This window comes from Dicentrarchus labrax, unplaced genomic scaffold (genome assembly GCF_905237075.1).
Source record: "Dicentrarchus labrax unplaced genomic scaffold, dlabrax2021, whole genome shotgun sequence".
Taxonomy (NCBI): Eukaryota; Metazoa; Chordata; class Actinopteri; family Moronidae; genus Dicentrarchus; species Dicentrarchus labrax.
In genome coordinates, this window is record NW_026136718.1 from 26,454,347 (window position 1) to 26,596,526 (window position 142,180).

At 39.9% G+C, this 142,180-nt stretch overlaps 11 protein-coding genes across 22 annotated transcripts in view; 7 read left to right on the top strand and 4 right to left on the bottom strand.

Annotated features, from left to right (window-relative positions):
- LOC127350219 (divergent protein kinase domain 1A-like) overlaps positions 1–1,682 on the bottom strand; it is a 10,126-nt gene extending 8,444 nt beyond the window's left edge. For all 4 annotated transcript variants that reach the window (XM_051376621.1, XM_051376623.1, XM_051376622.1 and 1 more), the window contains exon 1: positions 1,445–1,682. In XM_051376621.1, the coding sequence (XP_051232581.1) occupies positions 1,445–1,498 (54 nt within the window). In that variant the 5' untranslated portion in view covers positions 1,499–1,682. The remainder of the gene's footprint in view (positions 1–1,444) is intronic.
- Positions 1,683–10,046: 8,364 nt separating this feature from the next.
- Positions 10,047–11,622, top strand: si:ch73-389b16.1 (uncharacterized). The gene is made up of 2 exons (XM_051377613.1): positions 10,047–10,521; positions 10,623–11,622. Exons 1-2 carry the CDS (start codon positions 10,338–10,340, stop codon positions 10,838–10,840), a joined length of 402 nt encoding a protein of 133 aa, XP_051233573.1. The 5' UTR covers positions 10,047–10,337; the 3' UTR covers positions 10,841–11,622.
- A 9,644-nt stretch (positions 11,623–21,266) lies between these two features.
- scinla (scinderin like a) lies at positions 21,267–29,654 on the top strand. 2 transcript variants are annotated; one of them, XM_051376035.1, is made up of 17 exons: positions 21,267–21,442; positions 22,382–22,590; positions 22,708–22,862; positions 23,568–23,729; positions 23,861–24,010; positions 24,160–24,249; positions 24,363–24,495; positions 24,644–24,732; positions 24,822–25,037; positions 25,128–25,261; positions 26,831–26,921; positions 27,189–27,359; positions 27,456–27,630; positions 27,719–27,834; positions 28,642–28,719; positions 28,826–28,886; positions 28,966–29,654. In XM_051376035.1, the coding sequence occupies exons 1-17, from the start codon at positions 21,282–21,284 to the stop codon at positions 29,133–29,135; spliced, it is 2,361 nt and encodes a 786-aa protein (XP_051231995.1). In that variant the 5' UTR covers positions 21,267–21,281; the 3' UTR covers positions 29,136–29,654. The 2 variants fall into 2 exon arrangements, with proteins under 2 accessions (XP_051231995.1, XP_051231996.1); XM_051376036.1 differs by having other exon boundaries at positions 21,292–21,442; positions 22,398–22,590.
- A 244-nt stretch (positions 29,655–29,898) lies between these two features.
- Positions 29,899–33,066, top strand: zgc:109982 (uncharacterized protein LOC553564 homolog). Its single transcript, XM_051376037.1, has 6 exons — positions 29,899–30,072; positions 30,556–30,717; positions 30,831–31,010; positions 31,480–31,573; positions 32,091–32,274; positions 32,409–33,066. Exons 1-6 carry the CDS (start codon positions 29,976–29,978, stop codon positions 32,643–32,645), a joined length of 954 nt encoding a protein of 317 aa, XP_051231997.1. The 5' UTR covers positions 29,899–29,975; the 3' UTR covers positions 32,646–33,066.
- A 332-nt stretch (positions 33,067–33,398) lies between these two features.
- On the top strand, positions 33,399–37,451 carry dr1 (down-regulator of transcription 1). The gene is made up of 3 exons (XM_051376038.1): positions 33,399–34,281; positions 34,407–34,570; positions 36,225–37,451. Exons 1-3 carry the CDS (start codon positions 34,062–34,064, stop codon positions 36,369–36,371), a joined length of 531 nt encoding a protein of 176 aa, XP_051231998.1. The 5' UTR covers positions 33,399–34,061; the 3' UTR covers positions 36,372–37,451.
- A 137-nt stretch (positions 37,452–37,588) lies between these two features.
- On the top strand, positions 37,589–43,525 carry LOC127350755 (protein wntless homolog). Of its 4 annotated transcripts, none has more exons than XM_051377656.1 (12): positions 37,589–37,782; positions 37,980–38,243; positions 39,116–39,240; positions 39,318–39,488; positions 39,580–39,716; positions 40,722–40,890; positions 40,977–41,074; positions 41,176–41,239; positions 42,095–42,238; positions 42,353–42,436; positions 42,505–42,690; positions 42,811–43,525. In XM_051377656.1, exons 1-12 carry the CDS (start codon positions 37,677–37,679, stop codon positions 42,847–42,849), a joined length of 1,587 nt encoding a protein of 528 aa, XP_051233616.1. In that variant the 5' UTR covers positions 37,589–37,676; the 3' UTR covers positions 42,850–43,525. The 4 variants fall into 4 exon arrangements, with proteins under 4 accessions (XP_051233616.1, XP_051233614.1, XP_051233617.1 ...); XM_051377654.1 differs by having other exon boundaries at positions 42,525–42,690; XM_051377657.1 differs by having other exon boundaries at positions 42,589–42,690.
- Positions 43,526–45,027: 1,502 nt separating this feature from the next.
- On the top strand, positions 45,028–73,380 carry gng12b (guanine nucleotide binding protein (G protein), gamma 12b). 2 transcript variants are annotated; one of them, XM_051377215.1, is made up of 4 exons: positions 45,028–45,241; positions 52,861–53,016; positions 71,096–71,216; positions 71,304–73,380. In XM_051377215.1, the coding sequence occupies exons 3-4, from the start codon at positions 71,124–71,126 to the stop codon at positions 71,427–71,429; spliced, it is 219 nt and encodes a 72-aa protein (XP_051233175.1). In that variant the 5' UTR covers positions 45,028–45,241; positions 52,861–53,016; positions 71,096–71,123; the 3' UTR covers positions 71,430–73,380. The 2 variants fall into 2 exon arrangements, with proteins under 2 accessions (XP_051233175.1, XP_051233174.1); XM_051377214.1 differs by lacking the exon at positions 52,861–53,016.
- A 2,606-nt stretch (positions 73,381–75,986) lies between these two features.
- gadd45ab (growth arrest and DNA-damage-inducible, alpha, b) lies at positions 75,987–78,168 on the bottom strand. Its single transcript, XM_051377446.1, has 4 exons — positions 78,005–78,168; positions 77,350–77,451; positions 77,038–77,245; positions 75,987–76,815 (listed from the first exon to the last, which is right to left on the bottom strand). Exons 1-4 carry the CDS (start codon positions 78,052–78,054, stop codon positions 76,702–76,704), a joined length of 474 nt encoding a protein of 157 aa, XP_051233406.1. The 5' UTR covers positions 78,055–78,168; the 3' UTR covers positions 75,987–76,701.
- A 1,275-nt stretch (positions 78,169–79,443) lies between these two features.
- sec16b (SEC16 homolog B, endoplasmic reticulum export factor) lies at positions 79,444–94,239 on the top strand. Of its 2 annotated transcripts, XM_051377315.1 has the most exons (25): positions 79,444–79,844; positions 80,094–80,436; positions 80,863–80,960; positions 81,316–81,418; positions 84,857–85,059; positions 85,142–85,293; positions 85,412–85,473; positions 85,665–85,803; positions 85,909–86,139; positions 86,335–86,432; positions 88,281–88,362; positions 88,472–88,589; positions 88,672–88,783; positions 88,924–89,029; positions 89,141–89,278; positions 89,395–89,508; positions 90,442–90,535; positions 90,687–90,843; positions 90,970–91,130; positions 91,240–91,268; positions 91,554–91,646; positions 91,734–91,826; positions 91,910–92,024; positions 92,375–92,413; positions 92,502–94,239. In XM_051377315.1, exons 2-24 carry the CDS (start codon positions 80,165–80,167, stop codon positions 92,389–92,391), a joined length of 2,787 nt encoding a protein of 928 aa, XP_051233275.1. In that variant the 5' UTR covers positions 79,444–79,844; positions 80,094–80,164; the 3' UTR covers positions 92,392–92,413; positions 92,502–94,239. The 2 variants fall into 2 exon arrangements, with proteins under 2 accessions (XP_051233275.1, XP_051233274.1); XM_051377314.1 differs by having other exon boundaries at positions 79,444–80,436.
- A 511-nt stretch (positions 94,240–94,750) lies between these two features.
- Positions 94,751–98,563, bottom strand: znf648 (zinc finger protein 648). Of its 3 annotated transcripts, XM_051377318.1 has the most exons (3): positions 97,968–98,563; positions 96,127–97,711; positions 94,751–96,033 (listed from the first exon to the last, which is right to left on the bottom strand). In XM_051377318.1, exon 2 carries the CDS (start codon positions 97,664–97,666, stop codon positions 96,143–96,145), a length of 1,524 nt encoding a protein of 507 aa, XP_051233278.1. In that variant the 5' UTR covers positions 97,667–97,711; positions 97,968–98,563; the 3' UTR covers positions 94,751–96,033; positions 96,127–96,142. The 3 variants fall into 3 exon arrangements, with proteins under 3 accessions (XP_051233278.1, XP_051233276.1, XP_051233277.1); XM_051377316.1 differs by having other exon boundaries at positions 94,751–97,711; positions 97,968–98,406; XM_051377317.1 differs by lacking the exon at positions 97,968–98,563 and adding an exon at positions 97,854–97,954 and having other exon boundaries at positions 94,751–97,711.
- Positions 98,564–108,363: 9,800 nt separating this feature from the next.
- On the bottom strand, positions 108,364–111,038 carry glulb (glutamate-ammonia ligase (glutamine synthase) b). The gene is made up of 7 exons (XM_051376961.1): positions 110,884–111,038; positions 110,319–110,502; positions 110,055–110,216; positions 109,825–109,971; positions 109,590–109,717; positions 109,300–109,499; positions 108,364–109,202 (listed from the first exon to the last, which is right to left on the bottom strand). The coding sequence occupies exons 2-7, from the start codon at positions 110,482–110,484 to the stop codon at positions 108,884–108,886; spliced, it is 1,122 nt and encodes a 373-aa protein (XP_051232921.1). The 5' UTR covers positions 110,485–110,502; positions 110,884–111,038; the 3' UTR covers positions 108,364–108,883.
- Between the last annotated feature and the right edge of the window lie 31,142 nt (positions 111,039–142,180).

The window sequence follows — 142,180 nt, forward strand, 5'->3', positions numbered from 1 at the left end:
GTCACCATACAGTATCTGCTTTACTGATGGACACTGAAGTTATCAATTGCCACTACATGCTTTTACACACTTGACCTTTAAACTGTGTGTTTAAAGCATCTCTGCAGTTTATGGCATAAGAGACATAAGGATCTTTTGACCACCTGTTAAGGGAAAATTAGCATGTGCAGGAAAATTGCACTCAATCAAACGTCTTTGTATTTTATGCAATATCTGTACTTGAAATATAAAGACATGCAGAATCTGCATATGAACCAGACCAATATTTCCGGCTTACAGGACTTGTCAGTTTTTATACTTCAGTGGAAATAGCTTCTCTCCAAGGATCACTGAATGACACTTCTTAAGTTGTCACTGGAAGGCTGAAGTGGCCTAGAAAACTGAGCGATGCTGGTGGCTGTCCCTTGAGACTGCCTGTTTCTCTCACTGCACTTGACAGTTTTTGTCTCTGACATGCAAGGGCACGGGCAGGAGGATCGCAGCAGCTGCTGAGACGACACTGTTTGAAAATTAGTAAAGCAAATGGCCGAATGTCTCCAAGATGGATACAATTAGCAAAATATTGAGTTGGGATAGTCTGATGTAGGGAGGGAGGCATTATCTTTTCACCATTCAGTCAGCCAGGGAACGTGTTCAACAAGAGTTTCTATTAACATCTAACTCTCTGGATCATGTGAGACCTCCACATGTCCTTGAGGGGACTTCCCTTGCAGAGTTTCATTTTACTTATGAGCAATGCCACTGTGGACTTCACCTAATTTCACTCACATCAAACTGTTACATAATGTTCTGCGACACTTTCTCAGATGAGAATAACCAGGGCAGCATCATATCAAATACTGATCTGTGATTTAATGACATGAATGGCAGTGATTCATCTTAGTGAATGATGGTAAAGCACAAAACACACAAGCATGTCTTATCCTGAGATTACTTGCATGTAGCAATATATATATATATATATATATATATATATATATATATATATATATATATAGCCTATAGCAACAACATGTGACAGAAGAAACAAAGATGGAGACAGTAAATGTATAATGTAATGTAAGCTGGTAATAAAGTTTTACAGCCTCAGAAACAGCCTCTTTTGAATGTATGACTGTACCAGCTGTATCATGGACGTGGTTGCTACAGCAACGGGGATCAGGAGGATGGTTGATTCTTGTCGAGCCGTCGAGCATCAAGTGACTTTATGATTCATTCTGAAAACCCTACACAGCAACACCTGCGAATGACCACCAACCCATATACAACACGAAGGTCAAATGATAAAGTAGTATAAGCAATAATAATAATAATCAGTCGCATCGCCGCTTATATCTACCGGTAAGATCCGAGTGTAGGCTGTGAGGATGTACACAGACAGAGCCGGGGTAGATTCCCAGTTGGACTTTACACCGGAGTGAAGAGGGATTTCCAAGAAGCTTACCTGAATGTACAGAGGCTTCCTGAAGAGCCCCCATGGAAACAGATATCTTGCCATGGAAAATGCAGAACATCTCACAAAAGCTGCTGAGGGTAGAATTTCGGCGTCCACTTCATACGGTTATCAGGCAACGCCTACCACACTAAGCTTGGACATGTTCCAAAATGTAAAAGCTCACTAATTCCGTCGGCAGCACCGTGGATGTGCGTCTGGATGCAGCGAGGCGGCAGACTGAGCCGCGCCGCCGTCTGCAGCGAAGTGAGCCTCATATTGGGCCATGCTCTCCACTGAGGCGTTCTGACCAATTAGAGGAGGAGGATGGGTGGCATATCAGTTTGTCACCTTTTGATGTTCATATAAAAAACCCAGCTTACCTGCTGACTGTATGCTTTTTAAAAATCTCTCGTCTTAAAGTGCAACAAAGATTTCACATATGAAGTTAACAAATGTAAAACAATCATTAGTATGGCATTAATTATCACATGTTAGTTAGTTAGGTTATATCAGGTTACACCTAAACACATTTTCCACTTAAGGAAGTGTAAAACGTGTTTAGGTGTAACCTGATGTAGTTGCTGCACTAACTACATGTAATGTGAACTTCCTCTCTGAGTGTTTTAAGATGTTTCAGCTTGTTTTGGTTTCATGGTCCACAACTTTACTGTTTTAGTCCAGTCTCAAAGCTCCTATCAGCAGGCAGCTGTTAAACCCATTGTGCACTACCTGCCCAGCACCAGACAAAATTAGCAACTAGTCTGTGATTTATATATTGTGTTATTTATTTATTTAGCAGCTAAAGAGCCAGATATTTCACTCAGGAGTTGATGGAAACCAAAACAGATCTAAAAGAAGAGTGAATGATGGTCTCCAAATGAATGCTAATGTTAATCCCTGTCTGCTGGATGTTTCACAGGCAATTACTGTTCATCATAACAACTTTGATAAGATAGTGTCTTACATAAAGTTATCAGTGTGAAATGAAATGGCTGATACAGAATATCCTATGTGATGTTATTAATCTTAAGTTTATCTAAAATAAAGATAAAACTGTAATTTAACATGATGTACAGCTGTAGGGGAGCTTTTTTCTAGTGAGTTAGACCTATAGCTTACAAAAGCTAAAGGGAGCTTTAACCTTTTGTCCTGCTACATACATACATACATACATACATACATACATACATACAACAGATGGTCTATACACATGTTACATCAATAAGAACCTGGAGGAAAACTGGCTTTAAGAGATCTGTAATGCCTCACACAAAAACAGAATATCACAGTCTGTCTCATTGGGAGATGAGACAGATCTCTTGAGGCGCTCTTTAGGGACATGTCTCTCACAGCTCAGAGGTGTGTCAGCAGAGGAGGTGGATAGAAAATAAGAAGTCGTCAGCTCTAAAGTGGGATCATGAATCACCTCATACTGGTTTTACTTTATATTTTAGTATTTTTATTATATTTATATATTATTCGTTATATTTTATTTGGTGTAGCCTATATCCGTATTCAAAGCATGGATTTTCTTCTGTCACATCTTAAAAGTAGGAGAGCAAAGGAACAGAACATCCTCTTCTTTATGTGCTCAGATGACACGGATTTGCATATTAATATGACAGATGAAAAGCACAAATACCCATCATTACTTGGTCCATAATTTTGGACTAAAGCTACCTGAAGTTTGTAGGATTTCTAAAGGCTTCTATACTTAACTCCTCTGTGGGATGTGAGACTTCTTGCTGGCATCTTATAAATGAAGATGTACAAGACAGTAAAACTTTATCTCAAGGGGATGCACCAAACAAAGGTAATGGGCACTCAGTTATACAGTACATTACCATGTGCATTATCATCCATCAAAACAGACAGTCTAATTTTCTGTGATTGTATTTCTTTAAAAAGTATTGCCAAGTGTGAAAACACAAACACAATTTGTCTTTACAGTTTGAAACGACTGATGTAATTAGACAAGAATAAAGAATTCATGCAGCACAACAAAGCTGTGATAGCTGCATCGCTAAATTCTTACACAACATTAGGAAAGACAGAAACAAAGCTGGCATCGATGCCTGGAATATTGGATTTTGCTGTGAGAGGAGCTTAGAGTTTGGAGAGGAGTTATAGGAGCCTAGAGGGAAGAAAATGGATACAGATAAGGTATTTCCTGCGATTATGCAATGCTGATTACCTTGAGGCACTTTGAGTGGGTAGATAAAAAAATCTATTTTCATATAAGAACAAACAAACAACAACCTTGCTAATGCAGAAACCAAGGAGTGGCACCACTGGTGAGCATAGAGAATTACTGAGATGGATTAGGGGTTTTCCAATATAGTCCTCATTGGGTGCCTGATTAAGACAAGTTTAGATAATTATATGCGCAGTGTGTAATATAATGACGACCGTCTCCAAAAACATAACCTTTAAGATTAATTAACACTGGAAAACATCTGCATCTGAGATTTCAAATTTCCATGCATAAATTCAGTTTACCTTTCATTACCAACAATAATCCCTGTTTAGTCTTGCAGCCCATATCTGCTCATTACCTTGTCGCTCCATTAACATCCATAAAAACCCAATAAGTTGCCTTGGTAACAAATGACAGGACGTGTCTGTCACACAGCCCACCAGAATAATTCCAACAATCCTCATTTGGAACAATTTGTACCTACTGCAATTATCATTAACAGAGACTATGAGGACTATCCTGAGGCAGGTGTTTGTGACCGTTTGAGCGAAGTGGAGGCTAAACCTGAAAAAGACTCTCAAAAGAGGAATATTGCTTTATTAAAGCTGCGTTATTGAGAGATAGCTGCCAGACTCATAGAAAATATCTGTTGTTAGCCTTCCCCCTCATGGTGACACTCCTGTATTACAATTTTTCCAGCCGTATCCAGTTTTCTTCTGAGTACAAAAGATATTAATATTCAGAATGTGTAGGAGTGGGCTCACTCTGAAAAATGTCAAGAGCTGGAAGGATGCAAGAGACATCACACCAAGAAGTTTTTTTCTGCGGTGGCAAAACCCTTCAGTGATTCTTGTCTATTTAGCTGGATCAGAGTTTTTCAGATTGAGAGAGACTTCTAACTGCAAGAGTGGAGGGAAGAGGTCCTGTGTGGAGCAACGTAAGATTACAGGCCTCTAAAGTAGTCGGGTGATATTCTATATTTTTGTTACTGTCCCGAATCCTCTTGAAAGACCAACAATGAATATATCCTACTAACAATTATTATGCATGTCCATATATCTTATTCCTCACACACACATCACACACTTCTTTAACTCCAACATGAAACAGGTGTTGCTATCAAAGACATGGAGAACAACAGACAGGTTTTAATAACATCTGTCTCTTGGAAATGTGGAAAAGAACAAGCCAGGATCCCATTGAGAAGATAGAGGGGTTGTGTTGAACACAGACTCAGAAAACCTGCGACAAACAAGTCATGAAACGGAACCCCCAAGGAAACAGGATTAGGCGTCGCCCCAGCTGGAGAAGAGGTGTTCAGGTAGAATTGTCCAGGAGTGGCTCAACTGCAGGGATCTCAAAAGAACTGCCAACAGTAGAGGACATTTGTCAATGGCCTATGCTCCCTGCATAGAGGAGAGGACTTGAAATCCTGCTCTACCACTAGCTAGGGTGCCTCACACTGTAGTTTATTTTTCTGCAAACCCACATACACCATCCCGCTGCCCCAAATACTTACTAGAGTACCAAATGTTGGTTGAAAATAGTCCCAAAGAAATGTGCAGTTTCCTCCAGTTTGATTGATAAAAACTACAGTAGCTGTTTATCTATTTTATGTTTTTTGTCTTTTTTAGAAATGAAAGTAGAAAGCCACATAGCGAATGGGGAGGTCAAAGTGTTGCAAGATAGACTAACATGTTGTTGGTTTTTGTCTTTTGGTGGGATGTGTTGACAAGCCTTATCTTTTAAATGGGTTGACTGATAATAGAATACTTCTTGTGAACCATCCATTTCTGATACCATCAGACAGTCACATTGTGTAAGAGCACTGGTTAAATGCAGTTAGGACCATGAAATCCTGATCTTACATTCTGTGAATTATATGGGGAAAGCATGCTCTTCTTTTAAGCTGACACAATGGTCACCTGTACACATGGCACAGTTGCATATAAATCTCAATTATTCCAATTAAACCCCCATCCACTGCTCAGTAACATCTCTCAGTCTAACATCCTGTTTGTACCAAAGGTTTACTCAGCATGCAGTATGTATGTAGATTTGACAATTCAAAAGTTGAGAGTTCCCTCAAAATATTTAATGCACCACATATGGAACGACACATTGTTTTTATGGAACAGCATTGCTGGAAATATGCCATTCTCACTTAAATTTACATAACAGATGGTGTGCTTCGCTTTGAGTGTGTTTTATGTAAATGTGATGACTAATGTTTTCACGATGAGCCTGGAGAGTGAGACAGCGAAATATTATTTAGAGTGACCCTTTTATGTCCCCCTCTCGTTCCTCTAATGTGATGGAGCTGCAACTTGTGACAAATTGAACTGTTGAGAGCAGATTTAGGCAGCTAAGTAAGGAAGGATTAGGTAAACACTAATAATTCATTCTGTCAGCAACTCCTGACCTAAATTCCAGTTGTATAGTCTTAGTAGTCACTAAGACAAAACAATTGAATTTTTTTCTTTGCATTTTTATTTCCTTTGGGCAATAATATATATATATTTTTTTTCATAAATTATGTAATGGAATAATAATTTATTAAAATATAGAACAATGAATGTTAACGAGTTTATCTATTAAAAAAAAATACATTTATTATCTAAAACCACTATCTTTATCACTAAAGGAACTCAAGCATGATTTTAGACAGTGAAAAAAAATCATTATTATATTGTATTTTGGAGCCATTTTAATTAAATTAGCTAGCTTCATTACTTTTACAATAAAGTGACAACCCATTTGGTTATATATATTATGTATAGCATGTTTTTAGAAAATGATTTGCCCCTATTAAAGTTTATTCTTTTATTCTTTTTAGTAAGACCTCTGAACCTATAATATGTTGGGGGGGAAATCTTACTTTTGACACTTCCTGTAAGGAGGCAAACTAAAATGGGAAGACTGCTTAAAGAAACAGCGGCATCTAGTGGGTCCCTTTAGCATAACAGCCTGAGTTGTAGAGATCGGTCAGTCAGGTTGATTTAAGTACAATAAGATAATAGTGACTCAAAATGTGCTCTACCAAACAGTTGAGTAGAACATTAAAGGATTAACCTCAGCAAAAAATCTGAGATGAATCTTTAATAACTTCTGGTAATCTGGTTTTAGTCTTCGCCTAGTGGTCAAATGGATATACTGCAGGCAGAGGTGTGAAACAGAAGCCTGAAGCTGGGGCTCCAGAATGCCAGGAAGACTTCAGGACACACCATAACACAACAGGACACACCTTTCAGTAGCCACAGGGTCATGCTTGTGGACAGTGAGCTGCTAGGACAGGGTCAGATGTGATCAACAATGCTGTGTGCTTTTTTTTTTTGGTTTTGTCATGTGCATGTACGGGGATTTTCTAGAACACAATCGCTTCATTGTAGATAAGTGTATCAAATGTCTAACACAGCAGCCTTTTATGGGTTGCTCCTCAAACTGGATCACCCCAAGGGAAGAGGTGTTTTTTTTTCCTGAAATAGAGCTCATATCATTTAATAAATGTTTGTTTTTTCTTCTTTTCAGTTTTAAGATGGCATGTCTTTCTTGTTCAAATGATTACAAATGTGACTGTGGCTAAGCAACATAGCCTATAATGTAATATTTTATCATTTTGAAATTGAGCTAAGTTGCAACAGAGGTTCAGTGGGTGTGTGTGAAGTCTCAATATCAGATTAGTAATTGAAGGTTATCATTTTTCTTGTGATGGCTTACTCAGTAAATATACTGTTGATGCTAAGCCTGTCTGATCCTGATTCTCCTCACATACATTATATAATCCACAGCTTCATAAGGTTTGGGATTAGTTTTTTTTTTTTTATATAAAAGTGATTTTTGTTTGTGTGTGCATGTGGCCAGCCTGGAGGAAGGGAACAGAGTGCTAGTCACGCTGTAGGAATGAGAAAAGAAGCCACAGAAAGCCCAGGAGGTGAGTGACCTTCACCCAGGGACATGTGGCAAAGTAATAATAGCACAGGAAGTTGGGAACTTAGAGCATGGCCTTCAATGTGAATCTCTCATTACACTACATTATAATTTATCACGGCTCAGCCTATGTTTATGTCTAATCACTGCAATCAGGAGCTGCTGATTAGCTCTACTTGATACCAGAGAGATGTGCATACGACAGAGGGGGAGCTGAAGAAAGAGGAGACAGTAGATGGGTGCCACAGTTTTCATCAGTCAAGGTGCAGCAGGATGTGATGGCGCTCTGTTAATAAATCTTGACACCTTACAGGCAGTACACAGCTACATCGCCAGTGACACTCCCTCTGCTGCTCCTCTCCTCCCACTGCAGTGCACACATGGCCAGTCACCAAAACACCAAACAGGCTGAGGCCAGAAAGAAAACCTCAGTGTGCCTCAGGAAAATACCACTTTGCAATGGGCCCGCATGGAAAATGTGATGTAACTGTGAATAAAACCACAGCCAACATTCAAAACACAGTGCTGTAAACTCATTGAGTAATTAATAAAATTGCGGTGCCGTATAAATGATAAGTCATTAATAAAGGGAGCTTGCACATCAATAATTTAGAAAGTGCTTGTTATTGTCGCATTACATATGCAGACTACAGTTCACATGCAGCTTTAGAGGATTAGTGTGTAGGATTTAGTGGCTCCCTCGCTTCACCTTCCCCTTCAAAGCATGAGGGGAAACTACATGAAAAGTTTGAACACCCCTAGAGCATCTAGAGCCAGTGTTTGGTTTATCCCTCCTGGGCTACCGTATGGCTGACCCCACGGAAGGCGACCCTGCGGTGTATGAAGATAAAAACGTCTCATTTTGAGGTAACAAAAACAGAAAAAATCCTATATTTAGGTGATTATACACATGAAGACATAGTTATAGATCTTATAATCAATTTCTGCCAAAAGATCCTCCTAAATGTTGGACTTTTAAAGGTCTGGGAAGCCACTAAATCCTACACACTGGTCCTTTAATGTCTGAATTAGGAATGTGGATGATGTGGGTACTGGCTGGAGTCATTTGCTCTCTCTTTAATTCACCAGCAATCATTAATACTCTTTTGCTACCTAAATCATGCACTGTCTACACACTCATGCTACTATTTTGCTGGTCAGTGGGATGAGATAAAACTACACTGTGTTGAGTTTAATACGTGTATACCTGACCATGAGACAAGATATTATTTACTCTAGCAAACATTTTGTGGAACATTAAGAAACATTGAGAGCATTGAGCACAAACGAGGTTATGACTTGAATTTTTTGGGAAATACAGTTATTATACAACACCACAACAGAAAAAAAAAATGTCATCATCCTCATTTCTTATCTTATGCACAGTGAAATATAATTAGCTGAACAGACCATAATATAAATAACATAATATTACTAGTTAGTTTAGATGAATGTGACTTTATTTGGGGTTTCTAGACCATATATTAATTTAGTTCAATGAATGAATAATACCTAAATACATTCATTGTCAACAGGTAAATTCTACCACACCTGCCTGACCTCTTCTGACCTCCAGCTCTGCTCCTCAGTGAACACCTCGCCTATTTCAGATCCTTTTAATTCCACTTATGTAAATATTCTAGATAATATTGCTCTGGTTTGGTTTGAAAAGCCTAAAGTGCACCCAAGCCCTAGCTTAATGATGAAATCAAGAGAACTTGCTGTAAAGACGAGCACAGATGGAGGGCTACAAAACCTTTCATCTGAAGGCTGATGATGAAGGCTGAGCTTCAACACCGTCTATAGATCAGAGTGCGCTGCTTCTGCGGCTCAGTTCAATCACCTTTGTGTGTCGCGGCCGCTGTCCAAGGTGCTGATCCTGTGATAGTCTGCCAGCAAAACACATTGGGATGTTTGCATACCACATAGGAATAAAGATGCCTCACATAGAGCAGAATAGTTCTCCATTTACTTTCTAAGTAGGTCATCAACTTACTTACTGATTTACTGGTATGTACCACAGTTACACAGACAGAGTTGTTAGGACTCAGCTCTGTAGCTGCTATTGTTATTGTTTCCTGGTAGGTGCTGATCAGTAATTTTGTATATGTTTCTACCTAGTGTGTGTATATATATATATATATATATATATATATATATATATACATATATATACACGACTAAATCCACTTGATTAAGAATAATTTTTTTAACTTACAAAATTGAGTAAGTTGTACTTAGAATTTCAGTCAGTCAGTTTCAGCAATTTTTTTAGTTCCATTAACTTGTTTTACAGTGTGTTTTCAAGTTCTTCCTCAGGTGTGACTCAAGACAGCTGTTTCATTTATTTTCCTCCAGAGGGACAAGTTGGCTAACTCCTTCTCTTCCTGAGAACTTTGTCACCGTGAGTAAGTGTAAAAATTGCCCACGATGCTCGAGGGCTTTGTGAAGCCGGTCTTATGACTGGCCAATTGTAATGGTGCATACTGAGAGCTGGCTGTTTTCAGATGACTTCCAGACATGTGCCGAGTTTATGGCCTATAAAAAGCCAAACATCACCAGCAGTGTACTTCATTTGCAAACAAACCAGCGTTTCATGTGCTACAGAGGCAGAAAAAAAAGTCTATGTTCCAGAGTGGAGCATTATTTGGTGTTGAAATCAGATTTAGAGGCATCATCCTTGTGTCTTATGCTCACTGAGGTCGCTGAATTTTGTGCAGCAGGTCGTCAAGCATTGTTAAATTGCAGGTCGTGCTGTTTAGATTTCTAACGCTCGACATGAGCGACAAGTTTCACGGTGAGCTGACTCAGAGGGAGCAGGAGTTGCTGAAAATGCGGAGAGACAGTGACACTAAGGCCGCCGAACTTGCCAAGATGGAGAAGATGCTGCAGCAGACCAAGAACCTGTTGGACAAGAAGAAAGAGTCTAGTTCAGACAGCATGGGCTACCAGGAGAACATGGGTCTGTATCACAAAACATTCTAACTTCATATTAGAATTTCTCCTGTGTGCCCTCTTGTTGGTGGCTGTAGTGTGACTGTGTCTTCTGGTTGCTCCTTGCAGTGGAGGACCTGGAGGAAAAGGTGCGCTCCAGCAGACGGTACAGGAGGAACTCCCTCCATCACACACAGATGCTGGAGAGCCAGATGAAGACTGTGAAAGGTGAGCTGGTGGGCACGCTGGACCACCTTCAGGAGCTGAGGAACGTCTTGCGCCGTTCCCAGCAGAAAGCCGAAGAGCGCAAAGCCACGATGGAGAAGCTGGCGGCGGGGCTCAGGTGAAGCATCTGTCTGCGGCTGCTTTCGATTCGGATCAAGGTTTTGACCTTCCTGATGTCTTACATCCTGCCAACGAAGATGTCTAGAGTTTACATTTAACAAGACCACACCCATAAGCTGGTTAAATGGAAGAAGAAAGAGACTTTGAGCTACTGTGCTGGTCCTCACTCTGTTGTTTGGCATCCAAAGACTAAATTTAAAAGACGATCCATGGTATTTCACAACCTGCCAAAAAATATTTTTTCCCTCTATTCCCCATTTTTTTTGTCCTGCTCTTATTAATCTCATATTTTGAAGGCTTGAACATGCTTCTCTGTGTCTTCTGGCAACAATCTGAAGATGATTATATAAATGCTGCTGCTTATACAAGTGGGAAAGCCACAGAACAGTTTTGAAACTATATTAAATCACACATACAGTGTTCCATATTTCTGCAATGTTCTTTTACCTTTTCAGTTCTGAAATATGGAGATTGCACTTGTATGAGATCTCAGCGGCAATAATGAACATTATTCATCCCCTAAAAATATATCCTGAGCAGCCCTCATAAAGGTTTTTTTTTCTGGTTTGCGTATGCTCATCCATTTATGCGTGAAAATATGATTGATGACATTCTTCATCTGCACCCCTGGGAATCACCTCCATGTCATTGCTTCATGAACCCAGTTTGAATGAATTCAACCCTGCCAATAATAACATGTAAGTTGTGTTTTCTAATGGGAATCTGTAAGTTAATCAAGTAATTAGTTAATTGTGATGTTATTAAATTCTTACAAACAATGTAATCTTGTGCTGTATGAATTGTTTTTTGCACAGTAATAGCAACATTTGTTAATTTTATTTTTGTATCTTTGTAGGACTGGTGAACAGGAAAAACACAGTTGCACCAATTTTGTCTTTTAAATGAAGCGCACATATAAATCATTCTAAAATGTGAACATTAAATTGTGTATTACAGACCACAGGCTGAAGCGTTTTTTGCAGAGAGAAAATGCAGATGCATGCCCTTTTTTTCTCTTTTTTGCAATGTTTTTTCACCCAGATGACAGAAAAGTGTCTTTTAGTGTTTGGACTCCCTCTGGGATCAATAGCCTGTTGTGTGTTTCCTGCGGTGAGTCATCTGAAAGCTGTATTTGTGCCTTCCCTGTGGCTGAGATGTGATCACACCTAATTTAGCACAGCTTGATTCACACCATGTCACATGCTGCGAGGCTGACCCTGACCTAGACATTAGATGGTAATTATAACACCATTACAGTTATATAGACTCTTCATTATGTGCAGCTGCTCTGGCTTTTCCGGTCCCTGGATTTCAACAAGGTTGTCTGCTTTCTTATCAAGTCCACAACACTTTCATACTTATGTTATGGACATTATATATTATATGTGTCTTTGGGTTGAAATGATGCTCATGTGTCTATATAATAGCTGAATCTGATTTGTGATCATTTGGGGAAGAAACTAATGATACTGAAGAACAACAACAAATGCACGAATATGGACATGATGAAAGATTGCATAGCTTCACTCCAAGAATTTAACAACAAATAAATTAAAGCAGTATAGGAAAAACAACTGTAATAGCAGCAACATTTAAAAACAAATTTACACATTTTAAATTCATAGAGGTAGTAAGACTATTGTGAAAATTAGAAGTGTTTGTGGCAGCAGTCTCTGGGGATAGGGTCTCACAATTCTGTTCTGTGGTTGGGCAGGGAGGGGCATGTATTCACCTTCACACAGTGTTGGTGACAGATTCATAAACATCCTAATTGTTTATTTCTTCTTAAAATAAGGATTCTGTTTAGCTTTTCATCAAATATAGTCCAGCTGTTTCTGAGACACACGTAGATGATCAGAACAAATGAGCCTGCAGGGGGCAGTGGAGACTTCAGAGAGCTGTCTGGCAATGAAACAAGCAACATGTTCTTACCCTCCTCCTTCATACGACCACATGTTAGGCAACAATTGATATTATTGCACCTTTAAATATGAAACCATTCCGACCGGAACAGCCTTCATCTGCAACATTTATGACTGAGAATGGATAAAAAAACCTATTCATCTATTCACTTTTTACCCATTTATTCCTTTCCCGAGTCAAAAGCAGGGAGAAAACCTCATGCAGTACTATACAGACAAGTTATTCTGATCATAGTTATGCAGCTTTACCAAGGAACCACCACTAATCCAAAGGGACCAAAACAATATACAGTAATTGGATTTACTATTTTTATTGTATATGAGTGTATCCAGCAGACACGTCATAGGTTTATGAAGTTGTCACGCCCACTGATGAACAGCATGCATTTGGCTTTGGATTGTGCTCAGTCAATACTCACAAAATTTGGCAAGCCATTACAGGGTTCCTCATTGCCATCATTGTTATCTGCTCTCACCCATCATGTTTCTACATGCAGTTGTAGAGAGATTGATAGAGCACATTTGAAAGGAAGAACTAAGTAAATTTGTATTCACATTCTTGCAGAGAGTTAGACATAAACATGGATACTACTGAAGCAAGATCCGGGAGATGTTAGGTTAGCTTAGCATACAGCTTTGAAAGAGGGGGGAAACAGCTAGAATGGCTGTCCAAACTAAAGGAACAAAACTTGAGGGGGCCTTGTTGTCACTGCATAAACTGTATAATTAAAAATGAACATAGTCTCCATGATGTCACCCAGAGGTTTCTGGAGAGCCCTTGTAGAGCTCAGTGTGTAGGCTCTGGCCGTCGCCGTCTTGCCAGTTCTGACTACACCAACTCCCAGCTCATCCAAAAATGGGCAAATATGTGGAACGTGGGTGGAGCTGAGGCTTAATGAAGCCTGGTTACTGAAAACAACTAAACCCACCTGTCACTCAAAGAGGGAATGTCCATAATTATACATACATTTAAATGTGTGAGTTATATAAAAATTCACCCCTGTTTATTTCTACTGTAAAGCCAGCCTCAAGTGGCCATTTGAGGAACTGCAGTTTTTGTTACTTGTCTCAGTGTTGGCTTCATTTGCCAGCCACATAGGTTACATTTGATTTTTGTATGGATTAAACAAACCAGATATAACATGTTAATCAGTGAAAATTAAAGGTGCTTGTAACAGGATTGTTTTGCTTTTGGACAGAGTCAAGATAGCTGTTTCCTTGAGTTTCCAGTCTCTGACTGCTAGTTATAGCATCATATTTTCCATACAAACATGAAAGTGGTATTCATTTTGTCATTAACTCTCAGCAAGAAAGCAAATAAGAGTATTTCCCAAAATGTAGAACTATTCCTTTAATGTCTGTCAATTCTACATATGGTATATTTTCTCAGCTGTAAGTTAACCTCTTTATTTTTTTGTGTTTAAGATTAAATAAGTTGTTCAAAACTTACAGGGATTTATCACTCTGATTTCCCTGTGTTTAAGGGGTTTATAATTAAATACCCAAGTCTCTCTTGGATTAAATAATGGCTGCAATCCTACTTCAATTGCAATACATGTACATTAAAGGGACAGGGGAGGGGAAACAGGTTAGTCTGCCTGCCAACAATACAATTCTCTGTTCAAGTCTAATAATGTCTGGAAGCCATTTGCACGGATGCCCTGAGGTACTGTGGCACCACCTAAATTTAAACCACAAACATTGTGAACTGAGTGACATCGTTTTCACACTGCACAACTTTTCAACTGCCATTTTATTCTGTTATGTGTTTCCATGTGCTGCATAATAAACCTACTGTATAAGATTGTGCAAGCGCTGGTGACAGCAGATTTAATTAATGGTTTGGAATTGTTTGTGTGAGCTGGTGCTAAGTTTACTGTACATGCATAGAGAAAAACATATTGTCTACCAGAGCTATGACAGATGTCCTTGTTATGACAGTTTTGCAACATTCACTGAAACCAAAAAGCCAAGAAAGAGGCATCATAACAATGAATGTGGTGATCACAGCCTTGTTATCACTGGATTTTTGAAATACTGAAAGACTTACTTGTTCTGTTCTGTGTCTGAGACATCTGCTGATTCCTCAGTATATTAGAGGTGAAAGGAATTTTCTTCAGAACACACTGTCAGCAGGTTTTACGCACAATTTCTTCTGTAGAACGTAACTGAAAACTATTCACAGTGAGGTCTAACCTGAGTAGCAGGGATGTTGTTTTTGGAAACCACTGCATTGTTGAGGCATGTAAGAACCTAGCTAAATAAAATCCAAACTATCTACATTGCCAGATACCACAAAAAGTTTGTGGGTTACAATTATCAAATGTCAGTGCCCCTTTAAGAGGAGTAAGAAGTGACTGTCAGAGTTTGCATCCGACCTGCAGCAATTAACATTTGCCTTTTGTTTAACCCTTTCCAATAACCATAAAGTTTTAGTTGCCAAATCTAAAGCCCCCCTCCACTCTTTCTTCTTTTTCCTGCAGTGTGACATGTGTGCAGAGTTTGACACTAGAAGGGTGTTTTCACAACCATCTGCTGAAAGTGGAAAGTTTCTCTGTGCTCATTAAAAATCAGATTTTAAGGGGCAGGGCCTACCAGCAGGATGTGTGGCATCACAAATAGTTTGGAAGTCAATCCAGTATGCAACTTGTACTGTGTGATGTAGAAACTTGAAGCCACCGGTGCACATCCACTGAGAATGGACTTTACAGTGAAGTAGGAGACTTCTGGTGTCCAGCAGAAAAACTTTAGAAATCAACAACATTTGCATATTTATAGATTCAGGATTTTTTTTTTTTTTTTTTTTTTTGTGAGGTAGAAAGAGTAGATATCTTTTTAAGCATTTTAAGCGGAAATTATATTTTTTTTGCAGAAAAAAAACATTACTGTTCCAAGCAGACTGTTTATGTCTACACACATGTCTGGAGGGGATCTTTAAGCAGCCAGATGGTTTATGTACATAACACGATTGTAATCGTAATTTATTTGCCATAATTTTAATTTAATTTAATTTCTAATTTTACCTTTATTTAAAGGTTTGTTGTTGTAAATCATTGTGAGAAAACATTGATACCTAATTGGTATCCAGTATTGATGTTCTTCTCTGACCATAAGATTCACTGACCCCCAGTGTTACACTTCATACCAGTGGTGGACTCTATTTGGTACCGGTAAACCCATCCCCTCAGTTTAATGCAGGCTTTCTGTTAAAACTTTGTAGGCCCAAATCGAGATGACATCACCATTACGGTGTCAGGGGTAATTTTCAGACTTGCTCTTGTTTCTCCAGAACTACAGATGACACACAGATCACAGAGTACTTGCCATGACTGTAAACGGAACTTTGTGTAGAAGTAGTGGAGTGCATTGATGGTTGGGTTCATAGTAGTCCATGAGCCAGGGCCCCAAATTTGGGCCATCGGTATCATCTGGGGGGACAAAGTCTCATAGTGATTTTTGGCAAGGCATACACCCCTAGTACTAGAAAAATCACGATAGCAGTGCAGGGGTGGTAGCGAAATCACTTTTTTCAGCTCATGAAGTTACTAACCCCCTAAGATAAATTCCGTTTTTGAAATCTGGTGTATATCTGGTTTAGGCTCATGGTAGGGATATTGTCAATATTCTATAATATGGTGCTTGGTATCGTTGGAAAGGGGACCTTTTAGGCTTTCATGTAAGCCCAGTACTGAATCTGTCTGACAAACACAGAGGTCACATGACTTCTTTAAACCAGAAATAACACACATTTTCTCACAATTTCCACCTAAACTGTATGCTTGCTTTTATCCCTGGGGCATGAAGGAACATCAGGGACACAAAACTCAACAACTTCAATGCTCAAGGCACTCTGATGATTCAGAAAATGTATAATATACCCATACTATTTATTTGTGGGAGCCTTAAATTAGACTTGTACAAGGCAGTACAAGTCTTCAAAATAGAATAGAGCGAATAGAATGGACAAATAAGATGGAGCCCTACTAGTTGTAAAAGTCAATAAAGAAACAGGTTGTAAAGTTAATGTATTTAATCAAAGACTGGTTTGTATGTTGATATCCATTATTTTATTATCTAATCATCATCATCATTTTCCATGTCGTCCTCATCTTCATCTGAACTTTCTACACAGGTCGCCTGGTTTTTTATGTCTGTGCACCTGAGGCCATTTGCAAGACACATACATCGTGGGAGTGAACATGTTTTTGTGCAGTAGATCCAGGAGAGCTTCAGGTGCTGGCCGGCCTTCCATCCAGTGCAGCACAAACTGTTCACCTTCCTCCTCTGTCTCCATCTTCCATCCTCTGCCAACAGGGCTTGGCACTTGTGGGTCCTTTTCTAAACATGTTCTCCAAATACGAGCCTGATAGTTAGCATGCAGTGTGTGTTGCCTCCAGTGTTTGGCAAGTTACTTTTAAAAAGTAATTAGTTACAGTTACTAGTTACTTCTTCCAAAAATTAACTACATTAGTTACTCAGTTACAAATTATAAAGGTAACTAGTTACTTCAGAAAGTAACTATTGCTTTACTGTCAAGTACATTTTCAAATGCTCAAATGTGACCCCACCTCCACCCCTCAGTATAACAATATGAGGTGCATTCAATCTAACATAATAATAATAGCATAATGTGCATTTCACGATTACATTCATTCCTTTAATTTCTTGGAGGGAAAAGTAATGGCTATACTTCCATTTAGAGGAGGCTACTTTTGGATTATTTGGGCTCGCCATACCTGTCTCTCGTTGACTGACTCGCTTGTGTTGTTCGTTAGGTGTCCGACTATGCGTGCTTTTGAACACCAGCCCAACTCTACCTCTGATTGGCTTACCATGAAATTTTACTCAACCTCAGCCAATCGTCAGCATTGATGCGCTTGTCTCGTGCAATGCCCACTAACCAAGGAAGAACAGTAAAAAAAGTCTTTGCCTCTCAGCTCAGAGATCTAGTTGGTCTGATGAAAAAAACTGCTTCAATTATAGTAACGCGCCGCATTTTTTGGCAGTAACGGTAACGCGTTATTAAAATGGGAAGAGTAATCAATTAGATTACTCGTTACTGAAAAAAGTAACGCCGTTATTTATGACGTCGTTATTCCCATCACTGGTTGCCTCAAGCTATCCTTGCACGGTGGGAGTTTATGACTCCATTTCACCTTTCTTTGCACAGAAAAGGTGGTACCTGAGCTTGTTGATCATGGTGGTTGATGCTTTTGGGGCATAGAGGGCACATGTAAATGCATCCAGTTTGTTGCTCAGCTCTGGTGAGAGGTCCCATTCCTGGCCCAACTTCAAGAATGTGTCTTGTGTTTCTTTGTTGTTCATCAGGAGGGTAAGTGCCCTTGTCTTCCCTTTGCCTGCAAAAGCGCTTACAGTGTCACATCCTGTGTAGGCGTGCAACTCAATGAGAGCCCTACAAGTGTCCATGCATACAGTGGCTGCAACCTTCCTGATATCTACCAGCCTTGTACGGGTTCTTGTGCCACACTTCAGGAACAATGGGGCCTCAATCTTATCACAGAATGCTAAAGACATGATAAAGACATCTGTGTCTTCTGAACAGATAACTATAGATTGGTATCCCTCTCTTGAGGCATGGGCAGCATGGAGAAGTAGTCGTCCATCTGCTTCCTCTTGTTGACATTGAAGAGTTGACATCTCCTCACTGTCTTGATATGTGATTCTGTAACATTTGTCAATCACAGTTGCATATAGAATCTTCTCCTGTAGCTTTTCTCTGTATTCTGGCTTCTTCCATTCATTCACTATGAAGCTAATGAGACTAGTTTTGTTATTGACTTTGGTCAGGAAGCTCCTCCACTGCCTCACCATCTGTGTGCTTGTGATATCCTGCAACTCATGACCAGTCTCTTCACCCCGTAGAGATCTTTCACTATTCTTGATTGAGTTCTGCTTGTATATGTCGAACACAACATCTATTCTTCTACTCTGACTGCCTTCCCTCAGGTGGTTAGGTGGTTCCAGCCTTTTGAGATAAATTGCTGAATTCATTATCGCATCATTCTTTCAGTCAGTCAGTCATTTAGTTAATACTTTAATGTGTAATTTTATAGATTTGTATTACTGTACTGCATGTATAACTCAACTTCAGATGTTATCTCAATGCCTTTGTTTTAGATAAGAATATTTTTGCAAATATACTGTGCAACACTAATCCACTCAGGTCCAACAAATGCTGCAATATACTGAAAAAGTCCATCACACTCACACACAAGAGAGCCCCACTCCTGACTGACCTGCAGTTCAACTGCACTCCTCAGGTGAACTCATACACTGAAACTTAAATAGCTTTGCTCTGGCAGTATTACAGTATTTCAGTCAGGTTATTGTTCTCCTTCCCTGTATCCTGGATAAATCCCACATACATTAAAAGTAAACCTTGTTAAATGAAGGGCAGGGTGTTACAAGGGGTTCTGTGGACTGCAGATAATCCAGGAATATTGCTTAGCAATATCCATCTAAATATATAATAAAAAGCAGACGGCTGCCTTTTATTTTTCTTTCAAATAAGCCTGAACCTGTAGTTCAGTGATTGCACTTCCAGCTTTGTGGCTCTGTTTTTTTCTCACCAATAAAATGAAAAAAGAAATCTTGCTTTAATCATTTATTTGCTTTCCTGCTGAGAGTTAGATGTGGAAATAGATAAAACTGTAACATTCTGTAAAACATTGTTAGCTTAGCTTAAGTTAGCTTAAAGGCCAGAAGCAGGAGGAAACAGCTAGCTTGACTCTGTCCAAACGTAGAAAAATGAATAAAACATGCCAACCAGTATCTCTAAAATTCACTCATTAACACTTTATGTATTGTTGGTTTAACTCAAACTCTCATATTTGCCAAACTAGCCAGGTTTGCTGTTTCCCCCTGCTTCCAGTCTTTCTGTTAAGCTAAGCTAACTGGCGACTGGCTGTAGCTTATTTACTGTACAGACATAAGAGTGGTATAAATCTTCTCATCTAACTCTTGGCAAGAAAGCAAAACACTTTGATGTATTCTCTTAATCATTTCTAGATATCAAGCCTGTCTAACTCGTGATTAAACTGATTATTTAGCGATGATCATGATGGATCAGAACAAGTGAAATCATTTAATGCTACAAAACATCTTCATGAACTTTTGAGCAAGTGTTGCTGCAGGAAATGAAAACTCGTGAGACGCATCTGCAGGCAATTCTGACTCAGTGGTTCATGTATCAGCATGTATGCCTCAATTGTTCAACCAGGACGAGGCTCTATAATCAGACGTGTGATTGTGCCATATGCTTCATAGCAGTGTTCCAGCAATACACAGCTGAAGGCTGCCGATTTTAGGGGCCTGCTGGTTACGATAACACCCCATGTCCTTTGCGTGTTATGCAATATGAAGTGCAGGAGCGTTTAGCCCACTCACGTTAGAACAGGTAGTCTGTAGTTGGTTGTATATGTGTTTAGTCTTGTGAAGGTAAGGTGGTATGTCCCGTTGTGCACACTACACAATGAGGCAGAATGTGCTGATGCAGCTCTGACAGTAGGAGTAATGGACCCAGCCTTAACCTGAGGCGACTGTCGGAGCTCAGAGGAGAGATTTGTGCCTTCCATTTCTGTCAGGCTGCCACATGGGAGTCAGAGTGCTCACAAACTCAGACCAGTGACATACAATCACACCCCAGACTCAAACACTTCAAGACAACCACAATGTCATTGCTAAATCGACTTAGCAACTAGACAAGAGGAGTGATTATCACACAACATACAATTTAATGACTTCCAAGCAATGGCCAGCAGTTCTTGGCATTACAGATTCCCTGTGGGACTTAAGAAAGAGATGATTAATCAGCTTATATTAGGTCCAGTTTGTTTTTATGCTCCTTGCATCAGGTTACACATGTTGATGTTATATGCTGAGTTTGTCTGGACAACAAATACATTCTCATTATATTAAAGATATTTTCTTTGTCGCTCTAATTATCTTGATGATCTTTATTAACTCTGGGAGTTCCCTTCAATGTTGCTGGAAAATCTGACAAGTTAAAGTAATGATTCCAAGGCAAACAAGATATAACATATTAATTAGTTAACTTTAGAGGTGTTATAGAGATTTTGTTAGCTTTGGAAAGGCTAGCTGTTTCCTCTTGCTTTTAATCTTTCTGCTGTAGACATATATATGGATTGATAAGATTGTTATTTATTTTCCTTTTGCAAAACATAAATCATTCTCCAAGATGTCTATGATATCAAAATTAAGTTGCATTAACCAATGTGCATTGGATTGCATTAGGATTTTATAGAATTTTTAAAAAGGATAGCTTCTTAGTTTTTGCTGCTGGTCCACTTCCACCAGTCTGATCCTGGTGCCCCTTAAGAGTTTTTCTGGGATTTTTAGGAGTTAGGAGAAGGAGCATATGAATTCTGAGATTCTGCACGTTGCATGTTACATGGAGTTACACGTTAAGTTGCCCAGGAGTCGTCGCTGCATGAGGCTGTGAGTAATGCTCCAGCCCTTTAGAAGTCTGGGTTTGGTCGGAATGTGGCTGGACACGCCTCTCTGTCAGAACACGGATGTTCTTCCAGACCTCAGCAGGGTATATAGCCGACCTGAGCGCAGACGAACTGGGTGGAAACCTGGAAGAGCAGCACTGTCAGCTCCTTCACACCCAGCATCTGTCTACTGTCCTCACCTCACCAGGTAATGGAACTTTATCAATAATCTCCACCCTGCACGTTTTTTCACAGTGCTATAGAATAGAATGAAAACGCTGTGTGGCTATTCAGATAGCATTTATGAAATTATAGACCACTTGCTTGGGTTATTCGCCCTAAATACTCATAGCACCAAGTCCCTGCGAGACTAATAACGCTCACATTGACATGAACTCCTCTGATTTTGCATCAAAGGAAGCACAATAGGTATGTAAAATACATTTTTAATGTATATTGTAACGGCAAAGAAAGAATGCATGACTGACCTTGTTATTAATTATTTATTAATTATGATTATTATTTAGTTAATAGCCAGGAATTTTAAATAAACAATAACGGGGAAACTGTTGTTTGATGTGCAGTGCAATAATTACGTACTGTACAGTATAAGATACATGGTTTTTGTCTTTGGTTATGGGGAGTGGCTGGTCCTGCCCCACAATACTACACTAACACTTTGCATTGCAGTTTGGCAGTAAGTGGAGAGGTAACTCCCTGGTACATCAGGTGTTTTTTCCCCCACTTTATATCAACACACTTAATTACATGCTACCTGTATTACAGGTTTGGCAACAAATGCTGCAGAGTCAATACAACAGAACACAAGGTCCATTGATTCTGGGAATTCTGGAAAGTTTAATGGAAATGGAATAAAGCAACATAATGCACTACTGATGACATACTATAACTGTTTTACTAACTTTTTTCCCCAGCTGATACCTATAATAGATAACTACCTGGGTCCCATGGCTGATGGCAATAATGTTGTAATATTGTGATGGAGGATTTAATATTCTATAGTTCTGACCTAACCAAAACTTTCTATCATTTTCGATCGAGAAACTGATTAATCAACAGCCTCTGAACTCGTGTGTTGTAAGGTTATTGTCCTTGCTGTTACCTGATGGGTTACTTGTTCATGAAGACGTGTCTCCTCTCAGGTCCTGAGCACTATGGCACTCAACAAAGAGTTCGCAACTGCAGGGAAGAAGCCCGGCCTGCAGGTGTGGCGGGTGGAGAAAATGAATTTGGCCCCTGTCCCTACTGAACTCCACGGAGACTTCTTCAGCGGAGACTCTTACATACTGCTCTACACCACCTCTGCTCCTTCTTACAACATTCACACGTGGATTGGTATTGGATTTAGATTCACCTCAAAGCAAACTCTGGCTTATTAAAGAATATAATTCAACACGTTTGTCTGTCTGTACTCTCTTTTATTCATTGTATCCATAATCTGTTACACCACAGGCAGTGACGCTTCCCCGGATGAGAGAGGGGCTGCTGCCATCTTAATGACCCAGCTGGATGACTTCCTGGGTGGAGCCCCAAGACAGTTCACAGAGTTTCAAGGGGAAGAGTCACTCACCTTTCTGGGCTACTTTAGGTCCGGCATCAAATACAAGGTGAAACATGAAATACGAAGGAATGTTGTTTTCATGGTAAATCATTTCTTAGTACCAGACAACAAAAGCAAGGTAATGACCTTAGCGAAAGGTATTGTGCTAGCATTGTATGTTTATGTGGGAAGTAGAACCCGTTGCAGTGCTATTCCGGGAACTGTTTGGAGTTGTGGTTGGTTGCTCCCTCAGGTTTTCCGCTGAAGGTTTCCATGGAGAGTTTGAACCGGCAAACAAGGCAAGCAGAAACATGCTCTCTAATGCCAAAACAGCAAAAGGGAGCAGATGTCACAAGATGAAGCAGGCCACTGGAAAACTGACTGCAGCCAGTGTTGTGTTTTAGTATTTTAGACGTGGCAAATTTTAAGTTAAAATACACATTTTCTCAAGTCAGAATATAAACATCCTTAAAAGAATGTTTTGACATTTTGGGAAATATACTTTCTTGCCAAAAAATCTGTTGTAGTACATAGTAAACAAACATAATGTGTTAATTATTTTAAAGCTTACAGACATGAGAGTGGTACAAATCTTCTCGTCCAATTCCTGGCAAGCCAATGATTATATTTCACAAAATGTCAAACTGTTTCTTTAATGTTAATCTTTACAACATCTCATCATTAGCAGCCTGTCCTTTGATGTCTAAATGCCATGCAGTTGCAGTTTAATGTCATAGTTCTAATGCTTTATTCGTCTTGGCTCCTGTCAAAGAAAGGTGGAGTGGCCTCAGGCTTTAAGCATGTGGTGACCAACGATGCGAATGTCAAACGCCTACTGCACGTGAAAGGTCGTCGCATTATCAGAGCCAAGGAAGTGGACCTGAGCTGGGCAAGCTTCAACAAAGGAGACTGCTTCATCATTGACTTGGGAAAGGTGATCTAGAAGAGGGACCAGATATCCACAATATGTTAGAATGAAATAATGCAGGCTTCAGGTGCTTCTAGTGTTTCTTCATAACTTTATTTCCATCTTCTTTTTCTCTGCTCCTCTCTGTAAAATGCTAGAGTATCTTCCACTGGTCTGGCAGTGAAAGCAATCTCTTTGAGCGCCTGAAAACCACTGAGCTGGCCCTTGATATCCGAGACAATGAGCGAAAGGGCCGTGCTACAGTGGAAATGATTGACGAAGGCTCTGAGCCAGAAGCTGTTATTGAAGTGAGCTTTATTTTTTTTTACTTTTAAAATTTGAACAGTTTGATTCAGGAAACATCTGTGGCTGTCACTGCCCATTTGGCTGTTAGACAGGATGTAAGTGCAACGTTGCAATCTGTGTGTGTGTGTGTGTGTGTGTGTTTTATTTATAGGTGCTTGGACCCAAGCCCGACCTCCCATCAGGAAGCTCTGATGATGTATCCATAGATAAGAAGAACAAGAGTGTGGCATCTCTCTATTTGGTAAATATGCACAGAAAAATCTGCTTTTAAACAAATTCCTGTGGATAAATGTTACAGTATCTAAAGATTCGGATGATACAGGGAGATATTTTGATCATCTCTCTGCTTTATAGATTTCTGATGCTGCTGGCTCCATGACGACAACCGTGGTGGCTGATAAAAACCCATTCAAACAAGACATGCTCTCCCAGAATGAATGCTACATCGTGGACAATGGAGGAGACAATAAATTATTTGTCTGGAAAGGTATCAGACATTTGTCCATTTCTACAATCTCCTGGTCTTTGCATACACTTTATTTTGTGTATTTATCAATGCTCCAACTGGGAAATATGACTCACTGATAGATTTTAGTTTGAAGTCTCTAACCACTGTACCCCATCCCAAACTGCAGGGAAGAATGCAAACGCAGATGAGCGCAAAGCAGCATTTACTGCTGCAAACAAGTTCATCAAAGACAAGAATTACTCCAAAAATACTCAGGTAATGTGGCCATGTAGAGAAAGTCTGCTAGCAGAACTTTATCCTTCCTACCTTGGCTTACCCTTTTTGCATATTTCTGACATGAACAGGTCCAAATAATGCCAGCAGGGGGTGAGACGACCCTGTTTAAGCAGTTCTTCTTCAACTGGTTGGACAAGGATGAGACCACAGGCCCAAGTAAGGCCTACACCATCGGTCGCATCGCCAAGGTGGAGCAGATTCCCTTCGACTCCTCCAAACTCCACAGCGACAACATCATGGCTGCCCAGCACGGCATGGTGGATGACGGCTCTGGGAAAATCCAGGTATGGGTATTAGCCTTACTACAGTCATGCTGTGTCTTAATTTCTTCAAATATGAACGTGTAGATGTGACTATGGTGGGTGTGTCTGTAGATTTGGCGCGTGGAAGTAGGTGAAAAAGTGCCTGTGAACCCATCCACCTATGGACAGTTCTTTGGAGGTGACTGTTACCTGGTGCTGTACTCCTATAACGCAGGAGGGAGAGAGAAGCATATCATCTACACCTGGTGAGGGCAACCTTTTCAGCATGGCTGGATTTACCTGTTAGGGGGGCACTGGGCAAAATGTTGTTGTTGGACCTCTATGGACCCCCCTTTAATTAGGAATAAGTAAGTGCAATATAAACAAAAACAATAAAGGTCTTAGACAGCAGAAGCTTATGTTTATACAAGATAAGCACAAAATATAATAAAGTGAGAAGAAAAAACAGGCAACTCATACACACACAGTCCCACCTAACCTCTTGCCACTTTGTAATCCATTGAAACTTGACAATTATCAAAATATAAATAATTACAGTCTGTCTTTAATTTTGAAACCAGATGGTGGCGCTAGTTGAAAAGATTATGGGATTAGGAAAGTTATTACACTTCATTATGAAGGAACCACAAATATCTTTTCCAAATGTCATGGCAATCCAATAGTTGTTGTGACATGTAACTTTAGAGCAGTGGTAGGCAACCTTTTTGAAATGAAGTTTATTTTAAAATGTTCTTGTTAAGCAGTGTGTCATATCAGCATTAAGATTAACATTATGGCAGCACATCAAAATGTAATTCTCCAACAGATCTCTATGTGTAATTTAGGCAATATGCATAGTAGCATTTAAAAAGAAATTCTCCCATAATTAGGACATTGTAATTGTATATGAGATCACTATGCAAGAAGGCTGCCATCCATATGAAAATATCCATATCTGAGTTGAAATCATATACACGACCATGAGGTGTTTTAATAAGACAGAGAGCACAACTGCCAGTGGCTGCAAAGGTGATTTGGCTTGCGGATGAGAGGGCATTTCAGCATTTCCAAACAGACTTGTTGGTAGTGTGCCTTTAGTTAAGCTACCGTTGCCAATGCTAATCCCCCCTGCCCTAGAGGATCACCATGTCAGTAGATTCATTCTCTGGGGACCAGTGTATCAATGTCCAGTCTCTCTATTTTCATGGCAATCCATCAAATAGATGTCGACATATTTCAGTCTGGGCCAAAGCAGGGTGGACTGACGCTTTTCTCTGAGTGTGGTTAATGATGATTATAAAGAAGAAGTACTTTATTAATCCCTCTTCAGGGAATTCAGTTTGAATTCAACTCAACTTTATTTATATAGCACCTTTCATATAAACATGCAGCCCGAAGTGCTTCACACAGCAAAATAACACAATAACAAACAACAAAATAAACAAAAAAATCTAAATTTAGCTAATCTAAAAATGTATACAATAGACACAATAAAGTGTAAAACACCAATATATAAAAGTCAATATAAAAAATAAAATTAACACCAGGGAGAAGGAAAAGGTAAAAACCATTGATTAAAACTTAAAAACTAGGGCTACAACGCTACTTCAAATTAAATCTGGACACTCAAAAAACATGTGGGTATATTGTATGTGCCAATGGATTTTTATTACAAACAAAGCATATTGGTGTGAAACAAAATTGCAGTTAATCAAATTGCAGTTAATCAAATACTTATTTGTACCAGTGAACCTTTATGGACAGTTGACCAGCGTTGCTTTTCATACTGAATAGTGAAAATCACCATAATTACATCACGGCTTTGCTGTCTTTAGGCAAGGACAGAATTGCACCAAGGATGAACTGGCTGCTTCAGCCTTTCTCACCGTCAACCTGGACGATTCCATGGGTGGAGTAGCTACCCAGGTAAGATATTTACTGTGAAATCAATCAATGGTGTTACTTAGGTCTTTCTTTAAGGGAATGGTTTGACATCTTGGGAAATATGCTTACTTGGTGAGAGTTGATGATAACATTGATACCACTCTCATACCTGTGCATTAAATATGAGGCTAGAGCCAGCAGCAAGAAAGAAAATAAGCATTTTTCCCAAAATGTTTAAGTATTCCTTTAAGGAGTTGCTACTGCCATACAAGCATAGAGTGAGGTTTAGCTTCTGTTGTGTCTTGGCAGGTTCGCGTCACTCAGGGCCAAGAACCTTCCCATCTTGTGAGTGTGTTTAAGGACAAGCCTTTGGTTATCCACCTGGGTGGGACATCACGCGAGTGTGGCGAGAGCAAGCCTGGCAGCACACGTCTCTTCCACATTCGCCAGAGCTCCACCAAAGCCACACGGGCTGTTGAGGTCAGCCTCGTTCATTGCACTGAATGTGCATTAAACTGATGCTTTCTAACAAACCATTCACACCATCCTTCCTCTCTTTGTATCTGACCAACCCAGGTACAGCCCACTGCCTCCTCCCTGAATACAAATGATGTGTTTGTGCTGAAGTCACCTGAGTCCCTGTTCATGTGGAAGGGAAAAGGAGCGACTCCAGAGGAGATGGCTGCAGCTAAGTATGTTGCCAGCCTGCTCGGGGGAGCTGCCACTGAGGTGGAGGAGGCCAGCGAGCCAGGTGAGTGCTGAATAAAGACTTTAAACTCTGCAGGATAACAGTGTAAAATATTTCCAGTGGATAACTGTGGTTTTCTCCTTGTCATCAGCTGGTTTCTGGGCAGCACTGGGTGGGAAGAAGGAGTACCAAACCTCCAAGACCCTGCAGAGGACAGTCAGGCCCCCACGACTGTTTGCCTGTTCAAACAAGACTGGCAGGCTGATAGTGAGTATTTAAAGTCCCTCTCCAGTCAGAAATCAGTTTTTCTTCTCATTCCTACGGTGTGATGTTTGAATGCTGTCTGTGCAGAGTCTGACACTAGAAGGATGTTAAGATTTTAAGGGGCGGAGCCTATAAGGATGATTTGTGACATCACAAATAGTTTGGAACTCCATAGCTTGGTACACATGACGTCACTTCCTGTTACCTTCATTGTCACAAACTCTCAAAATGCCTGTTTTGCGTTGTTTATGGTTGTTCAAACCTGAGGAGCTTTTACTGAGTACCAAAATTGTTGTTCATAAGAGGGAAAAATGCAAGAAATTGATTTTGTGGACAGAGCAGCATTACATTTAGAATATTTTAAAAACCCTTTACCTTGCTGACAGACAGCCCTTTCCAACAGAAAAGTGAAGCCTTGGGTGTTTTAACATGAGGCAGTGGTGGACCAGCAAGTCCCGACAGCTTCAATGGAACTACTTAGTAAGTGTCCTACATTAGGGATTAATGGACACCCTGCAGCCAATCAGAATTGAGTATTCACCCAGACCATGATGAAGTAAAGTAGGAGACATCTTGTGTCCAGCAGGAAAACTTCAAACAAACAAAAAACATATCTGACACATATTATTGTTCCAGGCAGAGTATTTGTGTATGTCGTAATACTTGTCTGGAAGGGATCTTTAAAATTTGTATTCATTAGGGGATTTAGTTACTTATTTTATTTTCATATGATCGTGTATGTCTTTTTTAACTCATTATTTGACAATTGTTTACAAAGACACTTTTGTAAATGTGTACTGCCCTATTTAGGCCGAGGAGGTGCCTGGTGAGTTCACACAGATGGATCTGGCAACCGATGATGTCATGATCCTGGACACATGGGATCAGGTACGTTGCCTTCACTTTTAATCAAACCATTCAGCCTCTGCTCTTGCAGGTCTCATTTTCATTGCTGCTTTTTCCCTAAAACCTCTGTGGTTATTTCTCCCACCAGATCTTTGTTTGGGTCGGAAAGGATGCCAACGAGACTGAGAAAACCGGATCACTGACCATTGGTAAGTCAAGAGCTATAAGGGACGAGGAGAAATCACAGTTGAGACTGTGTTCACGAGCACATCTTCGTTTTCCTTCCAGCGCAAGAGTATGTGAATTCGGACCCCTCTGGCCGCCGCGGTATCCCCATCAGCACCATTAAGCAGGGGGAGGAGCCACTTTCCTTCAGCGGCTGGTTCCATGCCTGGGACCCCAAGATGTGGGACAAAGATCTTTTGCAGTGCCTGCAAGCCCGTGTCAAAAATCAGTAGTAGAAAAACACAAAACATCTGCTAGACACCTGCAAATGTCAGCATTAAAGTTTTGACATCCTATTATGCAACTCTGATACACTTAACATCTCAAAAGGGTGTTTTTTTGAACACATCAAAGTAAGATTCACATTTCGACATAAGAACGTGGACAGAATCGTATAATTCCACACTTGCAGTAGCTCAAATATATTGAATCAAACTTTTTCTGGAATTTTCATTGCAGCTTGTTTTCATTCTGTCTTATGCATTACAACAACAAGCTGTGTGTTTACCATCCAGTGAAAAAACATGATGCACTATTTATCCCAAGTTCAGTGTGGCCTTAAGGGACAGTTTTTAATTTACATGTGTGATAGATGAGATACTGGCATTTTAAATGCCGCAAATTTATTTCTGTTGGCATCAGAAAGAATGTGTATTTTTGCGTAGATTTCCCCATTTTATTGCTTAGTTTGCAAAGACCAACTATTTTGTGAAATTTTGAATTTTAATAAAAGTATGACCTTTTTTGAAAAACGTCTTGTCTGATTTCATTTAACTGTATTAAAACAAGAATGAATGCTTTTTCTGTCAAGCATATTTTTCACATCTTATGATTCACAGCAACGATAAACTTAGCATCATGTCATCATGAGCCTAAATCCTTACTAGGCTTGAGCACCATGTGTAGGCCATTCTTCATGGTAATCTCCAGCCCATGTGCTTCTGCTGAGTCGCAGACCTGTGGATTAAGGAGTGGGCTATAAAAGTGCCTCCATGTACCTCGGCTACTACCCCTCTTTTGTTCTCTTTTATTCTCTGCTGCTGGAGCTGCAAGACAAACACTAACCGGGCATAATGAACCAGAAGGTGGTACTAATCACAGGCTGCTCCTCTGGGATTGGCCTCGCCTTGGCTGTCCACATCGCAAAAGATGAGAAGAAGAGGTTCATGGGTAACTTTGCCATAACTTTACTCCTAAGCCTTGTCTTAATTTGCCATGACTGACAACTGTATTTGTGAAAATGTGTGCAATTTTATTCATAGCTGTACCAACTCAACACTGATATATTATTTTAATATATTAGGGGACAGGGTATTGCAGTTTTTAAGTCAAGGGCCTCCATAGAGGTACTTTGGGAGTACTAGTGAACATTATGCTTTTGGTTTCAGTTATTTTGTAAAATAGAAGAAATAAGAAGAAATAGTCCCAGTGTCTGCAGATTATCTTGAGCAACTGCATGGGACCTTGTTCCTGGAAATTATGTTGCAGTTTAAGTTGTCATTTTTTAATGCTTTGAACATCATAAACAAAATTCTGTTACATCCGTTGTATTGGTGTGGTCAGAAAGTGTCCAATGTCTCTTCATGGACTTTAATTTCACCAGCATTTCTGCATCCAGGTAGGAAACAAAATCACAAATTTTGTGTGTTGTAGTCTATGCCACCATGAGGAACCTAAGTAAGGGTGAAGCGCTGGTGGAGGCAGCGGGTCGGACTCTGGGCAGGACTTTGGAGATCAAACAGTTGGACGTGTGTGACGAGGACTCTATCAAAGCCTGTGTGGACAGCCTACCTGAGCGCAGGGTGGACATTCTTAGTAAGCCCACAATATTTAGCCCAGTGCAGTCAGAAAAAGTGCAGCTATTCATCGTTATTTATTCTGCAATTGCCTTAATAACATTTCTTGCCATGCTTGCCTTCCTCTCACAGTAAGTAATGCTGGGATGGGTCTGATTGGACCCATTGAGTGTCAGTCCATTGATGAGATGAGGGGTGTAATGGACACCAACTTCTTTGGGCTTGTGCGGTTGCTGAAGGAAATCCTACCTGACATGAAGAAGAGGAAAAAAGGCCATATTGTGGTTATGAGCAGCGTCATGGGCATTCAGGGTGAGGCCAGCTACATCTGTTCATTATAAGAGGATTTGTTTAGGGCTTGTTACAATTACAACAGCAACAGTTACAACAATTTTTTTTAATTTGTCTATAATTTTCTTGATTAATCAATTAGTTGATTGGTCCATAAAATGTCAGAAAACAATGAAAGATGCTGATCGGTGTTTGACAAAGCCTAAGGTGATGTCCTCAAATGCCTTATTTTGTCCACAACAACAGTTTACTCTCAGAAACCAGAACATATATATATATATATATATATATATATATATATATATATATATATTTGAGAAGCTGAAATCAGAGAATTTTGAGATTTCTTCTTAAAAAATGTCTCAAAGTGATGAATTGATTATCAAAATTGTTGACAACTAACCAATTAATCAACTAATCGTTGCAGCTCTACATCTGTTTATAGTGGCAAACATTGTATTCAGTGTCTTGCTCTGTGCTCTTTTTCCAGGAATTTTATTCAACGACATCTATGCAGCATCCAAGTTTGCAGTGGAAGGCTTTTGTGAAAGCTTGGCGGTACAAGCCCTGAGGTTCAATCTCAAGTAAGATATACTGATTCTTTTATGATACTTCTGCAGAACAGACACTCCTGCACATTTTGGTCATTTAATGTTGTACTGGTTTCTCTCTGAGATTCAGATTGTGCTTACAAAGCTCAGTAAGGGAAACAACATTCCCCTCCAGAGCCAACATGAACATGCCTGCAAACCAGCACTTCTGCACACTCATAATGCACGACCAGACACATCATTGTCTTATCATGAGAAAATATGCCAGCCAAAATAGAACAACCACAGCACACCCGGTCTGGGACAAGTCCTAACACAGCATCATTCAGTGACTGAATATTAAAGAGAATAGCTCTGCAGGGTGGTTTCAGATGGGAGTACAGGAATAGGGACATCATGTACTTGACATAAAATGTTCCATAGTATATTAAAAGTAACATTTGCTCTGTAGCATTCAGTTATCTTCTAACTTAGCATGTGGCTCTTTAGTTTACTATTGGGAGGGATCCGATTGTGCTTGCACTGTACTTCTCTCCTTTTCTTTTCTCAGTCTCAGCTTGATAGAGCCCGGGCCAGTGATAACAGAGTTTGAGCGTAAAGTCTATGATGAGGGTTTGAAGACTGATCTCACCAAAGCTGACAAAGTGACTGCTGACATGTTCATAAACATCTACTTGAAGAACTACAAACAAATCTTTGAAAGCCTTGGGCAGACTGCTGAGGATGTAGCAGAGGTAAAGTATTATTTGTCCAAAAACATTCTTCTCCTCATTATATATTGCTGACAGTAAGGCACTGAGATCAGTTCAGATACCTATGGCACCTGTGGTTTATGTTTGTGTGTATGTTTCTGTGTTTTTCCTCCCAGCATACACTCAAGATCATCACCATGGATAATCCCCCTTTCCGTCATCAGACAAACACACTTTACACACCTATGACCACACTCAAGTATGCTGACCCCAACGGTGACCTCCCGATTGACACGTTTTACAAAATGGTGTTTGAACACGACAAGGTCTTCAACGCCAGTCTGAACTTCCTCAAACTTCTGCGCTGGAGAAGTCGAAAGAGCTTTACTTTGGAAAAGGACAAGACCAACTAATAGACTCCATGTCATCTTTTTCATCTTTATGGCTAGATACATTCATGCATGCATAATTTTCCTGTGATTTTCCTTTATTTTAGTTTTAGCAAGATTTCCTTGTGATGAAACGCTTTCACAATGACTACTGTGAACAAATAAAAATATGAAAGCTATAAGTAATTGCAACAATGCTGTCCCCTTTTACATGTGTCTGTGAGCTGCAGGTCTTAAACCACACCCTGGTAGGCTACATTCTGCCGACTACCACAACTCTCTTAACTCGTTAAGCCTCCAAGCCCTACATTACACAATATGCAAGTGCTGTAGTAGACAAAACTATGCGGCAGCGACAAATTCAATGCATCTCATCGAGCATTCAGATCGTTACATTGCCTTATTGTGGAGTGATGTGTATTAAAGACATTCTAAACATTTAAAAGCATTTTTTTAAATATGACTTTGCAAACCAGTTGTGTTAGTTGTGTTATCTAGCAGATAGTGACATATTGTGTTTAAGACACAGGATTATAGGCTATTTACACATGGCCTAATCTGGGATTCAGCTGTTTGCTCTGAGCACCTGGATATTTACTGAGAACCATTTTCATAAAATATTTATGAGTGAAGGCAGATAACAGAAAACAATCAGATAAAATAAAATAGAATAGAAATAGAAATTGTGTTATTCTCTAGGCGAACAGTAGGTGGCGGTAAATACTAACTAGGCGACTTCAGACTCTTGGTGACGTCACATCCGGCTCTTCGTTTGACGTTACTTCCGGACAAATTCAAGCTAATGTTGCCCAGAATATAAAATTATAAATGAATTGCCAGCAGCTTTAAGACTGTTTGACATGTTTGTTTCATTGGGTCCATGCAAGGAAGAATAACCTGCAGTGTTGTGGCGACTTTATCTCTACCCAGCCAACTCTTCAGTCACATATGACAGGGGCTGTTCATTGTTAGCCCAGCTTTAGCTTTAGCTTTAGCCATGCTCTCACACTTCGCTTTCACTTGTCTTCTGGGTTGCGGCTTGCTTGCGACGGGGACCACAGCTACTAGCTAGCTTGGTAGCTAGCTAGCTAAGCACAATTTCCCCGGTATTTAAGGCTTTTTGTGTTCTCCTGTTTCTGCTTCAGCGTTTCTTGGACCTCTCGTTTTCTGTCACATTCCGTGTAACGTAGCAGCGGCCGCACGACGGTGGTTTTAACGCGTAAAATACGGTATTAGCTTAGTTAGCAAGCTAGCCAGCCGGCTAACTTTGAAGACACGTCTTTTTTAAAAAAACATTTAAGTTGGTGTTGACGTTATCTTGACTCGTGGAGCATACGTTAACTCCACCGGGAAGGCCTGTCAACGTCTGCTAACGTTTTTCACCACTCAGTCAGGAACCGGAGCTTTAATTTGTCTGGTTTGTGGTCAGTTTCTGCCACGATGGCTTCTTCCTCTGGGAACGACGACGACCTCACCATCCCCAGAGCAGCTATCAACAAGATGATTAAAGAAACTCTCCCTAACGTACGAGTGGCTAACGACGCCAGGGAGCTTGTGGTTAACTGCTGCACAGAGTTCATACACCTCATATCCTCAGAAGCCAATGAAATATGCAACAAGTCCGACAAGAAGACCATATCTCCTGAGCATGTCATCAATGGTGAGTCCTGGTCCATGTATGCTCGGTCTGAGGAGCACAGGAGGGGGTGTGTCCATGTCTCCGCTTTGAATTTTAAACCACAGAAAGTAATTATTTCGCTTTCACCTCTTGCTTTCACACCACAGCCCTCGAGAGCCTTGGTTTCGCATCATACATCACAGAGGTGAAAGACGTCCTGCAGGAGTGTAAAACTGTTGCTCTGAAGAGGAGGAAGGCGAGCTCTCGACTGGAGAACCTGGGTATCCCGGAGGAAGAGCTCCTCAGACAACAACAGGAATTGTTTGCCAAGGTATGATCTGAGTTACAATACAACTTAGTAACAAATCTACAGTTCTCCATGTACTGATGTTGTGGATGAGCACCCCCATATTACCGTTCATCTAACGTACAGCTGTGGGCTGGATTTCACCGTATGATCTATTGCAATGTGTGGTGTGTAATCTTGTTGTAAATGGATGTTCTGGTCCACTGACCTCCCAAAGCATGTATCACATATACCCACTCACACACACATCCATACACTGGTGGCAGAGGCTGCCATGCAAGGTGCCAACCTGCTCAGTAAGAGCGATAAAGTGCTTCCTGTCCAAAGTGCTCAGTGATATTAAGTTCACCCCTACACACACTCAAAACATTGGTGGCACAGCCATCGGGAGCAGTTTGGAGTTCAGGATCTTGCCCAAGGACAATACCTCACAAGAAATACCCCTCAAGTTAATTGAATGAGTGAATTCTTGAGAGTATTTAAAACACTTTTTGGCAGGGTCCCCCCTTGTACACAGTTTGAAAACGTTATAATGTATTAATATGTGATGTTACACATTACAGTTATGTGTAAGAAAGCAGACATTTAAATATGCAGTATTCTGGTTAATAATTTGTGATTACAGTAAAATGAACATCACATTGGATAAAAATGTGCTAGTGTAATAATAGCCAAAAATATTAAAAGACCTGCAGTCCCTGCAGGGAGAGTTATGTTATAAGCAAGTACGTATCGTAACTGTAGTGTAAAATATGAAGACAATGAAAGAGGTGGTATTGGGGATATGCTTTATCTATTTACTGATTTGAAACATGCTTTCAATTTCATAGAAAAAAATTGTGTGATGAACTTATAGAGCAGCAGGACAACTTTGTCCAAGTTACTGAGCCGACTCAATTCTAATTCTTATGATCTTTGTTATTGCACACTAACATTTTAGCACACCCACTAGAATGGGTCATTCCCCTGTTTCACTACACATATTGAGAGTGTGTGACAAATAAATCCTTAAACCCTGAATATTACTGTAAAGCAACCATTAAGTATCAGAAAATAGTAGCTGTTAAGGATACACCTCTGCCTCAGTGTCAGAACTAAACATAATGAAGTATCATAGCATCATGTGCAATGGTTCTGTAGGTAGGTCTGTGGGGGTCCAGGCTTAGGTGTGGTGCAGCATGTAACTGCTTGCAAGGGCTGCAGAGAGGCTAGTCTAGCATATTTTGTGTGTGCAACAAGACACAGTTTTAAAGAGCTGCAACTCAGATTTACATGTTGTGATGTAGCAAAGCCTTTTCCAATGCAAACTGTCTCCTTGCTTAGCTGTTGCTCTTTAAGTGAATGAGAGATTACAAACATGTACTTTGTACGTATTATAAATGAACACCAATGTCTAATAATGCATGGCACTTCATCTAGTGTTAGACTAATCAATAAATCAATGTCTTTGCAACTTACTGTATAATATAATTCAGTAATGTATTTCAGAAACCTTGGGATCATTTTTCTCATGTCTAATGCATACAGTAGCATAGTATTGAGTCAAAAATACTGTGATATTTGAGTTGCTTAGCTCTAATTTGACATCAGATATATCATCATAATGATTGCCTAATAAGCCCTGCGTTGGCCTTCCCTTATCTGATGTCTCTGCTTTGGTTTGACTGTGTGTATGCAGGCGCGGCAGCAGCAGGCAGAGCTCGCCCAGCAGGAGTGGCTACAGATGCAGCAGGCCGCCCAACAGGCACAGATGGCAGCAGCATCTGCCAGCGCCGCCCAGCAGGCCGGTTCCTCTCAGGATGAAGATGAAGAGGACGACATGTGATCCCAGGACGTCGTTCGACTTGTCCGAATCCCTTCCTGGGACCGTTTTGGCACACAAATCTCCCAGTGCTGTCATCGACAGAGACATGAGACATGTTTGACCGCTGGTATACATCAGTGTGACATGGATAAATGCACATTGGAACGGACAGTGAAGAGAAAGATGAAGGGGGATTTCAAAATCACCGCACGTTCAGATACCAGTACCTGAAAATGATTTGGATTGAGAAGGCTGTTAATAAAGTTTTGGATTAATCTCTTCTTTCCCCCCTTTTTTCCATTTGCTTCTGTTTAATTATGTCTTGACATTATGTTGTGAGTAATTTGTAGATTTCTGGATGTGTTGTGGACACAGAAGGCCAACGTTGCCTGGGATATGTCAGTGAGTTTTGGTGATAATGCAGCAAGTGTTCGCTCCTTCAGGTACTGCACCAGATAGCTTACTTCTGTTATCCGTTGTGCTTGATCACTTTTGGTGGTTTAGGAGAACGGCTCTAGAATAATTTCGGAGCTGTCGGTTTCTCCTTTCATCATGGTGAATTTTTACAGAGACTTTTCATTTATTCCCCTTTAGTATATTTGTTTAACAGAGGATCATTTTTAGGGGTTGTGAATATTGGAATAAAGATAGATAAATTGACATTTTGTTTAAATTTTAGCACATTCAGATACTTTATGTTGAATTTGCTTTCTACCTTGAACCAACCACAGTATTGATAATTACCCACACCGTTCCGAAACAGTATATTTTCATCTCATAGAACCAAAGATAGAGGACAGACTAACAACCCAGAGTTACTGTTTTTTTAAAGGTGTAGGTGCTACTGTGATTCTCGTTGCTGACTCTGGGTCAGTATAAACAATGTTAAGGATTATTAACCTATGACTTTGTAAGATGCTTTGATATCCAGACTGAATTTGTTATTTCCCCTCTCCTCGGGTGCAGTATCAAACATTTGCATTGTGACTGTGGTCAATCCTCAGTGTAAAGACAAGTAACCTTAGTTGTGACACACATTCACTCGCCTATGCTACAAAGTTGTATTCTTTAAGCAATAAAGGAGTCATGTTTTATAGACAATTGTTTTGTGTTTTTTAATCATACAACAACAATTTTTTTTTTCTTATTATGAATCCAAACACATGATGGTTATACCCCCTCCCCCCTCTGCACTCACTGTTTGACGTTGATTTCTTCCTCCTCCTGGGAGAGTCGTGTGTGAGCCGGTATGCGGACAGCAGAGGAGCACTTTACCTGCTGGGACCACAGGCTTGTAGTTTCAGGTTAATAAATTCTCTTTTAGAAATGGCAGGAGCAATCATAGAGAACATGAGCACTAAGAAACTGGTTATCTTGGGATTCTTTATTCTTGTTTTCCAAGTTATTTCCATTTTGGTTGGAGCACTAATTGGTAAGTTGCCAGATTTTTATTACTTTGTTTATTAAATTGTTGTAATTAGTAATTGTATTATGGTTTGTGTTGGAAGTGCCCCAAAAATCTATATTTAAACAGCTGTCTCTCGGTGTGGCTAAAAAAAGAACCTTTATTCTGTCTGTACTTAACAGAACATAAACATGTTTCTGACAGATTATTCATCTCTGCCATAGCTCCCAGTCCTACCAGTGCCATTCGCTACTTGGCTACCAAATGCATCAATCACCACAGGGAACGCGGCTGGCTTGTACCGTGGGGACCAAATCAGTGCCAGCAGATCCACAGTTTCGATGAGCCACTGGCAAAAACACTGGATGCCAATGACATCGTGTTTGCTGTGCATGTACCTCTTCCTAACAAGGAGATGAGCCCCTGGTTCCAGTATATGCTGGCTGTTCTACAGTTTGACATTGCTTTCAAAATGATCAATCAGATCGGTAAGAGTCTGTCAGTAATTTAAAGTCCCCCTCCAGTCATAAATACGATTTTCTTCTGGCTCTACAGTGTGCTGTTTGAATGCTGTATGTGCAGAGTCTGACACTAGGAGGATGTTTTCACATTCATCTGCTGAAAGTGGAAAGTTTCTCTGTGCTCATTGAAAAGCTGATTTTTAAGGGGCGGGGCCTACCAGCATGATTGATGACATCATTAATAGTTTGGAGGTAAGTCCTGGTCCACTATACAACTTGTACAGTGTGATGTACAAACTTGAAGCCACCAGTGCACATCCACTGAGAAGCAGGAGTAGATGATTTTTCTGTGGAAAACACACATCAGACACATATTATAGTTCCAAGCAGACAATTTGTGTAGTTTTGTTTTTCTTTAAGTTTTTATTGCCTTTTTATTGATAGTGACAGCTGAAGGTAGACAGAGAGAGGGGATGACACGCAGCAAAGGGCCACAGGTCGGATTGGAACCCTAGGCCGCTGCAGCAAGGACTCAGCCTCGGTACATGGGACACCAGCTCTACCGACTGAGCTAACCGCGCACCTGACTATTTGTATGGTTGTCTGAAAGGTCCAGTGTGTAGGATTTAGTGGCATCAAGCAGTAGAGTTGCACATTTTGACTTTGTTGTTTCAAAACAAGAATACCCCTATGTACAGCCAGTGTTTGGTTTGTGCCTTCTGGATTCGATTCCTATATGCAGGTGATCATACACTAATGAAAACACACCTATGCCTATTACAGTATATTTTATTTCTGCTGCTGATAGAACCTCTTAAATGTTACACACTGGACCTTTAATCCAAGTCCATTCTTTTGACTGTTATCTAATAAAGCCAATCGTGTCCCTGTCTGTTTAGAAGAGGATGTTATCATCACTATTGATGCTGGCCTGGCATACAGGGATGATTTGATATCTGACTGGACCACTGAGTTTCGCTCGGTGGAGCAGAGGCCGCTCAGGTGCACATTCCCAGTCCCTAAGGTGAACCTGCATAACTGCATTTAATACATGCAAATAAAGTCTTTCACATTTGCTTCTGCTTAACTAAACTGTAACAGTCCACGTTGTTGCAGACATATGAAAATGAAGGCCGCTTTTATCACTGTGACCCAATACCATTCATGGAACTGGGAAGTGTGGCCCACAAGTATTTTTTGATTAACCTGCGCTTGCCAGTGAATGACACAGTGAATGTTGGCATCGGAGAAATAAAGGACATCCAAATAGTGGTGAGTTTAATTCTCATAGTTTAACTTTCATTATATGTTTCGATTGAATTCAGCTGTTACATTCAAACATTTAATGTCCCTCTTCCCTAAGGGCATCCACCAGAATGGAGGTTTCACTACAGTGTGGATCAGCATGAAGACTGTGTTCAGTCCCTGGATATTTGGGGCAACGGTTTGGTACTGGCACAGGCTCAGCCTCATGGCAAGACCTCCAGTGCTTTTGGAAAGGTATGAGCCAAGAAGGAAGAATGGTTAAATGTATTAATCAAACCAACTGCTTTGTAGTAGTAATGTGAAGCTATACCAGGAATATTGTATGGAAGCCTAATGTGTATTAAATAAGTTACACATTATGATGAGTGTATAATGATAAACAATCACTGGAATACATTTGATCCCCTGAGAGAGAGAGAGAGAGAGAGAGAGAAAGAGAGAGAAAGAGAGAGAGAGAGAGAAAATCAAAATGTCTTTTTTAGAAAGTCTTTTGTTTTGTTCATAATGGTATCTTTCAAACTGACACTTTTATTTCATGTTATTTCATAATGTCACTTTCATTTTGTAAAGCTAGTTTGTTGCTAGTTAGCTAGTTGGCAGTTGTGAGGGCGACTAGGGGGACGTGATTAGTTGAATGGTGAGGGGGTGGGAATTGGTGACAGCTTCACTGTCAGGAAAAGTTACATTATGAAATGAAAAGTGATTAATGAGTAATAAAATATATATTATATATAAATATATAAACTCCAGTAAAACTTGATAGAAAAACAATACTGAGCTGAGTTTTAGTAATTTAGCTATTTTTTTTTGTTTATTTATGTTTTGTACTTATATTTTGTCTTTATTTCATAATGTCTTCATTTGTTATTTACTTGATATTGAACCCTTTGGGCCTCCATACAATCCCTCCATTTCTACATATGAACAGGTTTTAGATATATTATTGCAGACTGACTACACTATCATCTCAAGGTTGAGTGAAGTTATACAACACAGCTTCATTGCTCTTAAGTTAAACCACTGAGTGCAGCCCAGAGTGAACTTAAAGCCAGAGGTAAACCTTCTGTCGTACTTGTAAGAGGTATACACTGCTTCAGGGCATGGGTAGAGCAAGGAAAATGAAAAATGCTTAATCTTAAGTGCACCATTGGTCTGGTAGAACCAGGGCAATACTCTGCCTGCAGCAGAAAGTTACTTTTTTTTAAGAGCAAAGTCATAGTATGTATTTGCCTTGTACAGAGTGATTTTTGCTCTGGGTATCTCTATGACGTTCCTGAACGTGCCGGTGGAGTGGCTGTCTCTGGGCTTTGAGTGGACGTGGATCCTGCTGTTTGAAGATGTCCAACAGGGCGCCTTCTACTCTGCACTCTTCTGTTTCTGGATCATCTTCTGTGGTGAACACCTCATGGTAAGCACCTTTTAGTTGTTCTCTCTTCCTTACTTTTCTCCATACTTCATGATAGTTATGCCTTTCCTTTTTATCAACAAATTTAGGACCAAAGTCAGAGGAATCAGCTCTCAGCATACTGGTGGCAGGTTGGACTGGTGGTGTTTGGCTCATCTGTTCTACTTATATTTGACCTGAGTGAAAGGTAATGACAAGGCTGCTTTTAATGAGGTCTGTAGTGTTATGATTATATATTTCTGTAAATATGTATGTTCTTTATTTTTTATTTTTTTATTACTTATAAAGGGGGGTTCATTTGACCAACCCTTTCTACAGTGTTTGGGCATCAGAAACTGGGACGAGGGTGGCTGTATCCTTTAGATATTTATATTGTATTATAAAAAAGTCTGATTTTGGCTTCCAAGAACATACTTTAAAGATCCCCTCCAGTCATGTATTACAACCATCGACATATAATAGATGACATGTCATGTCTCTTCACTTCCTCCCACTGTACAAAAATGAAGCCAAATATCCCAGAAATGGCTGCTGCCATGTTTTACCATTTGGAGCCAGAGTCTGCATAGCAGTGATTGGGGTCAGCGCTGCAGTATCGAGGTCCCGCCCAAACATCTAGCCAACTCAGTCACAAAAATTAACACTTAAACAAACTTCAGCATAATAAGAATTATCTAAAATGCCAGAAACCATCTTCGGGAAATTTCTTTTTGACGTATACTTTGATTTTTTAATTTGGCCCATGTCCCATCCGATCCCTTTATGACCAACACTGCAATCAGCCACCAGGGAGCAATTGAGATGTTTTAGCTACTCTTTTGGAGAGCTCTCATGTCGTCCATCTTTATATATGTCAATGATTATAAGAAGATGATGTCTCCTACTTAACTGTAAAGTCCATTCTCAGTGGATGTGCACTGGTGGCTTCAAGTTTCTACATCACACTGTACAAGTTGATACTGGACCAGGACTTACATCTAAACTCACTATGATGTCACAAATCATGCTCATACCCCTTAAAATCAGATTTCCAATGAGCACATTTCAGCAGATGAATGTGAAAACATCCTTCTAGTGTCAAACTCTGCGCATACAGCATTCAAACAGCACACTGTAGGAACAATAAGAAACACTGATTTCTAGGTGGAGGGGGTCTTTAAATGTAGTTCTCTCTGTGTCTGTGTCTTTTCCTTGACTGTTATCCCAGATTACCTTCATTATTGTGGCAGGGATTTCTGTTTGTCTGTATTTCCTGTCCCTGTGTGGCGTGGTACATTGTGTGTTCAGGAACATTGGTGGGAAAACACAGCAACTTCCTGCAATGCCAGAGGCTAGGAGACTGCGTTATAAGGTTTGATTGGTTTATTTTAATACCTGAATCACAAATAAAAAAGTAAAACATTGGCAGTAAATTATACAATAGGTGAAACAATATCCCGTCTTTCACTCTTGCTGGTTTTGGCAGGGAATAATCTTCAGGTTCAAGTTTTTGATGCTGGTAACACTAGCATGTGCAGCCATGACTGTCATCTTCTTCATCCTAAATCAAGTAAGTCTTAACTGCTGGTTTTATGACCTTTATGTTATTACTTACCTCAGCTCTTAAAATGATTTTAGCTTTATTTATTTTTCACCAGGTCAGTGAAGGTCACTGGCACTGGGGAGACTATACTCTCCAAGTCCACAGTGCTTTTCTTACAGGGATCTACGGCATGTGGAACCTGTATGTTTTCAGCATTATCTTCCTCTATGCCCCCTCCCACAAGCACAACAAAAACAAGTCAGGAGACAGTCAACAAACAGGTCTGTAGCATTTCAAGTTCACTGTTGAAATCCAGTTCTCAAATGAAAAAACAAATGAAAGAGACATGCAGTGTCCTGTATCAGTAGCTGTTTGCCTAACATTATGTTCACTATTAACAGATACGCTGGAGAAGCCAGAAAGCCAAGAGAGCCGGCTGACATGTGGAGAGCAGGGGCCAACAGAGACCTACAGGATCACTGGGAAGGTGGCTGAGGAGTAACTGCCAGGCTCAGTGTAGTTTAGAAAACATGTTTTTTTGTGTTATTTCATTATAATAGCTCTACTGTGTTTAACCCATGCAGACTTTCTAGAATAATGTGTGACATGACACAAAACATAGATAATAGGGAACAGTGAAAGTTATAGGGAGGTGCTGTAAGTCAGTAGATCCTCCTAAATGATATACACTCTACCTTTAATACATCAAATAATTGAGAGGGTATTTATTATCATTCTCAGATCCTAGTCTTTATTTTCCCTGTAATCAGTATGTTATATGATTATTGATATCATATTGTACATTTTCTGGGAAGTTATTAGGAATCTGAGATGGGAATGTTTGTTTTTGGCTAAACCATTGGATTGATAATATAAAAGCACTTTATCACACTTATGCAAAGTACTGTAAATTGAATACTGTCTCTAACCTGTCATGCTTATTGATTGCTGGAACACCCAGAGATATAAAGAGATAGATACTTCAATATAAATAATATGGACACATTTCTGGCAGAAAAAAAAATTCTCTTATGGTGTGCTTATTAAACTAAATTAGTGTCACAGTGTCAGAGGGCAACCCTCGCAGTAGCCAGAAGGCCGAATCAGTGAATCTTACAATGCAACCCTCGCAGTAGCCAGAAGGCCGAATCAGTGAATCTTACAATGCCTAGAATACACTGATGTCTGAAGGTTTTTTTGTCTTTCCTTGGATTTTTTTTTCTTTTTTAGAAAAAATAGATTCACACGTTACAGTATGTGATGTGATTATTTGTCTATTAGCCCGGTCTCCTGTCAATCAACTGCAGAATCAATAAAATGTAATTAGTTATATGCTTTGTATCTAGACTTAAACATACAGTGTTTGGTGTATTTTCTATTAAATGACCACATTCATTCAGACATCATATAACCTACTGCCCTGTGCTTTTCTGACATGCATGTCAACTACAAAATATTACTCAGTAAATCTATTTGTAAAAAAGTATATAATAAGTATATAAATATATCAAAATCACAGAAGACATTTGGTTTTATTTGATGTGACCAATTGTTTATGCTGAATATGTAAAAAGGATTTGATTTGCACTGAAAAAGATACTTAAAGAGAAAAATTTACATTTTTGTGGCTGCATTCATTTTTTTATTAGAATAGATTAGCTAGATAAGATATATATTTTTAGTGTTTGAAGTATTCAGATTAGATTACATTTTTTTTTCATTTGCAATGGAATTTGTTTTCAGTAACTGACTACATTTTAAAGTTATCTGAACTAACACTGGTAATCCAGACATGAATGTCTGTAAACCAGGCAACTCAAACTCAAATTTCTCAAATTGCCTTGGGGCCACTGCTGGTATTGTCATCTCACAGGAGGGCCACTGCAACGTTCAAGTGCTTCATGAAAGCGTTACATCTTACACCTAACACATATACCTCTCATCCCCCCATTCCTACAACACACACACACACACACACACACACACACACACACAAATGCATTAATGCTATGTCCTGTTGCCTTCCCCAGAGTTCCCCCTTTCCCTTCACAGCCATGCCAAAAGTTCAGTTTTTTAAGCTTGATAGAGCCTCATAGATGCACTTCCAATCCTCAGTGAATTGCTTGGTTTTGTTGTTATCCTCAGACAATGTCTCTTCTATGTTCAAATATTACCTCATCTTTTCTTTCCATATCTGTAAAGTAGGGGCCTTTATTTTTCCCCAGTGTTTTAAAATGAGCTTCATATACACAAGGGAGGAGAACATAATCTGCCATCCCACAGGATATCTTATTTTCTTCAGAGAAATACACAGATCAGCTGCAAACTGCATTTTTGTTTTACAATTAATATTTGATATTTATGTCATATGTCATGTTGTTTGCAGCCCAACAAATAAAGCCACAAAACCTGCTCCCTTGTTATCAGCGCATTGACTTTTTATACTTTTAAATTCTTTTATAATAGAGTTGTGTTTTTATTTTAATTGTATGTGAAGAAGTAGTTTAAATTGGTACTTGGTCCCTTTTCTATAGCTGTATGTACAGAATGGCCTGGTGGCCAAACGCGCCGGCAGAGGGCGCTGTTGTCTCCTCCCAACAGGAGAGAAGAAACCCAGCCCAGCAGCTCAGCAGCCGCCAGCAGCAGATGACTGCCTCCGTGTCTCCTGTCTCTGCGCTCCACATCAACAGGACTCAATGTTTGTCCTCCGCGTCCTCAAACTTTTCATTCCACACAACTAGTGCGCATGTTTTCATGAAAGGAGCTCCACTGGCGTCGTTTCATGGCTCTACTTTGAAGGAATCAACAACTCTGTCGGATCCGAGAGGCCAGGTGAGTATCAGCACACAGATTACACCAATAATCTTTTAGCAAGTGTCTGTAACATGATGACATGACAGCGGTGTGTGTGGACAGTAATGCTGTGGTTAAAAAACAGCAGCAGGTACAACTGTGGCCTCCAGTCCATCAGCATTACCCTGACAGCAGTTTGTGGAAACAAGTGTTTGTTCTGTAAGTGTTAGTCAGATTTACATGCTGGATACAGTCTCTTCTGGGTGGTAAACAGGTGTTTTAAAGCAGCATGAGTGACATACTAAAGAGGAATAAAAGAGAAGGAAATGACTTGCTTCTTCTCTCAGGGATACCATGGACGAGTGTCTCTGAGAAGCTCAAGTATGTTGTTAAATTTTCTTTGAAAGTCGGTGGATATCAGGGCATTTTATTCTCCATGCAAAGCCTACTTGGTGTTAAATAGCTTTCCTTCTTTAAAGTCCCAATAATAAATCAGGAAGAAATCAAACGTTTAGGCTGTGCTTGGAAACACACTTTGGAAAGTTAGGAAAATGAGAGAATACAGTATCACATCAGATCCACAGTGGGGACCTTGGAACTCTTTAGTGAAACCTTTTAGTTAGGACGATTGACCTAACCATGATCTCACCCCAGGTTCTAAGTTTCAACAGGTGAACTAAGAAAAAGAGACAACACCCTTATGATCTCTGTTTTAAAAGTTCTCTGCAAAACATCCTGCCATTTGTTTTGTCACAATCCATACATTTGTATAAAAAACCTGCAAGATGACACATTGAGAACTTTTTTTCTCGCTCAAAACCAACAGATCTTTTTTTGAAGGAAAAACAATTTAGTGCCCCATATATGGGAACAGGATTAAATGAAAAACAGCCTTGCCTTATGGCCTACAGCTGAGATGGGTAGTGTTGGTTTGGGAAAGAGCTGAAAATGTAATTAATTGACAGTAAATTGATTGATCGATTAAGTCATTTTCCATAGTCAGTTTTGGTTTGTCTAATGCATGGATTTACTACTACAACTCTATGTGTCAAATTAAAGTAAATTTGGAGGTTTAGAGTAGTGGCTGGGGCCTTTTTGAAGACGTCTCCTGGGGCTTCAGGAAGTTGTTCTGGACATCAATATTTCTGTTGACACATTGTGGACCAAATGAGAAATGGATTTGTTGACACAATATTTGTAAGTTTTTGCAGATTCATTCACATTGAATTCTGTTGTCATTGTGACGCTGATATACAAAATCTAAAGGGGGAAGACATCAGTAGTTGTATTATCTTAGATGTCCATGCAGGTATCCAGAAACCAAAAATACTGAAAGGCCAAATGTTGTTTTAGGTTTTGTATACCTGACTTATACCAAATACTTTGGAATATGTGTTATTAGTACAATTGAAATATTGGAGCCATCTTTTTAAATTAAGCAGTCTATTATATGAGTAATTGCACTCTTACAGAAAGTTCCTATCTTAAAGGTCATGTGTGTAACATTTAAGAGGATCTATCTTAAGTCTTAAGTTGAGATAGGAAGAGTCTAAGATGGGATTTTTCCCTTTTTGGTATTACAGATGCAACTCCTAACTAAATTTAGGAATCCCATCTTATCTTACCTTATACTATCTGCCTGTTACCTAGCAACCTATGCTACTTTTCTCATCTCGCTGAGCTAAACAACTATGTAACTGCTTTTTCTCATTGAAACATAAAAATGTAAACTTTTAGAGAAATAACTCTTTGTAATATTTTCATAAACTTTAACAGTATCCAGACAGTAGTAAATAAGAGAGATAGACGAAAGCAACCAATCAGAGACAAGAAAGATAGTTGTTGCGTCGATTCCTAGGTTGTCAAATAGTGACACTTTGGGTTGATGGCCTGAAGCTTCAGGACCCAAGTGTCTGTTTTTCTCGGTTCTGATTGGTTGTTGTGAAAGTTTCAGCAAATACAGTGTGACATAAAGGTTATTTTTATAAAAGTTATCTACTGCAGCATTATGATTTGGGGAATTTAGGATGCTTGTGTAATACACTTTTCTTATCTTAAGTTGGATAGGAACTGTTTAACTGTAATGGCTTTTGTTCCAAAAACAGCTCCTAACTCTAATCTCCATGGTTACCAAACAGTTAAGATAGGATCTACAAGTTAGGAAGTTTCTGTAATGCAGCTACTAAACTTTGCAGTGCCGGTTAATGCGTTTGATTTTTAAAGGCATCTTCTGCTCTGACAAGAATAGCCTCTGACTGAGATAGCTGTTGGTAGCTTGTTTCACTCCCAGGTGTACCCATGACATTATGGTAATAGTGATTTTTACTGTCTGAACAGATGCTACCCTGTGTTTACTTCCACATGCAAAAATTACAGTAGCAGGAGCAACAAGTGGTAACTAGAGCTCCAGTGCTCAGAACAACTTCATTCATCCATTCCACCCCATTCAGTTCATCTTTGTCAGGAAAAGGCTCCCAACCTTACCATGTGAATTAAACAACCAAGATGTGAACATGTTAACAGTATGTATCAAATTGATACATTTATAGTGTAATGTTTCATATTTTTGGTTACTTGGACATCTGTTCCTGTAAATCTTAATAATCGTAATATATGATCATGGCACTGTGTTTCAAACAGAATCTGTGTTTTGTTCTAATATTTACCAGTGAAAGCATATAATGTGCTGTGCAACAGACCAGAAAAGAGAAGGCATCACAGTGTTCTTAAAGGCATACCAGAATATTTTTCAGTTTATCTTTTCAGCAACATGGCTTCTGGCAGTTGAGTGTGACCCCACCTGAGTGGGTTTCTGGCACTGACGTGGGTTTTTTGGCTGCGTTGCCTGGTTACACCACAGTCACTGGCGCAGACCTTAGCATGGTTTAATCTCGTGAGAGCGTCGCCCCCCCACTCTCCCCCTTCCTCCCTCTATCCCTCGACTCAAATTCCACGCTTGGCCTCCGGGGAGCTCGTCTGTGCGTCACTGCTCTGGTCACAAAGACCTTCAGAGAATGCTTCCAGTCAATACAGTGGAGCCACCGCCGTCAGCCTCCGGCCCCTGTTAGTCCACGGCAATATGTGAAAAATGTTCTACTGCCTTGACACACGTCAGAGCTCTCTCAGCCTCCTCACCGGAGCGTATCCCAGTGATGAAGGTATTATACAGTCACTGAGTATGGGTGGAAATGTCACCCATATGAGGCTGCTTAGTACACAAAGCATTACCTGCTTATCAACCAGTGATGAAGGCTTTCATAATGGACCTCTATTTGTTATATTGGCTTTCCATTTTCAACTTGATAGTATGTGTACATGCTCACTAGTATCCCAGAAATGTCTTTAATCACATTTCTGAAATTTGTAGATATTGGCCACAGAGATGTCTGCCTTCTTTAAAATATAATAGAACCAGATGGCACTCGGGCCTGTGTAAATCCTGCGCTGTCACAAGCACAAGCTTCTCATCCTCAAGGAGACGAACTTCTCAAACACCCTCTGTGTGGTGATACATTAAAGAAAGTACATGAAACTGCTCACAACAAGGTCTGTCCCTTTAAGTAATTAGTTGATATATAACACATAATAGGAAATAATTCAATTTATTCATTTATCAAGTAAAAATGCAGAAAGTGATCTGATTCCAGCTTTTCAAAGATGACTGCTGTTTAGACAAAACAAACTACTGATTTATTATAGCGATTTTTTTCTTTCGATTTTTTCTCTAACATCCTGGTTTCTGTGGAAACAACCCAGATTGAATATTGTGTTTTGAGTCAATTTTTTTTCCTGACAGAATATTCCAAAAAACTGATCACAACAAGAGTGTGCATGTTCATGTTATAGTGTGTAACTGTGTGAGCTTCTTTATTCTACGTGCTGTTTTACATTTTGATACATTTGATGCAGCCCTGGTACACCAATTCTTTATATCACACTTGTCACTTATCAAACACTATTTTGTACATTATATATACTGGCTTTTATATTTGAAGTGGATTTAGCTGTGGGGGAGAATATGGAGGTGAAAGCATTCCCTCATTTTTTGGGATGTTTTTGACTGGGGTGGGATGCTGATGTCAAGTAGCTGAGTGTTGCCTTGGCAACCTGGCAGTAGCACAGATGAAATTAGGCCTCCATAGTTCTCCTCATTGATGTTACTGGGTTAGCAGACTGCCACACATACATTCACACACTGACTGCAAATTGAGGCTTTATTCTTACTGTCAGTCCCTTTTGGTCATGCATCTCTAATTCAGAGCAGTCTGTAGAGAAGCAACAAGTGTGAGCCACATATTTTGTTTTGCAACATATAATCCTACATGAGTTTGGAAATTGATTGACAATAGTTGCTGCCTGAAATAAAAGAGCAGTTAAATGTGCATTTTGGTTGCTTATAAATTCAAAATAAGAGCTTTTTAAATTCTCCCTCCAGTCAAAAATCAGTTGTTCTTCTTGTTCCTACAGTGTGATGTTTGAACAATGCATGTGCAGAATGTGACACAAGAAGGATGTTTTCACCTGATGATGTGAAAGACAGCATCACAATAGTATGGAAGTTAAGTGTGATGTAGAAACCTGAAGCCACGAGTGCACATACGCTGAGAATGGACCACAGTAAAGTAGAAACAACATAGAAAAACATATTAGACACAAGCTATTGTTCTGAGCAGATTATATATGTCTTAAGACATGACTGGAGGGGATCTTTAATTGTATTAATTCACTTTTATAAAACCCCTGTGACTTCCTGGAAACTACGTCATCAATATCCTCCTTTTCTAAACAGTTTATGCTTTGATCAGATAGTGTGAGGAGAAAGCGCTGCCTTGCTGGTGCTCTTCCTGTCCCTGTGGCAGGATGTCCTTGCAGCTCCCGGATCATTCACCCTGCAGAGTGACACACAGGCCTATGTGACAGTAGCCAGGTCACCGGCTAGTGTCATCCTGTGTATGATCACACTGACACTGTGGGACCTGTCATATTGCTGCAGTGGGATATTTATAGACATGTGCTTTGTGCAGTCCCACATGATATGCAGCTCGACTGACACAATTACACAAACCAACCGCAGGGTCTGTTGTGTATCTGTGCAGCATCAAGGGAATGAGTCTCCTAATAGATCCATTGTCATTAAATTCAGTTATCCTTCTTTTATGCCCTCCTCCAGTCAACTGGTTCCTGTGGGTGAAGTATGCACTGATGTGTAATTGGTTGGTTGGGTTGCACAGTGTCTCTCAGTGTGTTTTAATGAAGATAGACCTATTGAACACCTACTATAAATAAAAAAAGTCAATCAAAAGTACAAATTTAAAGTGATGTGTGTATGTGCATATACTTCCATTATTTCCACCATTAATGTTTGTTACAATGGCAAATGCTACCCCGTTATGTATTTATTTTAAGAGAGAAGCAAGAATGAACTGTATGCATTCCAGTATTAATAAAGATACATAACAGTTACATTTAAATAAATGCATGCACAAATGAATAACTGAATAAGGATGTAAGTGGTAAGCTAGTGAGGAAGCATTGTTGATGACACCCATATTACCACTGTGTGCGTTACCTGAGAGAGGTGTTATTGTCTTGATGACATTGCAGGTGGTTAGTCTTTCGATAACTGTGTGCTGTTGTGTGTGTGGAGCACAGATTTGTAAATACTCATTATGTAAAGCTTTAAATTGATGTCATAATCTTTATTATATGGTGTTTAGTTCCCGTTAGGCTGCGTTATACTGACCTAAAACAACCCTCCGCCACCCTGCCCTGATACTGGACAGCATGGTCAATTATAAACTAGACAAGGAAGTAAGAGGTTGCCTAGCAACTGGAACACAGCAGATAATAAAACATCTTTGGTTTCAGCATTGTACAATAACAGAGTTGGTTGAACAGTTGCTCTTCGTTTATTCTGGTGTTATGTTTCTGTGTAGTACACCCTAATGCAGTGTATTTAAGGATGAAAACTAATTTCATTTGTAAAACAATAACTCTTCCCTTCCACTAATATACACAGCTTTTAGATTAAAATCATTCAGACATGGCAGAGTTTAATGTTCAAACACATACTCACACAAACATAATCCAAGCTGCTGCTTTCTCTTACACTAGCTTTAAAATAAAAAACTTTAAGATAAGAAACTTATACAGCTTATTTATTCAGCCGGAATGTTCCTGACCAGCATGGCTTTTATAGGTCTTGACTTTAAAGAGCCAATCAATATAATTTTTAAACCATTTAAAGGTCCAGTGTGTAACATTTAGGAGAGTCTATTGGCAGAAATTTAATATAATATATCAGTATGTTTTAATTAGTGAATAATCACTGAAAATAATAATCATTGTGTTTTTGTTATGTTAGGATGAGCTGGAGGGCCTCTTCTACAGAGCCTGCCGTGTTCAACAGCCATGTTTCTGCAGTAGCCCAGAACAGACAAACCAAACACTGTCTCTCGATCGGGCCTTTCATATTTCTTTGCCACTGTAGTTTCTTCTACACACTTGGAATGTGCTTGGAGGGTGAGGCGAGGGAGTTGTAATCCTGTAAAACTACACTGCTAGATGCCACTACATCCCACACACTGGTTCTTTAATGTTCAGGTATATTCACATATATATTGTTAAAGAATTACTTTTTGAAAACGTGGATTTTTTAACTTCAAATGTTACTTAAAGCTGCACTGAACAGTATTTTTATGATAACAATGTGTCAAATGACTACCTGTAATGTAAAGGGAGTTGCCATAGTGACAAACCCACCGATAATTATCACTAGACCTGAATTTTCCTATCAGCTCTGTTAAGTGTTTTAGCATCTTTCAGCTCATTCATTTCTTTTTACGGCCCTTTAACTCTTTTTGGTTCACTCTCTCATCAACTGCGTTTCCAACCACAGGCAATTGTATTTCAGTGAAAAGGCTGATCATCCCACTATATATAATGGCATTTAGCAGCTAAAGAGAGAGATATTTGTGGCCAAAAATGAATTATTACTGCTTTAATAGATTGTCAGTTGGTATATCAAGCAACCTCACAAGGCTTCCTGACCACAAGGTCAACAAAGTCTGCGTCATAAAGATTATTTTAACTCATGTTTGTAGAGCATGTGCCCCATGCAAATCTCATCAATATATACAAGACTGTATGATGAATTAGGCCTTTAAGTGGAGGAGAAATGTAACTGCTGAAAGCAAGTAAACAGAAAGAAACTAAACAGTGCTTTGGACTGACATTAAAACCCACCTCCACTTGGTGTTACAGAATTAGGGGGAAACAGAGAGTCCTCAGACCAAATGACTGACCATCTAACTGGTTTCACCAGAATGTGGTAATGAATGCAAATGGAGCAGAAGCTACAGTATGTTGATTTGGCATGCCAGGGCCCAACATTTTCCTTAAATGATGTCAGTGGACCGGTATTCATCACACTGCGGTGGCTCATGGTCTCACGGTTTTGCAGAAAGGTCTAATAAATAAACAGTTTTCTATAGTCACACAAATCTGTCAGTGTTTCTGATTAGGTTTCTAAAAAATAGTGAAAATGTGGACTGGAGAATCTGACTCTCTGGTGCTGGAAACCCATTCATATTGGACTGTTTGGTTTAGCTGTCATGGCTGGTTAGTAATTTCAACATGTCCTTTGCTTTTCTTTCTAGATTAATGCTGCTCACACAGACTGGGACCCCAATACATGCTCCTTGAGATCTTTTCCCACACAGTTCAGTGTCTCTGTCAATAGACTCTGGCTCTCATTTGTGTCAACTGTTGCTACCAGCATCCCCAGCCTTTACTGTAATTGAGAGAAGGATCAGGTAACAAACATTGCTTCACCAGTCTATCCATTATTAATCTAACCCAGTCCCCATACGCCTTTCATATCTCCAGTCAGACTTTATGAACTGCCTGTAAGGTGCTGCCCTCTGGTGATGAAAACTGAGTTTACAGTGCTGATGCAAATGGCTGTAAGTGGGCTGCCACATTTTCACATTTCTAGCAGGTAAATAACCCGCCATCGAACTGCTGAAGTTTATCTAAAAAAGAAATCTGGCGTATTGGAAGAAATGACTCTTCTCTTGACATATATCCTATTTTACTGTCCTGAGGAGTACTTCTCAGGTGTGGACATTTATCAGGCAGGTATACTGACAAGTGAATGCCATTGGTTGAATTATGGGAAACGTATATGCCTAAATTATCGAGCTTGACCCATGTATTAGAGACTAAAATTTAGAATCTCTTGGCCTCTGCTGCATTGGTTTTGTCTCTTGTTATACCCCCAACTATAAGACTATATACTAAATTACTTAGTTACTAATAATTAATTATTTATAAAAATATTTGCTGGAATTTTCACAGACATTAGTAGATGGGGCAGATAATCCAAATACTGCATTGCTATTTGACAACCTGGGAATGAGATTTAACAATTGACTATTTTTCCCAGCTCTGATTGGTTGTTTTGAGGTGCTGTGGATTTATACTAATGCCAAAAGGGACACTAGAAAGAGTCAGAGGATCATGATGTTTTTCACAGATTATTTGTCTAATGTACTACTGTCAGGATATAGTGAAAGTTTCAGCAAATATAACAAAAAGTTACCTTTATAAAGGTTACCTACTCTAGCTTTAACTGGAAGCCCACAGCACTGTGTTCATTAGCATTAAAGCGGTGTCAACTATGTTACACTGCACTGACTAAACATCCCAGCTTGCTCTATTAACTATTACCATCATGTTAAAAATGGGAGGTTTATCCTTTATGACAGGTTCCCATTTTCTTCTTCTTTTCAATTCAATTCTTTCTTAAAACATACCCACATACCCATATGTACACTAAATGGGTTATTGGTCATGGTAATTGTTCCCACTGTCCATACTTACATTGAATAGATCCCTTGCTGAAATGATTTACAATGTAATTGATGGGGGACTAAATCTAAACTTCTTGTTCTGTGCCACTGAGGCTTCAGCAGTCTGAGTTACTGAGAGTTTGTATTACTGTCCCCCCACTAAGGATTCTCCTTCACTTACTTTTAAATTCACTTTCATAACTGATCTCTTCACGAATATATAACAGGAGGAAGAATTACAACAACCCAAATTTCTTTCATTGGACATATTGGCGTGCAAGTACTGTTTTAAGATAACTGTGAGAAAATATGAACCTGTCCTTCAAATGGTTCTATTACCATGTGGACGGTTACAGTACAGGATTACCAGTGTTCAAAGAGCTACACTGCCAGATGGAAATTACATGTCATATCAGTGTGTTCTTCCAAACCTCTTAAATCTGTTCATTAGCATCTGATGCTGCTCATACTGAGGTAACTCACTCGCCTGTGTTCTGTGCTAAGAAATGTCCTCCACATGATGGCACTATTGGCCCATCTGTTACCTTCATACCTCCAGGTTTAAGATTACCTTTTATTATGGTAGTGCACTTCCTATTATACTACATGTTTGGTTATGAGAATAGTGTGAGTTTTGTTTAATTATGACTATAATATAGAATACATTAATTGATCAAGAAAATAACCAACAGATAAATCCATAATGAAAATAATCATTATTGTTAATACCACAAAAGACAAAAGCTGCTTAAACATGAGTTCATGAGACAATTTGGCACCCCCAGATTCAGAGCAATACCACCATCATAATTATGGACAACTATACTGGTGCATTTGTTATGATCACATTTTGACCAAAAACTTGACAACTTTGCTAACACAGCCTAACATCAAGCAAGTGCAATATTACCAAGTATTCCAACAGCAAAAAGGGCATCTGCATCTGTGTGTCTGCAGCCTTTTATTCCACTAAGCTCTCTCCAACAACTAAAAGCCTGCTGATATTTACTCTTGTCCAGTGGCTCCTCTCTCTTTTTCTCCTCTTAGCTTCCTCAGTCAGCGTCCTTTTCGGTCTCTTCACCTCTGCCATTAGTTACATCCATAAAAGCTGCTGAGCCCGGTTGCATTGCCCACTTGCCTGGCTCCGGTCCTGGCACTGGCTATCTGTCACCAAAAGTGACATACTAAAAGAAGAGGCATACGGGACACAGAGTGGGAATGACAGAGGCACCAATCACCCTATACCACTGAATCATATGTCATTAGTAGTAAGTTAGTCATTAAATGCCTGGAAAATGATTTGTTTACAGGTTTAGATTGAGATTTTAGGTCAGAAGAAGGGACACATTTGTGAAAAATGTAGCTTCACAGTGACAGATTTTGGAGAGAGCAAGGTATGGTTGATTGCATGAATGTCACTTATAATAAAACTTGAGAGTGAAAAAGTGACCCAGTCGATGTGCAGGTGTTAATGGATCTAACACTAATACCGCTGGTCTGTAGATGGTGAGAGATAATTAATAATCCCAAGACCTTATTGTAATTATCATTATATAACAATATATATACAAATTTCAGGTGGGATGCTTACTGAGCTTTGAATGAAAGTTTGGGCTCGGTGCAACCTGAGCTTTCGAGTGCCAGGGTGTGTGTTCATATGTGTAGGAGGAGGTTTACACATTTACTGCATTGTTGTCGCACCCAAGGGAGATCTCTGGCCTCTTCAGGCATGTACTCCATCCTGTTTCATAAGCATCTGCTCATATATGGGCATCTTCCTTCCTTCTGCTTGGTTGCACTACGTTCCGCTTCCTGAACTGAAATCTCCTTCCTACTCCCCCCCTCCATCACACGCACATACACACTCCTACTCATGTTGGTTAGCTGTGGGGCAGAGGCGGGAGTGTCTCTTCCCGGTGCAGGAAGTAATGTGGTTAATACTCATTTGATCACCGGTTCTGATGCATTGCATTCATGACCAGCAAGCCAGCACTGGCTGTGCCTTTTTGTTGTTGGTGGGTGCAAGTTCCGTCTGTAAGCATATGTGAAGACTGATGAAAATAGCTCATACGTCTGCACGTGAAGCTGTGTGTGATCCTAACACCACATATGTCATGCTTCATTTTTTCCCAGGAAACAGAAGAAAAAAAATCTTCTAAGATCTGTAAGAGACAGAAAAGAATACACCTTTTGTTCCTGTGTGAGATATCCTTGGCAGCTTTCTTCTGTTCTCAGGGACTGTGATGTAGTCTGTTTTGCTTGTAAAAATAAATCTTAGATTTCCAGAGATTTACATTCTTAATGTTATTTATGTACGTGCACCTCTAAACCCGGGAATTCATACTGGGATCGGTGTACACTGGGTGGCCTCCAAGCGCCCTGGATGCATGCAGATTCCACTTGAGATTAACTGTCCTATCTGCACAGCTATAATGTAGACACATGTTGGCTTTGAAGTAGGACGAACAGCCTTATCAGGTTTTTGCTACAGGGCACAGAAAGTATCAGTAGTGTGCAGCCAGGGCTCCTTCAGCCACTGAACTTTACTTTTTTTCTTCTCCACCTGGGAAAATATTTACAATGTAAACCATATGCTTTAGATTAATACTAAAAATGCAGTATTATGTGGCTTATTAGCACAGGAACATTTCCTGTGTGAGGCTTTGTGGGAAGAGAACAGATCCAATCCTATTGTGCCTACACAAAACCATTAGCGTGAATGAATTGTTCCTGCAGTTTCAGATGTTTAATTACCAGCCCCCCTTCTTGTTGCCTCCTTGTGACATATTATGAGCTCACTCAACAACTAGGTCACTACAGATCCTGTTTTCATGGAAAGGGTTTTCACACAAGTGCCTGCCAGGTGCTGACTTTACCTCTGTCACTGGGGGGAATTGCAAGGAAGACAACATGTATGTACTGGTTTTAGCCATGCTAGCGTCATGTCTCTAGGCATGTCTACTGGTCAGACCACTACTTACTCCAACAACTATAGGATGAATTAAAGGACCAGTGTGTTTGATTTAGTGGCATCTAGCGGTGAAGTTGCAGATTGCAACCAACTGAAAATGCCTTTCAAGTATGTAGGAGAAACTATGGTGGCTGCGAAAGGCCCTATCTAGATAGAGAACTCAAACTTCAGCCAGTCAGCTCAATGTAATATATCGATATATATAACAGTCAAACTCTTACTGAAGCCAGTGAGGAGAAAAGATCTTTACCATCAAGAAAAGCCTTCAGTGCTGTTCTTGCTATTTTTTTAATAAAAAGAAATACTCTGCTAGCAGCATCTATGTTAACTTCTTAAGAAGCCGCTATCGTTGTTTGCTCACAAACATCATACACACACCCAGCATTAAAGGACCCTGATTGGTCTAGGACCACTGTGGTTGGATATAAGCACATGGCTTAAAGCCATGATCGATTCTTGCAAGTTCACAAAATCTGGAACCTAGCTGCCTCACATATTTTCATCTGGAAAAGTAAGGAAATATTCTCCAGTTTTGATACAACTGACCAAAAAGTCATTTCTCACACGTTGTCACACGTACATGTAGCTTTAAACCACGTCTGTAGCTTATGCCATAGCTTCCAGTAGTTCCTCATAGGATGCCAATTAGTCCGAATCACTGTGGTTTGGACAAGCCTGGCAAGATGGATGCTGGCATGATCTCGGGAGTCCAGCTGCCTCGCAACGTTAATCAGCCTCAGCTGTACTTTGCGTTTAGTGCTAATTAGCCAATTCTAGCATGCTAAAACACTAAACCAATGGCCAACGTGGTAAACATAATACCTGCATGGTAGCCTTGTCCTTGTGACCATGTTAGCATGCTGGCGTTAGCAATTACCATAGCCTCACAGAGCTGCTAGCATGGCTGTAGAGAGAGCCTCTGCATAGCAACAGTATGTCTGCCCTCTAATCATGACCACAGGGTCTTGACAATAAACAGTCCACACAGCTTGCTTTATCTGTCTATGTACTGCTGTGAGACGCTCCTGTGCCACGTGTCTGCCAGACAAGAATTCCACCCTGATCTTTGCTGCGGGAGCCGTCCAGGGAATGTTGGACTCCAGTTAACAAACATATGGGTCTGGCAGTTAAGAGAGGAAGCCCAAGTAGCAGTCTGGATGTCACCCTGCCCAGAAAATCTGTCCAGCCACTGGTTGCATGCCTGGGATTCTTTTATGCAAGCTGCTCTTTCCTGCTTTGATTTTTTTTCTGTAAAACATTTTCCTACTCCAGACAGTGGCAAAGGAAATATTTTCCAGTCCAGAAATAAGTTGTCTTTAATTGCATTGCCTTGCGAGTATACACTTGGTGGTCTGTGCCACTGTAAGAATGCACCTTTGATTGATGTTCATTAGGGGCGAAACAGGGTGGTATGCTGCTCGGCATTGCAGCCGCGTTCCATTGGAGTTACACTGTTCTGAAAACAAACCGCTGCAACCGGCCGGCACATACTTTCCCTGTGAGATCCTGGTAGCTGCTTTGAATGAATACAGCATTATAATACTCCAAAATGCATGAGCGAATAAGGCTCAGTCATCATTTGAACTCTGTGCACCAGACTAGGTATGAATTTCCTATCATGTAGGTCATTGTTAACTGAGGTAATGTAGAGCGTTTGGGAAGATGACTTCCTCATTTTGGATAATAAGCAGGGTCTCATTGCATTAAAATACACACGACTGCCCTTTTAAGGAGCACACACAGTCTCGGTCATTGTGACCTCATCACAGCATGAATGTTCTCAATCACTTATGTAAATGATTTACTGCAACGTGATAATGTGTGTTCAGAAGTGTTCTATTTACTTTTCATTGTAAAACCCTGCTCTGGTGGCTTTGTCATGAGAAAGGCTGTTTCGGTTTTACCTCGAGACAACACCAGGTCAGAACATGTGGCACTTGAGAAATAGAGACACTGACTTTTGTGTAGAAATTTGTGTAGTCCTCCAGGAGATCCTGTGACTGGGTCTCATGGATTGTGGTAACTGCTAAGCATGCATGCAGGCCTTTGGGTTGTAATAAATACATATTTAACTGCATTTAGCATTCCATCTTTGCAAATGTAAATTTTTTTCACGTCATAATGACTGTCAGTATCACATGTTTGCAGTCATGTGCTACTATGCATGCTGCATACATGAGCTAAACATGTGCCTGTGTGCACGGGTCAATGCACAAGAGAGGATGTACACAGTTGGCTTTTACACCACAGTGTCACACCTTGTTAATGGAATGGAGTCTCTGCAAAGTGGTCTGACTGAACATACACCTAAGTCCCTCAAGAAAGCCACATTCTCCATCCTACCCTTTCTCATTTTGCAGAGGTTCACCATATTCACATGATACACTCTCCTCTCTATACCTTTTTTTTACATGTCTGTGTCCTCGCTGCTTGAGAAAGTTTTATTTTTGCTTCCCTTTACAGATCCCCAGTGCTAGATCTCCAAGCTGTAATTGATATTTATCAATATAATAACAATCTATCAAATGGCCATGTGACAAGAGGCCTCCATCATAGTGATAAACCTACAAAGAAGTATTGTAAATTAAACCAATCACCACCACATTTCAGCAAATTTTCATTTCATTGTAGTTTCCAGCGAGAATCTCACTGGAACAAGTTGCCTTCGATTTTTAATAAATAATTAATAAAATGATGAAACTAGTTTTGCAATCTTAACTTTCCACAATTTCATTGCAAAACAAATGCATCAAAACATTGCATAACACATCCGTTTCTTTTAGAAAAGTTGCAGTGAAATCAGGCATTTCAAGCTGCAACAATCACGAAAACAGCCTGCAAAATTCTGGAGGCACTGTTCTGTCTAAAAGTTAGAAGTTTAGTGTGCCATATAAAAATATACAACTGTTAAAACTGTTATGAAACTGAAACAAGTGATTGCATTCAGCAGGAGAACTCATGAAACTTTCCCATGCACGTGTCCACTCTAAAAATGTGCACTTTGTCTGCAGTGACCCTTGTGCAGAGCTGGGTGAGGTGGATGTTTGGGATTCTTTCTCTGTTAATAATACCTGTATGATTGCTCTGAATCGTTCTGCTCACTGTGTATGCAAACTCTTTGCCGGTAATAACGTGTAGGGCCAAAGGGCAAATTACTAATGCGTCAAGACTGCAGGCTTACAATCAGGTGGCTTCCAGACATTGAGATGTCATGAGACACTTGTGGAGCCTCCCTAAAAGGACACTTTGGAGTGTGGTGTCCACCCCGGTGCCTCTTACGTCCACACTCCTCTCCTCAGCTTCCCCCACGACTGCTCATTATGTGCAGTTTAGTGCTCACTCGGCTCCGGGGTGCTCCAAAGTTCACAGGAAGGAGAGGGTGGGGGGCTGGAAGAGTCATTTCTGTTACTGAGGTCTGAAGGCTGTGTTGTTTTTCCCAGCACTCCCCTTATTCAGTCTCCCTCTGCCTTTTGTCCGTCATGATAAGCAGTCAGGTGGCAGCAGTGAAGAAGCCTCCCAATCACCTACCACCACCTTCCCTCAGAGCTGGCCATGTGCTGATTAGATCAGCCTCTTTAACTGCTCAAACCACAAGACCACTTTCATTTCCTATTACTCTGTTATGCAACATTTTACAGCTGTATAGATACTTTGGTGACACTGTTGGACACCAACTGCAAACACTCGTCTGTGCAGTGCTCATTTTGTCTGGTGTGAGTGGATGTAAATATATTGTTAGTGAGCTAACGCTAATCGCCAAATTGAATTAAAGTTGATAACATACGAATCTTTCCAAACAGTATTAATTAAGCAATCAGTGTGAATTGGTTTATATACTGTGTCTAACAGCATGAGTGTAGCGTCAAATGTCAGTTTATCGTTTAATAAAAACGTGTTCAATCTTAGAACCAGTTTAAGATTATAGCCCGAAAACACCACCATCCATTTTTGTGTGTGTGCTTTTAATGGTTTTAGTGTAAATGAGTTAATGCCATAGCCTCCCCTCTGCTCTCCGTCCTGTAACGTTATTTACCACATATCTCACAGATATTATTATAAGCTAGCTAATGCTTGTCAGTACTGTCTATGCCAGTACTCGGTAGGTACTCAAGATGGCGCTAGTAAGCTGGGAAAAGAGTGGATGGCGTAAAAGGTCACGTGACTGATATTTATGAATTGGAGTCTTACATGCATGCATCATCTAGAGTTGCAAAGGGGCGGACATTTTCCAGTAAATTTCCGTAAACTCTCCGTAAACTTTCCATGGAAAGATAAGCTGAGGAATTTTGGAAACATTCCAATTTGCAAACTTTCATGGGAATTAATGTAAATTATGGGAATTCATTGGAATTTAGGAGATTATTTTATGCCAGAATTGATCTAAATCCATCAATATAGAAAAGATAATGAAACAACATCCAGAACCTTTGATGATACATGTTATATTTTATACAGAAAAATACGATTGATCAGTTGAAAACATTACATTTGCACAATCCAAATGATAATAAACATTTTTGTTTGTGTGTGGTCAGTGTCACTGATGATGTACATACATGATGTATGTCACAGTATCTGTAAAATCCTTGGTGGGTGCTTATTACTAAATCTCCTTTGGTCAACAGTGTTTAAAGAATTATTTTATCATTAAAGTATTAGAATTTGTAGGAAACCATTAAACCTAGCACCCAGCATACAGTACCATACCTTCCCTTGAGACAGCATCAATAAAAGAATGAACACAAAGAAACCTAGGCATGCATGTAAAATTATGACTGTGTGTGGGCGTGTTGTGTCAGTTAGGCATGTGAGTCTGGGGAAGTGGGGAAAAGGTGAGAGGACTGGATGTCAGTAACCTTGGAGGAACATCGGCTTTATGTGTAACGGTCAGAATGGAGAGGAAGAGTTGCTGATGTTTATCTGTACACAACAGACCGTGTCAAAACAGCGTGTTGGCCTCTTGGATTGACATGTCATTCAGTTCTCCATGCTCTGTAGACCGTACTGTTTGCATCCCATATTACTGGTTTTGAAGCTTGATGTGAAGCAAGCAAAACGTAATCAGCGTGTGTTGCAGTTAAAGGTGGAATGACAGGAATTCTCTGCAGCCTGTTTTACATTCCCACATAGTACAAAGGGCTGATTTTCATGCACAGAGTTGACCTTGTTTAGTAAAATGCACCCATTTTGGTTATTTCCATGAATGACAGGGTGGTGCATTTAGCAGGAGTGTAAATGCTGGATTATTGTAACAATGAGAGCTGTGACTTGGTTGTTTGGTGCCATGTGAGAGCAGTGGGCTAAAGGTGGTGTGAGAATGAGGGGCTGTGGGTTTACTGAATTCCTATCCGGTGAGTAGAGCATTGGTTTCTGTCTAGACAAAGCTCAGTTGTCGGGGAGACCCGTGCAGATCCAGGACTGCCCCGGGCTCCAGGAAGTTTTGTGGGAGAGACTGGGCTCTTTTTTTCCCCTCCCTGCTCACTTTTCCCTCCTTGGGGGATTTCAACGAATGCAGTCAACTGCTCAGAGCGAGGTTTTGTTTTTTCGTTGGTGGTGGGAGTTTTTCTCCCATGATAGGGTGGAGACAGCTTGGTGCGTTTGTGCTGAGATATCAACGGCATAACAAAAATCTCCCTGCTTTCAAGTCTCCCACTCAGCAGGAAATAGCAGCCTGGCCCACCTTGCACACAAACCACTCACAGTCACAGATGCACACACTGCAACCCTCGCTCACTTGTGTAGGATACAATAAAGTCTCCATCAAATTTACGACTTCTTACCTGACATCAGACCACAAAAGCAGTTCTGGAGTTGTCTGTTCGTGGAGCCTCTCTGTATGGCTCTATTGTCTTTGAGTGACTGTGTACAGCGAGATAAGGCAAAGACAGGCGGCGTGACGGCTCCCACGGCGTCGGATCAGGGAGCAGACAGGGCTGACTAAGGGCTCATTAACTGTTACACTCAGCTGTGCCCTGAGGGCTCTCTCTTGGAGCCGTGTGTGCCGTTCCACCGGAGCCGAGACAGTTTTGCGTCTTCAGAGGATTTGTAGCGATGACAGGAGAGTTATTAGGTGTTTCCAATATCTAAGTGAAGATAATACAGTCTGGAAAAGACAGAAATAACACAGCAGACCTTTTTTCAAAACTCTTCCTGCTAGCTTTTCAGGCTCTATAAAGAGTGAAAATAGGATGCAGGACCTTCCATTTGATATTAGCCAAAATTTAGTTTGAGCCATTATAGTGTGGTGGTTTGTATGCCAGGAAATTGACAGTAAATGCCACTCTATTCATTTCATAACCATAACCATAACCATAACCTACCTTGTGGGTAGCTGTGTAATGGATTTGAGTGAGTGGAGTATAAAGGGTGTTCTCACTTTAAAAGAAAAGAAAAAGTTCCAAAACCTTAAATATAATTTCAGCCTACCCAGTTCTTAGGGTTTTTTTCCCCTTACAAATTACACACTGCACTACATGCTAATGGATGGCTAAGGAGACATAGCCTGGCCTTTCATCCCTTTACTAAAATTCTGAAGCAAGTCTCTTTAAATTTATTTTAGAATATAAACAATTTGCCCATAACCTATGGTTGCAAGACTTATCATCCTTTAAAATAGCAGTAGAGCCCTGCGTAGGACAATTTTCTTAATACTGCTCGTGCTTTCTCCCACTGGATTTCAGACCATTATCTGTTTGCGCCTGGCAATGTGTGTGTTCCAGACCGCCCGCAAGATTTGCGTTGGGTCCTGCGGGACCCAGCAACACCAGTGAACGATCTCTGGGTTAGTCTAGGTCACAGTCATATAAGAGGACTCATAATGTGTCTGATCTGTTCATGTGGTGTTTATCCTAAACCAGCGTTTATTTCAAGAACGTATTGACTTACACATAAAGAAGAAACCCGCTTTCGCTCCTGTGAGAGTTACAATGGGTCCCAGTCCGGATGCAGTCTGCTAATTGGCACTTAGCATGGTCGAATAGCATTCTTTGATCTAGGTGTCTGAATCCTTAAATGATCCACAATGAATTCATTCATAGATTTTACTGTTCCTCAGGGTGACTGAAATGAAAATTCCAATTTTGTTCTAGTGGTAAGTCAGGAACTTCTATACATTGGCTATGGAAATGTGCAAACGTGAAGGATTTCTGGAATCGTTTGTAAAACTCTTTTGCTGTTGCTAAATGGTAGCACCATTTTGGAACGCTCCCTGTCATAGAAGTGACAGTAGGATCCATCCTCTGGGGACCATGAATGTCGGTGCAAAATGTCATGGTTTTCTCCCGTATTGATATTCAGTTCAGATTCAGTCTTGACCAAGGTTGTCTACTGAGCAACAGACCAACATTGCCATTTGTCATAGAGCATATGGTGCTAGCAAGCTAAAAAATATAAATAAAATATAATATATGTGTGTGTGTGTTTTTATTATATATATATATATAATAAAAAATAATCACAAAAAGGAAAGGGTCTAGCAATAGAGCTGCTTAAAGCTCTTTTTATTACACTTGTTCAAAGTGAGTGTTCTGCATTGCAACAGGTCTTGCATGCAAACCCCAACCCATGTTCATCTGTATGACCGCATTTCTTTATTAATAGAAGCAGCTGGTGGCACAATGCATTGCATCTGGCCTTCCAGATTTAGCTCCAGACATACCGAAGCATTTTCTTTGTGTCAGCTTTTCATTTCTCCTCTGTCAAATCAAAGCAGTACCTCCCAAAGCCAAATCTACATTTTTTTGGAAAACAATCAAAGTAAAGCGGGGAAGAAACTCACATGCACATGCCTGATGATGTGTAGTAGAGGAGAGGAGCACCTGGTTCAGGGATTTTTAGCTGCTTGTCTTCAATTGACTTCAAAACGCATGAAAGAAAAGTCGCTAGAACTTCAAAGAGAGCCCTAATCCATGGATGTTATTCACTATACCTCACTGTGGGGTGTGTATGAAGGGCCATAGATGAACTTATTTCTCAGGGAATCAGAAGCACATTACTTAATGCTTTGAACTTTTAAATAGCCTGTGTCAATCTGCAGGCGGTGTGACACGCTAACACACTCTCAGAGGAGCCTGTTTTTCTGCACGTGGGGCCCAGGTGGGAAGAAAGGACCAGATGACAGAAACTGGAGTGAGAATCTGTTGTCCTACAGCTGACCTTACCCTAGGCAAAGGTGTTGCATGCTGCTGCAGGTGAAAGGCGTACAGTGGAGAGAGAAACCTGCCTGTGACTCAGCAGTGTGGAACTCTCATCTCCTCTTTTAGTCTGAAGCGTAAACACCAACGCCTTCTGTGTTCCTTTTCATGTCGGCGGACTTCAGACACAGCACCCACGACGCTTTGAAAAATCTGTCACCATCAAAGTTTGTAATCAATGATGTTCCTGCACACATTGGAATGTTACGGCATTAGTCATACAGTTTGTCTCCACCAGAACTCTGAAGCGAATGTTTCTCTTTGGGAGGCTCTGTCTCTTTCCTCTGCACGCCTGACTGGACAGTCTGGCTCCCAGATAGCATCAGGCTGTCTGAGATTAGCGCTCATGAGGGCGCAGTTAAACTTGTAAAAGCTCTGGACTCCTGTCCCTGTGCCTCTGTTCTACACAATGGCTAAAAGCAATTGTGAGTGTGGCACAATACTGATAGCCTGTCTGCATTGTCACCGTGCCCCTGAAATGTGCCTAAGCCTCAGAGCTTATTGTAGAGGCAGCCACAGATCCAGGTCCAGGAGTGGACTGTAGAGCCTGCTGCTGTTGTTGTCAGGCAGTTTAGCAGTGTAGTGGACAGATAATCGGGCTGCTAAGTGTCCCATGGCCCAACATTTTTGGAAGTGGACAGCTGATAACTAATCATTTAGGCTGCAGCGCTCTGCCAACCTTCTGTTTATCAGACACTGAATAACACCTCTATAATTGGATAGCAAAATGCACCTGGCTTTGTTTATATTGTCTTTTATTGCGCTATAAATGTAATAAATGCAAGGGGGAACATTGTGTTTTAATTGGTGAGGAGATATGTCAGATATAACGCACAATGGTCGAACACAGTGTATTGCATTTATAGGTTCACATTTTTTCAAGGCTCTCTTAAAACATTACTCACGTGCTCATATGTACATTAAAAAAGTTTTTGTTTGCTGTATTTGTTCATGGTTAGTCCTGTGCAGAAATGCATAATGTCTGAGTCAGAAAATAGAGCCAAATGGGACGTCTTCAAATTGCTTGTTTTGTCCAACAAACAGTCCAAAGCTAAAGAAATGAAAAATATTCAGTTTTAAATTGTATAAAACATATAATAGCAGCACATTTGAAAGCCTGGAAGCAGGGAATGTTTGGCATTATTGCTTAATAATCAACTCAAAATTGTTTTCTTCTTTCTGTCAGTCAACTTAATCAATTTATTGCTGCAATGGTAAACCGCTATATTTCTAAATTTGCTCAGAGTGGACAAACCAAACACTGGCTGTAGGATTTTTTTGTGGGTTTCGCAGCTGTAGTTTTACTTGGAAGGGGAGGGTGAAGAGATGGAGTTGCAGTCCGCTTAGGACTGTTCACACTGGAATCTGATCTGAGATTAATAAATCAGAATTGAGCACTAATGCTTGCAGTGTGAACCAGAGATGCCATAGAGATGCATTTGTGTATTGTCCCACTGTTCAATACACAAATGCACATTTAGTCTTGTCATGCCGTTGATTTGAGTCCGGTGTAAGGAAGTTATTAGTGTATTTGTTTGGTCAGCAGATCTGAGCACAGTGTAGAGTCACACACCACAGGGCGAAACCTGCTGTTATAAACTCTGCAGAACCCCTCAGCTGTGGGAGCCCACCTGTGTAAAGGTCCACAGCCACATCAGAGAAATCCCTCCGATGTAAGACTTCAAATACCTTTTTATCAATGCTTTCAGTGTGACATGTGTTTACATTCACCACACATAGTACACATGCTGGATGCAGACAGGGATGCCACAGCTGAAGGCATTGCAGACATTCTTTTGGCTACAAGAATTTTAGAGGCTCAGTCAGTCCGCATACAAAGAATTACACACCCTGCAGTGACAAACTTCCCTGCTTGTTTGTGTTTGTTTTACTGGAATTAAGGTTCTTTTCACTCACAAACATTGGTTTGACTGAGGTCTTGATTCTGAAATAAAATTATATGGCAATTATATATCTTATATATAATATATTAGTTATTATATTATATATATTATATTAGTCTTTTTGCTACATCCAGGAAACAGTTAGCTTTGCAGGATAGAAACAGGGGAAACAGCCAGCCTGGCTTATAACTACCTTTAAAACCACAACCTTTTTTTGTATGGATTTAACAAATGACATACACTATGTTAACTAAGAAGCTTCAGAGCTGCTGGTAGGCAGATTTTTAAACATGATTCCCCCTGCTTCCAGTCTTTATGCTAAGCTAAGCTAACCCACTAGTGGCTGATATCAGTTGATATCAGCAGGTCATTAAGACCTAATTAGCAGGTGTTAAAACTAGATAATTTACTGTCCATGATGGGAAAGGCCATAGCAATTTTAAGGAAATGTTCCCGCATACGTTCCATCTGTTTCCTTCTGTTATGAGTGACATTGTTTGGCCATAAGTGCTGCTGAGACACATTTTAAAAATGGATTGAATCTGATGCATAATAGAGCAGCCAGATTATTCCTTTGTTGTTTTCCCTGTGTCAGTGTTAGTGACGTACATAAGCGATTATCATGGGTAACTGTGGAGACGAAATTAAAATATTGTCCTTTGTTAGGGGCCGATCACACAGAGACGCGCCGCAACAAGCACGGCCGCTTCAGAAAAACCTTTTTGATTCTTTTTATTTTCTGTATGTTGCAATGGTTTTCATTGTAGGCTTTTATTTGATATTTTTCACATGTAGAGTCATTTTACACATTTCTGATCTGCCTGTTTTGCCTTTTCTTATCGTAGTGGTGATTATACGTTTTGTTTGTTTTTTTATTATTATTTTTGGTGTGGACCCCAGGAAAAACAGCGGCCTCTTTGTGGGAGCTAATTGGGATCCAAATAAAGAACATGAATACGTGTATTTCCCAATTATTGAACCATTCTTTTGATTTGTAATATTTTACTAGACTGCACAGGGAGACCTTTTTCCATAGCAGAGGCTATACTGAATAGGTTTATCTATAAAGAGGGACAGCCTAATAGAAAATTCACATTGACAGGGCCCATTAAAAGTAGATATAGTGTCGAAGAATGTTATAATCCCTCAGAACCAGCAGGGTTACTGTAAAACTGGCCACCACACTGCCCAGAAACAGAGGATTACTTTAAATTCAGCACATTTGAGGCTTAGGACCTCACTGGATCAGACAGCTCCTTGAGAAGGGCTGCACAGCAGAGTCTATGTGTGACCACACACACCAGGGGCATCAATGAACCAACCATGATGCAAGTGTGTGTTTTAAACCCGTTCACCTCCGCTGCAGACGACGTGTTACAGCTGTGCTCTCTGGCCTGCGGAGAAGAGTCTGCACACTCATCAGTTCTGTGATTGCTGGTGGAATACGCCGTGGCAGCTGGATCAACTTTTTTAATTGTCTTACTCAATTATTTTCTTACACCACTTCTAGTAAAAGTTGCAACATGAATATATATATATATATATATATATATATATATATGTATATATAAGTGTATGTTTACAACAACTTGAAATCAATGTTTAAAGGCTATAATTGCACAAAGCCAAACGATTGTTTCCCAGCACCAGTTATCATCCACTTACACCAGGACAGGTACAGAAGAATGCACAAGGCTTTGCTCACATTGCATTTTGATATAATTTTTCTTTGGCTAAATGCAATTCAGCAACAGTGTGCAAGCAAACAGTGTGACAAGTTGGAGAAAAAGAGTTCTAAAGACTAAAAAAGACAAAATTTAATAAAATGTATGCATCTTAGAAATCTAATGACAGCTCTATGTGTGAATCTTTGAAAACATCAAAGAGGAGTGTCTGTCAGCTATCAAGTGCTGTCAGGTCACTAGTCTGCATTAGTGCCACTTTGAAGACAACAGCACACAACCACAGCCACAACAATGGAGCAGTAAAACAGAGAACACTTAGCCTCGTTAACGTTTTTTACAGCTCATTACGCCTCTAGTGCCTCCTTCCAAACTAAAAGCGCTCTATAGTAGCTGCAGGCGTCACACAGCGTCCCTGCACACGCTGGGGCTGAGAGCCAGCCCCCCCTGTGACGCAGCTCTCCCTTTTCCTGTGTCTACTCATGCCTGGCCGGTGCAGCTGAGGGCTTAAAATCTACAGCTGTGTTGACAGGAGATCCACGAGTGCTAAATGTTAAGTTCCCTGGAACAATGAGTGCACAGGTCAAGAAAGCAAAAACTACGACAGCAGCTTGTAAATAGTCTGAAAAAAAGTGCAATTGTGGTTTTAATGTCATGCTTTCTTTAAGAAAGCTTATATAGTCCCTGAGCAGCTACAGTGTGCTTTTGTGTTTCCCTGGTTACTGGCCTGTGTGTGTAACTTCTATTTTTAAAGCCTCCTCCCTGTATTTTATCATTTATACTTTAGAGTGTAACTGGCGATACTGCTTCCTGTGTAGGAAGCGGAAGGGAGTGGGTGGGGGGATTAAAGGGATGCATGGTCTCGTCTCCCTTCTGTAGTCGGTTCTCTAGTCCATGTTTCATCTCCCTTCCGTTTCAGCGTGTCCCCCTCTTCTGTAATATCCTGCACCAAAGCACAGAACAAACATAAACCACATCACATGTCGAAGATTCTTTTTGTCAGTCCCACAGAGTCATTTACAGGTTGTCTTTATTTGTTCAAGGAACAAGAGCTGCATGTTATCAGTGCTGAACAATTGATGGGTACACAGGGAAATTCTCATTTATTGCTAAACAGGACATGTCGTGTTTTACTATAACTTTAACACATGGTGTTCTTCTTGCATGAGAAGCTGTTCCTCTCTGATTCTTCTAAGAAATCATGTTTGTGCAGAAAAGAAGTTGCAACTGTGCAGCCTCTCCTCCAAGTTGTCAGGGACTGACGTAATGAGCCGGTAAAAGCAAACCATTGTATCCTGGAAGTGGGAATTGTGAAACAGGAGTCCGTTAGGTTGGGCCATAGTTTATACGCACGTTGAGTCAATTCCAGATTAAGTCAACTGACTTCTGGGAAGTTGCACAGCTATAGACATCAGACATTTGTGCAGCAACTGCTTAGTAACCTCACTTCTATAATTTCTGCAATGTTATGCAAAAGCTGTTCATTCAACAAACTAAGAGCTGCAACCTAAGTATTAGATGGATTGCCATGACATTTGGTAAAGACAGTGTCACCAGCAGCTCAAAGTTTGCACTTAACCTGTGTAATTTCTGAACATCTAGTAGTTAATAAGCAAATATTAGCATGCTAACACAATTAACTAAGGTGGTAACAACGGTAACATTATCCGCTAAACATCAGCATGTTAGAATTTTCATTGCACCACTGTGCCAAAGTGCCTTGGAGACCAACTAGCATGGCTTTAGACTCAGTCTTGTTATAGTTTTAAGTTTGAAATATACAGCTCTACTTTTAAAGCTTCCGAACTACCTTGGATATATTCTATTCTTCATAAATATCTTGTAATTGCCTTATATATTCCAGTAATTTCTTAACTTTAGATATTTCACATATCTCTAACCTTGGCAGAATGGGTACTATGCACATTTTAAATGAGATGAATTGCAGCTTTCAAGCTATATAAAAGCAGAGATCTTGATATCTGGATAGTTACTAATAACCAGTATGATACCAACAACAACAAAATCCAATTAAACTAATTTAGTTGCTGATAGGATAAAATGATTTTGTTGACTATGTTTAAAAGCAGTAATAACCTCTGCATTATTTTAAACAGCAACCTGACCTTTGTGATTCTTTGTGAATCCCACAGGAACATCTTGTTGCCAGGAATCACTTGAATAGATTTATGACACTGTGGCTTTGTTGGTTTCCTTTGTACAAATACCAAACTGCATCTCTACACTAATTAATGTAAGTACAGTAAGTGTATGTATGTTTCCCTATTGCAGGATTGAGCACAGCTGTCGAAATACTGCAATGTCATCAAAAATGCAGAGCTCCAGTAGCATAGCTCAGGCAAGGCGGACGGTGCAGCAGCTGAGGATAGAGGCCAGCATCGAGAGGATAAAGGTACCTTTATTCATTCACACCACTCTGAGTGTCCTACTTCTACTACCTGTATGTCAAGGGTGATCAGTGTGTGGACTGATTTTGCAGGTGTCCAAGGCTTCGGCAGACCTGATGCGCTACTGTGGAGAACATGCCAAGAATGACCCGCTGCTCATGGGCATCCCCGCTTCAGAAAACCCTTTCAAGGACAAGAAGCCTTGCACTGTTTTGTAGGGGAATACCTGAGCACTTGCTGCTTTCCTTTTGATTCTTATGTGGAAAAAAAGCTGTAATAGTAATACTGTTAACTTATCTTAAGGCCAGTGTATCACCTCGCACCCAACCTTTTCACATGCCTGCTGCTGCAGTTGAAGGAATGTATTCCTCTCTGCCTCACAGTCAGATATCAGTTAGTTACACCAAAGAACAGGCAGAAGTCTGAAGTTGTGGCCTCGGATCAAAGCTTTAGCTCAAACTAAGATGATTAAAAGTTTGTATGAAGGTTCAGTGGTGACTTTAGTTTTTCTGTACTGTTATCTGACAAGGCCACAGACCTGAAAAGAGCTGTGCCATGGATGGGAGAGTTCCTGACTCTATAATTATCACAGCGTCCATAAACAAGCCCCCTCAATCATTGGTCCAGGCAGATTTAGGCTTTCAGCTTTCACCTCTACTTTCATCAGGCTTGCTTCAGGAAACAGTTGTTTTAGTTTGTCTGCTACTGATAATGAGTCCCTGTGATAATGATATCCTGTCGTTGGACAAGTGAACTGTGCCGTTCATCACATAAAGACAAATGGAAAGAGTGGAGGTTCGTTGCCAGCTATGCACATCTCCTGCTTCATATTTTGCTATGTAATGACAAAAATCAGTTTTTAAAATTGGCCATTAAATTGTTCCCAGCACTCTCCTAGCACAGAGAGGGGAATCAAATTGGTTCAAATTGTCCTGACAATTCAACCTTTGCCGACACAAATAATTCAGTTCTATTGTTGATTGGATTTTCGGATCAGTTTTCTCTAGCTGTCCTCCGAGCTAGTAGCTGTTACAGACTTTCAATACCTACTTCAATTGAATCCAATGCAGAGCTGAAGAGAGGTTTCGATACCAGAGGGTTAATTTTCTTGACAAAACAAGTATTTTTTTCACTCTTTTTGTTTGCATTTGCCTTAAAAATATATGTAAAATGTCCAGTCTTACTTTCTCTAAAAATGAAACAGTACCAGTATGAACTATACATTATGCATGACCTTTCTGCATGATGTATGTCTTGATTTGTATAAAGAAAAATTTATTATGAGGCCATCATTGCTGAAAAAAGGATTCAAGACCAATCTGTGCCATCTTATCAGATCTACCAATTAGACTTTCAGTATCTCAATATATATATATATTTATATATATCCTTACAGTTTTCTGTCCGCAGAGCTGAGGCTTATTTCTACTACTGTTATTACTATTCAGGCACTTTGAAACCTGTAAACACCAAATGACTGTTATACTCGAGTTTGAAACATTCCATGTTTACAACTGCTCCAAAATATACTTTGATTTTATTATAAAAAACGTATGACTGGCAGTGTGTAGCTTTGACTTTATGTCATTTGTGTGTTGGTGCTTATGCAGAACATAAGGAACTAATTTAGCAATTTTACCAGCCAGGGCCTTATGAAGTGATGCGGCTTCAACCTTTCGACTACCTTTTTAGTCACACAAGTGCTGTTGTCTAATACTGTGAATAAGCAAGCCCCTTAGGTAAAGGGAGAATATCTTACTATTAATTCCACGTATGACATCATATTTCAAAATGACTCATGTTCAGTAATGAATTGTATCAAGATATATCTCATATGTCCATCAATATTGTAGCGCAGTATGTACGTCCATGATCCACAGTATGTGCTTGCTTTAAACTGTTTAATGTACTTTATAGGATTGTACTGATTCAGTCAAACCACAACTTTGAATTTTTGCGATATTAATTCAACTTTCTGAATTAAAACTGAATGTGGTGTTTGGCTTAATGGTGTATTTGGGTGATTTTTACTAGTGAATATTACTAGTTAATTACAATTACATTAAAATGTTTGTGGTTTGTCACGCCTGGTGAGTGTAGGTAACTTCCTGTAGGTCATATCCTGCCTTTACCTGTTTGTGATAAATGCAAATAAACTTATGGAAACAAGTTATTTCTCTCAGGTTTTTTTTTTTTTTTCAAACTAATGTAAGAAGAAAAAATATATATTTATGGTGGAGTGTGGAGGATGAATTGAGACTATGGAGTCTTTTAGTGCTTTTTGGCATCTTTTAGCTCATTGTTTTGGTTTTTACAGCAAACAACTGTACTTCACAACTTTTGGTTCCCTCTGACCGCTCTCATCAATCACATTTCTAGCTGCAGCAGACTTACTGTACACTATCTGCCCAACATCAAATACCGGACAAAGTTAGCAAGTAGCTGGTGTACACAGTGTATTTAGCAGCTAAAGAACCAGATATCTTAATTTGTGACCAAAAACTGAGCTAAAAAGAAAGTGAAAATTGGACTTTCATTCATCAGCTGCACAGAAACAACTCTAAATGAATGCTAATGTTGGCTTCATCTGCTCAATGATTAGATAATTCTTGCAGACATGTTTGCCATATCAGCTTTATAAGGTGGCTCACTAAATCAAAGCATGCTGCTTTTAAATTAAACTTACAGGCACTTAGGTATGTTCAGGCTGTTGCTTTTGATCAATGTGAAATGGAATGCCAACAGAGGATCCCAGATAGCCAGAGGCTAGTTGCCTACAGTTTCAGTTTGTTGTTCCCGACCACATTCAATTTCACCGAAGTGGCCTGACTTCCTGTAAACGTTCACACGGGAAAAACTAGACAATCTGCTACTTGCATTACATTCATTCCTACTTTGTATACTATATTGTGTTCACTCTCTGGTTGTAGTTTATTTGGAGCTAAAAAGAGATACCTATTCTGCCAAAAGCAGTTTGACCTAATCTACACTTGTTAGCATAATTAGTCTTTAACTAGGCCTGTTGTCATTCCTTTGTCGGCATCACAGGTCGCTATCTTCAAACAAGTGGATAAGTGTCTCTAGTATCAGGTCAGGAGCACATAAACATTCTCGCTTGCTCTAATTTCTCAGCGAAGGTTCCTCTGTGCCCCTGAGCCAGGACCAGCCTGTTATGCAATAATCCCTGCTCCTCTGGGCAACCCTTTCTCTCTTTTCTCACTCTCCTCAGGTGTGATGTTACATCCACAATCAGGTCAGGTCATATTTGTTGGCCCACATTGATGTAACCCCCACTTGAGTCAGATGATGGATAGCGCAGGCTTTGTCGCAGTGTTGTTTGCAGTGATTGTATTACCTGCGAGTGCAGTGGAGAAGCTCCAGGATAAGCCAGTTATCAAGTATCTCCAATATCTCATCTACTTTTAGTGGCCCCTCCCTGTGTGACAAGAAGGTTCTGGTCTAGGAAAAAAAAGTGGTTCTTGCTTTTAATGATCAAATTGGCCTTCATGTGTCATGTTACACTCATCCTGCTCGGGTATTTCTGGTGTTATTTTCCACTTTCCAGGGAAACATCTCAGACCTTTTTTTTCTTTACACATTTTTTGTGTCTCACCTAGCACTTGGGACTAAAATAACATTTTAATTCTGCTGATTGTCAGCTTCCATAAAGCCAGCAGCAAAATCTCAGAGTCATTGGAAAAGTGTAACTAGAGTCTTCTGCCCTAGACTGTGGAACTGTCTTTGGCCTCTGTGCACAGTTTTACCACATTTGCAAACGGCACTCTTTAACTTAGGCCAATTTAACACAAACCCTCCTGCAACCCGGTCACACCCCACACTCCTCCCCAGTCTTCCAGGCAGTCCAGCATTTTGACCCAGTTTTTTTTCCTCCCCATCTGCTATTCACCACCTGATAGCACCACTGGAGAGAATTGTTGTTGCACATGGACATCTCTGCAGCAGGTCAGCCTCTCTCTGTGTATGCTGCCTGTTAATTACAAGTATTGTCAGTGGTCGGGGGGCGCCTCTATTCACAGGGGCTATTTTTTGCCGTGAAGCTAAAGTACTGTACAGCTCTAGCAATGGAGGCCTGAATAGCCCTGACTCATACATCCATTGTCTTGTGACCCTCTGTGTAGAAGGCTTTGTCCCTCCCCACTGTGCAAGCACCAATAATTTCTGGTTTTCTCTTTTTGCACAGTCTGGAATGGGTCTTCAGCAAGTTTTGTCTTCTTGCCTCTCTGCTATTTTTAATCCACTCAGCAGTAAATTTAGCTCTGATGGCGTAGATGCAGAAGGCTGTGAAGAATGAGCCGTCAAGATGAGCCCCACTCAGATACATACTACAATGGGAATTCTCCTCCCCTCAATGTAACTGGACCCTCAAAATGTGCAAAAGGTCACATTTTACTACAGTTCCCATGCAAGAGGAAAGCTGATTTCAAGGAATTGCATGCCAGCAGCAGATTTGGGCCAGAACAGGTTACTATTTTTAGTTGGAAATAAAAAGGTGGTAATCACTTTAACAGAACACTAGCTTGCTTTTGGTCCAAGAGATGGAAGCTGCTGAAAAGGTTAGAGATGTGTCGAGTAAATACTTAAACCTGCCCAGTAGCATGCCGGGACAAAATCCAAACCCTGTGAGGCAGCACGCTGAGCTTCATATGTTATGTGGGCGCGAGAGGCATGCCCTGTTCCTTGGGACACTGTGTGACTTCCTACGAACACGCTGAACCTGTAGTAGCTGGAAATCATTGAGGCAAAAACACCCAGTGAACTGTTGGTTGTTTTGTTTATTTCATTCAACTTAACAAGGCAGAATTCCATGAACTATGCACAATAAATATAACTCATTAAATTAATAACACATAAAAACACCAGTTAGTGGACAAGTCTAAACATTGCATTGCCCTTAAAATTATAATAATAATAATAATAATAATAATAATAAACTGAAAAGTTTCCCTTTTGAGTTATCAAAGTGTCAAAGTCTTAAATACTATTAAATAAATGTGCTGTTAAAGAAATGCTTAGATTTGGTCAAATTTTCACAAGGAGCCCTTCGAGCCGAGAGTTCTGACTGGTCAACATCAGCATGGTCCAGTTCTCAGAGTCAACTGGGGCTCTCTGTCTGCTTTTCCTCTGTCCCGCGCTTGTGCTCACCACCACGTGGGCTCCTCCACTCACATGATTCAGTTTCCTGTAAAGGCTTCTTTCTCGGCAGAGAAAGGCGCAGTCATACATTGGAAATCCTGGAACCCAGACTGCTGAGTCACTCTTCCTTGGCCCACGATTTCGCCCTGACCTGGAAAATTTGTTGGAACATTTTGCTTCCTTGAGTCCTTTTTTTTTCTGCCCCTCCCGTCTCTCTCTCTCTCTCTCTCTCTCTCTCTGGGGCACTTTCCAAAGGAGTCCAACACAGACATTAACACAGGCCTTGTGCAGTTACTTTTCCCCAATGCACACAATACATTAATATTCCAAGTGGTTTCATCGGTCGGGCAGGTTGATGACAGGCACCCACTGATCCAAACAGCGACTGTCTCTGCAGAATCTGTTCACTTTGCTCAGCGCGGGGTCCTTCCACGGTGACGACTGAGGATTCTGCAGGAGAAGGGGCAAAGCAGTTAACATCTGCTGATTTATGAAATGTGCAAACAGACTGAAATTGTTCATGTTGCACAACCGCTGCTAGCAACAGCTCGTTGCAAGCACCGACAATGACCTCAGTACTAAAAGTGGCTCAGGGCAAAACAGCTCTCAGTCTGAGGGGAAGTGAGCAACATACAGCAGCGATGGTAAACAGACATGAGTAACGACACTTACAGTAACTAGAACGCAGTGCAGGTCCATGGGCTCCCCTCCAGGTTTCACTCCTCCAAGTATTTCTGCCAGACGCCTGGTGTTGCCCACCCGCAGGATGTTGATGTCGTTCTCGCAGCAGAAAGCCTGGATTAAGGTGAAATGAATCTGGAGAGCCACATCCTCCTCATCGTCTGTGGCCAGCAGACACAGCACCACATTGTCTGGATCCCTGAAAGCAGCAAAGAGAAAGAGCTGTGAGGAAAAGGGCTCACGTTTATCCACTGTAGATTTACTAGAGCTCATGCTACAGGAGTCATTGTATTATTCACTTACGCGTTTAGTGACTTTGCTGCCTCATAGACTCCAACAGTGATGCAACCCTGAGGTAACGCAGAGCTCAGGATCTCCTCTAATGCTTTAGCCACCGAGTCCATCCTGAGGAAGACATTGTATTTGACATATTATTGGAAAATCAGCCAGAACAACACACAAGAACACACGTCATTTTTAGATATTAAGAATGTTATTATATTATATAATGGAAAAGTTATTCACATGACATGAATGGTAGCTCATGATGTAACGTTGCATGTCCGATAAGACACCGCAAGACTTAACAATAAGAATATTTCTGATTTGACCCCGAGATAATGAACAGGTACCGCTAACGCTAGCTGAAACAAATAGCTAGCGTAATTATAAAGTTAGCTTGGCGTTAGCTGACCGTTGCACTTGTGGTAGCTGACGTTACAGTATATGAGACCAAATATCACTGAATGGCAGTCAGAACAGACGATATGAGACAAACCTCGCTTCAAATAGCAAGTACCAGTTATAAATAACAACACGTTAGAGCATTTGCATTTGCACTTAAAAGCGTTTTTAAAGCGTCTTAAAAACGGTGAAATTCACATCAAAAACAAGTTGCAGCAAACGCAGAACCAGCGAGACAAATACAGCAACGGTGCACAAAGCAACACAAGCTAACCTTTCTGAAGAAGTATCTCCACCGGTTTCTTCAAAAGTCATATTGCACATCCGAGCGGTTTGCTGTTGAACAATATCCAGAGCGAAACCCGACTGCTTCTGTGAGCTGAGACTCTCAGTGTGTGTCCAATGTCCAATGTCTCCAGTAGTAAAAGCCTCTGTCACCACAACTCATCTGCATAATAAACCGGTCCCACCGGTCACATGGACGCGCTGCTCCGTTTTCAGCCGGTCTTTGTGGATACAGCGACACCCTGTGGTCGTGACAGGTTACTGACAAATACAGGAAACCGTTCATCACTCACTAACAGCTCTGACTTGAATTTAAGAGGGGATTACATCAGTTTTAGATTTCCAGTGAGAAGCAGGAACCAGCGCACACAAAGCCAAGTCATCAGAAGTGAGTCGTTAGGAGTCTGCTATAATTTTTGTATATTGCAGCTCCAAATGAAACACTTAATACTCAAAAAAGTTGTACTTGCTGATGTAATATCTTGTCTTTCCAAACAGCTTGTGCAATATAATCAAACAGTTATGTCCCTAACAGTGTTGGGATACTTACTCAAAAAATGAAATTTATTACTCATTATTCTTTTCAAAAATAATATTATTGCTTTACTTATTACTCTCTGAAAACAGTAATTCGTTACACTAATAGTTATATTACTTTTCTATTACTCCCCATAAAATTGGTAATTGTGCCCTTTCTCTCCAAAATACAGAATCCAGAACTATTAACTTATAAAGTGTATAAAACGCATGAGCAGGAGGCAGTAGAGAGTTCTTTATGCCAATAATGAAGGTTCAAAAATATAAGAATATGAAAAGCCTGTATAGCTGTCAGACTATTAGAAATACAATTTTAAAAGTGTTAGTTAACAGTTAACATATCCGACTCCAGCAAATGTATTATTATTATTATTATGGCATGTAGTGTAGTATGTTAATTTGTCACAAGCGTACACATTTGTGAATATAAAGAGGACATTTATGCAAAAAAAGAAAAACAAGGACCAAAACGAATATACACAAGAAGCTAACATTTAAAAAAAACATTCAAATGAGTGTATTGCTGTGAAGATGATAAATCATTTTAATTTCAATATGCTTTTACGTTTATTTATATACAAAATATGGTTTTACATCTGAGAAGTTTTGCCTCAGTGTGTGCTTTGGTTGATGTTGCTATATATGTACACAAAAAAGGCACAATTCTAATACATTATTGCTTTATGAGTGTGAGGCACTTATGTTTGTCTGCAGTGCAGGTACAGTGTCCCATATGAAAGGTCAGTCTATTCGTTCACCCAGAGGTTGATACAAAATGAATGTAAAAGTAAGTGACAGGAACAATAGTATATCCACAGGATATTAGGGTTAGAGCGCCTCTGCCGGGAACGTAACATAAACGTTTTTTTACTACAAGAAAAGTTCAGCCTCCAAGTTGTCACTGACTAGGGATCAGTTTCCTTGCGGCCCCGTTGCACAGAAACATCACAGAAACAGACCGGAGACCAGCTCAACCGAACAGACTGTGCATCTTCCGTACCGGCAACGTGGCAGGACTCAACACTTAAATGTTTTTTCCACATGTAAGTAACAATGCGAGGACCCGCTCAGTAATGTCGGGACGAAGCAGAACAGGCTGACGGGATTTTATTTTGTTGGAGTCATCCTGAAGATGGACGTGATTTCCTCTTTTCCAGCTGTCGGCAGCTGTCAGAGCGCTCAGGGCGTGCTCCACTGTTTACTGTCCCAGCCCGGGAGACACACAGAGAGCAAACAGTATGCACAGTAATACCCTCACTGACATGACTTTGATTTTTAGAAAGTGCCCTTTGGTAAGTTTTTTCCTCTCATTGGGACACTCTCTGTAGCACTGGTCCCAGTGCAGCAGCAGCACTTATTATATGGGCCACTGTATTCTGTGAACTTTATCCTCTTGTTATCATGTTGACTTGTTATCAGCTCATGTTGTGACTTCCCTGTGAAATGATGTGGCAGTAGTGGATGTACTTTGACTGGGCCTCAGAGCTGTGAGGACCTAAACAAAAACACATTTCTTTGTGTGGATTTTACTTTGGAATAAGGGTCCCCTACAGGCACAAACTCCTGCTCCCCAAGGTGTTAAGGTAGGCCGATCTTGTGTGAAGGGGTCAGCATGGATCACAGAGGTCACCCCCGGCCTGACTCTGGCCGTCACTCCCACAGAGCCAAAGACAAAGAGGACTACTACAGGTATTCTCAGCAGGACCGGGATCAGAGCTACCCACCACAGAACCCCAGAGACTGGGACAGGCAGTGGGCTCATCCAGATGCCCGATACATGACTCATTTCACCAGTCCTCCTGCCAGACCGGAGCCGTATCCTTACAGCACTCAGCAGTATGCTTATGGCCATGGCCGTCCAGAACACCAAAGACCCCAGTCCAGGTATGTGCAGTAATAGATCATTGTTGTTTTCCAAGAGTGATCTCACACTTTCCCTTATTGTACGTACAGTGCCAAGGTGACTGCAACTAAATACAAGGAAGAAGTTAATAATAATATCAGTGTATATAATCATGCATGTTTGGTATGGTGCACTGATTTGGGGACAGTATGATGGTGCAAAAGCCCAGGTTCAAGTAAATCCATTAGGCTGAGCGCAGGGTGGCCTTCGTGCTGCTCTGTGCTGGGATACTCACCAGACATCTGTCGCTAAAAAGGAAGACAAACGAGAGGAGGAAATCTGATCACTCCACTAAAAATCTCTATAGATGAGTGTTTCAGTACATTATGGTGCCGTCTTGATGGAAGGATTAACAGGTAAAGCAAAGGAATGAATGCAATGATGAAACCAGAAGCTTTTTGTTCCAGACACGGGTATGACTATCCACCCCCCAACCACTGGGACTACAGAGACAACTATGGTTATTATGACCAGGACTACTATAGAGGACAGCACGGACGACAAGGTACAGTGAAGACAACTGAGACAACAAAGCTTTTTTATTGGCAGAGTACTACACCCCATGTCTTGGTAAAAACTATAGATAAACTGATTAATTGGGCTGGTTAACTAGCATTTTGAGATAATCGGCCATATATGTTATAATAATGCAGTTAAATTACATCTCTTCTGACATACTGTACTCCACCCTCCCTTGAACACCAGTCACGTTCTCAGACCAATGTATTTTTATGTTATATTAATTAATAAATAACTACATCTAAAACAATGTGTTACTGGCTAAGATAACTGTATATGTATATATAAGCCATATCGGTCTACCACTAAGATGGTACTTGTATGTTATTCTGATTATTAAGATGCTGGCCAGTGGGGTCCCCAAGAGTCCTGGAGGACGGACCACTACCATGACAAAACATACAAGCAGGAACATTCAGGGAGCTCCAACACTGAGGAGTACAGGTGAGCCGCAAGATTCCTCTTCTGTGAAAGTCAACCCCATAGTCACACTTCAGAGTAGAACGCTGATCAATTAATTTGATAAATTCTATGATGTTGCTATGCTTTTATTGCACAACATTGCTCAAAGAAGACTTTGAAATTATACAGTGTCATTTGTACATGCCTGTACTATATGTTGTATCATGTTTTTCCACCAAATTAGCTCTGGTTCTTAAACTGGTTCTGTTCAACATTCTTGGAACCAGGCCACGTTTCCACCAGCAAAACCATCAAGTATGTGTCATCAACAGAGAGCGTTGGCACAACAACCTTTAGAATATGGCATGCCTACTTTGGTTCTTGGGGAAAACCTGCTATTATTAGGTTCCAGCTTGGAACCAACTTTTTGGGTTCTCCATTACTATGTACATGAACCAGAACAGAGCCGGTTCTGTGTTGATGGAAAATACGTAATATTGAAGCCCCTACAAGGAACTTTCATTTTAGTCACCTGTGGACACAAGTGGTAGTGTTATTAATTTTGTTTTTGGTGCCAGTTATTATTCAGACAGCAGTGTTGTGTACCAGTTGGAGCTGGTGGACAGAGCTCTGACAGGTACCAGAATATGGTCTGTTACAGTAGTCCAGGAGACAAAAGATAATGGTAACTTAATGTAAATCTACAGAAAACAAATCTAACCCAGAAGTACTATGATGAACTTCAGCTGTCAGTGAGCAGCAGCCTTTTGTGTGTTTAGTCAGACATAAACCCCACTGCAGTTTATAACTTTTGTAGTCCTTCTCTTAACACACTTGCACTGTAGGATGTGTCTGTGTCCTAGCTGCCAACACAAGAACACAGACACACACTTGATCTTGTCTTATCATATGGTTTGCCCGTTTTTAACCTAGAGATATGTGACGCAGTGTTTTCTGACCATATGCCTGTATTATTTGAGGCTGCTCTTGCCTGTCATACAGTTAAACCTCGCGCTGCTGCTCCGCTCTGTCGCATTATTAACCCTTCCACTGCTGTTCAGTTCTCGTTTGCTTTCTATCAGAACTCCATCTTTCCTGAGTCTGTGTGCAATACAGAGGAGCTTAGCTCATGGTTTCACTCCACCTGCCAAACTGTTTTAGACACTGTGGCTCCATTAAAATCCAGGCAGCCTAAAACTAAATCTGAGCCCTGGCTAAATGACACGACTCATGCGGTCAGGCGTGAGTGCCGTAGAGCTGAGCGCAAGTGGAAGAAGGACAAACTTCAGGTGTCTTTTCAGATGTTAAGGGACTGCTGGCGTAATCAGAAAACTGTGAAAGATGCTAAAAGAAAACATTTCTCGGATATTATCCTGTCAAACTGTCACAAGCCTCGTGTTTTGTTTAACACTATTGACTCACTTCTGAATGCCCCGCAGACTGCCTGTATTGAGGCGTCCCCTGCTGTGTGTGAAAACTTCCTTCACTTTTTTATTGATAAGGTCACTTCAATTAGGGCTCAAATCTCACCTTCAGCTTATGACCCCTCAATCTCTGTCCCCTGCTCTGCTGTCTTTGACCATTTTGAGCCTGTGACTTTTTCCTTTTTACAGGAGGTTGTTGGTCATTTGAAGCCCTCAGGTTCTCCAAATGATGCTGTCCCCCCTCGACTATTTAAGGAGGTTTTCCCCACTGTAGGACCATCTGTTATTGCAGTCATAAATAGCAGTCTGACCTCAGGTGTGGTCCCTGAAAATTTTAAACATGCAGTAGTACAACCACTGATTAAAAAACCTGCTCTAGATCCTGCAGTTCTTGCTAATTTCAGGCCTATCTCCAAACTGCCTTTCCTTTCAAAAATCCTGGAGAAGATTATGCACAGTCAATTAATGGCCTTTCTGGAAGAACATAATATCCTAGAGGTTTTCCAATCTGGTTTTAAAACCCTGCACAGCACCGAATCAGCTCTCTTAAGAGCTTTTAATGATATCTTTTTAGCTACTGACTCTGGTGACTGTGTTATCCTTGTGCTTTTAGATTCAACTGCTGCATTTGACACAGTGGATCATAAAATATTGATCTCACGTTTGAAGCAATTGGTGGGCATCAGGGGCATAGCACTGGAGTGGTTCGGGTCGTACCTGGCTGATCGAACTTTCTGTGTCAGCCTAGGTGACTCTGTATCCTCCTCTGCTTCTCTCTCGTGTGGGGTCCCACAGGGCTCAGTTCTTGGCCCTCTCCTTTTCTTTCTCTATTTGCTCCCACTTGGTTCCATACTTAAGAAGCACAGCTTTTCATTCCACTGTTATGCAGACGACAGTCAGATTTATGTGCCTCTTAAAAAGAAAAATGAATACTCTGTCAGACTGCTACTTAAGTGTCTCGACGACATAAAGGCCTGGATGGCTCTGAACTTTTTACATTTCAATGATAAAAAGACGGAAGTGATGGTTTTTGGTGGCACTATCTGGGTTCCTTGGCCCAGTATATTAAACCTAGCATCACAAACCTAGGGGTTAAAGTGGACCGTTAAAGTTTGACAGTCAGATCAAGGCTGTTGTCAAATCAAGCCTTTTCCATTTGAGGCAGCTGGCCAAAATAAAGCCAATTCTATCAAGGCAGCACTTTGAGACGGTAATCCACGCCTTTGTTACCACTCGGCTGGATTACTGTAATGCACTGTATGTGGGGGTTAGTGGGTCCTCCATCGCCCATCTCCAGATGGTACAGAATGCTGCTGCACGTCTTTTAACTGGCACACGTAAACATAAGCACATTTCACCCATTTTAGCCTCACTCCACTGGCTGCCTATTCAATTTAGGATCCATTTTAAAATTATTTTATTTGCTTTTAAATCCCTGAATTGTCTTGCCCCGTCCTACCTCTCTGAGCTTCTACACCCCTGTATACCTGTCCACTCTCTCAGGTCAGATGATCAGCTGCTCTTGAGTGTGCCTAAAACTAAGCGGAAGCTCAGAGGGGACCTTGCCTTTGCTGTGTCTGCTCCTAAATTATGGAATGATCTGCCTCTGCACGTTAAACAGGCCTCTTCTCTGTCTGTTTTTAAAACCTGTCTTAAAACCCATCTCTTCTCTGTGGCCTTAGACACCTAGTAAGATGTCGACTTTATTTACTTGATTTCATTTCTTATTTTGATTGCTTTTTATTGCGTGGCTACTATTTTTACTGTTTTATGTCTTTTCATTTTATTGTTGTATTTTATATGTAATTTTGTGCCTCATGTGAGCTGTTATGTCTTTTATTTATGATGTCTTATTTATTCTCCTGTACAGCACTTTGGTCAACTTTGGTTGTTTTAAAGTGCTTAACAAGTGGATTGGATTGGATAGCTGCTACTCAGTGTTGACAACAAGTGTACTTGTGTACTTACAGGTACAGGCTGAATTATGTGTTGTAGCAGCAATAGAAAGTAGCAACCCTGATGTATATTTCTATTAAAATGAAATACGTTCTTTCAGGTATGACCAAAGGAGAGACCGTTCCCAGCATTACCTCAATGACTACGAGGATAATCCCTCCAGAGACAATGAAGAGGTTTCCTGCTATTACCTGGGGACATTAGAAAGTTCCAAAAACTCAGGGTTATCCTCCAGCAGCTATGAACTGAGTCAGTACATCAACGGAGCTGAACACAGTGAGCCCGTTCACAAGTCTGCTGCAGGTGAGTGTACAGTTTCTCTCTGTGTCCACTTCACTCACTGTTTATCATGACACTCATTCCTTTGTGCTTAATTTCTCCTCAGAGCACGGACCTGTGAATCAGGTGTCAGCTCCTCTGAAGTACTCGGTACCTCATGCAGTTGTCAGCTTTGGGCCCTCAGGCCAGCTGATACGGGTCACTCCGGGCTTGTCCACACAGGAGAATGTCAGCCAGCTGGAAATCCACAGTCTGGAGGTGTGTTCAACACCACCCTGTGCTGATAACTTTATTACATTTTCTTCTTTTTAACCACTAATACTGTATTCTTGGATAAAACCTTTGAGAAATTATTTTTGTCTTTATGTGTGGACAGGTCATTCTGAGTGACACAAAGGAACAGCAGGAGATGAGAACCTTCCCAGGACCTTTAACCAGGTATTGGTTCGTCATTTGTTAAGCAATTCTGAAACTGAAAATGTTCACCACTTAATAATCTTAAAATTAGGGTTGATGCCATTTTCTCCATTGGTGTAAATTCTACTGAACACATCTGAAATTTGTATTAGTCATGTGTGACTTGCAAAGATTATTTTTTAAATTCAACGTTTAAATGTTCGTTTTTGAAGGGAAGATTTGCACAAAGTCGATGCTATAGAGTTTGCCCACCAGAGGGCAGGTGCCTGCATGAGAGCTGACAAGCTGCATGATAAGAGCTCTGCTGCCCTCTTGTGGAATCTACTGATACTACTCTGCAGACAGAATGGAGTAAGTGGATCATGTCTTGTTATAATATGTAGAAATAGTACACGACATCAAAGTAATTATTAGTTTTTTTCTGATGCAATTATTACAGAATTTCTATTGTTTCAGCAAATAGTTGGCTCAGATATCGCAGAGCTGCTGATGCAGGGCTCACATTCAGATGGAAGCTGGGAGTCAGATGCTCCCACGCTCATTGACTTCAGTGACGCCACAACTGCTGAAGCGCCGCCTAGCAAAGGAGGCGACCTGCTCACAGGAAACTGGAGCAGCTTCAGCTCTGAGACCTCTGAGAAGGCCCTGCAGAGCTACACCCAACTGCTACTGGGTGGAAGAAAGAAGGTTTTCACCTTTTTAATTCTGCATTCATTGGATATATTTGATTTATTTAGTTATTTACCACAATGTAAAAATATACCATTACAGGTTAGGTCTTTTGCTTAAAATTCTACTGAAGCCAAAGAAGTATTATCAGCTAACTGTGTGTAAAGGTGCCATTGTTTTTTATCCCCTCACTCTTTCCCATGTGGTTTCCAGGAGGCCTTGGAGTCAGCAATGAGCAGTGGCCTGTGGGGGCATGCACTTTTCCTGGCCAGCAAAATGGACAACAGGTCCTATACCACTGTACTAAACAGGTGAGAAAAGCAATCTGAGACATGACAGCTGCAAGAAATCAGTACACAACTCTACACACGGGCGGTAATTTGTGAAGAAATGCTCCCTCTGACTAAACTTAGATACTTAGGACCTGCTTAAAACTTGTGTTACAGCAACAAGGAAATGTTGCCAGTGTTTCCATTACTTGTATTTGAAGTATAGTCCCAGCTTCCTGTGCATTAGTTTTAGTCAAGACCCCAGGAATGCAGCTGAGCTGTGAACTGATGTCCTGGTGTAGTGCCCTCTGTTCATCACGTGACATTTCCCCATACACAGTCATGGGAAAAAGAAAATTGGATCCATTCAGTCCAATAACATTTGAAAAGTCAAGAAGAGCCGTGTGATTAAATCTAAATGATTAAATCTGAAACTAGGTCGGTCGGTTCACCCTTTTGGTACACACTGAACTAAACTATTGGATTGATTGGCATGAAGTTTTGTACTGACCTTCATGGCCCCCAGAGGATGAATCCTACTGGCTTTGGTCATCCCCTGACTTTTCCTCTAGCACTACCACAAGCTTGACATTTGTGGTTTTGGTTGAAATGTCTCGACAACTATTGGATGGATTGCCATGACATTTAGCACAGACATTCATTTCCCCCTCAAGATAAACGGTAACAGCTTCGGTGATCCTCTGACTTTAAATCTAAGATCATCAAATCTTTGGTTTATGACTAAATACCAACCATGTCCCACCAGCCCCAGCTTTACTTTGTGTCTAGTGCTAATTAGAAATAGCATGCTAACAGACTAAACTAAAAGGGTAAACATGGTAAACATTGTTTATTTGTGGAACTTAACATGATCATATAAAAATGTATTTGAAATGTGGATCTAACAATTTTATTGGAATGACTGCATCAGTATATACTGTACTGAATATATGTTAAAACAACTCAGTTATGGAGACTATAATAGAAGAAGCAATGAACTCCTGTAGCATTATGCATATGCATAATGCTACATATGCACATATGCTTCTACTTGTGACTTGTGTAGTACATGGCAAGGAACAGGACAGGACATCTACTCTATCCACTAAGTCCTGTGTCCAAAAATAATGGCCTTCATTTAGAAGGAAGGTAATTACAGTTATGAAAACAAGAAGAGATTAGACCTCTGGAACCATTAAACACAGCCTCCTGTTCGTAAACCATTTCAAGATAAATAAAATAATATTAGTTTTCTATCTTTGAATGAGGCAATAGGTGTGATATGTTGTGTTTATTGGTGCTATTTATTAATCAAGGATGGAAAACTCATTAATAAAGCAATAATGATCAATTATTTCTTTGAGCTGACTTTATCTTTAGCTTCTAAATTATTTATAATTTGCAGTAGGCAATCTTATTACAGTACATAACAGACCATTAACACTAAATAATCTTGTTTGACATACAACAAGCTCAATTAATGCCCTTCAGTCTCTGCATCAGTCAGAGAAGAGTGGTCCATTTTCAGCAGGAGAACTTTGTTGAGTGAGGACTAAATCACTAAATTACAGATTCTGTGAGCTACTTCTCATGAAACCCAATCCATTTTTTTTTTACAGACTGACTATTTTGGCAGCACTAGTATCTTCCATACAGCATACTGTACTCTCATGACACTAGACTCTAGAGGAATGTCTGGGGGAGGGTTGACGGGGAGCCAGGCTGATTTTGATTTGTAATTGACAGGAGTTGAATTTCTGCTGTCAGCATGTTGTGTCACCTCTGTACAGTAAGAGTAGCTTATGTTTTAGCACACTAGCTCTGCTGCTAGCCTGTACTAAAGCCATCAGTTAAGACGTGCAATGACAAAAAAACATGCTCTTTTGGCAGGTTTACGGGCCAGCTAACGGCCAGTGATCCCCTCCAGACTCTCTTCCAGCTTCTGTCTTGCAGAATCCCTGCTGTAGCTGCGGTAAAACATCCAGAATCTCTTTACACACGTGAATTGTGACAATTTCAGTTATTGTATCTGTACCTTATCATGCAATAAGAGCTTTGATAGCGACGTTCTGTGTGCTCAGGGCTGTGGAAATGAAAAATGGGGAGACTGGACGCCCCATCTGGCTGTTATGCTCTCCAATGAGACAGGAGATCCCGCCGTCCAACAGAAGGCCATCGTCACCATGGGAGACACTCTCGGTATGGACGCACTGACTGACTAACAGGTAGATTCTGCACAGATATGGGAGCTGATTGCTTTGTGTTGCTCTTGCCTGTGCAGCCTCCAAAGGCCTCTTACATGCCGCCCATGTGTGCTACCTGACAGCCAGCGTTCCCTTCGGGGTGTTCACGCAGAAAGCAGAGAGACTGGTGCTTTTAGGCAGCAGCCACAGGTAAGCTGTCCTTGATGCCATTCATCAGTTTAGTTGCCGTCCATGTAGTCCTAATTTTGTCCTGATTTTGTCCTAATGTTTGCTGAGGTTATCTCACTTACTGTGTGTTTGTCTTTGGTGTATGCTCGCCTCTTCTTTAGGCAATCCTTCGACTACTTTGCCACAAACCCTGCCATCCAGTGCACCGAGTTGTATGAGTACAGCCAGACACTTGGGGGCAAATGCTTTTCAATACCGTCCTTTCAGGTAGCTTCCATTTACACCAGATCTCACTGCTTTCTACAAACAATTTTAGAAATCATACAATTATTCTGATAAAGGGGCATGTGAGGCTGAATGTTGCTGCGTTGTGGTCAGGTGTATAAGTTCCTGTATGCCAGTCGACTGTTGGACTGTGGGCTCGCATCTCAGGCCTTTCATTACTGTGAGGTGGTGGGACAGGCCATCTTCAGGCAGAGGGAGCCTTTCTTTGTGCTGACTGGAGAGGTTATTAAGGTATTCACACATCCTACTATACACACATACCTATCATACATACATGTAATCAAAGTAATTAGGTGTGTATGACTTCAGTTCTACAAAGATGTACTGTATGTATGTTATGTGTGCAGCTGTCTGACAGGCTGAGACACTCGGAGGGTCAGTTCAGTGAAGCAGGGGTTAGCGGAGCCGGGCAGGAACCCGACTGGCTGAAACAGCTCCGTGCAAGGTACCATAGTATTCAGGTGGGTGCTCCAGACCAGCATTTCAGAAAATTGTCTAATCTTAAGGAAAAATATAAAATTGAGATTAACTTTTTTGTTTAAGATGAGACAATCATCTTTAACAGTAATCTTAACCGGTTGGATAAAGCAATGCTGCTTTATTCCCCCACAACACTGCTTGGAACGTAGTAATGACATGTTGTAGTTTGTGTAGTCCTTTTGAATGCAGGTCTATAAAATAGGTCTGTTTCCCGCCGTGTGTGAAGGCAATGAGGTCCAGTTTAGTTGGAAAGCTGCTGGATAAGAGCTTAGATATTTGCTTGCAGCTCTAAAATTCTCTGTCCACAGATGGTCAGTGCACCATATCTTTGTATTTATAATAAAAACTGCACACAATCCCTGCCCCCCAGATGCTACATGTGTGCTATGCTGGCTGCTGGTTAAGCGTTCTGGTACTTTCATTCTTACCAATTCAAGCACTGCCCCACATGCACAAGCAGTGGAGGTACATGGATTGCCATAAAACTCTCATGGTTTCCAGACGATATATCCCACTGATTTAGGTGATCCCCTGACTTTTCCTCTAGCACTGCCATGAGGTTGACATTTGTGTTTTTTAGTGAGATGTCTCCACAACTTTTGATTTTGTTTCCTTAACTTTTCATCTAGTGCCGCCATTTGCATTTGCTTTATGACCAAATACTTGCAAAATAAATGACATTCCCATCAGCCTCAGCTCTACTTTTGTTTAGTGCTAACTAGCGAATGTTAGCATGGTCCATGTTTGTTTTGTTTTTTATTATACCTGCTAAACATCAGCATGTCAGCACTGTCATTGTGGGTATGTTAGCGTGCTACAGTATTGCTGTGCCTAAGTTCAGCCTCATGGAGGAGCTGTAGACTCTTGTTCAGACACTAAATCTATATAAAGTCTAAATGTGTTATTTTACTCAGACCGGGAGTTACGAAACTACCTGTACTGAAACATACCAGCAGCCACTTACTGAGGGAAGTGCTTTGGCCCACGAGGATGGAAAAGTGTGCTTAGGTAATTTCTAATCTTCTCATTGCCTCAAACAATGCACTATGTGCCCTGTTTCCTACTAGAGAGCAGTGTCTGCCTCTGCTTTCTTGTACGTCTGCTATGAATACTTTTAATAATACTTCAGAATGTTGCTTTCATTTGAATTTTTCTACAGAACCAGACTTGGATGACCTAAGCCGTGACATCCAGAGTCCAGAGCCTGAACTCCTTTATTACAGAGGCACAGAGGATCAAGATAGCCCTGAGCATCGGGTTGAAGGACACACTGAGGAAATGACGTTGTCGTGGGACGTTAGCGGAGCTCAGGACCGGTACACAATCTGCAGCAACATGCCTTATTCACTTCAATTACATACTGCAACAACTTACTGTATGTGTGATATCCAGTCCTAATGGACCCTGTTATGTCATCATTCTCTCCCTGTTGCTCTGTCTAGGCAACCCGCCAATTGTCCAATGCCAGTACCGATGGTTTATGCTCCCCCAGGGCCCACAGTAGCTACGAGCCAAGACTTCAGTTATCATAACACAGATAGTGCTGAAGTCAGAACTGCCCCGCCACATTGTCTTCTAAGTAATCTGCCATCAGCAGCAGAAAGTGAGAACCCCTAATGTCGGACAGCATTCCTATCTTTCTATATTCAGACATTTACTATGGTCTGTGGAGTCAGCGTGCGTGTGATATTTTGATTTAATTTGTCCTACAGGGGCTGGGTTATCCTCTGGAGCAGGCACAGTGAGTGTTGTTGATGTTTGTAATATTTTGTACTGGTAAAAAAGCAAGGAACATAAACAAGATTAATGTTGCTAAAATGTAATTTGTTGCTAAAAATGACAATATTTGTACTAATGTAAATAGCATATTTCAAGATTTGAACAACCAAAGAGCTAATACAACAATGGCCAAGCATCAAGAAAACACTGAATTTGAAAAAATTTAGGAGCCACTGGTATTGAGCATTGGAAAATGTTTCCAAAAAGTTACCTGGATGTGTGTCGTCACCTGTATTTGCCTTTGAAGATGGGGGGTCAGATGCTGGAAGTCGACATCAGTCATCATCACATCCCACAAGGTTTAGAGGCCTCCGAGCAGATCGACGAGCCTCCTAAACAGGTGGGTGGAGCCCCTGTCAAGTTGACACCTGTGAAACCACATTACAGTCATATAACACATGACACATTTTCTCTGTGTTTTACGCAGAGCGCCAAGGCAGGATGGTTCAGTGGTTGGTTCAAATCAAAACCCAAAGATGTTCAAAAGGAGAGTTCGGAGCAGGGAAGCCCAGCTCAGACAGTAAGAGTCGAGTCCATATACATCTATAGGTTCAGTTTTCGATTTGGTGATGTTAAGATATATATTTTTGTATGTTTTCTCAGGTGTTACCACCTACTACTGGTGTCTGCCCTCCTCCCCCGCCTACCATTGTCTCTCCTGGCATGTTTCCATCCCAGCCTTCCTCTGCGGGGATCAATCCCTTTTCAAGGAAAGCAGGTAAATTATTTTAACAATATTTTTTACTTGTCAGCCTTGATTTTTTAGAGATCCCAACTGATCAAATCATAAACATGTTGTTGACAAGTTCCATATTCTCCTTGTTAATGTTATTAATGTCAGGGACATCAGAGGTCACTGACCGTTCTGTTCTGTGTTACTGCCATTAACAGTTGCTGACCAGCGTGTCCTATTTCAAGGACTGAAGCAAATGATATGCAGCTTACATTTTTTTAGCACTGAAATCTAAAACATTGGCAGTGATTTTGGCTGCCACTGATGACATTTTACCTACATTAAAACTATGCAAATATGATAGTTTTCTATAAATATCCATGTCTTCTTTATAGGCCAGCAGCTGGGGTAGAAACCACTCACCTGTATCACAGGTAAATTAAGTTACTTGAAAATAAATGTCTGTACCATATTTAAGGTTTTTAAAGGATTCACATTAATTACTTTGAATTGTGTTTGTAGGATCACTGACACCACTAAAACCAAAGCGGGGACACCTACCATTAACAGTGCCTATATGAGAGCTTCACCTGAGCTTGGTGAACACCAATAAGATCCATAGCGCTCCCTACTGCCCACATTTCTTTTTTAAGGATGCCCTTTAAAAACCCCCAGCTTGTTCACCATCACGTTGCATATTAGATACAGAAATACTCTGGATGTATTGGCATAGTAACTCATATTGCAGCAACTGAAACAGCTGAAGTGTACTCCCTAAAAGCTGACAGTGGGGAAATTAGCAGTGGACTCAGGACATATTTGGAGAAAGGGATATCTTAATTGACCCCAATGACCATTTATGTATGAGGAATATGACTTGGAGCTGTAGTGCAGCTGAAAGAACTTTGGAACTGCAACTGTGACCAAAACTGCTCACTGGGTACTGGATATCAGCAGACTCTTGCAGCTCAAGTCACCCATAAATGATTATCCATGTGCTGTGTGCCGCAAGAGAATCAGCAAGATTGTAGTTATATTTAGTAGAGTTCATATAAATCTATAAAGCTTAATCTTTTTATTATAAAAGGTCTACTCCGGACCAGTGTATGGGATTTAGAGATGTCTAGCAGTGTAGTTGCAGATTACAACGCCCTCGGCCTCACCCTCCTGTCCCAATTCCAATGGCGAATGCACTGGTGGCTATGAAAAATGCAAAACACCCTATCTAGGGCCGTTCTGGGCCGTTATACAAACATGGCGGTTCAACATGGGGGGACTCTGTAGAAAAGGACCCGCTCCCTCTGTAGATAAATATAGCTCATTCTAAGGAAACAAAAACGCAATTCTTATTTTCAGGTTATTATACACTAATGAAAACATACCTAGAAATATATTCCATTTCAGCCAGTAGATTCTCTTAAATGTTGAACACTGGATCTTTAAACACAATTAAATGGTTAAAAACACCTAAGTGAGATATATACTGTAATGTAACCCTATGCCCTGGTCATTATTAGCCTCACAGGTGCCATCTTTAATCTTCCAAGCTGAGGAATAGTTTGTAGCCTGACTTTGCTTGTAATTTATGGCACATTGTGAACCATATCTTATTGTTTTAACCATCTTTTAGGGGGAACAGTTTCGTTCTAATCATATAAAAAGAAATATATATACAGGGGGAAAAAAGGAAGAATGTGTTCTCACGTTATCATGCTGCCCAAGATGGATGATACCACATGGTAGGAGAGGGAGGGGGGTGGTTGAGAAAGACCCCTGCCATACAAACAGCCAACACACTCTACAACCTCAGCTAGCAGATTATTTTAGGACCAAACTGTTTATGTGTTGATGATAGTTGCAATGCTTTCATCTGAGAAAGGGCTTTATTAATAGTTTTATTACATAAATGTTTGTGTGACCACAAAGCTAGCATCGGCTCTTTAAAATGTATATAAAACACAGTAATATATACTTTGGGCATATATTTTAGAAGTAGAATCTTTTGACTGTGTCAACATGTTTTGGTGTAACTGAGGTGTTTACTCCTCTCATATGGCTTTGTGCTTTATGCATTATGTCTATGCTTTTTTGTATCTCTGTACCAGCACATGAAATGTATTACCAATTTATCAATGCAATTTTGCCTAAGTAATTTCTCAGTATTATAAAATGTTAAAAGCTGTATCCATAGTCTTTTTTTTTTTTGTATGACGTTCCACTCTGATAATGATAAAATAAAAGTCACATATTGAATAATAAATCTTGCCATAGAATAGCTGGGATTCCAAGCGGGGCCTCTCACTTAATCTAGAACAAATGACAACACGGCAGGTGCCGTCTCCTTTTACCATTGGTCTGCAGTTGCCAAGTGTGAGTGGGACACTTTGGCCTAGGAATTTAGCACACCCCGACAACCAGAATCTGAGTCACCACTTACTGCCTGCCAATAACATAGAGCATAAAAGCATTCCGAACGCACATAAAGACAGTTTCGAGTAGCATCCCAAAAATCTCTCCTAGTAGTGTGATACAGGCATGTTCCTCTTTTTGCAGATATGTAACTTCATCATTATCCTAATTTTCTAAATTTTGTTGTTGCATAAATTTGATTTTTAAATGATTCCTCAGAAAGCAAACATTATTAGTTTAAAAATGAAATAAAAGGGGCTGATGACTTTATTTTATTACCATTTAGTTGAAGAACTTTTATTGAGCTTCATCTTCAAACAAAGTTTTTAACACTACAGGTTTGCAATGTTGTTTCCCGTTTATCCACTACATGCTCACGTTTGAAAGACCCTCATACAAACCAAACATGCTTGTTGTGCATGGCATCAAAAAGATCAAAAAGAACCACAGACTTAAAACTGACATTACATGAATATTGAAATTTAAAGAAAAACAATCAGACATAACACATTCAAAGATTTGACTTATAAGTGCTTTTTTGGGGGTAATTACTGTCACCAAATTACACAACAGGTGCTGCTGTAGTAACTCAGCTATGTAGTCACAGCCTTTAGGCTTGCTTCTGCACTTTTATCACTCTCCTTGAAAAAGACCTTATTTGTGTTTTCACCCCTTCTTGATGTTGCATATGATGAAGCTGGTATGTTCATATTGAAAATTAAGCTACAGAACCTAAACTGTAAAACCACATATCAAACAAAACACCCAGTATGGAAATCGCTGTACTGTCAAACACAATGACGAATAATGAAGATAAACGTGGACTAACTTCTAGTCAACTGGCCAAAAAAGGCAATGACTGATTAGCAAGCTTTCCTGAACCATTACAACTCTTCTGGTCTATTAATGTGGTCAGAGTAATGTGTCTCAGGAGTTGTCTCCTAAGTTATGAACATGTTAAAGAACTTTTCTTTTTACAGCTATTGCTGCCTGTGCGTCAATAAAAAGTTTATCAAAACTACCCGAAATTTAACGGAAAATAAGAACAGCCTGAATCTGAGAATGAACATGTATTTGTGTAATTGTTATTTGTTGTGTATTGCAGGGTTTGGTGGGTTGAGAACACTAAGCTGCCCCCAACCCCCAATCTCTTTGGACAATATAATGTAGCAGTGTCCCATCCTCAGTACTGGTTATCTGTCATCTACTGTATGTTTGGCAAATGTCACTGATGCTAAAGTTGAGGATTTGGAACTGTGTGTGTCAGTTAATTCAGGGTGGTGAAGTGATGGACCGATACGACCAGGTTCATGCTACATCATCAGTAACCTTTGATCATGATAAACCATGATGCATTTTTTAAATCCTAAGTGGCAATGTTGAGCTTATTCTTAACTGCATCTATATTCTTAAGGCTCTTTTGTGCTCTTACATATTAGACCATTAGGCTGTCAGCTCCAGTGTTGATGCTGTGCTGGAGGCAGTTTTTATCACACAACACTCTCACAAGAACCAAGCACCGTGGGGAAAGAGGGTGCGTGAGTAACAAGTTTTAAAACTCATAAGGTGCAATTATCATAAATACATACCTTAACATAAACAAACTGGTGCCCTATGACCTTGAATGGATCCGACGTGTCTGAAACTGAATATTTGAAAGAAATTATACCTCTGCATTTGGATATACAGTGGCAAACTGAGTGAACAGTACTGGCACAGTGATGGATGTTTTCAGTACCTGTCTTTAAACACATTCAGACATTCTTGTGGTTCATAATATGCTGTGCAAGCTTTGAGGCACACTGGAAGGATTTGTCACACTGCACGCAGACAAAGATCCTCCCAGCACAGGACTGCTCCTGGTGAAGCTTCAGTGTGGCTAGGTTGCTAAAGTTCTTGCTGCACCCTGTGCAGCTGTGCAGTTTCTCCTTATTGTGGATGTACTGGTGACGAACAAGGCGGGAAGCCATGGCAAACGCCACGCCGCACTCTGGGCACTTGTGGGGCCGAGCTCCGCTGTGGATGGCCTCGTGCTCTGTCAAGTTGGAGGACTTTGTGAAACACTTGGAGCACACAGAGCAGACATACGGACGCACTCCTGTGTGGATCTTCTGGTGCTCTGCCATACGACTGGCCAGAGCGAAGGCCTTCCCGCAGTCGGGGCAGGAGAACGGCCTTTCTCCCAGGTGCTTACGCTCATGGCGCTTGAGGGAGAGGGGTTTATTGAAGGTCTTGCCACAGTGCGTGCATGGGAAGGGCTTGTTATTAGTGTGCATGTTCCGCTCGTGCTTTCGCAGGTCTGAGGAGCGAATGAAATCCTTGCCACAAGTGTCACAGACGTAGGGCTTTTCACCAGTGTGTGTGCGGATATGCTTGCGGTAATCTGAGGACCAGATATAGGTCTTCACACAGAAGGGGCAGTGATATGGTCTTTCGCCTGTGTGTAGACGCTTGTGCTGCTGCAGCGTTCCCTGGTGGGAGTAAGCCTTGCCACATATATCACACACATGTGGCTTGAGGCCAGAGTGTGTCTGTAAGTGACTCTGTAGGTTGCAGAACTTCTTGAAAGCCCAGTGACAGTGTGTGCACTTGAAGGGACGCTGCTCTGTGTCAACTCCACCGCGTTTTTTCATCGCTACCAGAAGTCGAGGGATCTTGTCGTCTACAGACTTTTTAAGAGATTTCTTGACAGGACAACTGTTTACATTCTTCTTTTTGGTCTCATTCCCATCTCCACCAGGAGAATATTCCTCAACATTTAGCTCTTTGAGCTTAGGTGTCCTGTGTTTGACTGAGGCATCACTTTGTATCTTGTTGTTCTTGAGGTATTTAGAACAGTTCCTTTCCTTTTGCGCAGCGTCTAAGAGCACCTCATTAGATCCATTTTTATTCTTTTTCTCAATATATTTAGTGCATTGTAACAATTCTTCACTGCTGCTGTCTTCATCATCATTAATTCCTGTTTCCTCTCCCGGTGAGAGCTCAGCAAACTTCTCTACAAGAGACCACTTTGGTGTTAGAGGGTTCAGATAAAGGATTCCAGTGTCACTGCTCTCCGAAAACGAGTTCATACCTACAAAAATGCCACCAAATGAAGAGTCAGTCTTTACAGTGTTCGTGTTGATTAAGATCTGTCCATCTGGGAGAGAAGGAGTGACACAGTGCCTTTCTTGATGTTTCCTTTGACTTATCTTTCCAACAACTGCCCTGTCAGACATCCCTGGGGAGATCTCATCAGCCATGGTCACTTGGGAAGTGAGGCATGAAATCATCTGCATGAGTTTTGGGCTGTTCAGGGAATTGCTGTACCTTCTTATAAAGACCTGAAAAATGAAAAAACCCAGAGCATGTTATTACCAATCTCATCTAAGCCTAATGGGTCTTTATCACAACTTTATATGCTACTTTGCTGCTGCATTCACCAGTAGCCTATGTAACAGCTATATTCTTTAGATAACCTCGCACCTTGCAGTAATATGACACTTCAGCACATGTTCCTCCAGAGATTTTTGCTTCCCATTAAAACAAAACGCAATCAGTTGACCTGACAAACTGAAAACATCTTACTGGACTACTCACCCTCCGGTCTCTCTCCGTGCGGGTCAGGTGCAGGAGATGCCACAGAGATATACTAGCCCCGGGTCTAGTATATCTCTACGGTAGATGTCCATTGGTGTTAACGGGCGGAGTTTGGCAGCAGCCGTCTCTGGGTCAGCATCTATCCTGCTAGTCAGCACTGCAATGATACCCTAACGGTCTGGCTCAGCTTACCTTTCACTGACTTAGTTTACTACCCGTTTGTATATAGCCCCTTGAGTAAGTTACACAGTCAGTATCAGAGACTGAGAACTTCAAATTCCCGCTAACTTCTCCAAAGAAAGACATGTTGCTAAACTTATGTTAGTTTAAGTTAACTGTTAGATACTTGATAACTCTTTTAGGTTCCTTACAATAGACGTTAATTAAGTTTCTTGTATTCCTTACAGCTCTAAAGGCAAATGTATATACCCTTTCGTGTTTATTGAAAATATGTCACTGTTGTCCTTCCGCCATGTTGGTGTTACAGGTTGTCCGCGCATTGATATTTTAATTGAATTTAAGGTTATTTAAGGTAGCATTAATACACATTACTACACAGCCATTGTAATTGTAATTAATGTAAAAAGTAATCGTCGTTTCTCCTTTGAAACGTCTGCTTTATAATGTTAGATAAGCTGTCTCTTTGTGAAAGCCTCTTTATATTGTATGGGAAATTCAGTATTCGGTATCACACTAATGATGCGTCTCAAATCACCGGAGCTTTCAGTTCTATTTAGAGCTCCCGTGTAGTGTCTAACAGTGGCCGACAGGTGTCGCTGTTCACTCGTTATTTTATGAACACATGAAGCACAGACTGTGGAAAAACACCGGCTTTATACGAAAAACCTCATCTTATCTTAGAATACATCTTATTGTGAACATGTGTGTGTTGCCTTACAATAACAGACTGCTGTTAAATTAACCTTTAGGGGAAAAAATAGTCAATGTAGTGTATCAGCCCCTTCTGTCTCTTTCCATGGGAACAGAGAAGCTTTGTTTTGAATTACCCTATTTTTGAAGATGTGTCCAGTATTATGGTTTAAGGATACAAAAGGGGAATGGCTTTCATTTGGTTTGACTTTTGAGAACACTGTGTGCACTTTTTGTTCTTAGATGATAAATAAGCTGCATTTTCATTGTTGGGCAGTAGATGGCCCTGTATCCCTTATTGATGATTTTGAACCATTCAAAATCATGTTGGAAGCATTCAGTGAGGAGGATGGAGATATCCAGTTTCTTGGTTTTTCTTAAAATGTTTCAGTCTAATCAGGCCAAATCCTTCCATCGCTGGTTTTCTGATCACTCAGAATATATATCACTGTTACTTTATACAGACAAGACAGTGGCCCTCTATTGTACGCTGTAGAGACGGCCGGGTTTGAGCAGCCTGCATGTGTTAAGTAATTCAGAGGTTCTCGTGAGACTAATGTCGTAATTAAATGGACCATGCTGGTCTGCGCCCGATGCACTTTCCCAGGCAAGCAAGTGGAAATTGGGCACTTAACAAATCACCTTTACAAAGCAGTGCTTTAAACTCAAGATGCTCGTCTACACATATAAGTTAGCCTCTGTGGAGTTTCTCCTGCGTAGTTTCCCACACAGCACACACCTGGTAAATGCAAGCTAATGTCAGCTCTCAGAAATATTGAACTGTGTCCCCTGTAATGCTAATGCCTGTATCTGGAAGATATGATACCCTATTTTAGGAATATGTCACAATAAAAAAAATCAACAACAAAAGCAGAATGAAGATTAAGAAATTAAGAGAAGAAAATGATAAAATAAGCACAGTTGTGGGTTGCTGAAATTGAGAATGACCTCTGGAACCAACATTATGATTGGCAACTATTTTCTTTTAATTGATCTGTTATGTAATTGTTACACTGTGCATATACATATATGTATGTATTGTGAAACACAGTTTGCAAGGAGTTTCATCTCCATCTGAAGTCACTGTACTTTGAGTTGCCAAACGTGAACCTCTTTCTACAATCATTTAAAGTGATCCTAAAACCGGTCAAAGGGAGGTGAAATCTTGCATCTTTGTGTTTGTCAACTGGAAGCTGTCACAACAAAGCTGCAGTGGATGTTACGCAAGTGTCTTTTCGCAGTGACGCAATAGGTGAACCCGGATGCCGAAGCTGTACTAACAACCAGCTAAAGGAGCATCACCCAGGAAGTCCCTGTTGGGATTCAAAAGATTGCGGTTTGTTAGTTTACTGGGTGTTTGTGTTTCTTCCAGGCAAGTGTTTTTCTCTCCTGATAGCTTCAGAAGAAATAAAGGAGAAGACAAATGCACGCTTGCTTACAAAGAATTTGAGAGCTTCAATCCAATGCTGTCCATTCATTTAAAATAGTTCCTTTTATCCTGACTGAACTCAGCATGAATGTGACTGCAGGATACATATAATCTGTGAGGATTATCAACAAGCACAGATAGATTTAAAGAAGTCAGATATGTTTTGCTAAAAAGTTGGACGTGAATGAATATTTCATTGATATATACATAACTCAGGGGCAGGCTGCACTGAAAAAGTGCCTAGTCATCCTGGAGGTGGTTCTTGAATTTCATGGTGGAGTAGAGGGCCTTAATTGAGAACATACCCGATCTTGGAATTTTCCACAGAACTCTGTTCTCTGGAAGTTGTTGGATTTGATTCGCTATGCATCCAGTTGCATAAGTTGCACCATATAGCACATTAACCCACATTTCTCCTCCTCATGCAGACTTGTAGTTATACCATATGCCACTACATTCTTCCCATGTAGGCGTTTTGGCCATGTCTTTCTTGTGGCATTGTAGCCTGATTTTAATAAAACGTTATATTTTATTTGCTTTGTGTCATTGCACAAATCAAATTGTACATGGGAAATTACCTTTGTGTCTTTAAAGCTACACGTGGTGGTCAGTAGAAAAGTGGACAAAATACTACAACACAATGGAACACAATCCAATGCAACAGCACTACAAACTACTGAATGAGCTCAAAAATGACACTTTTAGGAGTGGGGGACAAACTTTATTCAAATACAGCTATTGTCTCAATGATCACTGTAATCACTGTTATCACTCGGACAATAAGCACCAGGCCTCAACCCACTTTCCCTGCCACCTTGCCTTTTCAAACACGGTGTAAAAAGCTGTTTGTCTCAGCTTGCAATAACACTGGTCCTCACACTGATGTCTGTGATGGCATCTTCATATCATATCAAGGAGAATGCTAACAAGCTTGGCACCGTCAGTGGCATGCAGAACTGACAACTCTAATGTGCCGTCTAAATATAGTAAGGAACTGTTGTACCAAAACTCTGCAAACCAACATTCCAGTAAAGTCAAAACCAGATTAGTGATGTTATTCTTCTGCTCTTAAAGGAGAACTGAGTGTTGTCTTCACAAGGGTGCTGGAAGGGGTTCTGCGTTTGCTAACACAGGGTCTTGAACGTGGGGATCCTTGATGGAAGTGCCACCTTGCTGCTCTCTCTGGCTGTTTTTGTGGTTAAAAATTACGTGAGTTAAAGGAATGATGCTTTATATGCAATTTTTAATTTAGTGCATTAGTAGACTTAACTGCTTATTCAGTTTACCTCCATATTGAAGCTGCCAAAATAAATCATGCCCTCTTTGTCCTCAGTCTTTTTAAAAGGCAGTTGGACTGACAGCTATAACACCTTTACTATCTCACTTTACACAGATTTTCATTTTTTACTCTCTTCATAACTGCACCAAGATCTAAATTGGAGCCTATAAAGGACAAGACTGAACTTGCCTGAGTCTTATAAGCTTTTGTTTGTTATCTCGGTCTGCCACTGGTAATTGAATCTGACAAGTACTTGATGATAAGTTGACATGCATCAGATTTTGTATCATTAAAGGCTTACAGTAAATCGCAGGAGTGTTTATAACTTATCCACTGAGAGGGACAATCTCCATATTTTCTCACTACATTGATTAAAGGTATATTTAAATATATAGAAGTGGTTGATTCAAAGGCACACTCCCTCACATAGTGCCCAATAGCGCCCCCATATTTCCAAAATGTCCACCAAGCTGACTGTCAGTGTTTTTAAATGCAATACAGTTCACAGCTAAGTTTCAAAACATGTGAGCTGGGAGCAAATTCAGGGATTTGAGTGAGCCGCTGGGTATTAGGGAGTCTATCTTTAAAGGAACATTTTGGGAACTTGCTTTCCTGCTGTGAGTCAGGCAATAAGAACACAGGAACAGATAGGAGTGGTATCAATCTTCTCATCTAACTCAAGGAAACAAATAAGCACGTTTGCCAAAATGCCAAACTTTCCTTTCAGTTATTAAATTGACAGTTTGAATGTTGTTTTGAACAAAATGAGACCTCAGTGGCCCCTAATCTCTAATTTTATTGACTTTTAAATTGCATTTCTTCTTTTTGATTTTCATTTTGACCAGTTGCTACATTTTTTTTTTGCTTTTGAAAAGGGAAACACAAATGGTGTTTAGTGGCATTGCAAAAGCACAGATCATTTATGACGGCTACATTGAAACTTAAAAAAGTTTCCAAAACAAAAGGAAGCGTTAAATCATCTGCTCTTCAGCTGACTTCGTGCTTTAAGGCAGGAACATCTTACATTAGTCCCAGGCTAGTTTTCTCCTATATGTAGTGAAGCTCAGTGTATGTATGACACAAACATGGTTTAGACTTCGATTGTCACTGAATGCCAAAAACGTATGACATTTTGGATTGACAAAAAAATAATCATATATTCTAAAATGTTTTCCTGGTGATTCCCATGAAGAAATTCAGAAGGTACAGCCGTGACTGCACTGTTCCCCAGAACTGCTGAATGAGGTGTTTTTTGTTATCCTACTTACGTCAGGCGCACAGGCATGGCTCTGTCTGGTTTCAGCTCACCCGGTGCTTACTACTGTGACCTTTGTGAAATTCCATTATCTTTGTGGCTGGAGGATGGGGGTTGTGTTGCCTTCACGGTTCCTTGAAATGGGGGATTGTAAACTGCAGGATGGGATTTGACAGCAGAGGAGAAAACACACACTAGACAACCGGTGAAGGAAACAGCCCAGAAAGAAAGTCCAAGTAAACAAATGAGTTATGAAAACAACTTGCTTTGGGTTACTGTTGCTTCAAATATATCAGTCATATATGATTGGTTCATTATTCAGATAAACTATGAAAAAAAAAAGATCATTAAAGAGGCGTTGACTGCTGTTTAGTTTGTCTGGCAGGTCAAAGAGTTGTTTGTTCTGTGAAGTCATCACAGAACATTTCTAGAAACCAGGCAGAGTGTCTAGGCAAGGTCTTTCAAGACTATGTTGCAATTTGAAACTTTTTTCCAAAGAACAAAATGCACTCGAGCAGCAGACACATGTACACAGGCAAAAAAAAACGAGAGAACTTTTTGTCCCAGCTGTAGGTTAGCAATTTGACACCACAGAGTTCAGCAAAACAGGATGAGAGAAAAAAAAAATCTTTCAGGGAAGAAGTGTCTCGCCTGGTCTTGTCAGCCTAACACTGTAGAGGAAAACAGGTGAAGCTTTGACCCATGAATACAACTTCTCATGTTTGCAGTTACTTTTAGCTTACTGCTCTTCAAGCTTGAAGCAAACACATATGATTACACTGATATTTACTGAGTGGCTTTTCTGTGGGTGTAAACTGAAATGTTTCCACCAGAGTGAGTATTTTCACAAAGAGATGATGGCATAAGAAAATGTAGAAACTGTCCAGTTTGGGCTTTCCTATGGTTAGGCTCTTGCACTGCAGATCAATTATAAAGCGTATTAAAGGAATAGTTTGACATTTTGGGAAATACATTTAAGTGCTTTCATTCCCGAGAGTAAGATGAGAAGACTGAGAGCGCTATCATGTTTGTCCACTAAATATTAAGCTACCGCCAGCAGCAAGTTAGCATAGCTTAGCATACAGACAATAACAAGAGAGTTTTTTTTGTACGGATTAAGTTGTTGTTTTAAGGCAGATTATTAGCTATTTCTTGGTTTGGAGCAGTAACTCTCCATGACGTCATCCACAGGTTTCTGTAGTCGGCTCTGGCCATCGGCACATATAACGCCATTTATAAAAATTCACCCCCTGTACAGTTATCACGAATAGGAAATTTAGTTATATAGACCAAACTGTTTTTCATACCAGGCTGTAAAGGCCGTTTTTTTCTGTTGTTAAGTTGGGTATTTTAATATGGGGCCTTATTGAGATTGACTTACGTCTGTAGCCAGACTCAAGTGGCCGGTTTAGGAACTGCAATTACTTCCATGTTGGCTTCATTTGCAGCCAGAGGTTGGTGCTTAAATATTTTCTGTCACTGACTGAATTTTTGAAACAAAGATGGAAAATTCGGAAGGCCGCTATTTTGACATATAAACTCTGAGGGCGATCTACTGTAACGTAATTACAATAACTCACATGTCAATAACCGCGTGTAGACCACCTGTAGTCGACCTCAGAATCAGAATCAGAATCAGAATCAGAAATACTTTAATAATACCAGGGGGAAATTATTTTTTATTATTATCTCCTGTTTAGTTGGTGCATATTTATTAGCTATTGTCTAGTAGTTTTGTCTTTGATCTCACAAACTGAGATGTGTGATTACATGATGTTTTGATTGTTAACATGTGCTAACACTGCCTACCTGAGGAGCGTGTGTTCGTAACGTCTTGCTTTTTATTTTTCGGCACCCATATTAACAGATTAGAGCAGTCACATTGCCCGCCTGAGTCGCATGTCTCAATGCATTTCTATTTTATGGTATTTATCAAAGGCAAACTCAGTGTAGAAAGATAGGGCTGGCAGCAGAAGCTCCGCAGCTGACACGCTGTCAGTGTGAACACTGCACCCGTGCCAGACGCAGCTGTTCCGCGCCATAGCCATCACGTGCTGCTCAGGTAGGCAGTGTGAACCAGGGCTTAGGCCTGTCACTTGCTTTCCTGCTCTCTCATGTTTCTTATCACTGGGTCAGCTGTGGTGCACGTGCAGCAGGAACTGCAAACCTGATAGGAAACGCACACAATTACACAAGGAATCTCCTTGTCCAAACAGTTGGGGGGTTTTTTGTGCTGAATTTGGATTTAACCTGAATTGAACCCTGTTGTGTCCCATTATCAAGCTGGAGAAAGTATTTTAGTAACTATATTCATATAGTTATAGTTATAGATAAGTGTAAAGGTCAGATTTAATGACTGTCATGTGTTTGTTTAAAATGCTGATGACGTTAGTCACAACTTGTGGTCTGATCTCCGCCCATGTTCCTCCATCCAGGGCTCTCTAACCTCTCTGTCTCACTGTGCAGCTCTGCTTTCACAGCTGCTCAAGTTTCCGATCATCAGGCCAGCCATGCTGCGACAGTTTTCACTACATGTCCCCAAATTCACCGCTGTGGGAGAGGAGGCTGTGGTAGGGGTTGAGGAGGAGGGGGAGGGGAAGAAAACCTAGCCAGTCTGTTGTCACCAGTGGTAGTGGTGATAGACAGTGCTAAAGGGCCTCCAAAGCAAAAGAGACTGCATTCATGTGATGAGATTAGAGCTAACGCAACCAAGGATGGTGCTTCATTTGCTGGCTGAACTCAAGATATCTGATTAAATCTAGAGCCTCTGATTGAATTGCAGTTCAGATGCCTCTTTATTTACGATGAATAGTGTGTTGTGTGATGAAAAGGGCAAAGTGAGATTATAGCGTGTCCCGATACTACACTTGTGTTTCTGGACATTTTTTAAAAGAGCCACAAACTGTGCTCTTTGTTTGTGTGCTATACATAAGCTTGACCTGCCTGTTGTTATGTAACAGCCTGGTATGGAGCCCCACCCCCGCCTCTTCTCCACACACCAGATTGCCTGAGTTTAGACTCCGGCTGCCATGGAAACGAGCCTCTAGGCGTAATGTTTTTCTTCATGAGCCCTTTTCTTTGTCCACTTTATCTGCCCAGGTTATCTTATCTGAAATATCCTCGTTTTATCCTCGTATTGTTGCCAAAGTGGTGCATTCAAACACTTCACACACTCCTCTGTACAGACAGTACAATGATGAGGTCAGATAACATAGGAAAAGCTGAGAAGGGGCTACACTTGCAAAACATTTCAATAGGTTGTGCAACAGTAAATATGCAGTAGACCTTTCAACTGGACGTCTACATTCTCAGGCACCACTACATCATCTTCAGATAATCTCACTCAGTTGTTTATAGTAAACGTGACTCTTCTAATGTCCTCTTATTTTGTCTCTCCAAAAAATGCCACTGGCTGAATGAATATCTGTGGGGTTTTTTTTTTTGTCCAATGCATTTACGTGCAATAATATTTCCTACGTTTGTGGACATGATTTAAGGACGCCAATGCAATACGATTTGGACATCTTCGTTTGGCAGTAAACTCTGAGCCAAATTGAATTTGGTGTGTTCTCAGACTGCTGTCAAATACATTGCTACAAGCAAATACAACTGCACGCACTGCTGGGACAGTTTATTTAAGGCCATGCTAAACCAAGAAGAAAGAAATATAGAAATGTACTAGAACTGATTATACCTTTATTTAGTGGCACCCCCAGAACACTTTCATTGGGGTGGCCAGATGGGGCCACTGAAAATGTGACAGTCAAAAGCGGCTGGATATTTGTTTTTTCAAACAAATAAAAAATGACATCAATATATATTGATTTAATACACTGGTGTAATTTAAATCAACATAAATCTATTTAACTGAATAGTACAATACTCGTCACAGAGAGGCATATTATGCATAAGGAGAGGGGGGAGGGGCGTCAGCTGTTGAATAAGGGGCCATTGGTCATGGTATCATTTTGTACAGATCAATGAATGAAGCATGGCACGAAGCTAATACCGGGGACACCCAAGCTTACAATGTTTTCCCTTAGAGCACTAAATACTTTAAGAATATAAGGACCTCCCCTTTAATTTGTTGTCTGTCTGTTTGCTACTTCTTAGTTCTTGTTTGTCCCCCACATACATCTCTAAATACCTAATTTATGTTAACATGGTTCCTGATGAACTTGAGACCACGCCCCTTCCTTCACCGACTACTTACTTTACTACTTTTAATCTACTCTTATGAATGGTCTTACAACAAGAGTGCAGCCTTACAGGATGAAAGCGGACACAATGTTCTCTGTGATGAATTACCAAACTCAAGCATGTTTCAAATCTTTGCAAATTGATTTTCATGCTGGAGTGAACTAAAGAGCTGCATGGAAGGTCGGAAAAGTACATTCAAATATCTACAACACTACAGCATGACCTGAGAAATTATTGGCAGGAATGCAATATTTATTGAATTTGCAGTGATATGGTTATTACATGCAGAAGGGTTTACACTTCAAAGGTCCTTTAAAGTGGTGAAAATGTTTTTTTCGATTGGAAGTTCGCTTTATTGAATAAATGATACCCCTTGAAGATAGCTGGGCACACTAAATGTGTTTAAAATTACATTGTCTGCGAGCATTTGAGTCTTATTTTGGCAAGAAAACATGTTGGGCCTGAAAGTAAGGAATGACTCACCCCTATCAGCCCAGTACATGTTTACTCTGACCAACCTGTTTTCAGATCAAGTTTAGAGCGATAGTTATGAAACGAGAGGCACTGTATGATGTGAAACCATGTACAAATCAAGTGAAACCTAAGGCAGTCACGACACTGCACAAGACAGTGTGAGATACAATAAAAACAACATGGTGAGCAGTTTTAATGGAGGATACAGTACAGTATGCATGTGCCCTTTAATGTGATTTTGAATGTTAATAATCAGCTGTGCATTCACTTGCTAATAAAAGACATTCTTATGTAATTGTGACAAATTTTACTCCAATTACTAAATGGTATTAGTCACCTAAAGTTGTTTAAGTAACTAATGTGATGTGGTGAGTTATAAATTACTTGTACAACTGCACAAACTGGACTCAGGTCTGCAGATTTTTGAAAGGAGCTCCCCATCCTGTATTTACTTACCTGGCCTACTTTGAGAACTAGTCCATAGGTTATCAAGGTTTGTGTCAAAACAACATACCAGAAAGACAGTTACAGACTTTGTTTTTGCTGTGACCTGTGGCACATACAGGCAAGACTTGAGTAGTCAGCAAAAGCACTGTGAATAATAAATCTGTCGAAACTCCTTCCGAGCTTTGACGTCATGTTGATTTTCTAGTTAAGGCGGCAGCTTGGTTTGTTTAGCTGTTTAAATAAGTAGGAGGATGTGAATGTTCCCGTTTTAATAAACTACCACTTGTTAGACATTACAGTGTGCATTTTCCCTTAACGCTGGTCACGTTTCAGAGATTAATGTCAGCTGATATCTGGATGTGACAAATGGGTTTGAGTCAGAATATAATTCGAGGCAAAACACAACACACGTGGGGTTAAACTGGAGTCAGAAGTCATAATGTAAAAATGTTAGCTGTTTATTAAAGTTTTTCTGCACGTGACAATCACAAGTTAAAAAACAGACATGCATTATTAAAAAAGAAAACCATACAAAAGTAGGCTTACATGACCTTACATATCCACAACATGATAAAACCACCACTGTTACATTGAGGCAAGGCTGCTAAAAACATTCAAATGCCTTTGGGATCCTTTGGGTCAGAGTCAAGATATACAGCAAAATCCTGCTGCGCTTGGACAATTTTTCATTAGTACAAAGTTAAACACATTACAACAATGTAATTCTATACAAATCATCAGCTACCATGACACCGTGACTAAATGCATTAGCAGAAAGGCAGTGTTTGTGCCAGAGGTAAAGACTGCATACAACTGAATGCACAAAGAATGCAGGAATACCTCAGTTATTATTTCATCTGTCAAGTAAAAAAAATTCAACAAGGTAAAGATCAATCCATAAAGTGTCTTGAAATAGACATGGCTAAATACAGTACTGGTAGTGACACTTGGTCTTAGACTGTTCATTTACTGTAATCTGTGGGCTCCTCTCCCTCTTCTTTGAGTAAACATGTGCGCACCAGGGCCTCTGTGACAACGTATGGGTCGCAGTTGGCGGATGGACGGCGGTCCTCGAAATAGCCCTTCTTGTCCTGCCCCACTGCGCGAGGGATGCGGATGCTGGCGCCACGATTTGCCACGCCAGCCGAGAACTCGTCGATATTTGAGGTTTCGTGGTGACCAGTGAGGCGCCTGGCGTTGTCGAGCCCGCCTTTGGGATCGTAGGCCCGGATGTGGTACCTGTGTCTCTTTGCCAGCCTTTCGATCGACTCCTCGATGACTCTGTGAAGAAAAGAGGGAATTAGGAACCCACTCAAATCCAGAACAATACCAGTTAGACATTATTTAATAAACCAAAACGCTGTAAACAAATTCTTACTTCAGTCCGCCGTCTTCTCGCATCTCCTTTGTGCTGAAGTTGGTGTGGCAGCCGGCGCCGTTCCAGTTCCCTGGGATTGGTTTGGGGTCAAAGGACGCGATCACACCGAAATCTTCACACACTCTGTGAAGGATGAAGCGAGCAACCCATAGATGGTCCCCCATGTTGATCCCTTCACATGGCCCAACCTGAAACTCCCACTGAAACACAACAGAGAGAGTATTATTAAGTGATTATTAAGTTAACTTCAAAATGCCCTGTGGGACAACAGATAAATAAAAAGACAATACCTGAGCTGGCATGACTTCAGCATTGGTGCCACAGATCTGAACCCCAGCGTACAGACAGGCTCTGTAGTGCGCCTCCACTACGTCTCGCCCGTACGCCTTATCTGCTCCCACTCCGCAGTAATAAGGCCCTAATCAGGTGGAAAGAGACCAAACATTACCACTCAGCCTTGCTTTAGGATTGCGGAAGTATTATATTTCAGTAAACAATGACACAAGCTAAAAACCCGATACTCACCCTGTGGACCTGGGAAGCCGTTGGAGGGCCAGCCGAAGGGATGTCCATCCGTTCCCAGGAGAGTGTACTCCTGCTCCATGCCGAACCACGGGTGGTTATTCTCCACCATGGTCATGATCTGTTTACAGGTGTGTCGCAGGTTGGTCTCTGTGGGAACAATGGCGGGGATTAGCTGAAATACAAGATGGCGTTAACTGCGACGACTTTCAGGTTTGTTCCTTTTTTCTTACCTGCTGGCTTGCGGTTGTACTTGAGCACCTCACAGAGCACCAGCTTGTTGGGGTCTTTCCTGAACGGGTCCCTGAACATGGCCGCAGGGATCAGGAACATGTCGCTGTTGGAGCCCTCTGACTGGTAGGTGCTGGAGCCATCGAAGTTCCACTCGGGAAGATCTGACACAGAAAGGCAACAGAAATCAACGATCTGCTTCAAATTCTTCAAAAAATACCCTCAACCATGTTTTACTGCGTGCTGTCGCGGATGCTGTCGCTTACCCTCGATCGTCTTGGGTTCATAATCCAAAGTTCTGGTCTTGCAGCGCACTCCCTCTCCCGACCCATCTATCCAGATGTACATAGCTTGGACCATGTCCCCCTGAGGGAGATCCATGTACTGCTGTTTAACAGCTTTGTTCAGTTTTGAACTTGTTGAGGTGGCCATTTTCCTGACCCCCAAAGCCTACAGAGGGAAGAGGGCAGATGATAAGATTCACACAGAAGAGCCACAGTATCTGAATGCGCACATAAAATGGAGCAGAGCACATAAGGCCTGGCACCAAAAGGTTCAATGTTATTGACAAGGAAAATCTCCAATAACTACATTATTATACAACATTATCCAACAGCACCATCAGTGATTCAGCCTACAAGCTGTCTAAACATCTGTTTCTCTGACTCACATGGGTGGTAAATAAAAAGCCCAAGAACACAAACACAGCTATATTCCACAGCATTTATATTAGAGTAAAACCAACATTGAAATAACAGATAAAACTACAAAATAATAATTAAATTGCGCCCTGTAGAAATGAATGTAAACATGAAAAAGATGCAGCCTTACCTTATGTTAAGTGTAGAAAAATATCAAGAGATTAACAGAGTCTCTAGATGTGTGGTCGACGTGAAGCTTTCTATTGTTTTTCATTCCTGCTCTCCTCACCGCGTCCACGTTGGATTTATAGCGCTGCCGAGCACCTCCGCCGCTTCTGATTGGTCCAACAGAAAACGTGACCCCTCCGCGACGAGGAGGAGAGCCGCCCGGCCGCTGTGCTCAATAACAAAGGGAGAGCCACATGGAGAGGATTTTAAAAAAATTTAGTTTTGCTTTCATTAACATATGTAAAGCATGAAAAACAGCGAAAGCGAGTCAAACAGGATTTCAAAAGACACGCACACACGGGGGGGGGAGAGAGAACACACACACACACACACACACACACACACACACACACACACACACACACACACACAGCGGTTGACTGGTAAACAAGTCACGCGCCCTCTAGTGGCGATAAACAGGAAACACAGAACAGTTTGTTCCCAGAGAGTTCAAATCACTTGTAAACAATATCCAGTGCTCCAATATAAGTTAGTCATATATCCTTAGGGCGCTCTACATGAAATATGTGATTTGGATCAAGGTACTTTGCTCATTAAATTCATACAACATCTCAGAAAGTTTTACCCCACCGAACAGCTTTAGTTTTCAGATTGCAATTCTTTATATCCTTCCCTTCCAGTGAAAGACATGTGTCCCCAATTTAAAAAAATAAACAGAAAGATTAAGTATTCCTACGTCTTAAGCTAAATAAATACATTTTAAAAACCCTCTTGGATTAGCTGAAAAATGCTCCATCACAAAGCTGAAGCTGTTTTGTTGACTTCTTGGAGATATGTGATTCTCATATACAGCCACACTACAATACGATGATCTTTGCTGTAGATTGAACAACCCAACAGTAAGTAGCAGTTCAAATTAGCTCAACCGTAAACATCTACAGCCGTAAAATGCAACATACACATTAATGCAGCAGTAATATTAATCCAGTAACATCAGATATAATAGAAAACATTTTACTGTGCAATGAGTACTTTTTATACTTTGAGTACATTTTGCTACATGGCCTACTGTTACTTGGGGTAAGTAAGGTTTTGAATGCAGGGCTTTTACTTGTAGTGGAGTATTTTCTCAGTGTGGTATTAGTACCGTACTTCTTCCACCCCTGATTGTACCATATCATACTGAGCTGCAATATGGTTTAACTGCATTACATAGAGCATGAGCATGTACACTCAGCTTTAAATATAATGATAATATAATAATGTACTTGCTTAGCTTCATTGAACTCTTGAGTTGCGTTGCCAAATTAATAAAAAAGTCTCAATATCTCTGAGGAGGTGTTGAAATGACGGTTGGTTAAAACAGGATAAAGTAGAATGAATATCATATATTACTATAGTAAGCTGTAAATATTAATTTTGGCTATCTGTCAGATTTACATGAACCAAACTGACTGTGAAATATCACTTTAAACCTGAAAGAATCCGCACAAGTGCTGTGGCAAATTATAAGCTAACAGATAATGCAGAAAGAAAATATTTGTGTAATATAATATTTACCTCAGAAAAAACGTAGATTTGAATATGCTTGTAAAGTAGAATAAATGCACAGTTACTTTGTATTATGCTATGCCTATACTATGCTATACACCCTATTAGAAGACTTTATGCCAGGTTTTACTTTGTCACCCATAAATCCAGAGAATGCTGTAGTGGTGTTAAGTAGTTTTTATTTTTATGTGACACACCACCTACATATGTTGGCATCAAAAATGCATATATTTTCTGTAATTCTTTCTGTTATTGCTGAATGTATTTGGAACATATGCTCTGTTTATGACATATTTACCACAGGAACCAGGCTTGAACAGGTATTTATTAAGTGAACTTTTATATTTGGAAGTTGTACAAAAACATTTACCAACAGGATTAGTGAAGGAAACTTGGCTGACCTTTCTATTAGAGCTTTCTACCAGTAAGCAGACAACTGGATCGAACAAGTTTGTCCACTTTGGAGCTGTTTGAACAACAGCAGCTCTGTAAGCTGATAGGAAGATGCATAGTCAGTGAACAGATATAATCCTAAAATTGTTACGTCTTGCATGGCAACAGCAAGAGGTTATGAAAAGATGGCACGTGACTTTTAAGATATGTTTTCACTTGTCTCCCTACACAGCAACACAAGGATTAATCTATTGCCCAAGGATTGTTAAGCAGGACATATCTGATGTTTGAACTCAAGTGTTCAGAGTGTTATGATGTGCTGAGGTCACATAGTCGATGTGTTTTGTGGTTTTCTCTCTGACAATGACAAGCTGGGACAGATACAAGGTGAGGACACAAGTCTATGGAAGCAAATAAATGGCATTAAAATTTGAATCATTTCAGCCACTGGTTCTCAAACTATGGTACATGTATGGTGCTACGTTAGCAACCTCTAGTGGTACGGTGAGGGATAGAAATAGTTTTTAAAATTGAAATAAATGTATTTAAAAACATTTAACACTATCAAAATACAACACAATTTCAGATGAAAATAGCTGAGATAGCTGAAATATAATTCAAAATATTTTGAATTGAAAAACTTAGCATCGAATGTTAATACAGAATACTACATAATCAAGTTCATGCCTGTAGCTTAAAGGTTAACATTTTTTTTAATCGTAGCTCCAAACGGGAACTATCAGGAAGAGAAGTGTGGAGCATCAAATTAATTAACTTTGGTTCTTTAACCGGCTCCAAGTTGTGACATTTTGTAACCCTGACTATAACAATTCATTGGGGTTCATAGATTCATACAGAACATTTCAAGTGGCCAATAAAAATAAATAAATAAAAAGGTGCTAAAACCAGATTGGTGAAATTCAGATGTCAAATTTTTTAGACCAAAAATTAGAACTTCCAGACTACCAAAGACATCGATACCAAATCCAATCAATTAAACGTGCTTTATGAATTACAGTCTGTCCTGTGATCTAAGAAAAAGTTTAGATGAGTGACTGGATAAACTTCTGTGTCAGAATCTGTGTTATTTTCTAAAGTTATTTCAATACATCCATGGTGCTAAATCAAAATATAGGCTATATTTAGGCTGTATCCAGTTGCATGTAAAATTCAAATGATTACAGCCTTTTCTTGCTTCCATAAAAGGCAATCAGTCGAAAAAGCAAAACATACAGAGATGCCCAGTGAAACTATACCTTCAAACTGAAATCACCCCAAAACACTGCTGGGAGACAGAATAGTGGCCTTACAGTTAAAAGATTGTATACCAAGCTACAGGAAACTGTAATGAACAAAAAAATGTTATAGTGAGTGTTTGCCAAAGCTCAAATTGGCAGAAAAAATGACCCATTTTTCATTCCAGTGGCTTTACGTTGGCAGACAGAGTGATCAAAGAAAAAGCGCCCAAAAAGAGAGTTTGTGCAGCACTTTATACCTGTGTGGTTGCTAATGAGAGCAAGAATATTAATATATTTAGTTTGAGAATGTAAATGTGTGTTCAGCAAAACACAAAAACAATTTTCAATTAAAAACATGTGCACCTAATCTGTGTAAGGCCTCTTTAATTTTTTGCTTTGGGGAGTGTAGCCAGACTGTGGGGGAGTATAATGCCATGGCACTTTGCTAAATTGGACAAGCTCACATACAGGGAGACAGATTTAGACTGGGAGAAGAGGATTGAGCCTCATGGTAGTGCCATGGAGACACTTACTGTACCTGGAAAACAGCCCAGAGGGTAGATGTCCAGAGACTGAGGAGCAGCTAGACTTTTAAAGCTAGTGCTGCATACAGCCAAAAAGAAAGGACAAACTTGAACAAAGGAACAATATGACTGATTTTAGAAACCATGCAAGCAAGTAAACAACTTAATTGTAAACAAGTGATTCGAAGGTCTGAGATGCCACACATGTCAAACAATTTCACCATTTCACAGCGAGGACACATATGCTGCCACGCAGACTGACAGCTTATCGTGTTCGTCCTTTACAGTTTGTTGATCGGAGACCTCAGTGCAGCTGCTGACCCTTTGGCAGGAGCTCCCAGAGCGTTTCACAGGCTATCGCAAAGGGGTTCATGTCTGTGTAGTTCATCTCATACAAGCTGTAAGGTCATGCAGACCTACAGTATTCTGCTAAAGTCACAGAAAGACAAGTCTACATGCCACTGTTATTTCATAACAAGAACAAAGGTACATGCTTAATTACATAATTATCTAAAACTATAAAACCTTTCAATCCCAGAAAATCACTGGACAATGTCCTCTCTGCTCTAGCATTAGTAACAAAAGATCTGTGGTCAGAGAGCGACATCTAGTGGCTGAAATGCAGACAAGCCTTTGCCTTGTGCACTGTTGAGCAGTTGTTAAAAATATATCCGCGTACAATCACCATGTTTCCATATTGTGAAACCTTTTTACAACTTTATATATAATCTGACTGTTATATTATTCTAATTTATTACCCAGTTGTCTGTTGAGCAGTTGCTGAGTAGGTCCACATGTTGACAGGACAACAGAAGAACAAATATGGAATCCTCACACAGCTCAGTGTTCAAAAGACTCATAGAAGGCAGAATACAATTTCTTTAAGGCAGTTATTGGATATTCTACTGGTAGAGAGCCAACCTGCGACGTGATGTGACTGCATTTCACCTATAAAGGCCTCTGAGAGACCTCAAGGACACTGATTGAAGGAATTCAGCTGGTATTCTGTTCTAATGAATCTGTAGGACATCGAACAGTGCATACATTCTTTGCAAATCTGGATTGAACTGTTTGTGCACTGTTGAGTTGCTCTTTGCTAACCAACCTGAACTGTTTTTTGACTGGGGTCTGACTTATGCAGGGGTTGGCATTAAGTATGTGTCTCAGCTTTCCATCATTTCCCAATTTATACAATTCCAGTACAGTTTAGGGACCCCAGTATGCAGAAATATTCAAATATAGTAGATGGAAATTTTGAACACTTTTATACCACGTGCAGAACACTGCATGGTTTTTGCCCAAAGCAGAATGGGATTAGCATAAAGTAGGAATGTCTGCAAAGGGGAGAATTATGGGTACCCATAGAACCCCCCACCCCCTTCACATCACAAAATCTAGTCCTTTATAAGGCTTTGACACACCACTCTTAGAAAGGTGTTGTTCCGGTGCAAGCAAAGGACCAGTGTGTAGGATTAAGAAGCATCTAGTGGTGAAGTTATTAAAGTTTTGTGTTTTTCATTAGTTTATTAATTTTTTTGCTTGTTTTTGTTTACTTTTTATTAGTTTCAGTATCAGTTAAAAAAAATAAAATTCTATGATGTTCAGAATAGGTATTACAATACAAACACATTGACTCACAGTCACGTAGACCTCATAGTCTCATAGGCAGCAAGGCCTCCTCATGCTTGTTGTGTTGTGTGAATTTGATCAAATTGCCTAAAATTACAAAAAGACATTTCCTGTATAGTTTTATTTTTATTTCAGTTAACTAAAATTCTTTTTACACCTACTTTTAGTATTCAGTTTAGTTTTATTATATTATAACCATGCTGAATACTACTCGCCTTCCAAGTGTTTAGGAGAAACTAGAGTGGCTGCAAAAACTTTAAGGTCCTATCTAGAGCCAGTGTTTGGTTTGTACAGAGTGGGAGCCCAAAGGAAGAAATAGTCATTACATGTCTGAGAACAGGGATTAAATCATACACTCCATATAGGCAAGCACCCAACTATGCACACATTGTATTGCAGCAGATATGACAGAGAAAGGAGGGAATTAATATCAGCATTAGATGATGGTAAACACAATATTACATTGCGGAATCTACTAGGAAAGACATCATGGAAAGTACATCATCTTTTAATTAATTAGAGAGAACTTTTTATTTAGTTTAATTTTTAGTTTTTTCCCTGATAATCTACTGCTCCACACGCCAGTCTAATATTTGGCAGTAATGTATTTATAAGCTGGTTTGCCTATCACCATTAAAAGCAGAAAAAGAAAATGAAAGTTTTTGATTTGTCCAATCTGGGCTACTGTAGAAACATGACAGTTCAGCATGGCAAACTCTGTAGAAGAGGAGCTGCTCCCTCTGCAGATAAAGATGGCTAATTTTAAGGTAATGAAAACACAATGATTCTTATATTCAGGTGACACTAATGAAACCTACCTATGAATATTATATTCCATTTCTGAGAAGAGATTTTTTCTGAATGTTTAAAGGCAAAATTACCTTTAAACAGATGTTTAAAGATAAATACAAAAAATATAATATTAGAGCAATACTTACTTTAAATAACGATTTGTGTCTTCCACAATGTTTTTTCCCCTAAGAAAACTGGGTTGATTTGGTTGATTTGTTGAAAAATCTTAGGAATGCAGAATCTATGAATATGTTATAATAAGTTTAACTGCGGGACACAAGATGTCTCCTACTTCACTGTAAAGTCCATTCTCAGTGGATGTGTGGATGTGGCTTCAAGTTTCTACATCAGACTTTTGTAAGTTGTATACTGGGCCACAATTGGCTTCCAAACTGGTTGTGATTTCACATCCACGGTAACAACAGAGAAACTTTCCCACTTGCAGCAGATGAAGGTAAAAACAGCCTTGTAGTGTCAAACTCTCCATGTATTATTCTGTACAGTCAAACATCCAATGGAGTTACAATAAGAAACACACTTTTGACTTTTAGCCATTCTTGATATGAATTCAGTCACTGCATGAGGCGGAATAATGTTTCCATTTTTCACCACAGGGTGGCACAACCACTCCACCTTCAGTGCAAACAGTATTCCTACTTTTCTGAATGGCTGATGAGAGCCAAAAACACTAGGTATACCAGTTTTATGTTTAATTGTATGTAATACTGTAAGAGGTAATGGGTCTTTAAATCCAAAGGAGATCTAAAATGTGGTTGTATGCAATGCATCCTGTCACATAAGTGATAATGAATACATTTGTCATTTGCAGGGCAATTCTGAAACATTACATATTTTATTTGCTTTACAACTTATGTACAAATACAGAGAAATAAATGCTGCCCTATGAGAGAAATGCTGTTTCTATTTGTACTGTTGTACAGTAATTCATGTTTGAGGACAGCTATATCGGCCTGGTAATTTACTCTGTCTCTCTCTTTTGGCTTGGAATACTAAATATTTGGGGGAGGATTTAAAAAACCATTAAGTGGGCCACATAAAAGAGAGGCAGGCGCAGTGATGGTCATTTCACCCCTCAAACAGAAATGGTAATTGGCTAATTTCTGCTCTAACGTGTGCCATAAAAGCCTTGCCAGCCCTTTTAATTACGCCTCCATGAAAAGACTTGCTTTGCACAATAAAAAATGGTGTCAATTAGTATGCAGAACAATGTTTAACATATCAGAAAATTAATCTACACAGCACTTTGAATTAAAAGTTTTCTTCCTGGAATAACTAGGGCAGGCCAGCTGAGAATGCTATTGTATGTGGTCTAAATGACTCCTTTGTTACTGCTGTTGAAAAGCAATTAAAACAGGGAGTCGAGTGTGGTCGTATTCTCTGCAAACCTGTCAGTATTACATACTGGAAATAAAAAAAAACCTCTATGTCTACTATCTGTTCAAACTGAAGCTCGAGCTCATTTATGTCGAGCCTTGGAGTGAATTGGGTTCTGAAAGGATAAAGTATGGAGAAATTGGAAGCTATAACAGAGAGTCTGGGATGATTCTTGCCAAAGGAAGTCCTGTTTACTCGTGTTATTGTTACGGCAGAGATGAGCTTATCTGATACCTCGCTCTTATTAATGATGAGGGACCGTGCGGCTTGAATTTAAAGCTGCCTTGGGCCATGTTCTCATGCAGCCGGACTATATTTCTCCTCCACACATCCTCCACTTGCCCCATGGCTGTTTTACACAATAATGATTTCATGTTTAAGATGTTTTGTTAATCGTAAAAAAGCACAAACTAGCTGTTGCTTTGATTATTTAGCTGCATGTAACTATCTGTATTTTCTCCTCGCATAATTTCTCCTCTCCTAATGAGGTGTATGTGACTAAAAACACAGCCGTTTTCACCAGGTCTCAGGTCTGATCAATGTCACCCAGCTTCTCCATCTAAATGCCAGAAGCCCACTTCCTGGTGAGAACCACCCCAGAGGCGGTCGACAGTGGCTCATTTCCCTAAAACACACTCTTTTAATTAAACAAACGAGCATAATAAAGGAGAGGAAAAGAAAAGGAGATTCTCCCGCTATTCCCGTGTGAGGAGAAGTTCATTAATATTTAGAGACCCTGTGGGCTTCCAGACATTTTCTGCTGCTCTGCGTGGCCTTTGCCGGTAATAAGGTGGCAAGGTGCAGGCAGCATGCTGGTACTGCAGCGCTTAAATGACTGTACACTTAGCTCTGGTTAGAGGTAGAATTACTGTGCACATGATAAAGATACTGTGGATTTTCCTGAGTACACTTGGTATACAACTAGAATGTTTCTGTTGTGTTTGGAAAATGTCTGGTTGAAAGGAACAGTTTGAGGGAAATTATTATTATTCACTTTATGCCCAAAATTATATGGGAAAATGAATACTACTCTCTTATCGTTGGCTGGTGTTTTGACCTTACAGAGCCAGGCCAGCTGTCAGTGTTTTTGCTAAGCTAACAGCCTACTGTTTAGCTGAAGCTATTGATCAAGGTTGAGCGAGTAGTCAGTTCAGCTGAAACAAACATGTACAGATAATGCACTTTTTACAAGTATTAGTATCAAATGAGTAAAATGTGTAAATACCCTTACTCATACCAACATTTATTGAAAAACACATCTATGTATATTTGAAGCTCGGTTCTCATCTATCTATCTATCTATCTATCTATCTATCTATCTATCTATCTATCTATCTATCTATCTATCTATCTATCTATCTATCTATCTATCTATGCTGGAAGTGTAAATAGGCAAAGGTTTACCATGTAAGATCATATGTCAATATAGTGTACACAGCTTGCCCAATTTAGGGCACAAAATGTTCTGTTTAGAGATAGGTGCAGGTACAGCAGCGTTTATTGCATTTGGAAGTTATTTTGGGAAGTTCAGTTCAAGCAAGTTAAAGTTCACAGAGTTCAGCGATATGAAACACTCATTTTTGTGTTCACCTGCAGTATTTTAAGTTGCCATTTCCATTTTTTTTGAGAATACATTTGATACCCGTTTTACTCCTCCTTAGGGGCTCAATGCAACTTTTGAAAAGCAATGCAGTAAACATGACTTTAATATCAAAGAAAACTGCTGGTTCTGTTGGGCGGGCGTTCCATACTGTAGGCTTGTTGTTGCCTTTGTACTCATGTTGTTGCTTGTCTCTTAATTGACAGAGAAAAGTAGACCAGAATGTTATGGATTGTGGGTGTTATCTCCAGTCTAGCATCCCCTCAGCGTACCGCACAACTCATTTCTCACTTTGCTTGCAGGGGCTTGGAGCGCGTCTCTTTCTTACAGCCCTCAGAAGTCAGGTGGCCCTCAGCCATTCCAGCTGTCTGTCGGGTGTCATTGTGAATCAGCATCACGCAGGGGTGTAAAAGACAATCACACAGTTTTACATGCTACATTTGCCTTTAATCGAGAGGAAATCGTGTGCAGAGCCGAGCCCCAAATAGAAATCTCTCTCCAGCAACACTTCTGTGCATGTGTAATTAGGACAGTAAATCTCCTAATTAGCTTGTTGCGTTGTCAGTGGTTATAGTGGCATCCGGATGGGGTGGCGGGTGGAGGGTCTGGGGGGTTGTGGTGATGGTGGGGGGGATCCAGCAGATGGCTGCATGCTGTCTTGCAGGCACACAGTCGAAGAGCGGAGAGGCTGAAGCTGTGTCAGACGTTCCTCCGTCAGGCCACTGCCAGGAGGCCGCCGACCCCCTCCAACCCTGCTCTCCTCCACCCCAGCAGCCACAGAAAGAGAAGTTAAGAATAGAGGAAGTCTTGTCACATTGCATGTAGAGGCATCCTGTGTTCTGAGGGGTGATACACACTGGAAACAAACAATCTGTGCTCGCCTGTGTAACCCTGATGCTTGTTTTTTTCCCCTAGTTATTAGTCCCTTTTGGTCAGATACTGTCACAGATCTGCACTGCTTACAGTTGAGTTTAGGCCTCAAGTTGACATAATCCGATGTGGGTCCTACTGTTGGGTCCTTTTATTAAATAGTCTGAATATGGCACTGGATTACAGAACCTATGCTGATATAATTAAAGATTTTATGCTGTCTTATCTTTTTCAGTTTTTTTATAGGATATATTTGTCAGGGGATTGTGGATGAAAATGTTTTAATGAGATGACAAAGATGCTTTGTGTAGGATGAGTGTGAGTTACTCCAAAACTTAATACATCAAAGGCTTGAAAGATTTGGATGTGCTCCAGTTTAGGGAATACAAATGAAGAAATCCTAATTCTGTAAATAGAGACAGAAGCTGTAACAGTCCTCCTTAGTCGGCGACTGTTGCTAAAATGCACCCTATTTAGGACGAATCATTGCAGCTGCCCTAAGTCGTGCCTCAACCCGTCTGAAATCTGTTCTGACGGAGAGAACAAAAGCGGTTTCGGGGACTTCTTCCTCCTCCAGATGTTGAACTTGATTCGAAAAGAAAAGGTGATTTTGAGGGGGTTGGGAAAAATGGGAGGAGGGAAGGGGGGAGAGCACAACGGCAGCTGCTGCAAGAAAGAGAGCAGACAGGGATGGAGCATTACAGCCCAATGCCAAAAGGTGAGACAAAAACACAAAAACATTTCAGGACAACGGCAGCATTGGGCTAACTGTGTGCTTTGTTTGTCAGATGTTGTTGTGGTTGATGGATTTGTGCCTGCGCCTTCTTGTTTTTCTCCCTTAAAATCACACTTCATCCTTACATAAAGGGCAGCCCACACTTATAATAATATAAAGATTGCTGCTTATGGTTTGATATTGAAAACTCAAGAGGTTTTGAAGGTGACCGAAGTATTATTTGATTAAACAGCTAAAAGACTTATATAAATATTTTTATTAAATTATTATTTTTATTAACAATAATATTTGTAAAGAAGTTCTGTGTTTTGTTCCTTTCTGAAACCACACTCATTAAAGCCAAGACCAATGATTTAATGCTTTCTGGTTACTGGGCCTCTTCCACGCCTGTCCCCCTCACCTGCGGTGTCCCACAAGGATCAATTTTAGGTCCTCTTCATTTTCCATTTACATGCTGCTACTGGGCCACATACTTCATTTGTATGCTGATGCTAAACAGCTGTACGACTTCCTTGACAGTTCCTCTCCAATCAAAGTTTTCTATCATCTGGTACAAAAAGGGTTTGCTTAGAGCCTGTTGTATTTGACTCCAATGTATTATTTGATAACCAAGTATCCAGGGTGATACAATCATTCTTTCAGCTGTGGACAATAGCTAAAATAAAATAATTTTTAACAGTTGCAGCACTTTGAAAAGTAGTCCATGCCTTTATTTCCTAATAAAACAGTAATTCTCTTTACTCAGTTTAAATGCTCACCTCTAGCTCATCCAAAATTATGTCACTGGTCTTTTAACAAATTCTTTTTTTTGCATTCTACTTAAAAAATTATTTTTAGCAGTGTTAGCATTTGTTATGATATACTCTATTATTATTATTATTATTATAGTAGTAGTAGTAGTAGTAGTAGTAGTAGTAGTAGTAGTATTTGAGTCACTGGGTAAGTATGGTCTCAAGTATGTCTTAAAATTTTATAGATCCTTTCCATAAATCTTTTGATAAAGTCTACATTTATGACAGCAAGTCTACAACAGTTTACTGTATAAATATATTATAATGTATCTGGAAATTTACTGTAACATCACTATTTTATTACAATTAATAATTTAATGACAAGTTTGATGTGAATATTATTTTGTCAGATATCAGTTTGCCAAAGGCACAAAGTGCCAAAAAATGAATACAATTTGAGAATCAGAGTGTCCTATATATATAGTTTTAATTAAATGACATCCAGAGATTGAAAAAGATATAGTTTCAATTAAAGAGCTTTAATTGAAAAAGGTCATTTCAAAAACTAAATGTTCTATTAGAAATTCAATTACCTCGCAGAGAAAAGGAATATAATATAATTCTTCATAATGGACTCTGGAATGTAATAAGTCGGCCAATTAACTATTTTTTATTTGATTTAGGTAGATTTTATGATCTTTGTTCACAATATCAATTACATGGAGAGCTTTGTGTAGGCAATGTTCATAATGGCTGCAAATGGCAGAGGAGGAAAGAACCCTTGACTAATTAATGCATCCCTAACCAGCTTTCAATTATAACACAAATCATGCACTAACACACATCTAGGTCAGGATTCTCAGCCTTTTGTTCAACATGGAGTTTTCCACAAAAAACTTGTCTTGTTTCTCAAACTAAAGCTGACATTTATATAGGAATAAAAACATTATAAGAAAATGTATTAAAAGTGATAATACTGCATATGTACTTGTGCTGTGTTCAGTTAGTTTTTTAGAGGTTGGAGTGGTGCTTTTAAACACTGTCAGGTGAATCTTTGCTCCGTCTGGCTGCTTGTACACTTTTGACAGATATCAATCAATCCAACAGATGAGGTCAGCTGTTTTAATTTGCTCACTCTGCGTCCTGGGAAATGAATATTCAGCACTTTGATGATAAAGCTTTGCTGTTTATGCACACTGAAGACATTAATTTGCTGGCACCGTTGCTTTTTTTTCCTCAGCACATTTACTACAACAGACTGTACAGGCCATAACAGGGTGTGCAGAGAATCTTTTTAAAAAGCAGAAAATATAAATATTTAGTGGTGCCTTGCAAGCCATTTGCCTTAGTTACCTTGGGCGGTCTGCTCTTTTTCAGCAATGCTCTGCTCCACAGTCTGCTGCAACACAGTACAGACAATGAAGCCCATATGAAAGCCTATGTGAAAACTTTTAATTTGATAGACTGACTTATGCTTCTGATAACATGTACATGTTAAAGACAAACTAACTGCCAGAAATACCTGAGTACATACAAAATATCAATAGTAAGTGTAGGGTAACGTAACTTAGCACATTTACTCAATAAGTATGCTAGTTTATACTTCTACTCCACTATAATATAACAACAGTATCTTCCAACACTTGCATTTAAGAAATATGGTTTCAAAGCATTTCATTCTGGTGGATAAATGAATGAATCATTTAAAAAAAAATGTATTTATTGATTTATTGAAATCAGCCTGTACAACACTCATCATGTTTAAAATTATAATTGTAAAATGTGAACCTCCTAAAATTTCCCCAAAAATATATAGGACATTGTGACCTCAGTGTTCTCAATATATGGCCATTATTCCGCATTCAGTTCTTTTACTTGTGATACTTCAAGTACATTTTACTAATAATACTTGCATTTTGAATGCAGGGCTTTTACTTGTAATGGAGTATCTTTTACAGTGTGGTATTACTATTTTGACTTCAGTAAACAATGTTCTTCCACCATTGGTGTGTCATGACAAAAAGCCATTTTCACCGTGAGGAAGCTTGTTAAAGACATCCTTTGTGTGTAAGTTGGTAAACCTGACATAAGAGCAATTAACAAGGCAGCAGCATATCAATTGTAACACTGGTGTCATAAAATAATTAATTACAAGGATGACAAAGAAAAATATTTTAATATCTAAGAAGCTCCTCTCTCATTTCGCTTTGTGTCTCCTCATTTCAATCTTCACCCAAACCAGTCGGTTACAGGAAGTTGCCAAGCTAATAAACAATAAAATACTTTATTATAACAGTATTTGCTTTCACTTGCAGCTGAAATGAACAGACAATTAATTAATTGGTCAATCAACAGAAAATGAATCAGCAACTATTCTGATTATCAGGTTATTTTTGAAGTTAATAAGTCAAACATTCCCTTGACAGCAAGTGATATCTAATTTATATTTGAATTGTGGGGTTTGGACTGTTGGATGGACAAAACAAGCAGCTCAACGTGGACTCTGGGAAATGAAAGATGAAAAGGACAATTTACACTAATTTCTGACCTATATTGGACTTAATAATTAGTTGGATAATGGTGAAAACAATAGCCAGATTAATTGATGATTAAAATAATTGTTGGTTGCAGCCTCACTTTCACAATAAGAGCCAAAAGGTGGCGATGTCAGTAGTTTTCCAGCAGGGGGCAATATTAACCAGGGAGGGAGGACAACCAAGGAATTAAGGAGAGGATTTTTTTTTACAACAAACCAAAACAGAGGAATGAAATTATATGTTGCATGATATCAATTAAACTTTACCACAGCAACAGAGAGAGATAACAGATACCCTGCAAGTATTACTAACATGCAAAAATGATACACAGTATGCAGTGAACTGCTCCTTTATGTTGAGGATCCATCTCAAATGTACAAATGCTGCTGCAGAGTGACGAGTGCTTTAAATGATCAGATCTCCTTTGTGAAATGCACAAAGTAAACAAACACCTGCTTCACAGGCGCGAGACACTTTGATAAAGCAGATAAACTGATTGATGCTGCACGCAGACCAACTTTATTACACGTTTAGTCTCAAATCCCCAATGTTAAGATTTGTGTTGTTTGAAAGACGTGCTCCACACACACACACACACACACACACACACACACACACACACACACACAGTGCAATGCTACAAGCTGCATAATTTCATAGCGCTTCCTGAGGCAAAGTGAAGTGAGACTACCACATGAGCAGTGGATTATTATCACTGCATAATGTATTTTCACCTTCGTAGGTGAAGTGAACGTGTTGTACAATTATTCAGAATTATTACCAAAAACAGAGAAGGAATCTGAAACATCACCTGTGAAGGAGATGAAGGAGATGACAGTGGCTGGTAAAATAGACATAACTGTATTTTAACTGTATTTTAATTTTTATGGTCTTTTGCTTTGGATATAACTTTGGATATAGATTTTAGAAAGTAACCAATTACATTTACTTAAGTATTAGCAATTTTGTGCTACTTTATCCTTCTACTACACTACATTTCAGATGGCAATATTGTACTTCTTATTTGAGAGTTACAGTTTAAGTATTAAAATTTTCATACAAAATATATCATCATCTATAAAATATGATGCATTTTATGGATAAATTCCTTGAGCTATTAACTAATTCAGCTTCAGCTTGACCAGCTTCATTAAAATGTTAATTGCACATTAATGCATTAATACTAATAATAAACCAAAATAGTAGATATATTCAACATCTCCTCTGAAAGGGACCATTCTGCATAAAGAGTACTTGTACTTTTGATACCTTGAGTATATTTAGTTGATTATACTAATGTTCTTTTATTAATGTAAAACTATGTAGACTTTTTTTGTAAAGGTGTACTTTTAAATTGTGGTAATGCTACTTTTACTTATTTAAGAGATGTGTGTACTTCTTTCACCACTTATTTAAGGTGATATAAAAAAAAGAAGCTAAATACAAATAAATGACATAAAAAATGCTAACTGGATAACATGTTTCAAAATTAAATGAGAAAACAAATCTTAAAATCTAATAATAAATCTTAAAATCTTATAATCTGTCACCAAATTCACATTTTTACAGTAAGAGTGTATTTTATTGTTTCTTCTCCTTTGTTCAGCCTCTGAAGCATCTATGCCTCAGCCAGGCAACGGGGTGTCTATCAGAGTTAAGTTGTGGAGGGAGATTAAGCTTCTATGTGTGTGTGTGTGTGTGTGTGTGTGTGTGTGTGTGTGTGTGTGTGTTTGGTGTGTGTGTGTGTGTGTACGCTATGTGTTCGTGTACTCTTGCGCCTGTGTGTGTGTGTGTATGTGTGTGTGTGAGTGTGAGTGAAGGGTTGGGGCGGCAGCTGGCCGAGGCTTTTTTTCAGTGCACCCGCCTTGGGGAGCCCCCACTCCAGCTGTGATTGATGCGCTCCTGTTGCTGACCGTGCAGAGGCCAGAGCACAGGGACCCGCTGAGGCTGATGTTTATTTGTGGTCAGAAACCGCTTCGGTCAGGGGGCCCTGGTCGTCAAACATCTTAATCCTCACAAACACAGCTCTGGGTCTGATTTTCTTTTCGGAAAGGACACATCAAGTCCTCTTTTTGCTGTTGACTGTAGCACACTGAGCTAAATCTCTGCTGATTGTAGTCTTAGTTGATGTCTTTCACCATTATGAGAAATGTGAAATATCTATAAGAAATGTAACAAGCTCTATATTCTTGTTTTTTATATTTTGTAAAAGGATATTGTCTGTATTTAATATTGCCTTCCCAAGAAGAAACCTTGTGTGTTTTTCTCTGACACAGCCAAATGTAGTAGTAGACAGTGGAGTCTAAACACTCAGGACTTATGTTTCTGTGGGAGAGTGGGAGAGTGCCAAATACACTCATGTCTCTTTGATCACAGTGGATGTTGGCTTCTCGGCCCTGAATGAAGAATGCTTTTTGTATGTGACATTCTGGAGCACTTAAAGGAAATGATCGGTCAAAGTGCAATCAACAGGCGAGGCCAGAGCTTCATACCTAACTCCCTGCGGGGCCATAGAGGTAAAACCACCAGGTCTAAACTCACTGGAGGGGGGAGGGGGCTCGGAGGTTTGTTTTTGTTTGAGTCAAGTTGTGTTCAGATGGAGGGAAGAGCCTTCACATTTATTACTGTGTTTACAAAAAGCTGCTACTTGAGCATTGTGATTATTCAGTTGATTGCGTGTGGCTCATAATGCAACTTATATAACTATATAACTCAGATAATGAGACATCAGACAGAACTCTCACTGCACAGCCTGTTGATCTTTATGCTAATAATAAAAAAAAAATACAAAAAACAGTGAAAACAACATCCAACTTCCAAAAATAAATCAGCCAATCAGTCATCTAATTTTTATTAGAATTTTTATGGATAGGATAGTGCACGAGGGACTGCTTTGTCTCTCTGTGGGTCAGTGGAGGTGAGTAACTAAGTACATTTATTCAATATTCAAGCTTGGAAAGTAACGTATTACAAGTAACTAAGTTACATTATCAGGTAACAAAAAAGTAGCTGTAATCCATTACAGTTACAGAAAGAAAGACATAATCAGATTACAGTTACATTTAGTAAAAATGGGGATTATTGAGCAGGATTAATAAAAAATTCAAGGATTATTGAGCAGGATTAATAAAAAATTCAAGTCTTTAAAAATACATGAGCAACCCCTAACCCATACTTTTCTAAGGTCACATTGTTCTGTTGTCTTATAGAATACGCTGGCATCAATACTTCTTATTGACATTTATTTTTCTCTTATTTTTATTTGCATATTTGGTCCAACCAAAAAGTAATGGAAAGTAATCAAGTTACTACTATGAGGTATTTGTACTTCAGTTCCATTTTATGACAGCTTAAGTATTCAAGTATGCAACTTTTACTTAAGTAAAGGATCATACTTGCAATACGGCAATTAGAAATATTCTGTTTCAAGTTTAAATTATGCCTTTAAATGTCACTTGTAAGTATGTAAGTAGCAAATGTGCAAAGGTATTCAAAATGCAGAAAAAAGTGCCCTTGTGAGATATTATATATCCTAATACTGGATCAATATTACTGATGTATTCATGTGTAAGAAGCATTTGTTGCTGTAGTTGGTGGAGCCCATTTTAAAGTTTTGTATACTGTTGCGCAGTTAAATCTATAATCATATTTTTAAGCTCCTCATATATAAATGTAAAGCATCAGAAAATGGAAATAAACTACAATACTCAAGTAAACTACAGGTACCTCAAATATATACAGTACAATACAGTATATAAGTACAAATACACCATGAATCCATATTTAACTCAAAACACGGTTGAAACTGAGCACATTGAACATTTTAAGTAAAACTAACTAAATTTTGTAAGTTACAAAAACTTAATAAGAAACACTGACTTAACGTACTTAAAATAAAGTACTTAATCAAGAATGTTTCTGTAACTTACAACACTAAGTTCATTACTTAAAATTACTTGTAAAAACTGCCTAATCAAAAATCTTTTCTAACTTGCAAAATTGAGTTTGTGTTACTTAAAATATTCTTAAAATATATTTCTACAATCTTTTTGAGTTAAACTAATTTGCATTGTGAGAGATTACCTAGCAGCTCCATGTACATTAAGCAATTACAATAATAACTGAATAATAATTGAGCTCTCTGAAGGGGGCCATGCTGTGGAAGTACTTGGATTGAAGGACTTTTACTTGTAATTTAGTATAGTTTTTACTGTGTTATATTATTTTTATGTTTTCTTCCACCACTGTTTTATGTATGTAGAGTGTCTCTGTCTGCATGGGTGTTTGTTTTTATAGAGACCTGTCTCACAGTACCTCTCTCACTCCACATTACACCACAGTTTAATGGTTGACTTTTAAAATTAACGACCCCTAAAGATATACAAGCTCCTGAGGTTAAAGGCATGATGTATAATTCCATGTCATCATTACTGCTGGCCACAGTTTTCTGTCTGATCTCAAAGCCAAAATGTTCTTTTTGTTAGTTTTTTGCAGAGTTCGTATGTACAATTATTGTGAGGCTGTCCTCAGAGGGTGAAGGTGAAGATGAATCTACATCAGTGTGCTTCTTGCCTTTGATTCCCACAATTGTTATCTACATTGACAAAATTCTATAGAAATAAGTGGCTGGTGTGGTGTTAGAAAGGAATGCAAAGTGATTTCAGCAGTGTTTTATTGATTAAGATCACACAGGGCTTCAGTGCTGCGCGGTGACAACAGATGCTATACATCCTTCCAGGTTCAAATTAAGCTTCCTCCACTTGCCGTGCCAGAGTGTGACAGTGACGCTCTCGCTACACTGTCCAAAACATTCAGTGGATTACCAGGAATAATAAAACCAGCACCCCGCACTTTAAACTGGATGTGCCTATCTGATGCAAGGGGGGTGAGATTGATCTCCCATAATGCTTTGTCTTGATGAGACAATGAAAAATGGCCCTAGCCGGCGACATGTCAATATCAGGGCTGGAGATGCACCGACGGCCCTAGGTTCTTATTTAATCCGGTTTTCTTTAAGATGATAGCTCTTGTTACATTTTCACTGCCTGTCTGTCAGCTTGACATCGCAATATTCCCCCTCTCCTCACTTTCCTGCTCGGTTTCATTTATTTTAAAACGCCATTTCACACACGGCTGACTTTAACAAGGCATTATACAGCACTGAGGGAAGGTCTGGGAGATAGAATTGTGACAGATACAACATTTTTTATGGTGAAAAGACAGAATATTGTAAACAGCAGAGTGTATAAATGTGGCAGAGTTCAGAGAGGAAAGCTGCTCGTGTATGTATAGGTGTCATTCAGGCTCCTCTTTCCTTGTGGGAATGATGTCCACTGTCAATACTGCTTTTATTTAGGGTTCATAAGCAACAACAGTAGCAAATGTTCCATGTGCTCCATTTATTAAAATGCAAACATTATAATTCAGAGATTACTGATTACTTAGTATTGATTATGTGTCATTTGCTTAGAAGTTGTTATTGGAAAAACATAAACTATGTCACACAGGCAAATGTATGCAAATTGGCAATTCCACCAGCAAATATTCACATGCAGCCCATCTACTCTGATCACAAAGACTCTCAGAGTGCATACATGCATACTTACACACTTCACTGTATATTTTACATTGTATATGGCATTAAAAAGGTTGACCCTGCTAATATTTCTAAATATTTTGCCAATAATGTAGCAGGTTGTGACAGAATCCCCATGAAATCCCCAGGAAAAAGCTTCACCCTGATATTAATGGTTTAGTATTTTTTCCCTGTCTGGTCTGGGTGTGAGCACTATGGCGTTTTGCCGTGAGAGTGCAGTGACAGTAGGGGTGTAGTTGCTCCCTGCACCCTCCACGACGCAGCTGTGGGTGAAACATGCCGTGGCTGACATATCAGTGATGTTTATTAAGAGACGAGTCTATCAGGTCTCATAAGCCAGTTCTCGCAGGCAGCAGATCTTTTGTTTCTTCCGGAGGGTGTCATCAATCTTGCGTGGCTGCGCTCTCCTGAGCGCTTGATGGGAGATCACGGATTCCTCCCTCCCATTGCAATGGGTTCAGTGGTGGAGGCAGGTAGACAGCACACACACATACACGCACAGTGGAGCCTACATGCTCTGCAGAGCACCTCCATTCTGGGATGGAAAACACTGAGGGAGGCTCCATTGCAGACATGACACTGTAATTCTCTGTGTGCTACTAAGAGGAATAACCTTGCCAATAACAAACAGTACAATACAGTACATATATTTTTGTCTTGACACACTGTGAGGACATTGCCTTTAATATCTGCTCTTATTGCATATTAAAAAGGCATTCAGTATAATGTTTAATTTTCACTGCTGTAACTGATACTGGAGATTTCATTCTAAATATATGACTTTCATTTCTTTGGCTACTGTCTATCTGCATGATTTTCTTTTAGCTAGCAGGTTCCTGGAATTTATTTCTATGGTTGTCTTCAACTGATCTCTATCCATCTTGATCATTAAAAATCAGTAATAACTGAAGGAATTTTATTAGGTCTTTGCTGAAATGTTTTTTGCCCTCAACGCCAGCGGTAGTAACTTTGTAACACATTGGATACATTTTAAAATGCAACATTCTGTAATGATTCTGCTGTTCTGAAGCTTTTGACCATGTGGTATAATATTCCTCAGCAGATTGCCCAGTTGTCAACTTAAGGGCCCAGTGTGTAATATTTAGGAGGATCTATTGGCAGAAATGGAATATAATATTTATAGGTTGTTTCGTTACCTTAGAATGAGCTGTTTTTATCTACAGAGGGAGCGGGTCCTCTTCTATGGAGTGCGCTATGTTGAGCCACCATGTTTCTACAGTAGCCCAGAACGGACAAACCGAAGACTGACTGTACAAAGGGCCTTTCGCGTCCTTCACAGGTGTCATGGCCATAGTTTCTCTTACACACTCGGAAGGCTGAGCTGTATTCAAATGGTTGTAACTTCACTGCAAGATGCCACGGAATCCGACACACTGCTTCTTTAACTTTGTGCCAACATGGACAAGAAAATGTTATTGTGAAAATCTTGAACAATACATATCTATCATCAACATTTAGAAAGATTTTAATGTTTAATCAGAATCCCTTTCGTCCACCCCTTCTACCCATACATCAAAAAGTATGCCAAAAACTAAAGAAAATAAATAAATAACAATGAAGCAAATAAATGATAAATAAAAACATTCATCAAACCATGACAGTAAAAGACCTTAAACTCTGAATAGGTTAAATACAGTTTCTGAAACAGTAAAACGCCATCATATCTCATGGCAAAAACCATGCATACAACATTCATATGGTATTTTCATGTGACAAAACAGTCTCTTTTGATAGTAAAAACTTTATACAGTAAAATATGGAATAAAACTCAACAGCACTAGTGTCCTTTTACTGCAATAGTATAAATGTTCTACCGTATTAATTTTTTACCATAAAAATATATGTTTTTTTACAGTGCCAATAACAAAGTACAGTGAAAAAGAAACTGGGTACATGAGTACATAAGATACAAAATAGCATTAGAGTTTCCAGCTGACATTATAGCTCACATGCATTATGAGTTTTCTTTGGGAGGTCTGAGACATAATGTCATAGGATGGGTCAACATATTAATCTGAATGATCAGGGGATACACACTGTAATACAGACTTCTTGAAATAAGAGAAAAGTGGATGCTGATATGAAAAAGAACTTATCAACAGACCAGGTTGTAAGTTTGATTTCTTCCAGGTGTAAAACAGACATCATGTAACCAGGATGTAGTTGGTGGGGGAATGTCTGATTTCCAGTGGAGGAGTATTTTTTGGCAGGCGACTGACAGGAATTTCTTTTGAAAAAATATTCACACCTTTCATTTTGTCACAGGTATGCACACTATAATTAGTCATTTGATTGCATATTGATTATACTTTTGCCTCACGCTTTGAGAGAGCAGTATTTAAAATGAGGGACACTGCATGTGTGGGGAATGAGATGAAAAATGATTTACTGATAGAAGTTTTGGTGCAGACTCATACTCATTTATAAGGCTGGATCGGATTTTTATAACTAGACTTACAAGCAAGTATAATTATTATACTTGCTTGTAAGTCTAGTTATAAAATTAGACATGTAAGGATTTTTGAGGTCACCCTTAATAACTATATTTTCAAAACAGCTCTTGCACAAATAGGAGCAGATGAAAATCTAAAGCAGAGAACTTGATATATAATATAATAATATATGAATGTCACTGTGTATTCTGTGAATATTACACCAATGAGAACAGTTCATTAATGGGTGCACAGAATATGTTAAAATAAGAAATATAATATTTAAGTACAAGTAAAGTAGAGGTACATCCAGCTAAGGTAAGTACCTATTGAAATGTTTTTATGGTGTGGCCCTGCAGCGAGTGTCTCTCGCCTGTAATATGAAATTGATATACTTGGCATGTAGAGACTTGGATAAAAAGTGCCCTCTGCACCAGCTAAAACCAAATGAAGGTAGATAACAGCATTGACTCGGAGCCTTCTGCGCAGTCATAACTTGTATGTAAATCTCTGTGGCCAGGATCGTAGACCTTCATTAAGTGCGCTTTGGTAGATTTATGAAGTGATCTGTGCAGAAGTCGTTTGTAGACGCTGTTCACTTTAGACCTGGACATGATGAATATACTCCACTTGGCTCTGGCTGGACTGCTGAATCTGAAATTGGTGCTGTCCAAAGAACGCTGCTTGTTTCCAGAGCTGGATGGAGCACTCCTGTTTATTCTCTGACTCTACCGTGTTGACCTTTAACAAAATATGCCACCACTCCTTGTAAAGGGCATTTATTCCTTTAAGTATTTTTTGTCATTATGATTCTTTTACAGTCTCAGCTGCTGCTACATGCTTATCTTTGTCGAGAATATTAACTGTGTAACATTAAGCAGCTCTCAGTGCTTTAGTTCTTATTACAAATGGTATTCAAACCACATAGAAAGGCTAGCGTGTTCGGCCCTGATTTCTCATCCTTCTCCCAATAGTAATGAATTGAAGGGATCATTTCATACTAATTGCTTTTTCAGGATGATAATCCAAGCAATAAACTGCAAAGAGGCGTTGCTATCCTTCAGGGAAATGCGCCCAAATGAAATAAACACCAGTTCACTTTTGATTCGAATCTGTTCAGACTCAGAACAGAATACATGCTGGCGCCTGGACAGAAAGAAAGCGAGGAAGTTTGAATCAATATTTCCTATTAGAGACGCTGATGCTTAAACCAACAATGACCCTTGCTGAATGAGGTCCAAAGCATTGTGTGTTCAGGTGTGTGGAGTAATTGAATTCTCTTTTGAAAAGGCTCCTCTGATTAAACTGAAGAATAAAGGGAAAACGCAATCAAAGAGACGGTTGCTTGGGACAAAGAGTTACCTTCAAAGTTTGTCATCAGAGTTATTTTGATTAATGTGGTTCCTCCAATGGAGCTATAAGAGGAACATACTGCAACTTTTTTTGAAGGCATGGCTGTTTGTGACTTTCTCTATATTCAACTATTCTTGTTTAAAGTATATTTTGCTAGACATGCATGAATGGCGCTATGTCCTTATTCATGTGTGTTTATGGCTACCAGGTGGTGTATTGTGTTAATAGACGGATAAAAATCAGCGAGGAAATGGCCCTCCCAGCGCTGACCCTTCCACCACCCCAGCTCTATCTGTCAAGCTGTCCTCCCTCTGACTTTTCACCCTCTGATCCCCATCTCCTGCTTTGGAGTAAGAGAAAACAGACCAGTACTCCCGGAGCACATTGCAAGCCAGTTTAAGAATGCTGCAGAAATGCCTTGAAATGTAAGCCCACTTTGGTAAACACATACTGTGCAGCGTGGTCAGGCAAACAGACAGGCAGTTTAAAGAAAACTGAAATGTTAAGTAAACTTATTGCAAGGAAACAAAATTCTCCTCACTTTTTGTGAAAGGAAATATATACTACAGCTATTGTGCATATTAAGGTAAAACCACTTTTAGAAACATTTGTGGAAATTCAAGTGTTTGGGTGGGCGGGGGTTGCTATAGGGGACAAACACTGTGGTGTGCCACTGAGTGAAGAACGTCATACATCAGACCGGCATCACATCATCAAGTGCCAAGCACCAAGGCCGGCACGTATTTTGGTGGAAAAAATAGCACTTTCACGTATGTTAACATGAGAAACTACAGTTTAGTTAACTAGAAACAACATGAATATTCACTGTGCGTGTGGTAAGTGGTTAAATGATGCTGGGGACCGTTACTGCCGATGGATAGCCATCTTGGGTGGGAGACTGCCAAAGTAGCTACAGTCATACACTGTCACTGTGATACAAACTCAAAATGATTGCTGAAATGGATTACATCAAACATTTTAAGTAACACAGACTCAGTTTTGTAGGTTAAAAAAGATTCTTGATTAAGCGGCTTTTACTAGTAAGTACTTTAGGTTACACAAAGTGTTAAGTTACAGAAACATTAATGATTAAGTACTTTTCTGTCAGTGTCACTTAAAATTACTAAAGCTACTTGATAAAGAATGTTTTTTTAACTTACAATATATAATTAGTTTTATCTTTACTTTACTCTACAATTTTTTTCTTTTTCTTTTCTGATTTTACAGTTTTACAGCAGCAGCAGACATACGTGCAACATACAGATTGTTGAAGTCACAAATGAGATGAAGCAGTGGCTGGTTGCTTATCTTCCTGTCTGACCGTTGAAATTTATGTGATATTACCAACTAATTTAGTGCCTGCCCGCCCAGATATTTCATCGTTCAAATGAGTACTGACAGCAAGTGGGTTTCCATCCACTGCTTTTTCCATTTAAAGTGAAAATGCAAGAAAAAAAAAAAAAAGAAAGTTGAAATATTAGAAAAAAGTGTTTTGTGCCTGAGGGCCATAGAAGAGTTTGTGTATCAGCAAAAATCAAACATGACAAATATAATGGAAAAGCTTCAAAATGAATCATGACATATATGAAGCATCCGCTCCACTGAAGACACATAACTGCCATATTTCCATCATATTTTCCACCTTTTTTTCTTACCATTTGAGGTTTGACGTTTGTCGTTTAACTATGTCATCTTGTTGCACCCTCTTCTTCTACAATGGTTTATTGGCACCTGACTGCAGCATTAGCGCCACCTACTGCTTATCTTGATCAACCAATGCTGTTTCATTAAAATTCACTAACCTGACTACTGTTGGTTGGAACAAAGAATTCAGCAGAAAAATAAATAAAACTAATTTCAGTTTGACTTTAAATGAGCTGCAGTGTTGAAACTGGACTCGAAGGAATAAACAGCCAACAGTATTATACTACATACAGTTGTTATTCATCCAGTGCATCATGTGTAGGTAAAATCTGATTTGATCCTGGCTGTATATTTTTAGTAATCTCTCCTCATGTCCTCAGCTCCCTGGATATCTCTGTATCAGTTGTAGATAAAATTTGCTGTGATAAAATGCTGGTGCAGGAGAAAAGTAAGAATTGGTTGCGGTGCTGATTGCTTTCCCCTGCCTGTGTGTCAGATAGTGGTCAGCAAAAAACTCTTCAGTGTGCTTCATCCCGTCTCCACCTGCCCATTGCTGTGCGTCTGTCCGTCTGCAGCTCCTCATTCTGTTGGCCTGGCAGAGCAGAGAGGAGAGGAGCAGGACTGAATGGATGTCTTGAAGGCTGAGGGAGACCTCTCTTTTTAAACTCCCATCTGATAGGACAGGCACAAAGGAGCCAATCACGGTTTTGCTGAAGTCGGTATATTGGAGACACATACATTACAGGGTTAGCCGAAGAAAGGAAGTAAAGGTGAGAAACAGAGAAATTAGACAGGCTACTTTGTAACCCTTTCTGGGGATTTTACTTCTGCAGTCCATGTAAACTCAAACTGATCAATCACACCGCAGTTTTGATTGTTTTTTTCCTCTCAGCTTCTGCTCTTGGTGAAGCAGTGACAGCGATTAACAACTTTGAGTTTCTATGCCCAGAAGTACTGACATCGTCATTCACGGTCTTACAGTTTCTTTTTGCAATATTGTTAGTTAATGTCTGACCTTGTCTTTTCCATGTTACAGACAGTTGCCTCTGGGGGCTCACAGGGAATAGTGTAGGAGTTTCTGGTATACAGGTGAATCAGCTGTTACTTTAGATAATATTTATTTAAACCTTCCATTGCTTAAAGGATATATATATATATATATATATATATATATGTATATGCAATTTAGTACATTAATATAGCAGCAAACCACTATTTGCTATGTAAGGATATGGTGGATTTATGTTGTCTATAACAGAAGTAAATTGTGTATGTGCTCTTTGAGGACTGTTTACAGCTGCAGATTAATACATATTTGATGCTTTAGTGTGTATTTACGATGGCAGGAAGGTCATAATAGAGGAACATGTAACCCAGTGCAACAGTGTGGCTCATTGATGTTTTGTTTTATTTTTTATTAGTTTTTGGAGAATAATAGAGCTCTTTGGCTCAGATGAATAAGATATATCAGGCTTTGGATATACTGACAACACCTGTTATAGGATATATTTATTGTTGTTTTTGGTTTTTTCACTGAATTGTTGACAATAAGACAAATAATTATAGAATAGTACTAGACTTCTACAAGGCAACCAGCATCAAAAGTCTTCAATCAAATCAAGAAATGCAGTTGGTACTGAAACATGAATCCTTTGTTGCTTTTAATTTATAGCTCTTTAAAGTTTATGTAGGTGTTAAAGTGTTAAGCAACGTACAGTATATATTATATAATTAAAGGTTACGTACAGTTAAAGAGCTGCTTCACCCAAATTAGGAATTTAAACCTTGTGGTGTTTAGCCATGCAGAAAATAGAAATGGCTGACTGTGACTGTGGATTGTTCGTACTGGAAAACATGTTACTGTGGAATTATTTGTTTATTGTTTATTTTCAGTACTGTGAGTGCCACAATTGAAATTCCATTCACCTCCATTTTATTGGGATGGAGTCAGAAATGTCACCATGCTTATATCAAAATCTGGGTAAATAAAACCATTTCTATCTGCATTGCTAGATACCACTGGAGGTAAGTGAGAAAATCTTTTTTGTTATTTTGGTGAACTGACCCTTTAGTCATCACATTATTATTTGTTTAGATTATTAGCAGTACTTACAGTCACATTAGTGGCAGTAATGATAATTATCAGTAATGAAAAGCAGATTATTTGCACTATTGTTTTGAGACTGCTGTAACATTTTCAGATTATAATACATAACATAACATAACATAAAAAAATGCATCTGAATTTCCGACGGACAGTCATGACCGAATACTTCAACAGACAGTTGGCCGGCTTTCACTCCCAACCACATCTGCGCTGCCTCTGAGAGGAAATAGTAGGCCGAAACATCTCAGGCGTGATGTGCCTATTAGATTATTCCAGAGACCAAACAACAGAGCTGGGAGAGAAGGCAGCGGAGAGGGTGGCAGACTGGGAGCAAAGCCTCTCTGAGCGCTGGCAATCAGGTGGTATTAGGCTCTACCAGTTAGAAGCATCAGTGAGGCAGACACAGCTCGGTGTTAGTCGTACATGTGTACATACTCTCAGCCATCATCCCAGACACAATAATGGAAAACCAGATACCTTATCAAGCTCAACTGTCAGGCTTGAGGCCGAGCTGTAGAGATTAAGTGTGGGATATGTGTGACGGTGCGATGCATGTGGTCGGGAATTGTGGTGGGAGGAAGTGTATGTTAGTGTGAGTGAGGGGATGGAAGGTTTAGTTGCAACTTCCTGAGGTTTGGTTGCAGAAGAGTCCCAACTGTATTATGTCTGCTTTGTTACAGAGACAGTAAAGCATGGTTTTGTTCTCCTTATCCTACTGGGAGATCCTTAGAGTGTTTCTTGATTGACGCTGGAGATCCACCCACTCCGGGTTGCTAATGAGAAAAGCCCAGAGGACACAGAAATTCAGCAGACATTACTCCCTGACCTTTGTGGGGTTTGCTGGGGACGCCGCAGCAAGGCGCTCATGCAGCCACGGCGTCGTACTCGTGTCAGGCTCCTCGGGGCTCCGCTCGGGGACGGGGAGTAACACTAGGGAGCCTCGTTATGTGCGCAACATCAAAACGAATCAAGCTCCGTCCGCCACCCCTCATCTCAGGCCCCCACTGCGGGCTGCAGGGTGAGTGTGTGGAGGTAATGAGACCATGGCGCTCCTCGGCCCCCACCACCACCTCCACTGCGAGACACTAACAACTACTGGTGCCCCGGGGATGTCCGTGAGATAGGCAGTGAGAAAAAGAAAGAGTGAAATGGGGGGAAAAAAAGAGTGTGAGAGAGAAAGAGAGAGACCAGGCAGTCCACCTAACCAGCTGAAGTGGAAGTTATCCTTATGAAGTGTGTGCGTGTGTGTGACTCATGCACTGCCAGGGGTTTTTAGAGGTCTTGAAGGAGCTGTGCCAAGTTGTGTGGAAGTTTCTCTGGTTGCCAACAGGCGCTGAGCAGTCAAGCCCCCTCCCTACAGTCACACAGAAAGCATTTATGACCCTTTGTTAATTATTAATTCATGTGCACATATGATCATTGACTATACTGTGTTTTTGTTTTGAACTGTGGTAAATACCGCACAGAATTATAGGCTCTGCAATGTCATCTCATGGATTTCACAAAATGTCTGCAATTGGACAAAGAAAAGACAGATGTTTTACTTACTGGAGCACAGACACAGAAAGACAATCAGCACACAAATATCCCAAAACATCAAGCCCCGAGTCTGTCTGTCTCCGAAACAGCATTTCATGTTTGTGCCAGTAGCAGGCTTGATTACTTCAAGGCTCTCTCTGGTCTAACCAAGAAAGCCTTGGATAACCTGCAGATCAGCTAAAATGCAGCAGCTTGGCTGCCAACCAAGACCAAAAGGAGAACAACACACTGTTACAAAACATCTTCATTAGTTTCCTGTTAGTTTTAGAAGAAATATGGCTATGGTGATTCAAGCATTTAAGACAGATTTGTTTGTTTTATGTAAAATGAAGACCTGTGAGAGACATGTTTTAAGCAATCTCAGAACCCATTAGCAATCATCTGACAAAGATTTAGCCTCTGGGGTAAATGGACAATGTTTTACGGCTTTTTGTGTAGCCAGCGGGTACCTGGAAATCTCCCTCTGCAGTTCAATTAGCAACTTGATACGCGAGAATGATGAGAAAGACACACTTTGGTTCATCTCTATATACAGATATCTGCTTATGAAAGTAGGTACATTTTTAAAAATGCTCATGAAAAGCATCGTCAGATAGCTGATGGGTTCTTACATTGCCTTTCGGCCATTGTGTTCCACCTCTTTTGCGCTCTATACGGACTGTTTACTTGCATGCAACCAAAACCTGCTCAAACTTGATTGGTCAACACCATTCGGACTACAAATGGAAACCAGAACGGTTCTTATGCCAAAATCTTGGTCCTTTGAACACAGATTCTGAAGTCATATGCAGAATCTGCAGCAGCAAATTCAGAAGAACAGACGATATTAGAATTTTTCTTTTACTTATTTTATGCACATATTTAAGTTACCATGATTACAATTTTCCAAATTGTAAATATTATTATAACATTTCAGTAGAAACTACACCTATGAATATCTGATGACATCATTTTAGAGCAACACTTCAAAATAAATCTATTTTATGATCTGACAATGTGGTGGTTGAGGTTTGGTTAGGTTCAGGGGAAGATCATGATTTGGGTTAAAATGACTACTTTGCTAAGATATGGAGACCTTCGTTGTCATGGTTACAATAAAAAAAGGTTAAGGTTAGGGAAGGATCTTTGTCATGCTTAAGAAAAAACAATGTTGACCGTCAGTTTCCTGTGTTAAAGTCTGATATTTTGTTTTCCTATCCATCCACCCCAACCTCCTCCTGTACAGTAACGTCACCTTTCCTCCCGTCACAGCTGCTAGAGCGCTTTGTCACTTAAAGTAAACGCAAGCCATTTTGGGGTACTGTTGGTCTTTTTGGAAGGTCTCAACCAACTCACCCTATCATTTAGCTTCAGCTCATCTTTAGGTAAATATCCATTTCGAGTGCAAACAACACTGTCAGTCCCTATCTTTAGTTGCCCAATAACATGAGTCATAACTGTGGGAATATTTTCTATTGCTAACTGTCATCCCACATGAAGTGAATGCAGCACTGGCATTCACATAATTAAAAGGTTGGTTCACCCAAAAAAAAAAAAAACAGATATTCTCACTCCATCAGGCAGAAAGTTTGGGTATTTTTGCTCAAGTTTGAGATATCCGTTTGTGAAATTTCTGCCTAAACCCCAAAACCCCAGAAACAGTTCCTCTGGATAATGCAAAAGACCTCCATGTCAACAAAACTACTTTCTATTAAGAAATCTAATTGTTCTTATGAAAACTGGTGTCAGCAAAATTGCAAATCAGGCTGTGTAGTGAACTTAACTTCCATCAGTGGAGGTCATAAAGTTTGATTTAGTTTGATTTATGTCTTTGTCTTTTTCCTTATTATCACTATTTTCAGAGTGCAAAAGCCAATCTCGCCCTTGGTGAGGAAGTGTTGGCTTACTGTACAACTGGTGCTTTTGTTTATGTCATAATTAGTGGGCAACTGTCTGAGAGGCAGAGATGGCACTGAAAGCCATCTTTTGAAAGATCTTCCCACACATGGTATGTCATGTGTTTTCCAAGGCTACGCCTGGGCTCATCTGACAAGTCATTAGACATACAAACAGTCCTAGGCAGTTGCATTTATTCAGCACCATTCAGGCTGTAGCATTTTGGTGTATTCATTACAGTCATATGATTATCTGTCCATGCAACAGGATGGGTCAGACATCAAATAATAATATGATCACATCATAGCCTTTATTTTATCTCAGATATTAGATACAGATTGTAAGTGATATAGATCCACCTCTAACCTGCAGACCTTGGCACTATCTATATCAGGGATAGGAAAAAAGATTCTGGACTCCTTTAGTGTGTAATATTACAATATACCAAAAGACATTCATTTTAAATAAATTTTAATAGCATGTAATTGCCCTCATGGACAGAATACGGTACAAGAAAGATGGAACAAGGAGTAGCCTCAACTAAAGTGGACTGCCACGCGCCACTTTAAATTAATTTTGATAGCATGTAATTGCCCTTATGGATATAATTTGGTGGAAATAATGTGCAAGAAATACTGAACTAAGAATGAACCTCAACTAAAACAGGTAGAGGATTTACCTGCTCCACTAGCTTGTAGTGTGAGGGTGAACAAATAGAAGATGCTAACACAGTTG

What these genes read in the sequence shown, in the direction of transcription:
- si:ch73-389b16.1 (XM_051377613.1), top strand. Translation starts at nt 10,338, where the DNA reads ATGAGCGACAAGTTTCACGGTGAGCTGACTCAGAGGGAGCAGGAGTTG. An exon ending in GGGCTACCAGGAGAACATGG is followed by an intron (nt 10,522 to 10,622) that starts GTCTGTATCACA and finishes TGCTCCTTGCAG; the next exon opens with TGGAGGACCTGGAGGAAAAG.
- scinla (XM_051376035.1), top strand. Translation starts at nt 21,282, where the DNA reads ATGTGGCTGGACACGCCTCTCTGTCAGAACACGGATGTTCTTCCAGAC. An exon ending in AGCCAGAAGCTGTTATTGAA is followed by an intron (nt 24,011 to 24,159) that starts GTGAGCTTTATT and finishes TTTTATTTATAG; the next exon opens with GTGCTTGGACCCAAGCCCGA. An exon ending in TGGGTGGAGTAGCTACCCAG is followed by an intron (nt 26,922 to 27,188) that starts GTAAGATATTTA and finishes GTGTCTTGGCAG; the next exon opens with GTTCGCGTCACTCAGGGCCA.
- zgc:109982 (XM_051376037.1), top strand. Translation starts at nt 29,976, where the DNA reads ATGAACCAGAAGGTGGTACTAATCACAGGCTGCTCCTCTGGGATTGGC. An exon ending in GCGCAGGGTGGACATTCTTA is followed by an intron (nt 30,718 to 30,830) that starts GTAAGCCCACAA and finishes TTCCTCTCACAG; the next exon opens with TAAGTAATGCTGGGATGGGT. An exon ending in CTGCTGAGGATGTAGCAGAG is followed by an intron (nt 32,275 to 32,408) that starts GTAAAGTATTAT and finishes TTTTCCTCCCAG; the next exon opens with CATACACTCAAGATCATCAC.
- dr1 (XM_051376038.1), top strand. Translation starts at nt 34,062, where the DNA reads ATGGCTTCTTCCTCTGGGAACGACGACGACCTCACCATCCCCAGAGCA. An exon ending in TCCTGAGCATGTCATCAATG is followed by an intron (nt 34,282 to 34,406) that starts GTGAGTCCTGGT and finishes TTCACACCACAG; the next exon opens with CCCTCGAGAGCCTTGGTTTC. An exon ending in AACAGGAATTGTTTGCCAAG is followed by an intron (nt 34,571 to 36,224) that starts GTATGATCTGAG and finishes GTGTGTATGCAG; the next exon opens with GCGCGGCAGCAGCAGGCAGA.
- LOC127350755 (XM_051377654.1), top strand. Translation starts at nt 37,677, where the DNA reads ATGGCAGGAGCAATCATAGAGAACATGAGCACTAAGAAACTGGTTATC. An exon ending in TAAAGGACATCCAAATAGTG is followed by an intron (nt 39,489 to 39,579) that starts GTGAGTTTAATT and finishes CTCTTCCCTAAG; the next exon opens with GGCATCCACCAGAATGGAGG. An exon ending in TCTTCTTCATCCTAAATCAA is followed by an intron (nt 42,437 to 42,524) that starts GTAAGTCTTAAC and finishes ATTTTTCACCAG; the next exon opens with GTCAGTGAAGGTCACTGGCA.
- gng12b (XM_051377215.1), top strand. Translation starts at nt 71,124, where the DNA reads ATGTCATCAAAAATGCAGAGCTCCAGTAGCATAGCTCAGGCAAGGCGG. An exon ending in CCAGCATCGAGAGGATAAAG is followed by an intron (nt 71,217 to 71,303) that starts GTACCTTTATTC and finishes CTGATTTTGCAG; the next exon opens with GTGTCCAAGGCTTCGGCAGA.
- gadd45ab (XM_051377446.1), bottom strand. Translation starts at nt 78,054, where the DNA reads ATGTGCAATATGACTTTTGAAGAAACCGGTGGAGATACTTCTTCAGAA. An exon ending in GCAGCAAAGTCACTAAACGC is followed by an intron (nt 77,246 to 77,349) that starts GTAAGTGAATAA and finishes TGCTGCTTTCAG; the next exon opens with GGATCCAGACAATGTGGTGC. An exon ending in TGCACTGCGTTCTAGTTACT is followed by an intron (nt 76,816 to 77,037) that starts GTAAGTGTCGTT and finishes CTTCTCCTGCAG; the next exon opens with AATCCTCAGTCGTCACCGTG.
- sec16b (XM_051377314.1), top strand. Translation starts at nt 80,165, where the DNA reads ATGGATCACAGAGGTCACCCCCGGCCTGACTCTGGCCGTCACTCCCAC. An exon ending in TATACCACTGTACTAAACAG is followed by an intron (nt 86,433 to 88,280) that starts GTGAGAAAAGCA and finishes CTCTTTTGGCAG; the next exon opens with GTTTACGGGCCAGCTAACGG. An exon ending in GTTAGCGGAGCTCAGGACCG is followed by an intron (nt 90,844 to 90,969) that starts GTACACAATCTG and finishes TGCTCTGTCTAG; the next exon opens with GCAACCCGCCAATTGTCCAA.
- znf648 (XM_051377318.1), bottom strand. Translation starts at nt 97,666, where the DNA reads ATGCAGATGATTTCATGCCTCACTTCCCAAGTGACCATGGCTGATGAG.
- glulb (XM_051376961.1), bottom strand. Translation starts at nt 110,484, where the DNA reads ATGGCCACCTCAACAAGTTCAAAACTGAACAAAGCTGTTAAACAGCAG. An exon ending in TGAACCCAAGACGATCGAGG is followed by an intron (nt 110,217 to 110,318) that starts GTAAGCGACAGC and finishes TTTCTGTGTCAG; the next exon opens with ATCTTCCCGAGTGGAACTTC. An exon ending in GTACAACCGCAAGCCAGCAG is followed by an intron (nt 109,972 to 110,054) that starts GTAAGAAAAAAG and finishes TTGTTCCCACAG; the next exon opens with AGACCAACCTGCGACACACC.